This window comes from Prosopis cineraria, unplaced genomic scaffold (genome assembly GCF_029017545.1).
Source record: "Prosopis cineraria cultivar Desert tree isolate PC_DT_omini unplaced genomic scaffold, ASM2901754v1 PC13, whole genome shotgun sequence".
Classification (NCBI taxonomy): domain Eukaryota; kingdom Viridiplantae; phylum Streptophyta; class Magnoliopsida; order Fabales; family Fabaceae; genus Prosopis; species Prosopis cineraria.
The window spans coordinates 19,784,895-19,928,648 of NW_026555344.1; the positions used below are offsets into that span (position 1 = coordinate 19,784,895).

General features: G+C 32.7%; 4 protein-coding genes and 1 long non-coding RNA gene across 10 annotated transcripts; 3 read left to right on the plus strand and 2 right to left on the minus strand.

Annotated features, from left to right (window-relative positions):
• The first annotated feature begins 20,547 nt into the window (after positions 1-20,547).
• On the plus strand, positions 20,548-20,847 carry LOC129289943 (transmembrane ascorbate ferrireductase 1-like). Its single transcript, XM_054926681.1, has one exon. The coding sequence runs from the start codon at positions 20,548-20,550 to the stop codon at positions 20,845-20,847; it is 300 nt and encodes a 99-aa protein (XP_054782656.1).
• A 39,423-nt stretch (positions 20,848-60,270) lies between these two features.
• On the plus strand, positions 60,271-72,643 carry LOC129290613 (pentatricopeptide repeat-containing protein At1g52640, mitochondrial). 6 transcript variants are annotated; one of them, XM_054927436.1, is made up of 7 exons: positions 60,271-60,675; positions 62,455-62,645; positions 67,323-67,415; positions 68,146-68,190; positions 69,467-71,203; positions 71,322-71,380; positions 72,103-72,643. In XM_054927436.1, the coding sequence occupies exon 5, from the start codon at positions 69,626-69,628 to the stop codon at positions 71,159-71,161; it is 1,536 nt and encodes a 511-aa protein (XP_054783411.1). In that variant the 5' UTR covers positions 60,271-60,675; positions 62,455-62,645; positions 67,323-67,415; positions 68,146-68,190; positions 69,467-69,625; the 3' UTR covers positions 71,162-71,203; positions 71,322-71,380; positions 72,103-72,643. The 6 variants fall into 6 exon arrangements, with proteins under 6 accessions (XP_054783411.1, XP_054783410.1, XP_054783412.1 ...); XM_054927435.1 differs by lacking the exon at positions 67,323-67,415 and having other exon boundaries at positions 60,271-60,678; XM_054927437.1 differs by lacking the exon at positions 67,323-67,415 and having other exon boundaries at positions 72,040-72,643.
• Positions 72,644-73,007: 364 nt separating this feature from the next.
• On the minus strand, positions 73,008-75,037 carry LOC129290614 (uncharacterized). The gene is made up of 2 exons (XM_054927440.1): positions 74,308-75,037; positions 73,008-73,825 (listed from the first exon to the last, which is right to left on the minus strand). The coding sequence occupies exons 1-2, from the start codon at positions 75,001-75,003 to the stop codon at positions 73,034-73,036; spliced, it is 1,488 nt and encodes a 495-aa protein (XP_054783415.1). The 5' UTR covers positions 75,004-75,037; the 3' UTR covers positions 73,008-73,033.
• Positions 75,038-90,296: 15,259 nt separating this feature from the next.
• LOC129290378 (trihelix transcription factor ASIL2-like) lies at positions 90,297-92,154 on the minus strand. The gene has a single exon (XM_054927132.1). It carries the CDS (start codon positions 91,735-91,737, stop codon positions 90,691-90,693), a length of 1,047 nt encoding a protein of 348 aa, XP_054783107.1. The 5' UTR covers positions 91,738-92,154; the 3' UTR covers positions 90,297-90,690.
• Positions 92,155-93,688: 1,534 nt separating this feature from the next.
• LOC129290674 (uncharacterized) lies at positions 93,689-100,506 on the plus strand. Its single transcript, XR_008588494.1, has 3 exons — positions 93,689-93,799; positions 93,942-94,017; positions 100,440-100,506. It is a non-coding gene; the product is annotated as an uncharacterized LOC129290674 (long non-coding RNA).
• The last annotated feature ends 43,248 nt before the right edge of the window (positions 100,507-143,754 follow it).

Here is a 143,754-nt window from a genome sequence, read left to right on the forward strand (position 1 = left end):
CTGTCACATAGTAGTTTCTAGTGTAAACTTTGGATGTGCACCATTTTTGTATCCAATGTCCGATTGGGGTGGTTCAAGTGTCCACATAAAGGTTATTTCAAAATCTAACTAATAACACTAGTTTCATTTCAATCTGATATCCTATTTAAAAGTTGGATACCTAAGTGACCATTTTATGTTAAAATTTGCCACTCAAGTATCATCAATTGAAACTATGTCATTAGCCCCTTTTAAGGCCCTTACCACGTCCAAATGGACAATATACATCTGATTGACCAATTATACATATAATATAACGTATAGGCACAATTGGCCTATAAATTGCCCATAACAGACAACTTGGGCAATATCTCATTTCTCAATGTCATTCATACATGAGGCCAATTGCTCCACATATACATCAAGTGTACCTCATATCCACAAATATTCACATTCATCCACTAACCTACACTATTACTTCATCATTCACACGTATACACAAGGCTAGAGACCTAAAACTACTAACACAATATTCATAACATTATGCACATGTACTCGATTTCTATGACAACTTATATACAAGCTCATAACTAATAATATGCAAATCATTACACAAATCCTTATAAGGCTTTTTAAGAGATATCAACTTAGCTTGTGTCTTTCCCCTTCACATCACTACGACTACTCTGACGGACTTGAAAATATAAATAACCAGGGGTGAGATCAAAATCTCAGCAACCAATATAACTCGTTGAATGTCTATTGACACAAATAACCATACCAAAGTAGTAAAACTAAGTATAGCATACATATTAAGCATAACATAGCTTTTCTCTTAAAATTCCTTTTCACATTCAACATACTAACACGATCATCTATCCACCAATCCTCTAAAGCTCTTTGACATGAAACTATAGGCTCTACTGAATCAGCCACTCATTGATCCAAGCACACTTTTGGTGGTAGAAACACCTGACTAAAGGTAATCTGTCCCATCTACAGACTATAGTTTTCTCTTCATTTCACACACTTATGAGAGAGGCATCATTGACTATTAACCACACCCTAACAGGCACTATGGAGTTGTGAGATTGCCTGAATGTTCCACGGGAATAGTCCCAATATATGCTGTGCTAGATTACCTATGGTACCAACCCATAAAATGCTACAGTGGATGTCCTAAGTACGAGCTTGACCATATGAATTTTTCTCTCACATCTTCACACACACACACATCCCTACATATCCTGGGTGAACTCCACCCTTTATGATCATGCTTTTTCATTTCTATTCTAAAACAAATCAGTTACTATTTTTGTAATTTTCACTATATACTTATATATAAAGATGAATATATACATAACAATCAAAACCAACAACCTTTCAAATTTCATTTCACAAATAATTTTCATGCTAAAACTATTATAATACCAAATCATGTATAAAACTCATAAAACAACAAATTCACTATTTCATATGTACTCTACATAGTTATAATAGTTAATAAACATAATAACTAAATATTACCTTAACCTTTATATTCAATCGAAAGGGTTACCTGTGTTCTAAAACCTTATTCAAGTTCCAATCGCTATTCAACTCATTACAAGCAAGAATCTACACCAAATTGGCAAACCAAAGTCAATTTCATCATTGATAAAACTACCATTATCACAATTAAGCACTTAATCACTATCATTTCCTCCATCTGCACTCCCCTGTGTAACTATGATTAGTTACTATTCTATACAAGCTTAAACATCTACCTAGCCGATTTTCTCACTACTTTCTTTCTAAACTAGGTCAAATTGTGTCTGAAACTTCAAAGCTTGATCGTTCCGACTCAAAACAGTCACAAAATACTAGTTTAGTTTCAAAGAACTTTTTATTACTATAGGGTAAGAAATCATCTCCTTAAAACTTTTGAATTCAATTTCTTAATAATTAAAACTAAGAGAAGATAGGGTAGAATCAGAGATTAAGGTAGTATGAGACTTACTTGATAAGTAACATGTAAAAAATGTCATCCTTTCTCCTAAAATTACTTACCCTAGCAGAGGTCCCTTCTCTTCTCCATACTTGACTCCTCTTTTCCTCTTCTTCCTTCTATTCATGAACTGCTCCACGTCCCAATTAATCAAAATTCTGCAACATGTATTACAGCGCACCCATCCTTTATCACGGCATGTGGCACAATGAAGAAAGTCCTTACTATACTACTTACACACTCTACACCAAGACCTCATTCTCCCATTCATATCTATTCAGATAACATCCCAAGAAGTTAACATTCCACTACCTAGAATACTAATGTCACATTAAATTACTAATTCATTCATAATAGTCATTAGAGCAGGATTAAAAAATTGAGATGTTACAATTCTCCTCTTCTTTTTAAAATTTTTGTCCCCAAAATTGAAATAACCATTAATAAATATGTACCTAAGAGAACAATTGAGAATATTACCTCATTTTAGCTTTCTATCTCCTAGGTCACATCACTAAGAGTCATACCCTTCCAAAACACTTTCACCACCAGTTGAATAATCTTGTTTCTTAATTACTTATCCTTGACATCCATTATTCACTCTAATTTTTCTCTATAGGTAATATTCTCTTATAGCTCTACTTTTTTTAGGCTCAATCACATGAGAAGGATTTGGTTACTACTTCTTGAGTTGAGACATGTGAAATATGTTGTGAATCCCAAATAACTATGGAGGTAAAGCTACTTGATGGGCAACTAGCTCGATTCTCTCTAAGACTTTGAATAGACCCATGAATCTAGGTGTTAATTTCTTGGCCCTAATTGATCTCCTAATTCCCATTACTAATGTAACTTTTAGAAATACATGATCACTTGCTAGAAACTCCAATAGTCTCCTTTGTCGATCAACATAACTCTTTTTCCTGCTTTGAGCTGTCAATAGCTTTTACCTTATTAACTCAATCTTCTAAGTGGTCTGGTCCACAATGTCAGGCCTTACTATGCTTCTTTCACTCAGCTCTGTCCAACATAATGGCAATCTACGCTTCCTTCCATATAGAGCTTCGTATGGTGCCATTTGAATGCTAGAATGCTAGCTATTGTTGCACACAAACTCAGCCAGTGGTAAGTAATTATCCCAACTACCCCATAACTTCATACACAAGATCACAAAATATCTTTTAAAGTCTAAATGGTTCACTTTATTTTCCCATCAGTCTGGGGATGATAAGTAGTACTAAACTTCAAAATAGTACCCATAATTCTTTGTAAAGCTCCCCAAAATCTAGATATGAATCTACAATCTCGATCAAAAACTATATCCTTTAGTATTCCATGTAATTGAACAACTTCTTGAATATAGATTTCTACTAACTTTTCCAGAGAATCATTGATCCTTATAGCTAGAAAATGAGCTAACTTCATCAATCAGTCAACAATCACTCAGATAGCATCGTGCCTCGACTGAGTTCTTGGTAATCTAGAGATGAAATCTATGGAAATGCTATCCTATTTATACTTAGGTATTTCTAACAGCTGTAACATTCTAACTGACCTTTAATGCTCAATTTTTACCTTTTTTCAAGTTAAATACTTTGCTACAAACTTCGTTACTTCTCTTTTCATCCTTGGCCACTACTAGTAATGCTTTACGTCCTGATACATTTTCATAGCTCTCAGGTGCATAGTGTATTTTCTGCAGCGTGCTTCATTTAGAATCACTTTTCTCAGGTCAAAATCATTTAGCACATAGATTTTATCTCAGCCATAAATCCATCATCATTAAAACGGAAGTCTTTATACATATTCGACTCAACATCTTCTCGAAGTATCTAAGAAGATACTCATGTTTTTACCTGCGCCATTCTTAACTCTTTCCAAAAATCACTACTCATCATAGTAGTATAGGCACCCACTAAGGCTTTTAATGGTGCATCTGTTAAGAATTGATAAAAGACTCCATTAAATTATGCTCTTGGACCATCAAACTAGCTACATGTAGCGTCTTCCTGCTCAGTGCATCAGCTACCATATCTGCCTTCCCTAGATGGTATTTCAACTCAAAGTTATAACCCTTGAGCAAATCCATCTATCTTCTTTGCCTCATGTTCAACTCTTTCTGATCTATCAGATACTTCAAGCTTTTGTGATCGTTGAACATGCTAAACACTAACCTATATAGGTAATGACACTAAATCTTTAACATAAAGACCACTGTTGCAAGTTCTAAATCATAAGCGGGGTAATTTTCTTTACACAAGTCTCAATTACCTTGATGTATAGGCTACTCATCTGTCATGCATCAACACAGCCCAAACCTCATAGAGAAGTATTTGTATACACCTCATAAGGTAGTCTCAGATTAGAATTATTAGCACAAGTACGATAGTAAACTTTTCTTTCAACTTCTGAAATGTAGTCTCACATTAGTCATCCTAGACAAAAGGTTGATCTTTATAGGTTAACTTCATCAATGGAGAACCAATCTGAGAGAAACTTTAGATAAAACTTTGATAATATCCACTAATACCAGAAAACTTTAAATCTCCATAATTGAGCTGCCTCGCTCCCATTTCAACACAGCATTTACTTTATGGGGATCAATAAAAATCCTATTTGCTAACACCACATAACCCAAAAATCTAACTTTTCTTAGCCAAAACTCACAGTTACTGAGCTGGCATATAACTTGTTTTCTTTTAAAACTTGAAGTACAATGTTTAGATGCTTGGAATGTTGTTCCTTATCTTTCAAATACACCAGAATATCGTTAATGAAAACCATAACAAATTGATCTAAATATGGTATGAAGATATGGTTCATGTAATCCACGAAAACCATAGGTGCATTAGTTAGACCAAATGGCATAACAAGGAACTTATAATGCCCATAATATGTCCTAAAAGCCATCTTGGGTACATCCTTTTTAGACACCTATGGATGATGATACCCTAACCTCAAGTCAATCTTGAAAAAGACTGAGGCTCTAGCCAACTGATCTAATAGATTGTCAATTTTGGGTAAAGGGTACTAATTCTTCACCGTCACCTTGTTCAACTGTCGGTAGTTAATACACAACCTTAAGCTACCATCCTTCTTTATTACAAATAATACTGGTAATCCCTAAGGTGATACACTTAGTATGTTGAATCCCTTATCAAGCAAATCTTTAATCTACTTCTTCAACTCATTCAACTCTGAGAATACCTTAGGAAATTCACTTACCACTCTAATCCTTTAAATACCCTCGTCGTACACACTGGTAGCTGTCAATATTACCATATATGCACATATACCCTTGTTTGATCAACTTCTCACTTACAAAACCGATTGAAATCAAGCCTGCTCAGTAGAACTAGTTCCTATCATTAACATTAGCAAGGACATAAACTTCCTAGCATAGTCTAGAGTAGCATTGTTGGTTGTTAGCCAATCCATGCCAACTATTACATTAATCCCTTTTATGGTAATGCAAATCAGATTGATCACAGATTCTTGATCCTCAAACAAAATTTCAACTCTCTAGCAGGCTCTACTAGTAAAACTCGAGGATCTCGAGGGTATAGTCACTTTAATCAACACAAATAACTCTTATAACTCTAATTTCAATCTATCTACACATTCTTTAGAGATGAAAGAATATGTAGCCTAAAGTCAAACAAGACTTCTATTCTATTGCCATATATAGAGATTATACCTTTAATTAGGTTCAGAGAAGCTCTAGCCTCTTCTTGTGTTATTGCAAGGACTCATCGTGGAATATTCAACCGCTACTCTATTGCCTCTTTTCCACCTTTGGGATAATACTTGGCAATATGGCCGGGCTTCCTATACTTAAAGCAGGACCAACACTTGTTTGCATGAAACCTACCGCAGATATTGCATTGAGGTGACCTTCCAGTGCTAAAAGTAGGAGCTGGTGCATTCTTTACCTCTCCTTACAACTATTCTCAGCTTATGACACATTTCTTCATAAGTAGTCTTATCGAACAGAGCAATCTGCTATCAATATTCTAGATGCATTTTCTCTAACAACCACTCTCCTTCCACTTTATGTCATTATGGTATTACATATATGTGAAATAAGCTGACAGATCATTGAACCTCTTGATAAACTCCTCTTTATTCAAAGCCCCTTGTCTGAACAAGTGTAACTTTTCCTCTTTCCTTATACGAAAGGATGCCAGGAAGTAGTAATCAAAGAACACCCTCTTAAATTCTTCCTCGCAATACTTCACAGTACCAGATAGTCTCACTAAATCCCACCATCTCTTACCTACCCTGACCAACTAAACCATAGCTAAAATCATCTTCTGCTTTGACGTTCAGGTCACTACCTCGAATATAGTCTTAAGGTGCTCAATCCACTGCTTGACTTCTCCCTCTTTCATATTGCCATCAAATGTTAGTAGATTAAACCTCACAAAAGTCTTCCAAACTCAATCAATGGACGAATCAATAACCAGTCTTATAGCCTATCTATCTGAGGCTTGAGATGGCTTAAGTCTACTATGAGCTTTTTTTTTGTATTGATTTTTCCTGACTTTCTCTTTCCTTTGCCTGATCTCTACCCCTCAACAACATGTCATGATCTCATATTGTTTGCCAAATATCAATCATCATGTCTCTCAGTTCTCCTAAATGAACATATCTTCTATTAACTTGAGGCTTATCCGATTGAACCTCTAGTATAGGCTCATCCTCTATCAAATGCCTTAACAGTTAAGTACTACGCGACGCTCGAGTAACTCTTCTTCTCATTTTCTCCCCTCATAAGAATGAAAGTAAAAGAAAACTAAGCATAAAGGAAAGAATGGGTGTAATGAACAATACATAACTTAATATGATCTAGGATGAATGCAATAAAGAATGACAATAACTAGATCTCAAAACTTGAGAAACTGATACCAACTATTTGTAATGCCCTTACTGACATTACCATATGACCTTCTGCTCTACTACCAATCAATTCAAAATTCATTTATTTTGAAATGTTTGGGATCCCAAGTAAAACATTTCTAAAATCATTTCATAAATTACTTAAATTATAAAAACCATACACAGTGGAAGCAAAATTCAAAAGTGCAATAAAGATTAAAAAAACGTGCATTTTAATCAAATTAAATAAAAATAAGATTCATACACCACGGGTCATGCCACATGTACCACAGCATGTGGCACAGAGACCATAGCTACCTACTTTGTGCCATACTTCACGGCATGTGGATACATGCACCACATTGTACACACCTGATTCTGCTTTCACATGACAATTTCTAGTGTGAACTTCAAATGTGCATCATTTTCGCATCCGATGTCCAATTAGGATTGTTCAAGTGCCCCTACGAAGCTTATTTCAAAATCTAACTAATGACACTAGTTTTTTTCAATCCAATATCCCATTAAAAAGTTAGAAACCTAAGTGCATTTTGATCATTTTCTGTTAAAATTTGCCACACAAGCATCACTAATTGAAACCATATACCATTATCCGCTTGTAGGGTCTTGACCACGTATAAATGAATAATATACACCTGATTGACCAACTATACGCACAATATAACACCCATACACATAATTGGCCTATAAACTACCCATAACACACAACTTGGGTAATATCTCATTTCTCAATTCATTCATACATGAGGCCAATTCTTCCATGTACACATCAAGTATACCTCATATCCACACATATTCACATTCACCACTAGCCCATACTATCACTTCACCATTCATATATATATACAAGGCTAGGGACCTAAAACCATTAAACACAATATCCATAACATTATGCACATGTACTCAATTTCTTTGGTAATTAATACAAAAGCTTATAACTAATAATATGCAAATTCATTACACTAATCCTTACAAGGCTTTTATGAAAGATATCAACTCAGCCTATGTCTTTCCCCTTCGCACCACTGCTACTCGAACATGAAAATATAAATAACTATAGGTAAGATCAAAATCTCAGTAACTAATATAACTCATTGAATGTCTATTGACACAAATAACCATGCCAAAGTAGGAAAACTAAAGTGCAGCATATATATTAAGTATAACATAGCTTTTCTCTTAAAATCCCTTTTTTAATTCAACACATTAGCATGATCATTTATCCACCAATCCTCCAAAGCTCCTTGACACAAAACCATAAACTCTACTGAATCAATCACTTATTAATCCGAGCATACTTTTGGTGGTAGAAATACCCAGCCAAGGGTAATTTGTCCCACCTATAGACTATAGTTTCCTTCATTTCATACACTTGTGAGATAGGCATCGTTAACTCTTAACTGCATCCTAATAGGCACTAGGGAGTTGCGAGACTGCCTGAATGTTCAATGATAACAATCCCAATGTATGCTATATCAGATTACTTAGGTACTAGCCCATAAAATGCTATACTGGATATCCTATTGTGCCAGCCCGACTATATGAATTTTTCACTCACATCTCCACACACACATCCCTATATATCCTGGGTGAATTCCCACCCTTTATGATCATGCTTTTTTACCTTTCATAGCGTATCAATTACTATTTTTGTAATTTCCACTATATACTCATATATAAAGATGTACATATGCATAACAATCGAAACCAACAACCTTTCAAATTTCATTTCATAAATCACTTTTCATGCTAAAACTATTATAATACCAAATCATGTATGAAACTCATAAAAAAACAAATTCATCATTTCATATGTACTTCTACACAATTATAATAGCTAATAAATATAATAACTAAATGGTTACCTTAACCCTTTTATTCAATTGAAAGCGTTACCTGTGTTCCACAACCCTATTCAAAACTTCTTCACTCTCAAGATTCATTCTTTACTCATATAAAAATACCCATAAGATTTCTTAGCTTCCTTTAGCCCACATTATCTTCATTTAACTCTTAAATTGTCATTAATGGAGCCACATTGCTCCAACTACCTCATTAATAGTGGATTTTTATCTATTAATATTCTCCAACAACCAAAAAAGCACAGAGCTATAAATGGTTAGCTTACACTACTATAGAATTAGCTAAATATAATGCCTAATACTTATCGTTTATTTAAAAAGTGACAAATAAATACATGTGGAGAATATTTGATAGTTATTTTAAATAAGTGTCTAATATAACAAATGAATACTTGACGGTTATTTAAAATAACAGTCAAATATATATATATATATATATATTATTTTTTATAAAAGAGTTTTATTTGACCCTTATTATTGGATAACCGAAAAATACTTAAAACATTTATTTGACATTTGTTTACAAAAAAGGGTCAAATATATATTACTTTATGATTATTTAAAAATAAACGTGAAATATATGTTTTTAAGTTATATCCTAATCATTCGATAGACTCTTCATTCTTCATTTTTCATTTTCTCTCTGCCTCGCCTTCCAGCTGAAGCCCTAGATCCTCCTAATCATCAATCTTCATTTTTCAATCTTGGATCTCCAGCTTTTCGTTCATCTTTGCCAATGCTCATGCTCATCTTCTGTGTCGTTGATCTTCAGCATCTTCTCCTTCACCTTCCCCATAGTGCTCGTGCTCTCAATTGTCGGCTCGTCACTTATCATCGATTGTGCTTAGGTTAGCAAACACTTATTTTTTGTATAACTACCTTCAAATTAAATCATATAGGTACAAACTAAGCAAATTCAATAAATAATAAATTTTCAAGTCGTTCTCCAACTTGAAGCATTAACGCCCCTGTTCTTGTTGAGTTTTTAAAAGATAGTGATAGATGCTTTCACATTTTCTTTTGGGTTTTTTAGTTAAATATTTTGTGGTTTGATACACTTTATGATTGGGAACTCTAGCCAGGAATCTCCTAAGTTGTGAGCCACGATGAAGTTGATCACAATTTTAAGAAAATAGGTATTGTACTTCTATTTTTGTTAAAAGGAAGATGCTATGATCTAGGGTTAAGGGGTCAATGACTTTGGCCCAAAATAAAAACAGTTGGCCCTCTTTAACAATTATGCAAATTCCACTCAATATTATTATCTATGGTTCAATTTTGAGGGTCGCCTCATCAAACTTTTGCTCTTCACATCTTTGTGACTATTGGTCATTACCATCGTGATGATGTGGGGTAGAGCTCTTCTAATTTTCTAGATTAGCTTTTTACAAACTCTAACCTCAATTGATGTTCCATGTTTTTGCATATGATAAATGTCAAACTTTTTAATTTAGCTCAGTTTTAAGTTGAGTAGAATTAAATTAAATAAAAGTATCTACTCCAAATCTCCAATCCTCCTCTTCATATCTCCATAATATTTAGTCCATACCAATGTGTTTATGGTTTTTACAATACCCACTTTTCATTTTAAAGTAGGAGTGTTTACTAAATAATTTTTTACTAAAAAATATACCAACATGTTTGTAACATGTTAATTACATTATTCATCAATGGTAATTACTTTTCTGATTAGATACTTGCCTAGGCTGCCCTGCATATATTGATTTGTGTTGGAGTAACTAGTAATCACATCAATGGTAATTACTTTTATGATTGGATATTGCACATTTGATTTTTATGTTCATTCATGGCTAGGGCATCAGTATTATAGAATTTACTCTAGATGGCTGCTTGGTAGTTTCCAGTGCGTTTGATAATGTTGTAAATGTATGATATGGTTTGAAACAGTTGCTAACTTTTACAATTATTGAATCAATGATATTGTGATTTACCTGGACAACATGCAGTAGTATGGGATCTGAAAGCTAGAAAGCTCTTGCGTGACTTCAAGTTTCATAGAGCACATATTAGGTCTATTTATTCCACTTGAGTTTCTTATGGCTATAAGTGAGTTGGCTATTAAAGTAATTATGGAACAGTTGGAAATATTGTATTTAATCATGTACAAATGTGCATTATATATATAAATATATATACTTGCTTCCTTTATAGTATAGTTCTTGTAGAGCTAGAATCTTTAAAAGTCATTGTTTATTTGCATTTATGAGTAGCTTCAAGACGCATGGTTTCATTCACAAGTAATTCAATGGGATATCATAATTGGATTCATACCTAAAGTTACTATCTCTTCTCTAGGTTCATTTGTCAATATAATCAGACATATTTTGAAATTTTTATAATGCTCTGCTCTTGTGGACTTGTTTAAATTTGACATGTAATTTATTTCTTCTTTATTTCATCTAACTTATAATATAGAAACTCATAATACCTTTCAATAGAAGCTTCCATGATTAACCCAAATAGGACTTAAAAGTAATGAACACTAAACTTTAATTTATCATTTAGAAACTTAGAAATTTGATAAACCTATGTTTTAAGTAGTCCTTTTCTTTGTTCTGTTCACTTTACTATTTATTGATGATATTTTATCCTCTTTTATAGTTGTATTTTAAAATGAAGGATTATTAGTTGCAGCCACTCTTTATGGCTTGACTAGTTGTCGCACCCGGAAAATGTAACGCGGACAGCGCGAGAGCGGAGGTTCTGGTCTTCGGAAGAAAGATCAAAGAAATGGGAGTCGCCACCAAGATTTTGAGGAAATCTCAGGAAACCGTTTAAAGGTAGATAAGGGTAATCTGCGAAATTAAAGAATAGGTTCGGGAGTCGGTTGAGTGTGAGGAAGGTATTAGGCTCCCCACAACACCCATTTATCAGAATGGTTACCTGAAGTTTGTTGTGCTATATTAATATAGTTTTACAATTATTTTAATTATTCCTTTTATATTCATGTGTTTGATATAAAAATGATAAGAATTAAGCGAGAAATATTTATTTATTTACAAGGAGGACTTGACTCAAAATTTAACTCTAAGGCCTGCATACCTTGTGATAGGGATCAAAGTCTACATAGTTCGGACTTATAAATTTGTTGGTGAAATATTTTTTTGAAGAGAAATTAATTAGAAATAATTCACCATTTTACAAATAAAACAATTTTTTGAAAATTTGATATGTGTGTTTTAAATTGTAAAAAGTGATTTAATTTCAATTATTTCCTCTATTTTTAAATTTTTGGAATAAAGAAAAGAAAAGAGTTTAAGAATTACTTTTTATTTTTATTTTTTTATATTTTATGATTGAGAATTTAACTGCTATTCTTGTAGAGCCTTATTGGCTCATACGGTAATATAATTACTTTTTATATCTGCGGAGAATCCAAACTCTCACACAATAAAAGAGTTTAACAACTTAGTTTATTTACTTAAATTTTAAATATTAATAATATCATTATTTTTTAGTGCATTCATACATATATACTTTTTTTAAAGACTCTTAATCATCATACCTGTAAAGCCTTATTGACTTTTATAATAATAAAATTATCCTAAATATCGGCGGAGATTCAAAATCCTAAGTTTTATTAACAACTTAGTTTATTTACTTAAATTTTAAATATTAATAATATCATTATTTTTTAGTGCATTCATACATATATACTTTTTTTAAAGACTCTTAATCATCATACCTGTAAAGCCTTATTGACTTTTATAATAATAAAATTATCCTAAATATCGGCGGAGATTCAAAATCCTAAGGATTAAATATTATATATTTTAATGCATAATTATACAATTCGCACTTTTAAATATAGAAATCTTAATCACTATACTTGCGAAGTTTTATTGACTTTCGAGGTAAGATAATTATTCTAGAGGTCCATAGACATTCAAAAATCTCATATGACCAAAAGATATAATTGGTAAATATAATTATAATCTAAATTCATTAATTTAATTAATTAAAATTATAAAAACCATATTATATTTTATTTACAAAAATTCATTTATTTATTACAAAAATTGAAAATCACTATATCTACGAGGACTTATTATTCCACACGATGAGGTGATTAATTTAAGTCTCTAGAGATTCTTGAAATCTCTCATTAGACTTAAATATTTTATTATATAAAAAAAGAGTTAATTTTAATGATAGGCTTTTCAAACCCATATTATTATATACAAAATTAATCCTCATACGTGCGAAATCTTATTGATTTTCATGATATAGGATCATTTTAAATGCCTATGGAGATTCTTAAAATCTCACACAACAAATAAACCATAAATATATGTATATCTATCTCTCTCTCTCTCTCTCTCTCTCTCTCTCTCTCTTTATACTTTAGCCTCTTATAAGGAAGTCATGATAACATATGGAAATAGAAAACACCATGAAGTATTACGCATGAATAAATTTTCAAAAATGAACAAAGATTAATATAAGAATCAACCCATGCCATCACACGTTACATTTTCTAAAAAATAGTAATTAAAAAGATTGAAAGGCAATTTGAGAATCAACTATGCAAAACTAAACGTACCTAAATTAGACACGTTGGATATCTTATAATATAAACAATCACAAGTTTGTTTTGCAGACACCAACATCACGAGATGAAGAACTTGTCAAATTTTCAAAATTAGTTGACAAACTTGGTGATTAATTTTCAAGTATCAATAATCTCAAAACTTGAATATGACTATACCCTTGAACCATTAAGAGACGCAAAATTACACATGATATTTTATAAATAACTAGTCAAGTACTCATGCAAATTTATGCCCACCATAAAATCTTGAAAAGAAAAGGAAAAAAAAAGGGATAATATCATTCAAGCCATAACTTTTACTTGCAACCTTTTAGTAGGGATGGTGTTTTCATCAGCTCTTCCTCTATCTTGACTCCTTCCATGTGGCGGTCATGGATTTCTTCCACCTAATGACAAGGAATAGGTGCCCAATCTATTTCCGCCACTTAAGGGGCTCACATGATTTCCCATGCTCTATCATCCTTACTTAGGGTCCTTATTGGTTATCATTAAGCCAGGATGGTTCCAAGGCACGTTGCAATTATCTAGAGTCACCTCAGACATTGTCTTCTTCCCCACGATGCTACCCCATTCCCTACCAACTTGATTGATATGAATATCTCTTCGAGACTAGAAGAGGAATGGCAATAGCGGTTACGAGAGTGAGAATGAGAGAAAAGAGAACGAAATGGGAAGAGGCTTTAGATGGAAGAAGAGGAGCGTGGCTTGGTGCGAGAGGAAGTAAAGTGGCTCTATTTTTGGGTGGAAATAGCAACAGTAGCTCTCCTCTCTTGGTCTCGTGCTCTCTCCTTCTCAATCTCTATTTTTTCTTCCTTCGGTCATGCTACTTCCTTTCTCTTACTTCGTCTCTGTGCTTTTGTTCTCCTCTCTTCCTATGCTCCTTTCCTGTTCAGTTTTTGATCTCTGCCTCTCCTCTTTTTCTGCTCTCATTCTCAATCAATTTTTGGTCTCCTCCTTCATTCGTTTTCATCCTCTATTTTTTTAATTTTCTCATCCAGTTTTGAGTTTGGGTCTCTCCTTCCTCAATCTTCTTCTACCTCTGCTATCTTTTGCTTCTCCTTCGTTGGTCTTTTCTCCCTCTCTTCTTCCTCCATTTTTTCCTCTTCTTCGTTTGGCTTTCTACGTCTTGGGTAACGTCTTGGTGCTCTGTTTTTTTTTTTGCTTTTTTTTGTTCCTCTCGTCTTTAGTTTTCATTTTTTTCCTTTGGTTTTTCTCCCTCGGACACACTTTCTTTGTCAATCTTTCCTCCCTTTTTTTACCTCTTCTGGTCCTCTCTTCGCTGTCCCCCCTTATGCATGCTATGTTTTTGCCTTTTATTATTAAAGCTCGGGATCTTCCTCTTGCTTGAACATCTCGGTTCCCTCTGCTCTCACTAATCTGCTCTTGCGTGTGTTTCCTTTCTCTTGTCCAGTCTTTTCTTCATCTGATGTGTTCAGCTTCTCTTTTACTAGTGTTTTCTCTCTGCCTACCGAAAGTCTGTGTGCGTGCATCATGGTTGTTTGCTGCTCCTTTTGCTATATTTTTCTGCTTACGGGTGGGTGCTGTTTCTGCATTTTGTGTCTCTATTTCTGTTGTTTTCTTCTTTTTCTGCTGCATGGTCGAAAGTGTGTGTGTACGCTATATGTATCTATTTTTTTTAGCCATTCTTTAATGCCTTTTTTATTAATTAGATTGAGGGAGAGAAAGAAAAGTCTAATTTTAAAACACATTTTTAAATGGAAAACAAAAGATTTAAGGAGAGAAATTTAAAAAATAGTTGAGTCTTAAAAAATTGATTCCCAATATCTTTGAATGGTTGGGATAATTTGAGAGAGATTTTTAAAAAATTTAAGCAAGATTTTTTTTGAAAATATAATCCTAAAAAGGATTAAATTTTATTTTTGTATTTTTTTATATTTTTGATTATTTATTATTAAATTAAAATAAAGGCCCGGATAAAATACGGTGTACACACTAGTAATGAGCAACAAACCTTGAAATCATAAACCTTCACATGAAATTTAGATGATTTGATGTATCAACATTTAGCAATATATCTTAGAAAGATTTTCTATGATTCTTTAGTGAGTGTTGCTTCATGTGAATACTTGCAGTACCTCTAAATATATGATTTGAAAATTTGTTAATATGCTTTTTCAGTGTGTGTCCTCTATCTTCTCTAGATTTTTGGTTCATCTTCCAAGTTATTTTGCAGGTTTGTCGGACAGAATAGCAAAATTCTAGGATTTAGAAACATTTGAACTAATTGGATCGGCTAAATGTGAGGTATTTAAACTCTTTGAATATTGTTTCTTTTGTCAAAAAATAATCTCTTTTGTTCATTTATGTCCTAATTTATGCTTGCATACTTTCCTTTTTGCATTTTATTTTTGGCTATAACACCATCAGGCTAGTTTAGAGTTTACACTGTTATTGACTTCTATGGAACCTATTGTCTTTATACTTAAAAACGCAGCTTTATGGGACTAGAAGGTTGTCCAAATGAAATAAACAAGTGTAGTTTAAGACAAATTATATGAAGCATAGGTGTGTGTGTCTATTTGAAGTTCAAGTTTCTTTTAAACTAACATACTGGCATTTGGGTTTTTTTTTTTGGGTAAAGCATTTGATTCTTATTTTGTTTGCATATGGGTTGTTGTCTAGTACAATTTATTGCTTATATATAGAGAGCAACAAGCAAATCCATATTATGAAACTATTTTAAATTTCATTTTGAATTTTGCAGATGGGGGTGCAAATGCAAACTAAGGAGCTTAGGCTATGGTGCTTAACCAAGAACTTGAAATTATCTTATAAATTTTTGTTAATATATTTTTTTATAATTCAAAAATTTCTAGGATAATGTTCTTTTGTATGTATAAGTAGCACTCAAGTGATTAACATCTTGTAAATTGTATGATGCTTATATGTATTGGATTTTGAATTCTATAAATATAATATTTTTATTTTATATTATTTCTTTCTATTATTTAATAATGATTATGGTGTCTATCATAATGAATATTAAAAATAAAAAAATTAATAGATGAAATTAATTAAAAATAATTGCTATATTCAATTAAAAACAATAATAACTTATTTGACCCTTATTTTAAAGAAGCGTCAAATAAAATGATCTTATTTGACCCTTGTTTAACACAAATGTCACATAAAATAGTTTTATTTAATGCTTATTTTAAACAAGGGTCAAATAAAATCTCTTTACTTGATGGTTGTTTGACTTTACTTGATGGTTGTTGGAGACAACCGTCAAGTAAAGAGATTTTATTTGACCGTTTTTAACCGTTAAATAAAGATCAAAACTTTATATGGTGCCTAAACATTTGATGGTTAATAATCATCAAATAAGGTCAAAAATGAGGGTCAAATAAGCCTATTTTTGTAGTAGTGTTAAATAGCTCAAACAATTTTCATTAACTGTATTTAAGTTAATAAGTTTAGACTCATAGCCTCTATGGACCAAAAATCATCATTTTCAACCAAACTCTAGCTTTTGACATCAAGGAAATGGAAGAAGGTAGGAAGATTTAGGCTTGAGAAGCTTATCTTTAATGTTTATGAGCTCTAAAACATCTCAAATCTTCAAGTCTCCCAAGCCCTAACATAGCTCTTCAGTTGCTCCTTCATGTATCTTTATTTTTCTCTTTTTTTCTGCACCATTTTTGTGACCTTATTTTTGCATAAAAGTGGCCATATGCCATGGCAACACGCATGGCACAAAGAGCATCTCCTTAGGCATATCAGCACACATGTGCCACGATAGCTTATGCACAAGTCGTGGTGTGTGGTACATAATCTTACCCTTTTATTTTTCTTCCTCTTTTATGTCTGAGTGACTTGAATTCACTTTGGACCCTATTTAGGGTTGAAATTATAATCAAACACACCCGTTAGATCTCTCTGGCCACACACCTCACTCATGCACTTATTTATTCTTTTTAGGCTTAAATAATTATCTTTAAAATTTAAGTATGTTACACCATCTAGATTTAAAAAGACCTAACCCTTTAGAGGATGTCTCTATCTCGATTGTCTTTGAGGCTTTATTAGCCTCATGAGATTGGTTTTTGCCAACCTTGACTGAATAACCTTCATACTCTATTGCATAGCATGCACCTGAGGAAACAGTGCTTTAGTAAGATATTCTTACCATCAAAAATACATTCATTCCTTCCTTTCCATATGGTCTAAAAGTAAATTGTGAACTTCACTGCCCATCCCCACTCCTTTGTCAAGTTAGTATCCCTAAAGTTCCACTTCAGCCATTGATCCTAGTTTAGCCTAAAGAAATCAGACTGTTTTCTTATATTGACTACTTTGCACCCATAACTAACAACAAGGAGACAGTCATGAAGAACATGAAGCATGCTTCCATTGTTGTCTTTACATAAAGAATATAATCTGTCTCTTTAGATGCCTCTTATTTGTCTCGCCATATTAGTGAATAGTCAATTTTGGAAGACAAGCCACATAAATGATTTGCATCTTTATGAGACTTTCAATTTCCAAAGACTCGCCCATCAGTAATTTTTATTGGAATTACTATCTCGAATCTTATTATAAGCAAACTTTACTGAAAAGGTTCCATCTATTTCCCATTGCAACGTACACTTTGATCACCATTAACTAATTTAGTTCCTTCTTTGAATTTATCCCATACTCATTTAATTCCAGCCCAAGTGTTAAAACCGAGACAGTCCTTCTCGATATGTGGAATTAAGTTATTTCTACATTTATATTTATCTCTAACAACTTTGACCCATAAAGATTCTCTTGTAGTCATAAGTTGCTAGCCAAGTTTCATAAGAAAAAGCTTGATTTTGAATTTTTGATATCTAGCTTGTTGTAACCTTAACCCCCTTGCAGACATCGTGCCAAGAAACTAGGTAGACCTTTTTGTTCTTAACAGTCGTTCTCGAAAGACAATCTCTATTTTTCTTGCCAAGAGTCTTACAAGTATGAATGGGTAATAAGTCAATTTTCATAGTTTAACAAGGAATATAAGAACTCACAGATTGAATCAAAGTTGCCCGCTTAGCTAGCAAAAAGGAGTGAATTTTCCAGTTAGATAATCTTCTTTTAACCTTGTTAACCACATCTACAAAAGTTCCTTTGCCCACTAGTTTGGAATGAAGATGGACCTTAATATATTTTCCTATTTCAGTTGTCCTCATAAAACCCAAAAGAGAACCAATCTCTTCATGTCTAGTAAAAACATTACATGAGAAAAATATGCAAGATTTGGCATTATTAACTTTCATACTTGAGCTGTTGCAAAAATGAATAAGACAATCATTAATGACATCCACCTGGCTTATGGAAGCTTCTATAAAAAGGATGATATCATTATCCACAAAGAATAGATGGGATATTAGAGGACTTGTGTGACCAATTTGAATTGGGAGCCAATATATATTATCAATTTTCTATTGGATGAGGTGGGCAAGTCTCTCAATGCAAATGACAAAAAGATAAGGAGACATCAGGTCACGTTGTCTAATACCTCTTGACAGAGTAAAGGAATCAGACTTCTTCCTATTCTAAAGAAGCTACAAAGACAGAGAATTGACATATTGCATTATGACTTACACCATGTGATTTAGGTAGTTTAGACTTTGTAAGCATTCTTTTAGGAACGACCAATTAATTCGATCATATGCTTTCTCAAGATCAATTTTGATAGCCATAAAACCTTACTTTCCTTTCATAGTATGCATTGAATGAATCATCTCTTGGGCCATAATGTTATTATTAGAGCTATGTCTCTCGGGAACAAGGCTACATTAATTAGGGGAGATAATCCAAGGCATACAAGACTTCATTCTATAAGTAATAACTTTAGTCATAATTTTGAAAATGACATTACAAAGGCTTATCAAACATAGATCATGCACACCTTCAGGGGGATCTTTTTTAGGGATCAACATAAGAAATTGTGAACACCGTATTTTGTTCGGGCATTTTTTTTAAATTTAAAAAAAATAATAATAAATAACCAAAAAATATATAAAAATACAAAAAAAAAATTAATCCTTTTTAGGAGTACATTTTGAAAAAAATAATTAATAGAGTTTAATTTTATTTTATCCTAGATAATCTTTTATTGATTAAGATTTTATTTCTTTTAGTTCGTTAAAATAACTAAAAAAATATAAAAATATAAAAAAAAATTAATCCTTTTTAGGATTATATTTTGAAAAAATATATATTTGTTTAATTCAAAATCAGATTTTTAAGTCCCTTAATCCAATCTTTAAAATTAATAAACATGATTAAAAAGAGATTTATTAAAAATTAAAATATACAAACTAAGTTTAGTCCTTTATTCGTGCGCACGTTACAGCTCAAACAAAAAAAAAACAAAATAGAAACAGCACACATGAAACACAGAAGGAGAGCAGAAAGCAGAGCAGACATACTCACATGAGCAGAAAAGATGGAGAGCAAAAAAACACACATCCAGATGCAACAGCATGTAGACACGAAACACAAGTAGAGAAGACCTTGAAAGCAAGCTACGGCCACGATGCAAGTAGCAGAAAAGAGAAAAAATAAGAGCACAGTGACGTACAAAAAAAGAGAAAAAAACAGAGCACAAAAGTAATGAGAGTGAGATGGAGATAAAAGGAAGAAAAGAGAGACCAAAAGAGGGGGGAAGCATACGTATGCAGGCATGAGGCCTTCCCTCTAAAAATGCATGCACGAAGAACAAAAGGGAGGACTTTCAGCCGTGAGATGCTCTCTCCCATCTATATGCACAAAATATAACAAGAAAGAGAGACGTGCACGACGAGACAGTAGAGAACTGAGAAGGACAAAAAAGACTAGATGAAGATGGTGAAGAAGTAGCAGAAGAGGCTGAGATCAAAAGAGAGACCGAGAATGAGGAAAGAGCACGAGAAGCCTAGACAGAGATAAAGAGCACGAGAAACAGAGCACCAAGAAGAAGAGGAAGGAGAAAAAAAGAGAGAGACCAAGAGGGAGAAACAGGGAGGAGAAAATGCAGCAGAAAATAGAGCACAGAAGGAAAGAGCGTGAAAAAAACGGACGAGAGAGAAGCTATGAGAGGGAGAGTTAAAAAGAGAAACAAAAAAAAAAAGAAAGACAGAGAGTAAGAGAGTGACAGAGATGGAGAGAGGATGGAAAAAAAACAGAGGAGAGAGTTTAAAGAATGGGATAGGAACCGAATCTGTTCTCTTTCAGAGACTACAGAATAGATAAACAAATTAAGAAAGAGGGCACTAAATATGGCATTGGTTGTGCCTGCCCTTCCTTTCACGTTCGTCGTTCATTTTCTTACCATTATAAGTTACAAATCTCTTGCATTGAAGAAAGAGTTGAAGAAGCTGATACATCTTGTTTTGCACGCTATCACAATAGCACTTGGAATCATTGGAATCTATTGCACCTTCAAGTACGATAATGAAAGTAGGATTGCCAGTCTGTACAGCTTGCATTCCTGGCTTGGAATTGTTGTCATTTCCCTTTACTACATTCAACTTGAGATAATGAACAAGGAGCAAGGACAGAGGATGCTAAATGATTGAAGATTCAGAGGGAGAAGCAACAACTGATTTAGCACTCGAAGAAGCTAGGTTACACATACAACAGGGTGAAGATGAAAGGTGATGAAGCGGAGAGTAATGGCTCAGTTTCAAATGGGTAATGATTTCTTTTTGTTCATTTTTCAAAGCTTAATCTACACAATGAATAGAGTAACTAGGCAATTTTAAAATTTGTATAGATTATATGATTAATTTGTGTGGCATTGTACTAAGTTGTGTTTTTTTTTTTTTGAATTCTTTTCCTTTTGCACATTTTAGACTATCATTGAAATTATTCCGACTGTGAACTTCACAACTATTTGTTGGTTGTAAAATTCTTAATAATGTATAATATTTAAATCTATTTGCAATGTGAGATTTCAAGAATCCTTATAAACATTTAAATTTAAAATGATTCTATATCATGAAAATCAGTAAAATTTTGCAGGTATGAGGGTCAATCTTGTAAGTCTCACATGAGATTTTAAGAATCTTTGTAGAGAATTAAATTAATTGTCTTACCATGTAGAATAATAAATCCTCACAGATATCACAATTCTCAATTTATATGAATTTTGTAAAAAATAATAAACATTTTTTATACTATTAATTAATTAAATTAATAAATATAAATTATAATCATGTTGTCTAATTAGATCTTTTGGTCATATGAGATTTTTGAATGTCTATAGACCTTTAGAATAATCATCTTATCGTGAAAGTCAATAAGACTTCACAAGTATAGTGATTAAGATTTTTATGTTTAAAATTGTAAATTGTATAATTACGCATTAAAATATATAATATTTGATCCTTTATGGTGTGAGGATTTTGAATCTCTGTAGATATTTAGGATAATCTTATTACCGTAAAAGTCAATAAGGCTTCGTAGGTATGATGATTAAGAGTCTTTAAAAAAAAGTATATATGTATGAATGCACTAAAAAATAATGATATTATTAATATTTAAAAATTTAAGTAAATAAACTAAGTTGTTAAACTCTTTTATCGTATGAGAGTTTGGATTCTCCATAGATATAAAGAATAATTGTGTTACTGTATGAGCCAATAAGGCTCTGCAGGTATAGCAGTTAGATTCTCGATCATAAAATATAAAAAATAAAAATAAAAAGTAATTCTTAAACTCTTTTCTTTTCTTTATTCCAAAAATTTAAAAATATAGAAAATAATTAAAATTAAATTTGCAATTTAAAACACACGTATCAAAATTTTAGAAAATTTTTTATTTGCAAAATTGTGAATTATTTTTGATTAATTTCTCTTCAAAAAAAATATTTTCACCAACAAACTTATAAGCCAGAACTACATGGACTTTGATCCTCATCACAGGGTACGTAGGCCTCAAAGTCAAATTCTGGTCAAGTTCTCCCTCATAAATAAATAAAAAATTTTCATCTAATTCTTACCATTTTTATATTAAACACATGAATATAAAAGGAATAATTAAAATAATTTTAAAACTATATTAATATAGTACAATAAACTTTAGGTAACCGTTCTGACGAACAGGTGTTGTGAGGTGCCTAACACCTTCCCCATACTCAATTAACTCTCGAACCTATTCTCTAATTTCGCAAACGACCCTTACCTTCCATTAATCGGTTTCTAAGATTTCCATCAAAATCTTAATGGTAAATCCCCATTCCATACAGTTCCCACCGTAAAGGCCAGGACATCCGCTCTCGTGCCATCCGCGTTGCATTTTTTGAGTGTGACAGAAACGCATCATTAAGGTCCTTAATACAGCTTGAGTTCTCAAACATGCATTTAATACAAGAGGTAACAAAAGGTCCAATTGCCTACCATTAACTTTAATAAAAGATGGCTCAAAACCCATTAGGTCCAAGGGACTTCATTGCTCCTATAGATTTGAGAGCCTAATGAATTTCTATGTCCTCCACTGTCCATCCAAATGTGTGCAAATCATCTTCTTCCAAAAGAGGAAAATTAATTCTGGAGTCAAGTTTCAAACACGAGAAAGATTCCTCCTTGAACAGGATGGCAAAGTATCTAGTTACCATGTTTTTAGCTCCTTTTCCTTGTAGCACCACTCACCATCATTTCATTTTAAGGATCCTACTTGGTTAATCTTCCTGCGCCTATTAGCCACATTATGAAAATATCGAGTATTTTTATCACCTAAGAGAGCCCAATTTCACTTAGCTTTTTGAATCCATATAATGTTCTCTTAAATAAGGACTAACTCAAGCTCTTTCCAAAAGGCTACTTAAAGCTTTTCAAGACACCTCCTTGGACAGCAAGCAACATTTTTATGTTTTAGTATGATTGAAGATCTCCTTGTTCCAAGCCCTACAGTCCTTCGCAAAGCTACTAATCTGCTTAGCCTAAGATCTTTTAAGTTTCCATTTACTATTAATGAGGTTTTTAAATTGACCATGTAAGACCTAAGCTACAATAAACTAAAAGGGTCTCTTGGCATGAGGAACACTTGTTGACTCATGCAAATGGAGAAGGAGAGGACAATGGTCAAAAGAGAAAAAAGGAAGGTAAGTCACAGAAGCTAACCTGAACGAATCCAACTACTTCATATTAGCTAGAACTTAATCTAATTTTCTCTTTGCATTATGCTAAGTGAATTTGGTCTAATGAATCCAAGATCATTTAAGTTACATTCATCAAACCATCTGGTTAAATCACGGTCAATTCCTATACCATCAGAAGCTTTCGTTCATCATTTACATTATGAAAGGGTAGCATTGAAATGGCAGGTTATGATCTAAGGTCCCTAAATAAAGGTTTTGAGTCATATGAGATTGGCCTAAAGAAGGCAACATAAATTCATATTTGGATTCACATAAACAATTGTCATCCACCAGGCTTCACACTTAATATTTTCAATTCAAAGATGAATGAATTGAAAGGACTTCTCGATGATAGTGATGCAAAGGTTTGAACTATTCCACAAGCACTAGATATGTCCACAATATCATAACCATCAAAACCATTTCTAGAAACAATTCTTCAAGCCTTTTCCCCACTACATCGTGTTTCTAGAATAGCCATAAAGTCAAGTACATGCATCTTTTTAATTGATTGATGAGGTTCGAGAATGACTTTGCACCCATCCTCTTAAATTCTAGAAAATGAAATCAATTAATCAACCATTAAGGTGTCACTGGGGTTTAAGGCCCCTAATATCTTCTTGTTCTGCAAATCTATGGGTTACCCAGCCTCTTGTTCTTGACTAAGCTAACTCCATTTATCTTGGACATTTTTACCTAAAATATCCATATCCTCCAAGCCTAACCCATCTTGACCTTCACTCCTATTTTAATTAAATTTGTGTTATTATTTTCCATAGAAGGCCCAACTTGTTCCTTCTTTAAAGCTAAAAATGGGTTGAATGTAACATCCTGAATTTCAATCCAGGAAGACAAGTTACTAATCAAGGATAAATTGGTGATTAGTGGATTGATAAAGGTTTAGATGTCAAGTTGATTTTTTATGTTGTTTGGATGTTATATTGATAGAATTAAATGGTGAAATAGCAATTCAAAGCATAATGCATGAGCACAAGATTGATCTCATTGTGTTGCATGCTGCAATGTGTTATGCAGGAATTGCTTAAAGCTGATGTGATTAGCTCGTGAAAACAAAAGTGAGAAGTGTGGAAAACATGTTTGGAGAGGAGGAAGTGTTTTTCTCTACTAGGGCAAGCAATATCTAAAGGTTAGAAGTTTGATTCAATTAGTGATTTGTTAGGTAAGTAACACGCAACCCTACACTTCATTTCTATCCCATTTTCATTAAATTTTATCAGTTAAAAATCAAATCATGAAATTTTGAGGTATTATAATCTAAAAGAAGTGTCTAAAATGGGCTATCAAATACAAAACTATGATTTTGTAATTAGTATGAAGTTGAATAGTTAAGCTTTGAGGATTTAGACTTAAAATGGCCAAAAAGTTAGGTTAATGACAAAATTATAGTTAAATAATGAGTTAGGAGGTTATTATGGTTGTTTGAGTAGCTTATCGGGCTAATAACTATAAATAATGGATAAATGGATTCAAAGGGGTTCTAATTGAATCATTTTGTGTGTTAAGGGATTTGACTTAGCTGAATTAATACCTATGCTAAGTGTTGAGAATTGACTGAGAGGCACTTTGTTGTATAGATTGAGCACTTTGATATTGCTTGTGGGAATCTATACCTCTTGGAGCTTAGTGTGATTGGTAACCCTTAGTAACAAGGGTTAAAGGTAATTAAAATAACCCTTTTACTTGTTTGTTTGTGAAATTATTTACAAGTATTTTTGTATAACTATATGTATTGTGTTGTGAATTGATAGAGTGGCAACATTATAAAAGAGTATACATGCGGGTATAAATATTGATTGAAATGAATTTGAGGTGATAGAACACATTTGTTACCCACTTTTATTTGTCAATTAAGACCATTTTATTAATGATTTATCACCTTCAAGTGCACACATTGCATTAGATTTGGAACTTTGCCTAAGTTTCTAGGTTCAGTGCACAGGGGCATTTTGGTCCAAAAAATGAACATTTGAGAAAATGTACAAGAAAAATTAAAAAAGTGCATTTTATGTCCAGTTGATGAATAGTGAAATTATATTTTTAAAATTTATTTTAGTTTGGGAGTAATTAAATAAAAAAGTCAACACTTTCTTAAGTGTCTTAGTTTGTCCTAGTTTTTAGTTTGCCTTTGTGTGGAAATTTTTATATAATTTTGTGCAGCCTGAAACTTGGTTAATTTAATAAATTCTCCCTTCTAATTATGAATTTAATTCTGGACATGAATTAGATTTTATTATATCATATGCTATTTAATTGAATTATGTGATTTATGTGACATAGGTGGCATGTGACTTGTGCATCAATTGGGCAATTGAGGTCAACACTCCTTGAGGTCAATGGCTGATGGTTTGCACGTGAATTATGATTATTTTGAGGGATTAGATCAGCTAAAATGATGTGGATGACACATGGGAAATTAGGCACACATTGGAATCATCTACAAACCAATAGGAAGTTGCCACCTTACAAGTGTGACAAGGCTCCCATTTACATTTTAATTTCTTTTTCCTTATTTTAATTAAGCTTCAACTGATGGGAGACACCAAGGAGCACGCCATTTTAAGTCCCAAATGGGATCCAACACATATCTCATTCATCTTCCACATTCTCTCTCTCTTGTTTATAGTGTTCTTCATTTTCTCTCTTTTGTTCTTCATTTTTCAGCACCCTAACCTCCATTTTTAGCCACCAAACCTCCATAAAACTCATACCATTCTTCTCCTCTCTTCATTTTCGTTCCATCCCTTCCATTTTCACAAGGATTGAAGCTCATTTCCATCATTCAAGAGCTATGGAGTTTGGCCTTCACAAGCAATCACTAGGGTTCTTGAAGATAAAGATTGGTTAAGTTTCTTTGTGGAATCCTAGAGAGATGAAGATGGAGGATGAGTCTTGAGCTTCAAATTGGCTAAGTTCTTTTGTTTCCTATCCTCTTCTCTTTTTACTAGATGGTTAGATTCCTTAATCTAGGGTTTAATCATCTTAGGTTATGAATTCTAATTTGAATTTGATGCTAATGTAAAGAGAGAGGATTGTTTCATTTAATTTCTTCCTTGGATAGCCATGACTGAATTTTGCCACTCTTTGTTTGGCACATAATCTTGTGTTTTTCAATTAGTGAATTTCTTGTGTTAATATTGCATAATCTTGTGGTGTTAATGCTTATGTTGTTGAGTAGTTTGACATAATCTTGTGGTTGCTCAATTTATGTGTTTGACCATGGCTGTTGAGAGAGGATTTTGAGTGAATCACTTGGCTAATGTCTTCACCAATTGGTTAATTGAACTAGGGACTTTAATCTAAGACCTAGGGAGGTTAGCTAATTAGGTTAATTGGCTTAGGATAATTTTCTTAAGTCATAATAGCTTTAGTCAAGAGGAAAGGGAAGCTAAACTTAGCCTAATCATGAGAAGATAATGAGTCCAAAATCAACTAATCTCTAGGGTTCCATTATTGTGAAAAGGGAAGTTCATTTCACTCACTTTCACTAGCATTTTAATTACTTGCACATTAGGTAATTAACTAGGTAACTAAATTCCTACAAACTTTGGTTGATTTATTTCACTAGATAACTTTCAATTAGACTTAAAACCATTCCTTGGGAGATGACCTAGGGTTGGCCCTATATTGCATTAGGGTTAGCTTTAGTATAATTTTGAGGATAAGCGACTAATTTCCTATCACGGGGTTAGGAGACTATCCATACACAAAGAGGATTGATTACATAGTCTAAGCAGTGGTATGTTGGCCTTGTTTTATGTGACTGAAAGTCTTGGTCTAAGCGTAAAGATTACTCCACTAGGTAAAACCAAGAATGCATTAACATGAGTATAAACAAGATTGATACGAATGAATTCCTGTATATGCATATGATATTTGATTAAAACACATTCTACTTGATTGCTTCTTTATGATTTTGCTTACTAACAGATAATTGGGTTACCTTTGAATTACTGGGACGTATGTCTTACTCTGTTACTTTTGAACATAGGTAAAGAGAGCATGAGAAGGTCAGGAAAGGAAGCAAGGAAAGAGTAGCCTTATTCAGTAGTGGTATGATTATCATATGTATAAATGAATGTATAAACTTATGTATAGAGTTTGAGTTACCAGCTAGGATGCATGATTAAGTATGTATATGAATTGTGTTATGAAAACCTTGTATATGTAGTATTGCATCTTACTGAGATTGCCCTAGTGATGGGTATGTGGGTAGGCCTAAAAGGTAATCAAGCAAGCTTATAATGTTTTGTAACTTATTCCACTTATGTATATGTGAAAATTAATTTGATGATTATGACTTGTATATGTGTATGAGAACTTGACACAGATGGTGAGGCGGAGGCCCAGTTGGAAGAGTCGAGTATATTGTGGTTCCTGATCACATAGTAAGGTGGAGCTCCATATGTAAGAGTCAGAGGGTTGAAAGTGAAATAAGTCTAATTGTATATATGTGAATATGAGTTGTATTGTTGTGCCTCATATAAGTCGACAAGTATATAATGTGGCATTGAGAGGTCAATTTGACTAAATGACATGATATGTGTGATTAATAGTGTCAATTAGGTATATGTGATCTTTTTGGACTTGGTTCAAGGCCTAAAGTTATCAAATGGGATAAAGAATGAGAATTGAGCACTTAGAATGTAAGTTTTCGAAAGAAAAGTGACATTTTGTACCTGGTTGTCCAATTTTAGATCGAATCATCAATAAGATCTAAACCTATTCTATTAACTAGTATATGTTGTAACCTTTGTGTAGGCGCTTGGTTTACTCCAATCAGACGTCGGATGTGAAAATGACGTGTGGAGAAAGTTCATCTTCGAGCTGTTATATGACCGTAGAAATTGCTATCATATGCACCATGGTGCATGATATACCCCACTGCGGTGTATGGCATAAATAAAAATAGAGTAAGTTGCTTTGTATCACATGCTACAGTGCATGTGGTATAAGCCACGATGCATGGTCCTTTTCAAGTTAGAAATCTTATGCCTTTTTAAGTCTTAAATTATGTATTGTGCTTTCGTTAGCTCTCTTATTAGAATATATGTTTTAAAAAGTCAGAATCCTATGATTTGAAAACAAATAAAGGGCTATTACTCTGATATTAATTTGTGATTGTATTATTGATTATATGATTAGGGATGGTAAAAGTCTAAAACGATTAGGGACTTTACATTAAAAGTGGTTAATTGGGTCCCACTACTAGTTAATACATTTTGTCCTTTCTCCTTGTAACTACTTAGCATTGGTAGGGTGTTTTCCTACCCACAAGATTTAAATCTAGTAGTAGCTTTTCTCTTGGCCCCCACAGGGACCCACTCTGACTTAGAGACTTGCATATTTTCTTTTCCAAAATATTCCACCTCATTCTTTTGATTCTTAGCCATATTCTGTCGATATCCCTTTTAATTCTCCTCACCCAGAATCTAGGTAGATCCCTTGGCAGTATCCTTTATTTCATCTCCCTCCTTGATTTTTGCACCATTAAATGTCATCCCTTTTGAACCCATATCTAAACCTTTATTTTGAAATCTTTTCCTTATCTACACCTAAGCTAGAGCTTATAAAATGTTAAAAAAGATGGGTGAGTACAACTATTCAGTAACGAAGTTATGCCTATTCTATGTAGTTGCATATCAATTGAAAAAAAAAACATAAATAGGAATTGAATACTCAATTTCACACAATCATATATATGCATGTTAAGAATATTCCATAATCATATTTTCAATTTGTTTTTTCACAATTCATATCACAAGACACATTACCACAATACAGACAACTATATGACAATAGTCAAATCAATTGCCATAACTTGCCATAACCTTAACAACTACGTGATATATTGGATAGAATATGCATGATCAATCCCTTCTTATAACCTCCTTATTTCCTCTGACTAAAATCATGGGATATAATTTCAATCAAGACTTCATTTTTATGCTTGGACTACCCAAGCTCACTAATTGTGAGGAGTAACCTTGCTAAAGATCACTCACTACACTCACTCTTTTATCATGGCTTCCCCCATCCTTGAATCCCTGGGGTATCGTAAACCCTATGCTAGTCTCTTTGAAAAACAAGTGGAGATAACTAAGTTCAAGTTCCTTGACAAATTATAGGATAGTCCTTCAACAAACAGTAGGACAAGGCTATCCTTCAATCACTAAAAGGCAGCCACAAAATACCATATGAATTTTTCTACTCCTCTCCCTAGGTGAACTCCTGCCAAATGATTATATACAACATCTCATAACTCACATAAACATTTGCATATGCTCGTAATTCATGATAACAAGCTTATTAATTTCAAATCATTTGATCAATGAATACATATAAGTATCAACAATGATTATCAAGCTCCAATCTTGTCAAAATTGAGGCCCTAGTAAAGGAAAGGAGAGATCCTTCATTTTTCTCAAGCTCCCTGTCTTAATTTTTCTAACTGAAACTATCCTTTTTTTTTTGTAGAATTTTGGCTATTGATCGGGATAGTCACTTACCTCTCAAAATAATAACTAGAATTAACCCTAATGTAGCAAAGGTTAATGTAGGTCATCCCATAAAGAGTGGTTTAAGTCTAACTAAGAGGTCAACTGGTGGAATAAGTTACCTAAGAGTTGAAGTTGAATTACCTAATTGTCTACTAAACAAAGAACTAACCTAGAGCCTAAAATGAGTGAATTAAATTTCTCTTTTTAAGAGGTTAGAACCCAAGAGATTAGTTGATATTGGAATAATCATCTTCTTGCTGATTAAGCTAAGTTATGCTTCCCAAACTCCCTTGACTGAAATTGCATTAACCCAAGAAAACTATAACCAATTAACCTAATTAGCTTAAATCCTTAAGTCTTAAACTAAAGCTCTTAGTCTATTTCACTAATTGGTGTAAGAATTAGCCAAGTGTGACTCTAAATTCTCCTTTGAATTCCATGGCCTAACAAGATTAAGCAACCACAAAACTACGTCAAACTATTCAATGTCACAAGCATCAATATTACAAGACTATGCAACATCAACCCAAGCAATTCACTAAATGAAAAATACAAGACTGTGTAATTTTTTACCAGGTGGCTGAATTCATCCTAGAAAATAAGGAAAGAAATAATGTCATAATCCTCTTCTCTATATAGAAAGATTAAATTCGTAATGGAATCTAATCATCAAGTCAAAGAGAATAGAATAGAAAACAAAAGAAGCTTAGCCATATGAAACTCTTGATTCATCCTCCATTTTCATCTCCTTAGGTTTCTACCAAAGAGCCTGCCACTCATCTCCATCTCCATGAAATCTTGGAAGAACTTCAAATAGCCAACTCCATTCTTGCTCTTAGATGAAGATTTGAGGCTTGGATCCTTAGGAGAAGGTTAGAGAAGGGATGAGCTATATAAGAGATGGAGAATGGTGTGTGTCTTGTGGTGATTTGAGTAAGAAAATTGTGAATAATAGTGAAGAAATGGTTGGACAAAAATGGAGAAAAATGGAGAACTAGTAAGAGAATATGAGAGAGTGTGTGTAGATGATGTAAAAGATGAAGCGAATGGGTGTTTTAATCAAAAAATTGGTGAAAGAGGATGTGCAAAATGGAATTCATTAGCTCTAAATGATTAAAATAAAAATAAATGCAAGTAGATCCAAGTCACATGGAAGAGGCTTATAAGGTAGCATTCTCATATTAGTTTGTAGATGATTACAAAGTGTGTCAAATTAATCTCATGCTCCATCCACATTTTAATTCAATTTACTTCACCCAATTAAAAGAATTGGTGACACATAAGTTCCATTTCCCTCCTTAAAGCTTTGCCCAATTGATACACATGTGCACATGTCACCTATATATGTCACAAAATACACATAATTTAATTTAATAAAATGTGATATTATAAAATCTAATTAAAGTACAGCATTATATTCATATTTAGAAGGGAGAATTTATTAAAAATGTCTAAGTAACGGGTGCACAAAATTATACAAAATTCTCTCACAAATACAAACCCAAAACTAGGTTAAATGAGCACACTTGAAAAAGTCAATGAAGAGTATTGAATTTTATGTAATTACTCCCAAATCAAAATAAATTTTTAAAATCTAATTTGGCCACTCTTCTTCTATACTTAAAATACATTTTATCAATTTTTCTCATACATTTTCTCAAAAAAAAATTTGACAAAAATACTCCTAATAAACAAAATCGAGACACTTAAGCAAATTTCCAATTCCAATGCAGTATTTGTGCATTTTGAGCTAATAACACATGATTAATGGTCCTAACTAACAAAGAAAAATGTTTAATAAATGGGTTCTATCATGTGCCATAGCATGTGGCACAGAGGGCCTTACCTATGCTATTTTGTAACCATACATTGCGGCGGATGGTATAGAGAGGTTCTTCCTTTTTTCTTCAACTTATTACGCCATGGCAAATAGTGAACAAGTTTTGGCACATGGTACAAAACCATACTTCTCCATTTTTCTCCCTCCTTTAGGCTACCTACATGGGTCATAATCAATCTTAGATCCCTATCTTAAGGCTAACCCCAAGCCTAGATGGTATCTTAATCCTCTTTCTTAGATATAATGACTTATGACATTATGTTTAGGTTAAGTTTTGATAATGAAAAATATAAAAAATTAATTATATATTTATGTCTAATTGTTTTCATATATATATATAGAGAGAGAGTGAGAGTAGTTAACTATGACTATAAAACAAGTGTTTTAAAGTATTTTTACTTGTGTTATTCCATATTACATGATATTTGAAAAAATGATTTGTGTGTATCAAAGTTATTTTATATTATCATATTTTTTTTCTTATCTTGATTCTATATCCAAGAATATTCATAGTATCATCTTTTATAGCTTGGATATATGCATATTGATACTTGAACTAATTATTTTTTTCATAATATATCATTTATAGTTGTCCAAAGTAAAGAAGAAAGTAAGAATCAAGAGGAAGAAAGTTGAAATCATCATTTGCATGCTATACTCATGATTGAAGAACATAAAGATAAAGAGAATGATGATCCAAGAAGAGCTAAAAAAGAATGATGACATTCATACAAACTTGGATGCATCTTGGAAGCCTTGGATTTGATAAGCAAAATATCATTAGGCTAAAAATCTTTATGTTAAAGTGATTGATTTAGATATGCAATATTGGTTTAAGATATTTTAAATCAAAAACATGCATTTTAACTCTTAAGAGAAAGAGTGAGATATATTTTTTTATAATCATATTTTTTTCATCTTTAATCATATATATCTCACAAGATTTTCAATGTTTTGATTAATAACTCCATAAAGTTTTCAAATTTCTTTTTATTTACTCAAAAAGGAGTTAAATTGAAAGAGTTATGAACACTTTTGAAATGAGAATTGTGCAGAAAATCAAATTTGACCTTTAGTCTTTTTAATCATATCTCTCACTACATAGATCATTTTAATGTGAAATATATCTCTTTTAAAAACAAGCTCCAAGATATGATAGTTTATTCATTTAAAATGGAGTTTTATTGAGAAAGATATAAATTTTAGAAGTTGAGTGTTGAGACATTAATTATGTGCAGTATTTAGAGCTGACCTTCGATTAGTATTTTGATGATATCTAAAAAGTTACATTGAATACAAGTATAAAACTTATTTTACTAAAAACTAGACCGCAAGAGCTTTTCAAAGATATATAATTTATTAGAGTTGAAGTTGTATTGAGTGAGTTATAACCTTATGAATTTTTGTGCAGTGAAGTCCTCCATTACACGCATGAATGAAAATGGTACACATGTGTAAATCATCCTCAAAATACTTCAGTGTGCAATTCAAACATGAATGACTTCCTATCCATATGTGAAACATCATCCAGAGTGTTATTTTTCATTGAATAGCTACATGATCCAATTTAAGCTTGTAAGCACAATGTTTATGCGTGAATTGTCATGTATATAAAGCTTAGAGCTTCTACCTACCATTTCACACTTGAAAGACGAGCATTCAAGATTAATTTGTCATCCAGAATGGATTGGAGTTTTTGCCATCCATTTTAAACTTGAGAGTAAAGAGCATTCAAGCATGATTTGTCACTTGGACATACTACATGATGTTTCAAGCTTGAATCAAAACTGATCCATGCTTGATTTATCACTTAGGCATATTGCATGATGTTTTAAACTTGAATTGAAAATGATTTATGCTTCATTTGTCACCTATGCATGTGAAATGTCCATTTCAAGCTTGAAACATAACTAATGGCTATAATTACTGTGCAACGGCTATAAATGATCACATTATGTCTCTAGCACCTATTTCACTCCATAAGCTATAAATACAATGCTCCAAACTTATCTTAATAAGGGATTAAGCTCATAAATCATCAAGCTATAAAATTCATGTTTATATCACTCTTATTTTATGAAAATTATTATTCTTGAGCCAATATCATTTATATCTTTATCATTTGAGTATTAGAGCTTCATTATACTTATCATTACTCTTAGAAAGAGTTTCAACTAAGTGATTTACACATTCAAAATCATTGTAAAAGTGAGAGAGATGTTTTCTATATAATCAAGAGATGATGATCTCTTGAGAAAAGAAGCTCCTTAGTGAAGTAAGTTGCTGTAAAGGCTTACAAGTGCTCATACTAAATTGGTGATTGTGTTGTGGCAAGTACCCACTTGAGCTTGTGTTGTAGTGAAGAATGTTGAATCATATATTTGTGATGATTACAAAACAAGAGAAGAGGTGTATGTTATAACACTTACCCCGAGTGTTATCCAAAAATCACACAATTTAAATAAACTAAGTATGATTAAGAATTTGATCCTAAAACCAACTTAAGAAACAAATCATTTCAATCACTAAACAAATGTACCATCACAAAATAAAAATTGAAAATCTTTAAAAAAAACTTATAGGTTTTACTTATAGCGCACAAAAGCAAACTAGGCGAAAGCGGGCTAAAAAGCTACTATCATAAAAGCATTAACAGCCCTCCCAAGCTAACTTTCAGGAGACGCCACTCCATTGTCAAACCTCTAATCAAAGTGATGTTAAAGCTCACACATTAATTCTAATGATTACTAGTAATGCACCAAATTTTAAAAAGTTCTAATAGTTGGATTAAAATTTGAACACGTTACAAGTTTGGCATTTTAGCTATTATGACAACACATTCGAACCAACTTTCAGAGTGTACCATTTCATCATCCAACCTTTGATCGGAGCAATTCTAGAGTCTAAATGTCACATTCAAAGATTACTATAATTTTACTAAATTTCATAAAGATCCAACGGTTAGATCAAAATTTGTGTGCATCCCAACCTCAGCAATTATTATTGTCATAATAGCATGACAACATCTTCGGACCAATTTTTAGAGCACTTCGTTTCTCTGTTCGATGCCCGATTGTAAAGACCACACAAAGATTATAAAAAAATTTACATCTGATCAAAATTTCAAGAAAATCTAATGGTTGGATTGAAATTCGGACACTCGTATGCAAAAGTGCAGCTTTTTGATAAAAATCATTTTTAAAATTGTCCAAATCTCATCTTAATGGTCACAAATCTATGGAAACACTTTGAACACGTCAAATAGGACTAGGAGTACCTGATAGAACATTTAAATGAGGGAAGAATCCCTTATATCAAAATTTGATCACCTAGGTGCCATTTTTCAAAATGGATCCTAAACCCCTAAAATTTTCAAATTATACAAGAGTGGCCAAAAACCATTCCAAACACCATATACACATATGAATGCATGTGTTAAATATTTTTACTTGGCTCAGAGATCCTCGTAGGGCCCACGCACCTACTCTTTCTATCCAAGATGTATGTTTGCCCATAGCACACCATTTACAATACAATCACTTTGCATTTGCTTGTAGAATCATATATATGCCAAAATAAACATTTTCTTGTAGTAAAAACTTGGTCTGCCAAATAAATCCATCAAAATCACATACCATAACCAAGTTTCCTAGTCACAAGTCTACAAGCAGACAAAAATTCATACAAAGCCATACAATCCACACATTTTCACACATATATACACAATCACATTCTACTGGCACCCTAATCCTAAATACATTACAATAAATTTGCTCAAAAGAAAAGGGTTGCAGTTCTTTATAATTCACAAACAACCTCTAGCTCTGCTCCTTTCCCCGTCCACTACTGAATCCTTTGCCTAGGCCTGAAAATATTGAAAAGAAAGGGGGTGAGGCAACTACAATCTCAATAACAGATATATCTACATTTATTATTACAAAATAAGCAATAGTCGAATAAATGAATAATAGATTAAACATAACATATAATTTAATCATTTAAAATACATGAATGCAATGCATAGACCGGTATGACCTTTCTTAATTGATAGAATGTCCCTTGACACTCTTTAGCTTGCAAGTAAATCTTATACCCGCTTATACCTGTACAGGCATAAAACATAATATAAGGCATGATTGAATCCACTGAACCACCTGTGCTCCTTTGATGTGAATCCTGAATGGTCAAAGCTAACTCCTTCCTAAAGCTAGCCTGACTTACTCTCCATATGAGGGATACCTTATCCTAGGCACTCAATCTCACACTTTATATGTCAAATTCCCTCCCCCATTGGTAGGTGTTGAACACTCAATCCACTAATCACTTTAGTGCATTGAGCCCACAATATGAAAAGCAACACTAAGTACTAGTAATGTGCCATAGAATATCACAAGTCCACATCTCTCCATTGGTGAACTCACACCGACATCATGCCATTCACTCTTGTCTACGTTTCTTGAGTATTAACCATTTCAACACTCTAAGATAATATAACAAATATCACTCCTCTCTTAAGCAATTCCTTAGCCTATCTAAGTAACCTAACCATGTTATTTTTCCTTAAGTGCAATTTTTATTTTCTATAATTACAATGCATGCAAACAACCTCGTTTTCATAAAAACATTATTGTTAAACAAATAGAAAAAACATATGCACTATTATTCAAGTAGTACCCCATAAGTCTTTATAAGATACAATTAATTGTATTTAATCATTTAAAAGATGTAATGTATGATATCTAGTAATATTTATTCAAAAATAGCTAAATAAAGCAATAAGAAATATAAATTCTCCTGTTACTTTAACCCTTTCATACCAAAAGAATTTCCCTTGGACAAAATGAAACTTGGCTTGTCCCTTAATTTTTGAATAAATTCCACCAACAATCCCTACAACATATAAGTGATCCACATCACTTATTATGAAAAATAGCATAAAAAAAGACTATAACTCATCCCACACAATTTAGGTCAATGAGTTATAATCCATCCAATGGTTCATATATTAAACCAATCATTTATATAGTATCACTTAACCATCAAAACCATGTATTAACATCATTAGGCTAATTTTCAAACTATACAATTTTTAATCAACTAAAAACCTTCACTTGGCATTACCAACTTTCATAATTGGCCATTATAATGAAAATCAAAGTTAATTTAAATCTTATTGAATTTAAATAGCATAATTATAATTAAATAAATAGGCTCAAACCATTGAATAGTGAAATCCAATCTCTTAGGGTTTGATTTTTGCCTTAAAACTCCCTTTTTCATCTAATTGCCTACTCAAAACATTTGAGTACTATATAAAAACTCAAACCAACATCCCAAAGACCCAAAGAAATCAAAGATTATAAGAACAAAGCTTTTGAGATTAAAATCCAAAATTTACCCCTTCCAAAAGCTCAAGAAAACCAAGAGGAAAAGAAGAGGATTAAAGTAGGGAACTTCCCTACCACATAACCGAGCTCGCAATGGCCGTAAAACCTCTTGGATCTGAGCCCTAGCTCCCTTTCTTCATTTTCTCTCTTGTTCTTGTGCATTTTCTTGCTTCTTTGTTCTATGTTTCTGCATTCTATTCCCCTTTAATCATTTAAAATGATTTGGAAAAAATTATAAGAAAGGGCCCAATATTTTTTATTATAGCTCAAAAGCCCTTAGCAACTTGAATAATTTTTGCCATAATTAAAAATAAAAAAAATAAACTTTTTTTTAGTAAAATTCAAACTCTAAACCTCTATCAAATTATTTTTAATTTTAATTTAATTATAGATATTTTATTTTAAAATAAATTCAAGTCTTAAATTTTCCATGATGTTACATGTGCAATGTGTGTAGATACATACAGAAGCATAGATGAAGACAAAACCTTAAAAGCATGAAGAATCAAGAGAAGAAAAAGATTTATAGGATAAGTTATTGATATTCACTTAGATTCAATGTAAAAACTTTGAGAGCTTAATCACATGTGATGCTTATAAATACATAATGAATTTCACAAGTGTAAGGTTCATAAAATAGTAAGTGATAAATCAAGTTGATCCCACAAAGAATCAAGTTAATTGATAATTAGGCAATAAATTCTCCATTTTCATTTAAATCAAATAAAATAAAATTTGGATTTGATATTGCAAAATAAGAAATTGAAATTACATGAATGCACTAAAATTAAAATTCTAACAACCATAGACAATCAAGGCAACTTAGGGTAGTTAATTCCTTCGTCAAATCATACATATAATTACCCAAATAAATTCCCTTAAAATTAGTTTGTTAATCTAGAGTATTAATAGGAATAATTATCTTTCGATTAATTACACCCCTTTTTTGAATTAATGTGCTATTCCTAACACAATTACCCAAGGGGCAAAAAGATACAAACTCACTCTAATGTAATTATATGGGTCCAATAGGTATATTCCTATCTATTAGAAAATTAAAATAAATTCTAATCCTGCGTTACTCAATCTAATGGTCTAATTTAAATTTTCCTCTTCCAAGGCAAAACCTAAACCCCCAAATTCACACTCAACGATGGCTAAGCATTAAGTAGACAAATAAGCATAATATTAAGTAAATAAAACTAATATTAAGCTTAAATAAATGGTTTAAACATGCTCTAATCCAAGAATCAGTTCATAGTTACTTTAGATTAAGAGAAAATCAGCCACATGTGGCTCTAATGACTATAAAAATCAACAATTTATATATAACAAAATAAAGAGAAGAAGGAGAAGAAAAGCTTAATCAGAGCAACCTTAAGTGAAATCCTTGATTTTCTACTAAACCCAAGCTTATCCAGCCCTCCTTTAGCTCCTTTTGCTCTCTCTGGATGTTCTCCAACTACTGGAAGTGAAGAATAGTCGAAAGTGAGGTGTCCAAACCCTAAAAGTTTGCTGAAGATCAAAATTATGTATTTTACTGAAATCACACTTCGCTGCAATGAAACACGTTTTCACTACAGTGAATATGATCTACGTAGATTTTCTTTTCAGATTTAATTCCTTTGACTTGGACTTTGAAATTTTCATCTTTGGACCTATAAATTGTGCCTTCCTATATGTATAAAACCTAAAATTAAAGATAGAATTAGTCCACTAACTTTTAATCACATTGACATGCTAATTGTCACACACAATCATCAACTTAATGATATTTTTGCTAAAAAAATCCAAATAAATGACTTCTAATTGCATTAAAAACACCAATAAATTCAATATACTTTAGCTAAAATCTTGAAAAGGAGTTTTTCAAGTGATTGAATCAAGACTAGTCAAGTTTTGTGAGTTGTACTAAGGTTGCAAGTGCCCATTTAAGCTTGTGAGTTTAAAAATCTCAAGTGTAATCTTAAGGAATGGATATAGGCTAAGATTTGGGATGATAAATCTCTTGTGTCAATTCTCTTAACTTCTTGCATCTATCTTCTTCTCTTAATTCTCTATAAAAATTACATGTCACCCAATTCACCTTTTTTAGGTGCCAGCTTATTCAAGAAAGAAATCTAAAGTAGTTGCTTGGTTACAGAATGTAGGCTCAAGTGGTAGAGCTGAACCAGGATAAATCATAGTTTGTACTATCTCTTTCCTTAACTCTTTATATTTCTGGCAACCTTAGCTTATGTTATATTTTAGTATACAAAATTAAATTTGATATGTCTTCATGCTCTTACTTAAACTTCCACTTGAAAATTGATTTTACACATGCTAAGCTTATGAAAATTACTTTAGCATTATTGCAATAAGATTTTAATACTTGAATTTGCTTAAACTTCCCTTACACATAGTTTTGCTAAAAAAGTTTTAAGTGAACCAAAAACTCTACAAACACCCAATTCATACCCTTTCTTGAGTATGCTGCCATATCTAACATTTAGTATCAGAGTAGGGCACTTGGATAAAGGATGTAATAGTCTTAAGATTTACAAATGGCAACTTTTTAAAGTTTTTTAGCTTTTAAGGGAATTGATATTAAAAAATCTCTAACTCTTGAAAATACAGATTTTTAGTTTTAGTAAGTAAGAATGCAATTTTACATTCACTCGATTAATTTAGATATGTAGGGTGCACTGAAAAAGAAAAGCAATTGTTTTCTTTGAACATAGAGCTATGAAGATTTTATATAGTGCTTTAACTGAAACTAATTTTATAAAAATTAAATATTGCTTTAATGCTAAGATTATTTGGGATACTTTTGAATCCATTTATAGTACTAATGATCTTATTGAGATTGAAAGTGTTGACAGTTCTCCAAACCATGAGCGACAAGAAGACTAATGTATGCTAACTCTTAGAGAACAGATGGAAGATGAGATTGAAAAGGGATAAATCATTGTATACTTCCATAGTTCAGCCAATACACTTGAACAAGAGGAAGATGATCCCCAAGAAGAGTTTCACATGACAGATTCGATTATATCATAATTTGAACTCTGAGGTATACAGTTCCATTTTCTCATGTGCACACAAGTCAACTAATTTTGAAAATTTTCATAGAGCAATTTTCAAACCTATAATTGATTATATTTTGAGAAGTATAAGAAATTTAAATTCTAATATTGCTAGAAATGCTGGAAATATTTTTGAAAAGAGAGTATTTAGAAAAAGAGATTCTAATAGAAATTTTTCAAGTAACAGAAACACAAATTTCAAAAGATTTCAAAATGCATACCATCCTATTATTTGCAATTATTGTGGTAAATTTGGACATGTTCTCACACTTTCTACATTAAGAGAAATTCTAATGTGAAAAACAAGTTTGTTTAGGGACCTAAAAGACAAGAAAAATTTAATACTAACATTCAAGGACCAAAGCAAAATGGATACTAAAATATCCTAGTATTTTATTTATGTAGAAAAATGTAATCTCCTCACCATATAATAACTATTAACATCAACTTCAAGGTAATTGAGGGATTAAACTCATAAAGGATTATCAAGTTTTTACAATTCTCAAATGAGAGAAAACAATTGAGAGAAACAATTTTTAAAACAATTGCTAAGGGATCCCCAAAACTTTTAACACTTAAATCTCTCCAATGCACTCTCATTATGCTCAAATTAAATTTTCAATGGCAACTGAATAGGGCTTAAAACATTAGATTTAAGATTTAAAACTATGAAAATTAAGTAAGAAATGACTCAATATGCATTGTATGAAATTTGACAGCAAATTGCTGCTGTCAAATGATAGCACTGGGAGCAAACTTCCAATGCATCTTGAATCTTTGTCTGATGTTCTATTGAGGTGGTTTTAGTGTCTACATAGAGTTTTTCTCTAACTTTAGCTAATGGCACAAGTTCACGTTCAAATTCACTTTCTGTAAAGAGTTAGACACCTAAACCCATATTCACTCCTTTTTCATAGAAACTCACAACATTAGTGTCCAAACTCAGACACAAGTGCCAAAAGCCTATACCAACAATCTGACTGTACTCAATCGATTCTATTGGACTCGTGCAATACACCATACTCAACTAAACACATATATAACAAAATCATCACAACCTCAAATTTCATAAAAACATAAGGGGGAGAAAAACTTGTATGAAATCTCCATTTTCATTCCAAATCATCTCAAAATACACCTAACACTACTTACACAAGTATTTTGAACCTATATAAGGTTTATAACTAAAACTCACTAACTCAGGGAATAAAATACACAAGTTGTACATCATAATAATGCAAGTAGCTCTAAAATGATCATATGAATCCTAGTTGACAAATTAACAAGTTTAATACACATAAAACAAAGTGAAGAGGCATGCAAATAGGATTTACATCAAATCCTAAGCCTCAGTACACTTTCCCTACTCTTGGTCTAATGAGCTAAACCCTAAAGATATTGAGAATTGAGGGGTGAGTACAATCACTCAGTAATCAAGTTTCACCTAATTAATACAGTTGCATATCAGCTAAAAATAGATGCAATTGGCAATAAGTGCACAAGTATAGCACATATGATAATTGTAGCCATAATTCATTACAATAGCAACCATATAACCAGGCTTAAAGCACATATATCTATATTAAAATGGCAATACACATCATAGGGTCGTAATGCCAACCATGTGCCCCTAACACATGTTGGACTACAATAATAATAACCATATGGTCAGATCTAAATGCATGATCAAATGCCACCCGTATACCCTCCTATTACCTCCGACATGAAACTAGTGGCTGTTACATGGCTACATCCTTTATGGACTAACCCAACCTTCTACTTATGAGGAGCTATCGAACAAAGGTCAACTCACTCACTTGTGTAACATAATTTTCCCAAATACTAACAACCATAGGGTGTCGTATCGCTAATCTAGCCTCCTCATGAATCGGTGAAGACTAGTTAGGTTCGAGTCCCTTATAGAACAAGTGGGGCAGTCCTGAATCAACCATGAAACAAGGGCTACTTCATGATTCCAATGGTTGGTGCCAAGGTAAGCTCCCAATTCCAACAATCGCTGCCAATACCATGTGGATTTATTAATCTACTCCTCTCCCTAGGCGAATTCCTGCTAATGATCACGCCATGCATATAACACACATGCTATGCACTTGTGACAACTAATGTCATTTGACACATTCATCTCATCATGTCATGTCTATAGAACTTCCTTTCTCCACTATACTCCACATATCAATTAATACATGCTCACAAATTTTCAATAATCATCATTATTCACATGTATATGAACATACATAACATTTTCAACAATGCCACATTATCAAACATGCTAATTTGCATCAAGAGTTTAAAATATAAATCATGTTTCAAATCAACAATTTCAATAAACAAACAATTAATATTCAACTATATAAACTAGGTTTTCCCCGATTACCTCAAACCTTTAAGAGGTCAAAGGTTTACCCCTCATAACAACCACTTCCAAAACTTCTTTCAAGCTTGAATGATGTCAAATTAAATCACTCTACAATTATATTACAATGATATCATAATTATCCTATTTTAGGCAATTACCAATACCATGACTCCATATTTTCTATTTTATCAATCCCATAAATTCACTACCCATTCACACCCAATGAGTTTACTAAGTTCTTTTGACCCATTCATTAATGAGCATCAAACACTCCCAACCACCTCATAAATGTTAAATTTTGCATATTAATGGCTCCCAACCACTAACCACTCATAATGTTGGGTTTAAATACCCTAAACAATTTCCATTATATCTATTTTAACTAATGAGTTTAGACCCATAACTCCTATAGACTAAAAATCACCATGAATACTCAAACCCTAACTTAACTCTTCTAAAAAATAGAAGTAGAAGTAAGAAAGGAAGCTCATTATACTTACCTTAGGTGTTAGGAAGCTTCTAACTATCCTCAAGGATTCTAGTATACATGCTATAGCAGAACCAAGTCATGCCACATATTTTCTTCCTCTTTTCTCTTCTGAATTTTTGAGCAGACACGAACTGATTTAACCAAATTTTTGGCCATGCGTCACGATAAATTTAGCCTCCCACTATAGTACATGGCACATAGAGGCCTAATTCATGCCTAATTGCCTTTGTGCACTATAGTAGATCATCCACACGCCACGTGTAACACTTGCCCCGAGTGCTATCCAAAAATCACATAATTCAAAAACACTAAGTGTGATTAAGGAGTTGATCCTCTAACCAACTTAAGAAATAAATCATTTAAAACCTTAAAAAAATTATAGGTTTTACCTATAGCGCATGGAAGCAAGCTAGATGAAAGTGGAATAAAAAGATGCTGTCATGACAGAATTAAATTTCTGTCATGACAGCCCTCCCGGGCCAACTTCTGGGAGGCACCATTCAGCTATTCGACCTCCGATTGAAGTGATTTTAAAGCTCACACGTCACATTCAAAGGGTACTATAAGTGTACCAAATTTCAAAAAGATCCAACGGTTGGATTAAAAATTAGACATGTTAAAAGTTGGTCATTTTTGCTGTAAGCTGTTATGACAGCACCTTCGGACTAACTTCTAGGGTGCACCATTTCATCATCTGACTTCTAATCAAAGTGATTCTAAAGCCCACATGTCAATTTTAAATAGTACTATTAGCATACCAAATTTTGGAAAGATCTAACAAACGACTTAAATTTCATGTATGTTGCAACATCAATAAATATGGACCAAATTCCGGAGTCATGACAATCTTTTGCTGTCATAACAACTCCTCTGGACCAAATTCTGGAGTACACTGTTTCTCCATCCGGTATCCGATCGACGTGATTCTCAAGCACACACGAAGCTTATAAAAGGTTTTACTTGTGACCCAAATTTTATAGAAATCCAATGGTCGGATTAAGATTTGGACACCCGGATGTAAAAGTACAATTTTTTGGTAAAAACCATTTTCAAAATTGTCCAAATCTCATCCTAATGGTCATAAACTTGTGGGAACACTTTCGACACATCTAATAGGACTAAAAACACCTAATAGAACATTTAAATTATAAAAAAACCCTTTATACCAAAATTTGACCACCCGGGTGCCATTTTCCAAAATGGATCCTAAACCCCCAAAATGCACAAATCACACAAGAGTGGCCAAAAACTATTCCAAATATCATATACACATATGAATACATACGCTAAACATTTTCACTTGGCTTAGAGATCTCTGTGAGGCCCATGCATCCACTCTCTCTATCCAAAATGTATGTTTGCCCATAGCACACCATTTGCAATGCAACCACTTTGCATTTGCTTGTAGAATCACATATATACCAAAATAAATATTTTCTTGTAGTGGAAACTTGGTCTACTAAATAAATCCATTAAAACCACACACTATAGCCAAGTTTCCTAGCCACAAGTTTACAAGCAAACAAAAATTCATACACAAGCCATACAACCCATACATACTCACATACATATACATAATCACATCCTACTAGTACCCTAATCCTAAATACATTATAATAGATTTGCTCGAAAGAAAGAGGTTGCAATTCTTTACAATTCATAAACAACCCCTAGCTCTGCTCCTTTCCCCATCCTCCACTGGTTCCTTCACCTGGACCTAGAAATATTGAAAAGAAAGGGGTGAGACAACCACAGTCTCAGTAACAGAGAAATCTACATTGATTATTACAAAGTAAGCCATAATCGAATAAATGAATAATAAATTCAACATAGTATATAATTTAGTCATTTAAAATGCATGAATGCATGACGTAGGCTGGTATGGCCTTTCATGACCAACAGAATGCCCCCTGGCACTCTTTAACTCGCAGGTAAACCTTATACCCACTTGTACTTCCACAGGCACAAAACATAATCTAAGACATGATCTAATCCACCGGATCGCCTATGCCCCTTCCACATGAATCCTAAGCAGTTAAAACTAACTCCCTCCTAAAGTCAGCCCGACTTACTCTCCATGTGAGGGCTACCTTGGCCTAGGCACTCAACCTCACACTTCATATGTCAGATTCCCTCCCCTACTGAAAGGTGTCGAACACTCAATACACTAATCACTTTAGTGCATTGAGCCCACAATACGTAAGGCAACACTGAGTACTAGCAGTGTACCATAGAATAACAAAAGTCTACACCTTCTTATTGGTGAACTCCTACTAAGATCATGCCTTTTATTCATGTCTACCATTCCCGAGTATTGACCATTTCAACACTCTAAGGTAGTATAACATTTATAAGTCTCCCTTAAATGATTCCTTAGCCTATCTAAGGTACCTTACTTAGTTACACTTCCTTAAGTGCAACTTCTATTCCTTATGATTACAATAAATGTAAACAAATCTCGTTTCCATAAAAAAATTATTGTTAAACAATTAAAAAAACATATTTGCACTATAATCAAAGTGGTACCCCATAACCCCTTATAAAGCACATTTAATCTTTTAAAACATGTAATGCATGATAACTAGTAATATTTATTCAAAATAGCTAAAACAAAGTAATAAAAAATATAAATTCCCCTGTTACCTCAACCCTTTGGTACCAAAAGGGTTCCTCTTGTACAAAATAAGACTCAGCTTGTTCCTTAACTTCCGAACAAATTTCACCAACAATCCCTACAATATATAAGCGATCCACATCACTTATCATGACAAATAGCATTAATGAAGACTATAACTCATACTACACAACTTGAGTCAATGAGTCATAATCCATCCTAATGATCCATATATTAAACCAACCATTCACATAATACTACTTAACTACCAAAACCATTCATTAGCCATCACTAGGCTAATTTTCAATTTATATAATTTTTAATCAATTAAAAACCTTCACTTAGTGTCACAAACTTTCACCATTAGCCCTTATAATGAAAACCAAACCTTAATTTAAATCTTATTGGGCTCAAATAGCAAAATTATAACTAAATCAATAGGCTTAAAACATTAAAGAGCAAAACCCAATTTCTTAGGGTTTAATTTGTGCCCAAAACATCTCTTTTCATCCAATTATCCAGTCAAAACATTAGATCACAATATAGAAACTCAAAACATCCTCCCTAGGACCCAAAGAAACAAAAGTTTACAAGGATAAAGCCTTTGAGATCAAAATCTAGAAATTTTCACTTCTAAAAATTGAAGAAAATCAAGAGGAAGGGAAGAGGATTGAAGTAGGAAGTTTACCTATCGTGTAGCCGAGCTTGTAACGGTCGCAAAGCCTCCTAGATCCAAGCCTAACTCCCTCTCTTTCTCTTCTCTTCTTCCTTGCTCCCTCTTGTGCATTTCCTTTCTTTCCTGGGTTCTTTGTTCTGCATTTTTGCATGCTTTTTCCCTCTTAAATTACTGATATTAGACTTTAGGGAAAATTACAATAAAGGGCTCAACATTTTTTTATTATAACACAAAAGCCCGATTCAACTTTGGTAATTTTTCCATAGTTAAAAATCAAATAAAACCAAACTTTTGCTGAGAAAAATTCAAACTCTATACCTCTATTAAATTATTTTAAATTTTAATTTAATTATAGATATTTCATTTTATTTTTTAAAATAAATTTGAGTCTTAAAATTTTTGGGATGTTACACCACGACATTTAGCACAGAGGGCTTTTCTTCACTTTTCTTCCTCTCTCTTTGTCCTAATGGCCCAACTTCAATTCAGACCCATATCTTGGGCTGAAATCAAAGAAAAATACACTAACTAGACCCCTTTGGCCATACACCTTATCAATTCACTAATTCACTAATTACCCTTATTAAGCTTAATTAACTACGCTTAAATTTCTAGGATGTTACAAATAACATAAGCAAAAATGGACAGCATTGCCCAAGGAAGAAAGCAATGTCTAAAAGGAAATTCTTATACTCTATACTAGTAAGGAGAACTCTCAAGACACTTATTGTTGAAAATGCAAAATCCTATCAAAATATGAAGCAATGAAGAAGAGCACCTTACACCTCAAGGATGAACCACCATAGAGTACCATTCAACTAGCTTAAGAAAAACAAGAAAATGAGGATATCTCAAGTACTAAGTAGAAGACTTGTGAAGTCTACAATGTATGCAAAAGGATCAAATGCACCCAAGGAAACATATATAAAATCTCAACATCCTATGTATTGGGTGAGCAAATGCAAACCTCCAAGTGCATAAGTCAAGACATAACATTAGTAAAACCTCCTATACTCTCACTCTTGATAATTATTGAGTTTTATATCTTGTAACCTTAGGAATGAACATTGCACACTGTTTTAAAATACATTGTTCATAATCATATCTTTTGAAAATCATTATTCATAAATCTCTTACAAAGGATTTGTAATGTTCAATAGATTATCTCTTTATGCATACATGTAATGCCCTTTATCGACATTACCATACATTCCACTACAATTAATCTAATCACTTTGAAATTATTTAGTTTAAAAACATTGAAAGCGTTGGGATCCCAAGAAAAGATTTCATATTATTTTACAAATCTCTTAGGTTATAAAACCCAACACACAAAACACATACACAGCAAAAACAACAAGTATTTGGGTATTGAATGTCAAAAGAAACATGTGCATACAAGAAAATAAAGTGAAATTTTACATCATGCATATGGCACAAAGGCCACAGTCACTCACTCTATACTATGCATTGTGGCATATGGGTACATGCATCGCGGCGCACACACCTAAATTTGCTGTCAAATGGTAGTTTCTGATACAAAATTCAGATGCATGCCATTTTCACATACGATGTCCAATTGGGATGGTTCAAGCGCCTACATGAGGCTTGTTTAGAAATATAACTAATGACACTAGTTTCAACTCAATCTAATATTTCTATCAAAAATAGGATAGCAAAGTGCATTTTGATCATTTTTACCAAAATCTTGCCATTCAAGTGTCTCAATTCGAAACCGAATGTCATTTACCACTTGTTGGGCCTTGACTACATCCAAATGGATAATACACACCTGACTAACCATACATATACACAATATATTACATAGACATACAATTGGCTTGTAAACTGCCTATTTCATGCTTTAAGCCAAAAATTACATTTTTACTTCTTTCTCTTATACATAGCCAAATCATTTCAAACATTCTTCACACATCTCAAATTCACGCACATATACATTCCTCTATTAGTCCATTCAGTCATTTCATCATTCAACATATATAAAGGCTAGGGAGCTCAAAATCACCAAACACAACATAGTTGACACATTATGCACATGATTTGATTCCTAGGGCAACTTATACATATTTATGACTTATGCATATTTATGACTAATAACAACTAAATTTGTAATGCCCTAACTGACATTACCATACGCTCTACTACAAAATCACTAATTATTTTGAAAACATTTAAATTGAAAATATTGAAAATATTGGGATCCTAATAAAAGATTTTCAAAAATCATTTTATAATCACTTGGGTTATACAACCCTGTACATAAATACATACACCGCGGAATTTTTTAGACTTGGTGCATTAAAGATTAAGATTAAGAAAACATGTGCATACAAGAAAGAAAATAAAGTGTAATTTTGCACCGTGTGCCATGGCATGTGGCACAAAGGCTACAATCACTCGCTCTATGCCATGCGCTGCAGCATGCGAGTACAAGAACTGTAGTGCACACACTTGAATTTGCTATCAAATGACAATTTCTAATACAAATTCAAGTGCACGCCATTTCCACATATGATGTCCAATTGAGATGGTTCAAGTGCCCACACGAAGCTTGTTTCAAAATCTAACTAATGGCACCGTTTCATCTCAATCCAATATTTCTATCAATAATTGAACACTAAAGTGCAGTTTGACTATTTTCTGGCAAAATTTTGTCACTTAAGTGCCTCAATTTGTAACCAATTATCATTAGCCACTTTTTAGGCCTTGACCATGTCCAAATGGACATTACACGCCTAATTGGCCATATACATGAATAATATAACACACATACACAAATTTGGCCTGCAAATTGCCCATTTCTCTCTTTGGGCCAAATTCACATTTCCTTTCTTTAATCTCATATATGACCAAATCACTACATATAGTCTCTACCCATTTTGTAATCACATATAGTTACATCCATCTACTAGACCATCCAGTCATTTCATCTTTCACACATGTACTAGAGTTAGTGAGCTCAAAATCACAAAACACAACATTTACCATAATATGCATATGCTCAAATCCTAAGGCAATTTATACATACTTTTGGCTAATAATTTACAAATCATTACATCATATCTTATAAAGATTTAGGCAAGAGATGTCAACTCAGCTTATATCCTTTCCCTTTGACCTACTAGTACCAGAACTTGAAAAATGTAAATAACCACAGGTGAGATAAAAATCTCAGTAACCAAAAATAGTTTATCAAATATCTATTATCACAAATAGCCATGCTAAAGTGACTAAAATCATCTTATAGCACATGTATATAGTATAACATAACTAAATCATCACTTTCATATATAAATCATGTTTCAAATGCTTTTACACCTTAGCATGATCAACTATCTATTGATCCTCCAAAGCTCCCTGACATAAAATTATAGGCTCTTTTGTATCAACCACTATTGACCTTGACCCAAGCTCACTTTTGGTGGTAGAAATACTCGGCTAAAGGTAATCTAACCCACCTATGAACTATAGTTTTCCTCTTCACATACTTGTGATAGAGGTGTCGTTGACTCTTAACCACACCTTAACGGGCATTAGAGAGTTGCCAAACTGCCTGGATATCCCATGGTAACAGTCCCATCATATGCTGTACCAGATTACCCATGACAACAGCTTATATAATGTTGCACCGGAGGTCCCATGGTGTCAGCCCAACCATATGAATTTTTCACTCACTTATCTCCACATACACACATCCCCACATATCTTGGGTGAATTCCCACCCCTTACGATCATGCTCTTTCATAATTTCCACTACTTATACACCTTTCCACAAAATGTACTTCCATATCATATATGTATATATCAATTAAAATCAATAAATTTTCAAATTCATTTCACAATGTAAATTTCATGTTAAAAACCATTTCAATAACAATCATGCATAAAACATATAAATTCACAATTTATCATTAGATATTCACCTCTACACAGTTATAATAGTTAATAAACATAATAAACTATATGGCTACCTCAACCTTTCTATTCGATAGAAAGGGTTGCCAATGTAACTTCAACCCTATTCAACTCCTCTTTCATAATTCATGCATCACACACTAGAATCCATACAAAATCAGCAACCCAAAGTCAATGTCTTTATTGATAAAAGTGCTAATTATCACATTTAACACTTAATTGTTATTAAATCCACGCTTCACACTTGATTATGCATGTTACCACTGATCACCCCTCATTTCAAACTTTAACATTTTCTAACAAATTTTCTCTCACTACTCTCTCTAGATTAGGGAAATTCTTGCTTACAGCTTCAAAACTTTATCGTTTTGACTTAAACTAGTCATAAAGCACTAGTTTAATTCCAAAGAACCTTTTCATTACTATTGAGTAAGAATTCAACTCCTTAAAACTTCTGAATTCAATTTCTCACTAGTTCAAACTAAGAGAAAATAAGGTAAATTCAGAGGTTAAGGCAATACATGACTTACCTGATAAGTAACAGGTCAGAAACATCATCCTTGCTCCTAATTTAGCTTGCCCTAACACAACCTTTCCTCTTCTCCACACCAGACCTCTTCTCTCACATTTCTCCTTTTATTTTTTGAGTTGGACACGTCCCTATTAATCTAATTTTTGCTCTATACGCCGCGGTGCGTGCCACAGTGAGAGAAATCCTCACTATGCTCACATGCTTTGCTTCGGGAGTCGGCTCTTCTACTCATATCTATTCATATAACATTCCAATGAGTCAATATAACACTTCACCTCTCAGAACCCTAATCCTATATTAACTCACTAATTCATTCCTAGTCAGTCATTAACGCAGGATTAGAAATTTAGGATGTTACAAAATTCATTACACCAAAACCTTAAAAAGGCTTAATGAGAGTTTTCTGCTCAGCTAATGTCTTATTTACTTTGTCACTCACTAGAATCTATACAAAATTGGCATTTAGAGTCAATTTTTCTATTGACAAAAGTGCCAATTATCACATTTAAGCACTTAATCACTATCAAATCCATATTTCACACTCAATTATGCATATTACCCCTGATTACTCCTTATTTCAAGCTTTAACATTTTCTAGCAATTTTCTCTCACTACTCTCTCTCTAGATTGGGGCAAATCTTGCCTATAGCTTCAAAGCTTTATCATTTCAACTCAAACCAATCATAAAGTACTAGTTTTGTTTAAAAGAACCTTTCTATTACCATAGAGTAAGAAACAAACTCCTTAAAACTCTCGAATTCAATTTTGTACTAGTTAAAACTATGAGAAAATAGGGTAAAATTGGAGGTTAAGGCAGTACATGACTTACTCGATATGTAACAGGTCATAAACACCGTCCTTGCTTCATATTATACTTGCCCTAGTACATCCCTTGCTCTTCTCCACGCCAGACCTCTCCTCTCATACTCTCCCTTTCTATTTTCATGAGCTAGTACATCCTTATTAATCTAATTTCTACACCATATACCATGGCACATCTATCCCCCGCCACGGTATGTGGCACAATAAGGGAAATCCTTGCTATGCTCACACGTCTACTTTGAGACTCCGCTCTTCTACTCATATCTGTTCATATAACATCCCAATAAGTCAATATAACACTTCACCACTCAAAACCCTAATCCCACATTAAATTACTAATTCATTCTTAATCAATCATTAATATAAGATTAGAAATTCAAGATGTTACAATACACATTAATTTCAAATGAAAATATCCTTTATGCTGAAGACATGTTTAACCCATTATGCTCAATTATTCTGATTTGATAAAATTCTTTAGAGCATATGATTAATAAGTCCTACAAACTAATCATAAATTAATCCAAGTCAAATTGGATACTAAGGATGAGAAAAGATTACACAGTTTTGTAGGAAGATGAAGAGAAAAGCTTCATATCAAGAATGTAATATATGAAGAATGTAACGAGAGAATCTTCAGCAAGCCAAACTGTTTGAGCTTGAATTTTGGTGTCACACAAGTATGATAAAAAGGTTAACATCCATACACTAAATTAAACAATCTTATAAGACATGTGTAAAATTAGTGATATCATTCTTGGAGATTTGTTTTGAAGTGACAAACCTCAAATAGGCATGGAAGGAAAGTGCATTCAAATGTGATTGAAGTCACAAAAAGCAACCTAAAAAAGAATGTATGAAATAGGCTTAGATGAAAAATTAAACCAAGCTTGAATAGGTAAAGTAACATTGAATGCAAAACTCTAAGACCATTTCAAGTGTGAGTTATGGATAGATTAAAGCCACAACAAGCTCATACATTCAAAGAAAAGAGATTTCTTTAGTAATATGATAGACTACAAGGAAGAAGTAAAGCTTAAGAATACATAAAACAACTTCCAGTATCAATTTACTACTCTTATGAACTACTAAAGAAGCAACATCAAAAATTTGGAGTAGATGATCCCCAGATTAGATTTCAAGAATTTCTTAAGCACCCAAACAACTCACCTAAAATCTAATGATCCGCCTACTAAATTCCAACTTGAGGTTGTGAAAAATAATGAAGAGCAAGGGGGAGAACAAGTAATATTTGGACTTGGAAGGATTTAGTACTATAAAATTATCTAATCAATGTCAAGACTTCAAAGTTAGAAAATACATGGATAGCAAGACTAAGTCAGATCCAATGTTGGTATCCATGTAATCAACATGTGCCAACTTGAGAAAGATGGATCATCTCAGTGATAAAAATAAGCAAAGCGATGAATTCAAGTGATTTGAAGCTAGAAATGATCAAAATGCATACAACAAGCTTCATCAAAATTGTTGGATAATAGCATCAATCTTGAAGAAATTTAACAATGGTATCTATGAGCTTCCAACTAGCTAAAAGATCAAGAAGGAAGAGAAGAAGAGGAATCAAAAAGAAAAGGAAGGAAGAGCTCAAGAAGAAAAAACAATGGCAAAAATCTTCACAAGATCAACACCAATTGCCAAATATAAATGAGCATTTTTAAACCCTAACATTTCTAAATTTAAATTATATGCATTCATTAAGGGAGAGCATTGCATGATTGACAAGTTTTGATGATGAAAACTATCTTTAACACCTTCATGCCTTACTATAAGCTCTATATGATTTTGGAAAATATCTTTTGAGCATCATATTTCTAAAACATAACATTTGGTTTCATGTAACCCTTCCTTACATCTGCCAGATATAGGAAAGAATTAACTTAATCACCACTCACATGAAATCAAAACATAATCAATCAATGTATGAAAAGTTTGGGCCCAAGACTTATTTTGCAAAATCATCAAAATCATAACACATTAGAGCAATACGTAGCGAAAAACAAATCATATGCATTTCATATAAAACATTGCATACCTTTAAAATGAAGAAAACAAGTTAGATTATGGGCTATGCATCATGGTAGGCAACACATGTGCCATGGCATGTGCACAGAGCCACACGCCTTGATCTTCTCTATACCATACGCTGTAGCACGCATTACAGAAAATGTTGCTGTTAAAAACCAGTTTATAGGGTAAACTTCCAACATACATCATTTTCACATATGATGTTCGATCGGAGTGATTTAAGAGCCCACACAAAACTTAGCTTGTAATCTCACTAATGAGATAAGGAGCACAATCTAATAGTTCAATCAACATTTGGATATTCGGGTGTAAAGAGTCACTTTTTCAAAGAAATTAATATACTTAAGGGCTCAAATTGATCTCTTAATCTCATTAGACCATTATAAGCCTTGAATCAAGTCCAAAAAGACCTATTACACCTAATTGACCATAATATATCACATATATACACGCGTATCAAAATTTGGCCACTCAACGGCCTATCTCCACTTTTAAGCTCTATTCACAATTTAACATAAACTAACTCGTTTAGCCATTATCACCATGAATTCACAACAAAATCACTCCTTTACATATTCACAATAAGTTTACTATTAAATGTTAGCCTATACCATTATTTCACCACATATTTCCACACATGAGCTAAAATTCACTAAAATTTACAACATTCAAGGCTTTAAGCATTCAAAGCATGTATGCAACCCTATAGCAACTTATATACACAATATTCATAAGGTTTAGGTTCATTACACAAACTCTAAAAATCACATGGCTTTAACAACTTTAAGTCAATCCTGACTATTTTTCCTTTCCCGACTCACTATTGGGACCTATAAAAATGTAACCACGGGGGTAAGATAATAACCTCAGTAACAGAATAACTATCACATGCAACTATATAAAAGTATAATATAATATACCATTAAATATAGCATATAACATATGTTTCACTTCAAATCACATCAAAAAATATTTCACCACTTTTATAAGTATGTTTACCACTATTCACCTCTTTTCACCGCTTTTCTAGCATATAGCATGATCACTACCACTGAACCTCTAAATCACCCCAATTTGAAACCATAAGCTTGCCTTAGACTAATATCCACTCTTGTTGACCTTGAGTTCACCTTTAGTGGTAGAACCATTTAGCCAAATGTGTTCTATTTTACTTTTGGACTATGGTTTCCCCTAATACACATAATAGGGTGTCGTTGACTCTAACACTATATCTTATCGATACTAAAGAGTTCAAATCTCCAACACTGCACCTCAATAGGCACTAGGGAGATAATCTCTAACACCGTACCTCGAAAGGTACCAAGGAGATATAATTCTCCAACATCACACTCCATCGAGCACTAAGGAGAATGATGCCATATAGTCTTTCTCTACATTTCTACACAGGTAAACTCTTACCCCTATGATCATACTTTCTGAACCAATCATAAGTTCCCAATCACTACTATAAACATATATACATATATACATAATTGCACAATAACATGTGTTTGTTCAATCAAAGTTTATTTTCGTTCAATAACTATGCAATGCTGCAAAACATGCTCAGTTTAAAATAATTTCATGCACTAGATAGCATATTTACATACAATTACAATAAATAGTCAAACAGAGGAAGTTATTCGATTACCTTAACCCTTCTATTACTAGAAATTTTACTCTTGGATTTCAACAACTACTACCTCATCATTACAAGCCTCTTTCCACACTCTACACGCATATTATGCCAATCTACATATAATTGGCACAATTAGCTAATTAACTTAATTGACCAAAAACACTTATTTACTACTCTAACCTACAATTAGCTATCAATTCCTTATCACTTAGCCAATCTAAGTTCATTACCATTCTTTTACCACTTTTCAACACTTCCAACAATCCAATTTCACTTAAACACAATTTCCTCTCTAATTTCCATTAAATTAGGGCTAAATTTGAGCTTACGAGTTCAAAGCTCTATTATTTTAACTTCGAACCAATTACAAAGCTCTAATTTAACTCATGAAACTTTTTTATTACTATAAGGTAAAAAATAAACCCTTAAAATTTCACTGATTTGATTTTTCTATAACTCATACTAAGAGAAATTGTAGTAGAATTAGAGGTAAGAGTCGTTCAAAACTTACCCGATAAGTTACTAATTAGAGATGTCTTCCAATGTTTGAAAATGCTTGCCCTAGTAGCTAAGGCCTTCCTCTCCTCTCTCTTTCATGTTTCACTTCCCTTTCCTTTTGAACTCTCATGAAATTTCACAACTTATTAAGTCACTTTTTGGTCCATGCGCCACGGTGCAAGTGTCATTAGCCACAGCGCGTGGCACAACAAGCAAAATTCTCACTGCACGTACATGCTTCACTTCAGGACACGATTCTTCCACCCGTATCTATTCATTTAACATCCTAAAGACTCAAATTATCAACTAATCATTCATATCTTTAATCCTTTACTAATTACTAATCAATCCTTAATTAATAGCTAATCATAGGATTATAAAATTAGGATATTACATTTTACATTCAATATTGCATATTTTAAGACAAATGGAAAATTTGATTAAGTCAAATTATTCTCACATTCGATGTTATTTTAACTTTGATTTTCAATATTTTGGCATAAATCTCTTCAAAATATGCATCGAGATGTTTTTACTCATAACAATCTCATGCTATTCACATTTATTATCTACGCGTCATAAGCATATCTTGATATACTTTTATCATGACACCATATTTGCTAATTGATTTCTTCTTGTTACTTGTTAGTGTTCAATTCATATACAATGAAGAATCGACACTCAACAACAAGAAATTCCTTCAACTCTCTATGCAAAAGAAGAATTAATCCTTTGAGGACAATTCATCAAACTAGTGTATCAATAACTTCATCAGCTTATCACAATATGATTTCACTAAGGGGAAGAAGTCATCTTTAGGGAAGAGCTGTCAAATCAAAAACATCAAGAAACCTCATGCTCATATTTTCTCCAAAAGGGGATAAAATCTTAAAATAAGACACCTTGATATAGTCATATAAGAGGAGAAGTTACATTTAGATTTCAAAGTTCTCCACCTAATAAATAAGAGAAGTCATATTCAGGGGGAACTCTAAACCTTATACTAGTCTCTTGTTCCCTTGCATATACTTAAAAGCCTTTTTTATTAATGACAAATTAGGAGAGAAGTTATCATGAAAAATATGATTTGCTAAAGACTTATTTTCTAAGAAATAAGCATATTTTTCATAAGTGATTTGTTATCATAAAAAAAGGGGAGATTATTGGACATAATACTTATGATATTATGTTTACATTAAGTTTTGATGATGACAAATATAAAAAAGTAACTATATACTTATGCCTAATTGTTTTATAGAGAGAGAGTAGTTAACTGTGACTATAAAACAAGTTTTTTAAAGTGTTTTTACTTATGTTGTTCTATATTACATAAGATTTAAGAAAAATAATTTGTGTACATTAAAATTATTTTTATACTGTCATATTTTTTCCTTATCTTAAATTGACTCTATATCTAAAAGCATTCATGGTATCATCTTTCATAACTTAGATATATGTATATTAATACTTGAACTAACCATTTTATTCATAATATATCATTTAAGGTTGTTTAAAGTGAAGATGAAAGTAAGCATGAAGAGAAAGAAAGTTGAAGTCATCATTTGCATGCTACATTCATGATTGAAGAACATAAAGATAAAGAGAAGGATTCAAGAAGAGCTTAAGAAGAATGATGACATTTATACAAATTTGAATGCATCTTGGAAGCCTTTAATTTGATAGGTGTAATATCATTAGGCAAAAAGTCTTCATATTAAACTCATTGATTTAGATATATAATATTGGCCCAAGATATTTTAAATAGAAAATATGCATTTTAGCTCTTAAGATAAAGAGTGAAATATATTTTTCTACAATTATATTTTTTTTATCCTTGATCATATATATCTCACAAGATTTTCAATGTTTTGATTACTAACTCCATAAAGTTTTTAGAGTTGATCTATTTACTCAAAAAGAATTGAAGTTGAAAAAGGTATGAACACTTGAAGTCTAAACTTTGAAATGATAATTGTGCAGAAAATCAGATTTGACCTTTAGTCATGTTTTTAGTCATATTTCTTATTACACGAATCATTTTAATGTGAAGTATATCTCATTTGAAAACAAACTCCAGCATATTTTTAATGATAGTTTATTTATTCAAAATGGAGTTTTATTAAGAAAGATATAAATTTTAGATTTTACTATTGAGATATTGATTACCATAGTATTTAGAGTTGACCTTTGACCAATATTTTGATTATAGCTCAAAAGTTATATTGAATATAAGTATAAAATTTATTTGATTGAAAACTAGACTTCAAGGCTTTCAAAAGATATATAACTTGTTGGATTTGGAGTTGTACTTATAACCTTATGAAGTTTTATACAATGAAGCATTCCAACATACGCATGAATGAAAATGGTACACGCACGTGAATCATTCTTAAAATACTTCAGTGTGCAATTCAAATGTGAATGACTTCCTATCTACAAGTGAAACATCATCCAAAGCCTTATTTTTCATTGAATAGCTATATGATCTAATTTAAGCTTGAAAGCACATAGCATCCATGTGTCAATTGTCACATATATGAAGCTTGGAGCTTTTATGTGCCATTTCACACTTGAAAAACAAGAGCATTCAAGTTTGATTCATCCTGAATGGGTTGGAGTTTCTGCCAGCCATTTCAAGCATAAGCGTAAAGAGTGTTTAAGCTTAATTGTCACTTGGGCATACTACATGATGTTTCAAGCTTAAGTCAAAAATGATCCATGCTTGATTTGTCACCTGGGAATACTACATGACGTTTCAAGCTTGAGTTAAAAATGATCCACGCTTGATTTGTCACTTGGGTGTACTACATGATGTTTCAAGCTTGAGTCAGAAATGATCCACACTTGATTTGTCACCTATGAACGTGAAATGTCCATTTCAAGCTTAAAACGTCATTAATGGCTATAATCACTATACAATGGCTATAATCACTATACAACGGCTATAAATGGTCATATTATATCTCTAACACCTATTTCACTCTATGGACTATAAATATAACACTCCAAACTTATCTTAATAAGGGATTAAGTTCAGAAATTATCAAGCTATGAGATTCATATTCATATTACTCTTATTTTACAAAAATTATTGTTCTTGAACTAATATCATTTATATCTTTATCATTTGAGTATTAAAGCTTTATTGTACTTATTATTGCTCTTAGAAAGAGTTTCGATTGATTGATTTACATATTTGACATCATTGTAAAGGTGGGAAAGAGATTTCCCTTATAATCAAGAGAGGTTGCTCTCTTGAGAAAAGAAGATCACTAGTAGAATGAGTTATTGTAGAGATTCAAAAGTGCTCAAACTAAACTTGTGGTTGTATTGTGATGGCTAGCTAGTTATTTTTACTCGCTATATATTCTATATTGTTTACAAGATTAAGTTATGGATGTATAGGAAAATAAAAAAATATTTTTTAAAAAATAAACTTACAACAACAATTATTAAGAAAACTAATATTGAAAATCTTTTAACAGTAGTTTTATGTAGAAAATAGTCATGAAAGGTCAATTTTTCACTTCAATTCTTTTTATTTTCTCCTAATAACTGACATAAAAAGTCTAAAATATTTTACGTAAATAATGACAGAAACCTCTCCTTAAGTTTAACTAACTAGTACACCGACACAAAAGAACAATTCTATTATACAACCTATCAAAAAAAAAAAAAAAAAAACTAGATAGGCACATAAATTCTAGAGTAACCTCTAGACTTAACCTATTCCTTTTTTCTTCTGTGTAAGTGCTTTTGCCACTTGGGTCCTATAGAACTATGGTAATAATGGATTAAATGTGAATTCTATAAATAAAAAATTTCATCTCTTTATGAAGGATTAGCTCCTTATGATAAGTGCAACCCTCATAACTTGTTGCTATTGTTGTTATATAAAAATATTAAAAAAAAACCAAGAACATGTTTTATCCTCTTTTTCAGGAAAAAAAAACGTTTGAAAATATGTGTTCTATTATCTATTTTGATAAACATAAATGATGAAAGTTATTTTTGATAAACTAAAAATAAAAAATACATCTTTTAAATGTTTAGTTATTTCTTACCTTGCAAAACTAGGAAAAAGACATAAAATCTCATGCTTTTATTAATGATAATTATGTTAATAAAATAAATTATTCTTTCATTATTTATGTTACCAATTTATGTATGTTTTGTAAATAATGATTCAAATAGATTTTTTTAATTTTTCTAAAAAACTAAACTGGCTTAAAAAACTATTTTACATAATCAGTTTAGAAATATAGAATCTGAAAACAGAATCAAGCAAACCCCAAAACTATCCCTTCTGGCTTCCAGACTTGTCATTCCCAGTGCTTAGTTTTTAGTTTCTATGGCAAAAAATCTATTTAAGAGATTCAACCATTCATTAAATTAAATTTGACAAAATTACGTCACGTGTGGTGCGGTTATGGACTCAGGCTACCAAACAGCCGAACAGGCCTTCAGTCTCTTATCCACCGTCCTCGACATTGTCGTCACTTCCGTCATTCCGTGCCGCGTCTGAGTCTGACTCTGAGCAGCGATCGCCTCGGATTCTCGGTGACTACGTCTTCGTCATCTCCTCGAGCTTGAACGGTGGTGGACGATTGTGTGTGTGCTGTGCCTGACGGAGTGCCCCTGCGTCGTTCTCTTCTCCTTCCAGATTCGTCACTCCTTCCTCAAGCATCTGATCTCTCTCAATCTCGCATCTTCTTACCCCGTTTACTTTAGTTGCAGTCACTCTGAGTCTCGGTTTCCCGAAGAGAGGCCCTTGGTCTCCGGAAGAAGATGCTAATCTCAGGACTTACGTTGAAGCTCATGGCATTGGTGGTAATCGGATCGAAAAGCTAGTCTTTTTCCCTTCTCTTCATGTTTCATTGCTGTTTGAATTTTCTTGAGTTTCTTGTTTGATGATAAATATGAGTCTGTCAGGTTAAGAATTCCATTTAAAGAGCAGGGTTTTTTGTATCAAGCACAGTGCAACAAGAATATCTTGGGAGATTTTATGTTAAATGTTCCAGGATGGATTTGTTAAGAATTTTTAAGGGGAGGTGTGTGATCTGTTAAAATAATTCTGGGTAAGGAAAGATTGAATGAGATAGGAGAGAACAGAGAGAGAAGAACAGGAAGGTTGGGGAAACAGTCAGGGAAGTTGAAGACGAGACAGAGAAGAATTAGGAATATTAGAGAGAAGGAGAGGTTGAGAGAAATTAAGGAACACTAGGATTTTGCATAATGCTCTTGCGATCATTCCGATAGCCTTGCAATTTGAATGTCCCAATATTTATAGGATTCACGCTCACATAGGATTCACGTTCACACTCCCCCAACGGCTAAATGTCAACAACTGTCATTCCTAAACTAACTAATATTTTTACAAACCTATAATAATACCCCACTCAAAATGATCCTTGCCCTCAAGGATCATTGATAACAAATTGAGGAAACTTTTGCTGTAACTGATGTAGAGCCATCCAAGATGCTTCTTCATTAGGTAATTGCTTCCATTTAATCAAAACTTCAGTAATAATTCGTCCCCTCTTTCTACCAACTTGCTTTTGTAGAATACTTTCGGGTTCTAAAGCTGGTGGCAACTTAAGGAAAACCCATTGGCCAATAGCAAACTCTCGATCTGTTCTATGAGAATCAGCTTTTTGTTTCATCAAACTGGCTGCTCGATGAAGATGGTGCTTCAAAACAACCATCATAGCTTCTCTCATGGTTCTTGGTTTAACCAACTTGACAGGTCCTGCAATTTCTTCCAATAATCCATTGAGATAAAAATCCACTAAATATTCCTCAAATAAACTTAGTTTACAAGAAGTAGTGTCAAATTCATCATTATAGTTAGCCAAAGTCCCTTGATGCTTAAGGCACACCAGATCGTTCATGGGTGTCTCATGTGCAGGGCCAAATCGATCCTTCAGCTTGTCGATATATTCTTCCCAAGTGGGTCGCAAGCCTACCCATGCTTTTTCATTCGTGACGTGCCACTAGAATGCTTTTGGGTCAAATACATACTTGCAATCTTGACTTTTGATTCTTCAGGGGTTTCATTGAGCTCAAAACAACGCTCACATTTTAGTATCCAGCCTTTGACATCCTCTCTAGTAAATTTAGGAAAATCCATTTTGGCAAATTGTGTTGGTCGACAATACCCATTTTGTTGGTGACCCTCGCGACGATTCTAGTCCTCTAGATCTTGGTCGTGGTTTCGACGATGACCATTATGTCCGTCCCCGTCATTCCACAAGCCACGCTCACGATCACACATGAGCTGTTGGATGTGGGCCTTTATCTTATTGGGCTGAGACCCACAAAACACAAAACATAGGGTTTTTTCCTTTTTAAGATAATAACTTTATTTTTTCTTTGATATTCTGTAATTAGTTTTAGCTTTATTAGGTTAGATATTAAAGCAATGATTTGAGGGATTTGAATCAAATTATCCTCTCCTTCCCTCATCTATATATGTACCTCAGTTCTATTTAGTAATACACAAGGAATTATTCAGTAAATATTTACATGGTATCAGAGCAAACCGTTTGTCTCTCTCAGCTTCTTCTTCTTCTTGTTCTATAACCCTTGGTTTGATTTTGTTCATAGGTGCCTTGACCAACCAGACACCACGAGCGCTCCAGACTGGCGATGCAAGCAAGAATTTGACCGGTGATCGCGATGAGATTGGGAGTACTGGGCTTAATGGTGTGATTGATGACAGAGAACCAAGGGGCACGTTTGATAACACAGGGTCGAAGACTTCAACTTTCTTCCCTGGAACAACATTAGCATCTAAGGTATTTTCTCAAATTGCAATTAATCACCGATTAAATGGAAATAACTACCTACAGTGGTCCGGAAATGTCCTTATGGTACTATGAGGGAGATATAAAGAGAAATTTTTATCAGGCATACCTCCTCCACCACCTTCTGATTATACCTAGTATGAAGTTTGGGTTGCTGAAAATAATATGGTAATGGCGTGGCTTGTGAACTCCATGACAGTGGAGATCAGTGAGAATTACTTGCTCACAGCCACCGCCAAAGAAATATGGGAGTCAGCAAAAAATACTTACTTAGTCAGAGAAAACATTGCTGCCATATTTCGGGTAAAACATTCCCTTAGAAGTCTCATTCAAAGTGACAAATCAGTAACTCAATATTATACTACTCTAACGAAATTCTAGCAGCAAATTGATCTCTATGGGATCCATGAGTGGTCTTGTCACAAGGATGGGATTTATTACATAAAACTGATTGATTGAGACAGGTATTATGATTCCTTGTTGGGCCTTAATGACACCTTTGAGGGTATCCTAGGTCAAATAATGAGTATGAAGCCTGCTCCTATGTTGGAAGAGACCTTCAATGTGGTCCAATGTGAGGACAGCAGAAAAGTATTCACTCAAAGCTCCATGACAGCCACTCATCTTCCAAATAATGCTTCCGCACTTGCTGTCCGAGGAACTCAAGGAGACATGAAGGGCAAAAGACCTGGAATATGGTGTGATCACTACAATAAGGGTGGACACACCAAAGATATTTGCTGGAAATTACATGGCAAACCTCTACATTTAAAAGAAAAACCTAAAAATGAAGGTAAAGGACTTATGGTTGGTACTGCAACATCTGAAAATGGGTCTTTAAGTACTAAAGAATTGTCAATCCTTTGAAAAATCCTGGAGAAGCACACTCCCTCAACTGCAACTAACATAAGTGAGGCAACACAGCCTTTTGTAACCTTCGCCCAATCAAGTACTGTTCTAACTAATGCTCTTAGAGGGATGACTAACCCAAAGAATCTTTGGATGGTGGATTCATGTGCTACTGATCATATAACAGGTTTCAAAGAACTTTTTTCTGAATTTGATGAACATTTTAAGCATGAATATGTTGAAGTAGCTAATGGTGAATTTGCAAAAATCATGGGTACTGGAACTATAATTATCTCTGAACATATTATCTTAAAGGATGTTTTATATGTTCCAACTATTAAATGTAATTTGCTATTTGTAAGTCACATTGTCACCCAAGCAAATTGCTTAGTGGTTTTTGACAAAAAGGGTTATGATTTTCAAGATTGGCCTTGGGCAAGTTGATTGGCAATGCTAAGGAATGGAATGGGCTCTACTACATTTATGGATCTCCACCTAAGAATAATTGTGTTGTTTGCTCTGTCATGACCTGTGCAGACTTTACTTTATGGCACTCTAGGTTAGGCCACCCCAGCCTTCAATATATGAAATTTCTGTTTCCTAGCATTAGTAATAAAATAATTTTTGAATTTCATTGTAATACTTGCAATTTCGCTAAGCAAGTCCGAAACTCCTCCCCCACGAATTCTTATACCCCAACTCACCCTTTCTACCTAATCCATAATGATGTATGGGGTCTATCAAAATTTGAAACTAACTCAAAATCTAAATGGTTTGTCACATTCATAGATGATCATACTTGATTAACATGGGTTTTTCTAATGAAAGAAAAATCTAAAGTATTCTCCATTTTCAAAAATTTTCATGCCTTTATTAAAAATCAATTTCAAACAACAATTAAAATTCTTCGAAGTGGCAATGGTAGAGAATATTTGAACTCAAATTTCAAAACTTATTCAGAACAAGAAGGAATACACCACTAGACTTCTTGTGTTTATTCTCCACAACAAAATGGTGTATCTGAAAGAAAAAATAGACACTTACTTGAGGTTGCTTGAGCTCTTATGTTCGAAAGTAATGTTCTAAATAAATTTTGGGGGATGCTATTCTTACTTCTGCCTATTTAATAAATCGTTTGCTGTCTAAAACTTTAAATTTTCAAACATTGTTACAAAAATTTCTTGAAACCTATCCCAACTCCCACCTCACTACCTCTATTCCCAAATGAGTTTTCGGATGCACAGCTTTTGTGTATAATGAAGAGGGTGGGAAGCTTGACTCGTGCACTTAAATGTGTTTTCTTAAGTTATTCTTTTACTCAAAAAGTGTATAAGTGTTATTCTCCTGTTACTAGCCAAGTATATATCACTATGAATGTCCAATTTGTTGAAAAACAGCCCTTTTATAACAAATTTGACATTTAGGGGGAAAAAGAGACAAGTGAATGGTCAATTTGTTTAACTGATTCAAATTATCATAACTCATCTCTTGGACCTCAAATATCACTAGATAACCCTCTTGACCCTCTTGAAATGCTTGTTCAAGAGATCTCTCTTCCTCCGATTTAAACTCAAATAATTCTTCCCTTGAATCTCAAAAATATCCTGAAAAAGACGAAACAGGTACACCAAACTCTGAAAATTCTTCTAATAGATCCAGATTTTAGGATACAAACTCTTTTGAACTCCTCAATATGCTCTCTAACTTTGAGACTCAACTTGATCAGCCAAAAAGTGCTGCTGAACAGCACCAAAATGGAGAAGATCCCATTATCATGCCAACGTAGAACCATGATTTTGCACTTGAGGAGAGTCTTGAGGATTTACATTGGCCAATTACTTTAAGAAAAGAAAAGAGAAGTTGCACTAGACATCCTATCACCAGGTATGTTTCATATAATAAACTATCTTCTCATATGAAAGCCTTTGTGGCTAATGTTGAAAAAGAAGAAATCCCCAAGAATTTTGAAGCAGCCATCTCTGACCCTAAATGGAAAAAGGCTATAGAAGAAGAGTTGAGGGCCCTACCTAAAAACAAAACGCAGGAAATTACTGAGTTACCTGAAGGGAAATCAATTGTGAGTGGCAAATGGGTCTTTACAGTAAAATACAATCCTAGTTGTAGTATAAACAAGTATAAAGCCTGATTGGCAGCTAGGGGATTTACCCAAACTTCTAGTATTGATTACCAGGAAACTTTTGCCCCTGTTGCCAAACTAAACTCTATAAAAGTTGTATTGTCTCTTGTTGCTAATTTAGGTTGGCCTCTTTATCAACAAAATGTTAAGAATGTCTTCTTTAATGGTGATCTTGAAGAAGAAGTCTATATGGAAAATTCCTTTGGGATTATGAGATTCTAACAATTCTCACAAGGTTTGCAGGTTAATTAAGTCTCTATACGGGCTCAAGCAATCACTAAGAGCATGGTTTGAGAAATTTACCCAAGTGGTCAAAGTGTCGGGATACAAACAATGTTCGACAGATGATACTCTATTAGTCAATCATTATAACAATAAATAACAACTCTTATTGTGTATGTTGATGATATAGTGTTGACAGGAAATGATGAGGAAGAAATTACTAAATTAAAGACCAACTTAGCAATAGAATTTGAAATTAAAGACCTTGGATCTTTGAGGTATCTTTTGGGCATGGAAGTGGCACAAACTCATAAAGGAATTAGTGTGTCACAACATAAATAACTCTGGATTTACTGAAGGAAACAAACATGTTGGGGGTAAAACCTGCAAACACTCCAATGGATCTGAATCAAAAATTAACTATTAGATCTAATGGTACAGCAGTAAATAAAGAAAAATATCAGAAGCTGGTGGGAAAGCCAATTTACTTATCTCACATGCGACTTGATATATGTTTTCTTGTGAGCGTGGTAAGTCAATTCTCTAGCTGTCCTCGAAAAGAACATATGGATGTTGCCTACCGGAGACTCAAATACCTAAAGAAGACCCCAGGCTTGGGCTTATTCTTCGCAAAAGGTGATATTAAGGGCATAGAATTATTCATAGATGCTGATTGGGCTGGTTCAAAAATAGACAAACGATCTACTATAGGGTACTGCTTGTACGTTTGGGATAACTTGGTAACCTGGAGGAGTAAAAAACAACCAGCGGTTTTGAGAAGCTCTGCTGAGTCCGAATATAGGGCGCTTGCCCTGGGAACTTGTGAAGGAATGTGGATTATTAGACTTCTAAAAGAACTTAAAATTGACACAATATGTCTGCAATCGAGATCAAACAATCCTGTATATCATGATCGCACAAAGCATGTGGAAATCAATTGACACTTCATCAAAGAAAAACTGGACACAAAGGTGATTGATTTGTCATACATCCCTTCAGGACAATAAATTGCAGACATGATGACTAATGCACTAACTTTAGAGAAATTTGAAGCATTCAGGAGCAAGTTGGGAATGATCAACATCTACTTATTGGCTTGAGGGGGTGTTGGATGTGGGCCGTTAGTGTTATCGGGCTTAGACCCACAAAACAAAAAACCTAGGGTTTTTTTCTTTTTAAGATCATAACGTTATTTTTCCTTTTATATTCTGTAATTAGTTTTATCTTTATTAGATTAGATATCATAGCAATGATTTGAGGGATCTGAATCAGATTATCCTCTCCTTCCCTCATCTATATATGTATCTCAGTTCTATTCAGTAATACACAAGGAATTATTCAGTAAACTAACTAATATTTTTACAAAACTATAACAATGTGCATATCCTTTACTAGACCTATTAATATTCATTGCTTCCTAGCGAAATTTAATATTTTTCTCATTCTTCTCTTTGTTGAAGGTGGTAGCTAATAACTAGGGACAATGGGTATCTTTGTGAAGATCAAAGAAATTGAGGCCAAGATGGCTCGAACCCCAAAAAATTGAGCCACGGGTACTAAGTGGGCATTTCTTGCATGTGCACCTTCCTTTTTTATTACTTTGATATTTGATTGGTATAATCATAACCATGGTATTGAAAACCGGACCGGACCGGCCGGGTCAACCCGAAAACCGGTGACCCGGTCCCTTGTCCGGTCTGGGTTTACCCTTAACCCGGTGAGGGAGTGAATCGGTGTAACCCGGTCAACCCGGTATAACCCGGTCAACCAACCCACCGGGTTGACCGGGTTATTATTTTTTCAAACTTTTACCCCCAAAATGACGTCGTTTTTTTTCATTTTTAATTTTTCAGAGCTCTGAGTTCAGAAATAAGATAACAAAAAAAAGTGAAATTGAAGTCAAAAAATAAAAAATTAGAAGTAGAGCATGCTAAGTCCAAAAATATAGTATTTTATTATTGTTAGACTTTTGAGTGGTTGGATTTGGTTGAATTATTTATAATTAATGTCTTTTTATTTAAATTGTATTATTTTAATCATGACTGGTTTGCCACCGATTCAACCCCCGGTTCAACCCCGATTCAACCACTAACCCGTGACCCAGTGCCATAACCGGTTTAATGACCGGTCCGGTTTTACGTACCTTGATCATAACATTATATAATTTTTTATGTTTAGCCGTATTAATTATATGGCAAGAGCCATCTAGGAATATAACTTTATCACCTATTTCTTTGTTGTTCTTTCAGTACATAAATGAATTTACATTTGTTTATCATGCAGAATATCATCCTCAAGGCAAAGATAGCCATGTTGGAGCCGCCAAAGGTATGCAAGTCTGCTTTCTTTCCGTTCATGGTTTTGTGTATGGATTGTTTTATGTTCTCTTTCGTTTAAAAGTTGTCCTTGACATTTCTGATACATATTAGTAATCGATTTAGATTCATGTATTTGTTCTGTGCTAAATGCAAAAAAAAAAAAAAAAAAAGGTGGGAGGTAAATAATAGGCTTCTTAGTTGCCTTGGAATGGCTACAGAATTTTGTGTTCTCGGTGAGTTATCTGTCGGCCCTACCCCTGTTTATTTTTCTAATCTTGACAAACCGGTATTTTGCTTTTATATTTGTTTTGTGCTATTGTTTTTTTAACTAAAATATTCATGCTCCAGTCATTGTGCATCTTTAGTTTTCACTTATTGCACAGCATGATGACAAATGTTCTCACTTGAAATGTGACAAATTTTTATTAATTTTTTTAATTATTCATTTATAAGTGTTGGAAGAATTTTGTGGACAATGTCACCTGTTGTAGCTTGCCTAAGTTTGCGTCCCTCAGTTACTTGTTGCATTGGTGTTAAGGTTCATGCGTGTATATGTTTGTCTTTTAAGTTATTGACTATTGAGCAAGTTACATGGGCCTAAATGTACCTAGGTCACTATCAATTCCTAAACTTTGGTTCTCTTGTATTCAAGCATTGTAAACCAAAAAGATAGATGGAAAGATGAATTACCAATGTTGCTAAGTTGGATTGTTGTTGAGCTTTTGAGAATTGAAGGGGCTTACACCAGTCAATTGTATTAGAGAATTATGATGTGAAACCATTTGAAAGTCAATAACAGTTATTTGTTCTTGTCATGTACTAAACATTGTACATTCATAAAAGCAATGTGTGTTTATGAATTACCAAAAAGAGAGATGATGTCTCTCCAATGCTTTTCATGCTGTCAAGGATTGCCGTGCTTGTCCACAATATTATAAACTACTGACAAAATTGGAATACAAGAGATGGCATGGCATGCAATTCTAACAATCGGAATTAGAATTGATTAGAGCTTCAAACCAGCTGCTGCTTCCTTATAAAAATGTGCTACTGTATCTTCTACTCTACAAGGGCCTCCAAATGATTGCAACTCGCTATTATTGCTAAATTTAGTGCTAATTCATACTGTACATAGATAGTAGCCAATTTTCAGCTCATTTAATTGGGGGAAAATGGACGTAAAGTTAACAAACAATGTTGTACACTTGTACATTCATTCGAAGTATCATTCCATGCAATCGTACTATTGTTGGTTTAGGTGACAAATTTTTTTATTTCATATGCAGGAGTGTATGTTGTTGTTGTACATGAGTGATGGGCATTTGTTTGAATGAGAAGTTGTCCAAATCCAATAATATTTTCTGACGGTGCTTTTGCTAGAATAAGCGGGACAATTATGTTGAGTGCTGGAATAAGCTCTAGAAGAAACATGTTCTAATTCCAAAATGGCCATGCGCTCATTCTCCTCTAAGCATAGAATCTTGTGGTCTTTCTTTCAACATAAACCCTATTGTTATCACTTTTCCTCTTTCACCTCATCATCAGATCTTGTGAGTGAGATTTCTCGTGTGCTTAGTGACCATCGAGATCCCCACCATGATTTGGAGCACTCTCTGTACCCGTTTTCAACTCAAATATCCACAAATTTAGTTGAGCAAGTCCTGAAACGGTGCAAGAATCTTTGCTTCTCATCTCATAGATTCTTTATTTGGGCTAAGTCGATTCCAGATTTTCAACCCAGTGTTGAGAGCTACCACATTTTGGTGGAAATCTTAGGAGCAGGAAAGCAGTTTGCCATGCTATGGGACTTCCTCACCGAAATCAGAGAGACCTGTTGCTGTGAAATTAGGAGTGAACTTTTCTGGCTCGTTTTTGGAGCATACAGCCGTGCTAATTTGCCAGGTGGTGCAATACGGGCTTTCATTAGAATGGAAGAATTTGGAGTTAAGCCAAACATTCATGATCTTGATAAGCTTTTATTTATTTTATGTAAGAAGAAACAGGTCAAACATGCTCAAAAGTTTTTTGATGAAGCTAAGGATAGGTTCAAGTTAAATGCTAAATCTTACAGCATTTTAATAAAGGGATGGGGTGAAATTGGTGATGCCAAGAAGGCACTCGAATTGTTTGATGAAATGGTTGGGGAAGGTTGTCCTGTGGATTTGCTTGCTTATAATAATTTGTTAGAGGCACTTTGCAAAGGAGGTAAAGTTGATGATGCTTCCAATTTGTTTCAAGTTATGGTATCAAAAAGAGTTGAGCCAGATGCCTATACTTATTCAATATTCATTCGTACGTATTGTGATATGAGTGATTTGCATTCAGTTTTCAGGGTTCTTGACAGAGTGAAAAGAGCTAACCTCTTGCTAAATGTGTATGCATACAATCATATTATAAAGAGACTTTGTAAAATTGAGAAAGTGGAAGAAGCTTATCAATTGTTGGATGAAATGATTGCAAGCAGTGTAAATCCAGATATCTGGAGTTATAATGCAATATTAGCTTATCATTGTGATCATTGCGAGGTCAACAGGGCTCTTAGGTTGCTGTCCAGAATGGAAAAAGACAACTGTCTTCCTGACCGTCATACCTATAATATGGTGCTGAAATTGTTGATCAGGACAGGAAGGTTTGATAGAGCAAATGAAGTGTGGGAAAAGATGGTGGATAGGGATTTTTATCCTTCCGTTTCAACATATGCTGTCATGATTCATGGATTTTTAAAGAAGAAGGGTATGCTTGAGGAGGCCTGTAAGTATTTTGAGATGATGATTGATGAAGGAATTCCACCTTATGTTAATACCGTTGAGTTGCTGAGGAATAGGCTCTTGGGTTTAGGGTTTTTGGATCACATTGAAATACTCACTGATAAAATGAGGCAGAGCACTTCATGCTCAATCCAAGAATTAGCAAATGTTATGGTTCGCACTAGAGCTCTTCGAAATTCAAGATGTGATGAGACCCACATAGAAAGTGACTGAAGAATGAAGTGGCAAGTTGGCAGACAAGGGAAACTATTATGGGTAAAGTGTGCTGGACTGTATGAACTTAGTCATCCATTATATAAAAGTTGAGTGCATTTAGAAGATTCTGAGTTTTTGGGCAACAATTAACTGATGCATTTTAACGTGCTGGATGCAGCTATGATGCTTTTCATACTCTGGAGACGCTAATAGAAGGTTCAAAGATCAGCAGAGCAGGTAATAGATGAAGCAAAATGTCAGCGGCCTTCATTTTTTGATCATATCTTCTCATAACTGCTGCATTACTTTCCACTCATTGTCTCATTAAATATCCGTTTATTGCCATTATTTTCCTGATTGCTAAATCTGATTTATGCGCCCAGGGTTTAAGTCTTCATATTAAAATACAACTACGCTTTCACAGATTATTAATCATTTCGCTTTGTAGCTGAAATTCTTGATATAATAATTTTAAAATACTTCTAGACGAAGATGATACTTAGTTGTCTTAAAGAAGACATTTAAGTTATTTTGCATTTGTTAATTTATAGCCTGAGTTTGCTTTTGTTATTGCTGTTTTTTGTCAATTCACATTAGATCTAAGAGCTACCTAGGAATAACCTCAATCTTACGTTATGTCATATATTATCCAAGGGACATAATACTATATAAACTACAGAAAATGAATAAAGATTCGGTCAATGGATATGCTTGTCCAGAAGTTTCATTGAATTGCTTCCAAGACTCAAAAGGCCCTGCACTTCACTGCTGAGACTGTTTGCAAATGGTCCAAAGTTAAAAAGGGTGTGTTTATATATTTCCCCGATAATCGCACGACTTAGTTCTGAGCTATTGTTTTTTTTTTTTTTTTTTGGTTTTTAATAACCTTCACACAGCTTGCTTATGGATTTAATTGCTGCTATATGCTTAACTTGGTCCTCCTTTCGTACTAATTCAAGGAACATTCAAGGAACATGGATCTCCATTGAGCAATGATCCAAGAGACTTCTGTCCTTCCATAAGAAGAGGATCCATTGCATGGGTTGATTCTGGGCCAGAATTCTTTTTCAGCCGAAGGAATATACTGTGATTGGTTATGTTCTATCTCTGGATATGGAAATTTTGGAGAAAATATCTTAACTTTCTACTTAGCGAGGTTTGAGTAACCTGTGTCTTGGAGGTGAAATTGTTGCTCTCTAGTTAGTCATGTATCATCGCTGACGTAACTGAGTACAAGACGTGGTCTGTTTACTCTGACTCAATAACTCAGTTATCCCAGTATCTATGGATGAGTTGACTCTGGTCAATCTGTTTCTATGGCCATTTTTGCTCTTGGATGATGATGTTTGTGTAGACAAGACAACTGATCCGAGGCAAAGTTGGACGCCTAGATTCCCACTCGTGCGCTACTGGGGCTAGAATCATGTCAATTTTATTGAGCAACTTCACTGAGCATGCTTTAAAGGATGATTTGAATGTGGATGTACATCACCTTAACTATCTTCTGTATACCCTCTACTTGATTATTTATTGTTTCAGTTTCATCTTTAAAAAAAAAATCCAGCTACCTTATTTATAATAAATATGCATATAAAATCAAAATCTTCTTTCATTGTGCATTTAGTGTGCATGAAAGGTGCAATTTTTCCCCGGGGGGGGGGGGTGATCCATGTTCTTTTGCCTTATTTCTAATTGTAATTATAATGCTGAAAACCTTAAAAGGTATGTGCTGAAACCTAAATCAGGCATGTTATGTCAGCATTATGAAAAATTAGTTTGTTCAAGATCTGTAATTACCAATCTCACTCTTCACAATGGAATCAGGATCTTTGTGAAATGATGATTCAAAAGGAAGCCACTCTGCTCCTCTTTCTTTCTCAGTATTCTCATCTAATTACTTGGTAGTTGATATTGACAAAGATTGTTCCTATTGTTTCTGTCTGATATGCAATGAAAAAGCCTTTCATAAGCAGCCACCATCTTTGTGGCAGTGAAGAACTTCAAACCTCTTTGCAGAGCAACCTTACCTTTCTTTTCTAAAACTTCCCTGCCGCCATCACAAATCTCATAGATGGCCTTCTTTAATGAATTCACTGTTGGTGAAAATGTGTAACCCATTTCCTTGCTGACAATTACAGACCCTACAATGCTTGCAAGTCTTGTAGCCATTACTGGTTTCCCAGAAAGCATAGCTTCTAACAATGTGTGATCTAACCCTTGTGCTCTTAAAGTAGGGTTCAAGAAAATGTCAATAGCATTATAGAAACAAGTTAGTTCAGCTTGTTCAAGTGGCCCCAAAACCATTATATTTGGCCCTAAATCTCTGTATCGCGCAGCCCAAGGTCCATCTCCAGCAACCAGAACCATGATATTTTCTTGGAATGTGCTGTTTTCTGATGTAATATGCTTTAAGGCTTCAAACATTAGTGGGTGTCCTTTGTCTTTGACTAGCCTACTTGCTAGTCCTATGATCAGTGACTTGGAATCAGGAATGTTGTGCTTCTGCTTGAACTGTTTTGCCTTGGAGATGTCTGGCTTGAAAACTTCTTGGTCCACTCCATTGAGAATAATATGAACTCTTTCTTCTGGAATCATATAGACTCTTTTCAGGATGTCTCCAGCATGATCACTAGTGGCAACATGATGTGCATAATTTGGGAAGAACTTTACCTCTTCAACAACCTGCTGACAATATTCAAGGTAATGAGTAATTGTGCATATTTGAACATAATTATGATTCGGGGATAATCATGATAGAGTTTAATGGATTAGGGCAAAGAAACAACCTACGTGGCCTCTTTAGGCTACAATATTAGGAGAGAGAACTCATGCAAGAGAAAAGTCAAGAAATTACTAGAGAATGACCAGTTAAAGACGTTAGTTTTTAGGAGTTGTGAAACCACTTTTTAATAAATTCCACTGAATATAAATAAATAATTGATTAAAATAACGACTTTCTTTTCCTGCAAAATCATGAGCGGCAAAAAGTTGTAGGTGGGTGCATGCAATCCAACTTGTCAAAATAGTCACATTCAAATAGGGCTCTGTCTGTTGTGGGCTTAGTATTTAAAACAAAAGTAATTACAAAATTAAGTCTATAATTGCTCCAATAATTAATACTAATGCACAACAAAAATATATCAAAAATCAAATTCCAACACAACCTTCATTGCTCTTTCAGTCAAGGCTTTTGCCTGTGGTTCTTCGGGACTTCTCAGAAGTTCCTGAATGATATCAGAATGAATGGTTTCATATGCAATCCCATGCCAAGAGACAGCCAAATTTCTGACACAACGAGATCTAGTGTACCTAAGGCCAACGCTTTCAGTATGAACCACATCAAATGGTCTTCCTGTTGAGTTCTGTGCTTGAAATTGCTCCCAAACTGAAGCCTGTTCAAGGTAACCACCAGGTGTTGGTTTTGAGAGGTGAAAATACAAGTTGGTAAGTTCATACTTAGTAAGAGAAGAATCCTCTGACGACGACGATGTGGTGAAGACATGTAGTTCATGGCCTCTTTTGGCAAGGCCGAGGTGGAGCGTGAGGGCATGGCGTTCTAGCCCACCGGCATGAGATCTCTGAGGCCATTTCTTGACAAAAAGTGCAATCTTTAAGATCCTTGGAGGTGGTAATTCTGAGAAGGCAAGGCGGTTCCAAGCAAGAGGATATGAAAGGAGGTTGATTATTGGCTGATTATTATTGTTAGGCTTTTGCTGTGCTAATAACAATTGGTGTGGATAATAGCATTGGCCATAAAAGTGACACCAAGTGAAGAATAGAATGAAGGAGAAGATGGAAAAGATGAAGATTATGTAGCGGAGACTTCGGAAACTGAACATACCACTGCGATCTCTCGCCATGAAAATCAGGTTTCGGGAAGAAAAGCAGAGTAGGAGATCGAGGTCAAAGTTCATTCATTCATTCATTCATATTATTATTGTTATTATAAAAACAAAACCAGTGGTTGGTGGGATAGTAAAGAACGTACAAAATGAAGAAACCTGAAATTGTGGCACCTGCACATGGCTTAGAAATTGATTGTCAAATTATATTAAGAGTTTGCTTAAACGGCAGTATTGTTCCACATGAGTTTGTCACACAAACTCAGTTTCGAATGGAGCAGAAAATTTTATCAGATTCGAGGCAGAAAATTATGTTTTTTTATTTTAAATTATTGAAATAATGAAACGTTTAATCTTTCAAGTTTGTTTTAGTCATTAATTTTGTCCATCAAGTTTGATTTTTTTTTTATCAATTTAAACCCATAAATTTATTTTAAAAAAAAATTATCATGTTAATTTAAGGAGTGTAGTTTATGTCACCCCCTTAATGAGATCCGGGACCTTGTCTACCAAGATTGGAGTATTTCCGTTAACCACTCGTACAGGGAGACAATTAGATGTGCAGATAGTATTGCAAGACAAGCCATTTATTGGGCAGGGAGTTCCGGTTGTTACGTTCGTGTCTCGAGTTTTTTGTGGATACTGTCTCCTCTGATATGCTTGGCGTTAGCTAAGCTTTTATTCTGTCCAAGCTTTGGCTTGCCTCTTTGTAATTTGAAAAAAACAAAAATTAAATTTCAAATTAATTTAATGCATAAAGTACATTGATGACTGGGTATATATATATAACTAAATAAATTAGTTATCAGAGTAGTTTAATTTTTTTTATCAACTTAGTCCCTCCTAACTAGAGTTTTGTTCTTTTGTTTTTAAAATTTGTTGAGTTTATTTTTTTTTACTTGAATAACTATATTTCTTTTCAATAATTTATATGATTATCATCAATATTCAGTTACCTATGTCAGTAGATTTTAACATTATTATCTCTACTTTAAATAATAAAAACTAAATTAATAATTAAAATAAACATAAGAGACTAAATTAATAAAAATTAAATTTGAGGAATCAAATCAATAAATAAAACAAATTTAATGGATAAAGTATCATCATCCCTAAATTATTCAAGTAGTGATGGAATTCAGTGTTTGGCGTAGCTTTGAGAGCTCACACAAATTTCAATGTATTTCTTCCAACTTCCTATATTGTTGATACAGCGTCTTAGGATTTTCTATATTGTATGCAAGTTTCTTAATGTAAAATATATTTTTTAGGTATTTATCAAATTTGTTTTCTTGTACTTATGTTTTTCATTGTCTTTTCCGTCTATTTCCGTGAATTTATTTGATAAAATGAAATGCTTTGTCAAAGTAATTTTATAAATAAAAATGAATATCTTTTGAGTAGAAACAGAATTGCTAGATGATCAAGCAATCGTTCCATGGGGTTTCATTTTAAAAGAAGTTAATCGGCCTAAATGTGATCATCCTATTTTCATCCAATAAGCCTTTGGAATGTTATTTATAAATTGTCTGAAACTGAAAGGTAGTATTGTGCAATAGACTAAAATTTCTGAAATATATCTTAGATGAGTTCATTACCCCCTTATAAAAATGCTTTCTTAAGGGGTCGGTTAATCACAAATAATATCACTTTTGCTTTTGAATGCATGTCTAAAATTCATAGTACTCGTAAATCTAAGATAGGTTCGTGTGTTTATAAGTTAAACATTGCAAAGGCTTATAGTAATTTTTTTTTTTTTGGGAATTTCTTCAGAAAGTGATGCAAAACATGAATTTCCCAAGCCATTGGATTCAAATCATTTTGCAATGTATTATCATTGTCTCTTATTAGATTATTACATTTGGAGGCAGTCGAAAAGTTTTTAAATAAGATTATTTAACAGTTATTTATAAATAATTGCTAAAGAGTCTTAGATTATATAAAGTTTAATTTGCAATACCCATTTTATAGTTATTTGATTTAAAAAATAAAAAATAATTAAACTATTTAATGGCTACTTAAAGTAACTGGTAAATAGTCTCTTGAAAAAAAAATTAAAAAGATAAAAATTATATAGTGAGTTTTCATTTTAACTGCTCCATAAACGCAGAGACTATATAGTAGTTATCATATATAACTGTTATATAGCATTTGAAATTAAATCCCACCTCCTCTATATAATTATTTAAATAACCCTCATATAAAGGGTATATATATATATATATATATATATATATTTCGTGGTGATTGTGAATGGTTCTCTTTCTGAGGTGATAATGCCTGGCCGAAGTGTCAGGCAGCTGGATCCCTATCCCCCTTATTTCTTCATTTTAAGTGCTAAGATTTTATCTTTGATGATTAATCAGGTAGAACGTTTTGTTTGGTGGCAAGGTGTACAGATTTCTCGACATAATATTCTAATTGCGCATTTTATGTATTCTGATGATACTTTTATTTTGTAGAGCTATGGAACGAGACTGTCAAATCATCAGAGCTTTGCTGAATCGGTTTTCCTAATCTCTAGGCAACGCATTAATTTTAACAAATCCAACATTGTTTTTAGCCCATTTGTGCCCCATGCTTTATAAAGATCTTCATCCACTTTTTCGCATGTTGAATTTAAATTTCATTTGGGCACTTATATTGGTGGCCATGGCAATTCTCAGCTTTCTTATCACCAAGTTTTTTGAGAAAATTGATGCTCGTTTATGTTACTTGGAAATCCAAATTGCTGTCTCTTAAACACGCTGATTGATTTTAGAGAGAATTTCAACTAAAGGTTAAAGATGTGATTTAATTATTTCTAGACCTCAAAAAAATCTGAAACTTCAATTCGAGAATTAAAGTGAAAATAATTTAAATGATGAAAATATCAAAATACCATTCAATTGTTAATTTGAGATGTAAAATTATTAGTTGTTAATTTTCTTGCTTCACTTATTAATTTACCAATATAAGTTGTAAATTATATGAATTCACTTGTTAATAATTATACAAGATTTGACATCGGTTGTTCATTTACAAATAGTAACATCAGTTGTTCGATTATTAAATTTACTAATATTAGTTGTAAATTATTTATAAGTCTTATAATTTACAAATGATATTAGTAAATTAACAAGTAAAGTTATCAATTTAACAACTGATGTTATTATTTATCTAATAAACTGACGCAATTTACAACTCGAATTAGTAAATTAATAAGTGAAATAAGAAAATTAATGACTAATAATTCTACACTTGGGACAAAATTGACAAGTGAAAAATATTTTAATCTTTTTATCATTATAATTATTTTCACTTCAGTTTTTCAAGACTAAATTAAATTTCAATTTTTTTGAGACTAAAAATTAAGTCACATTCTTACTCTTTAATTGAAATTCTCCCTTGATGTTAACTCAACGTACTTTGTTGTTTACGGTTTACCCTCTTTCTTTGAGGATGTTTTCTAATTATGGTTGTCATAAAATTAACATGAAATTTTCTGTTTCTTTTGTTTTTGTTTTTTTGGGAAGTACTGATCAGCAAAATAATATTCACCTGATTAATTGGCTAAATATTTGTCAACCACGTCATGCTGGTGGTTTGAATGTTAAAAATATCGAGGCTTGTAATCGGGCTTTGTTGGCAAAACATGTGTGAAGGCTCTACAATGATAACAACTCTTTTTTAGTTTGAAATGTCTCTCTGATCAAGCTAATTTCAACTAGCCCAAAAATCTCTTGTCTCACGTATTTGGAGGGGTATTTTAAAATCAGGCAGCATTGTTATGTGTGAGGTTTCTCTTTTCTTTAATGCTAACATAAAATCTCTATCCCATATTTTTATTGCCTATCCCTTTGCTAGAGCTTCTTGACTTAGCAGTATGCTGAATCAGAACAGATTTTTACTCTGACTGGGATCTAAACCATTGGTCGCTTTATTTCGTGGCTGGAATGTTAATTCTAATACATCAACTAACCTTAGGGTAGAGAATTACTTAGGTAAATCAGATGCACCATATCATTTGTAATTTATCTAATTAAAATACTCCATTTAAATAATATTAAATATAAATTAATGCTGATATTAATAATAATAGAAAGAATAAATGCAAAAAATCAAATGTATATTTTGTTATAACAGGCCACAGTCAGATGCATTTTGTTATAACAATAAAATCAATTTAAAAAATATCATATAAGATTTTATTTAGATTACTTGAAACATTTTAATTGAACAAACTATAAATAATATAGTACACCTGATCTACCTTAAGTATTTCTCCTTTAGCGTATCAGATGTTTTACCTTTTTATATGCTGGTACACCTTCTGTTTTGCAAGCAAATATTTTGCTCCACTGGATGCCATATCTCATGCCACGACTAAAGCCAATAGATTTTTATTAGTGATTCTATATTGATTTCAAATCGCAACGTATTGGCACTCTAGTCGGATGCATTCATATCACAGTCGATGTTGGTTTCAAGGTTCATCAATTTTCGGACGTTAAGACAGATTCTTAACAGTTCAGATTTATTGTTTTATTTTTTTTAATTTTTACTAAAGAAAAAATAAAAAATAAATTTTAATAAATCTGGTCACCAATCTGATCGATCCAGATTTAATACGAATTATTTAAAGTTAATATTAAATTTTTATGTGTCTACCTGGACATATATATTATGGACAACGCAAATTTAATAATAATTGATCTAAATTTAATATTAAAATTTTTTATAAATTAATTATTTAAATATACTTTGGATGGTACAGAAATTTTCTAACAAGCACTTCTAAATTTTTTTGAAAAAGGAAATTATAAGTTAAATATTTTACATCTAAATCGTACATATAAATAATTAATTTATAAATTTTATAAAAAATTAATATTAAATTTAGACAATTAATACTAAGGGCTCATTTATTTTAGCTTATTTCATGAAAAATCATTTATTTTTTCAAAAAAATATATTTTATAACTTTTTAATTACTTTATTTAAACTTTTAAAAATAATTAAAATCTGAAAGAAAAATATATTTCTGATTATTTTAAGAAGCTATTAATGTAATAGATGAGGATTGTGTTTTAAAGAGGCGAAATAAATGAAGATATTATAAAAATTTTAAATAATATAATAATAAATTATTTTTATAAAATAAAAATCACAGAAGATATCATGAAATGTAAAAATAATTAACTAATAATAATTTTTTTATTATTATAACCAAAGATAAAATAATGTGTGGGTTTTATAAAATCTCTAAGAATAAATATCTTTTTATAAAATCTCTAAACTAAAAAAAATTAGTTATTTTTTAATTTAAAACAAACGGGTCTTAAATCTAGACTATTCAAATTAATAATAAAATTTATTAAATTTTTTTGTAATTTTAATTATTTTTATTTTAATAAATATAACACTAAATAAGATAGAGTTGGCTGAGAAAGCTCAAAGAGCTTAGCTTCCCTCATGAAGGATAAAAAAAATTAATTTAAATTGCTTAAACTAAATTTGGATGGTTTAGACAATTAAAATTAAATGTGAACTGTCCAAATTAATAATCAAATTTATTAAAAAATTTTATAATTTTAGTGATATTTATTTTAATAAAAATAACACTACATAAGCTGGAGCTCGCGGAGAAAGTTCGAAGAGCTTAGCTTCCCTTATAAAAAAATTAAAAAAAAAATTGAATCACCTAAATTAAATTTAAACAGTTTAGATGTGCAAAGGTGGGTATGAGGAGAGGCACCCTAGCGAAGGAAAGCCAAGTCGGTTAGAAGACAAAGTAATTCTAGATTAGTTCAGATTTGCATAAGCTGGAACACAAACATGGTTGGGAAATTACAGTTGCAGCTACAAAGTTCTTCAGCAAGCTTTCATGTTCATTGATTCCCAAAAATGTGTATTTGTTTTTTTTTTTAAATGCCTTTTCTTTTCCGTTAGGACTGCACCTACTTCAGTCTTCCTACAAACGCTTCATTCAGGGCTATCTTTTGAGACCATGGCAGTTGCAGAATCTGCTGCGCGACATTGGTGTCTTTGCTTCTCCCTTTTGCATTGTAATTTTTGTTAATGATAGTTGTTTTTCAACGAAAAGCGAGACAAAGTTGCTTTTTGTTTTCCTTTTTTTTCCTTCTTTTTTTACATAGAAAGTAGAAAATTATGATTATAATTATTCTTTCAAAATAGAAGTTGGAAACGTTTGCTTGAAAACAATTGCATTCCGCTCAAAATCATTCATTATTGTAATTATTTCTTATGTTTAATAATACATTTAAGTTTACCAAACAAAATAATACTTCCTCCGTTTCAAATTATAAAATATTTTTAAACATAATCTCATATATCAATAAATTTCATTAAATATATTTAACAAAATTATTTTTTCAAAACAAAAATATAAACTTTTAAAAATAGTCTTCATTTAATAACCTTAAATCCACAGTTAATTAGTATTAAATGTATACTCATTGATGAAGGATTAATATAACCTCCTTATATCTACTCAATGTAAGAGAAGATTACGGTATTACTACTATCTCACATAAATCATAATATTCAAATTTCATTTCAAAAGCTTCGGCTGAAGACTTATTTTGTAAAATCAATTAATTCACAATACAATCAGAGAAATGTACAGTGGAAGTAGATCATACGCTTCTCTAATATGTAATGGACATAATCCCACCAACATTCCAATCCCAATGGCATGCATTTCATCACAAAATAAAATTAAAAAATGGTCCGTGCATTACGGCGTGCAGTTTGTACGCTATGGCATGTGTCACTGTGTACCGCAGCGCACCTATCCAAATTTTTGCTGTCATTTTTTATAGCAAAAATGATGAATTTTCATCGTGCGCCATTTTCACATACGATATCTAATTGAAGTGATTCAAGCACCCACACGAAGCTTAACTCATATACTAACTAATGAGATAGGTTTGAACACAATCTAATGGTCCAATCAAAATTTGGACACTTAAGTGCAAAAAGTCTCCTTTTTAAAAAATTTTGCCCACCCAAGCGCTTAAATCGATCTCGTTCTCTCATTAGACCATACTAGGCCTTGAATCAAGTCTAAAAGGATCTAATATATCTAATTAATCACAATTAATCACAATCATACTCATATATTAGAATTTGACTCTTCTATGGCTAAATTTCACAATTCACTAACTTTATATACTTTGTCATTTTTTGGCATAACTTAGCCTACTTGGCTATTTTTCAACACATTCAAACATATTCTCATTCACAATATAATCTTAGCCCTCAAATTACTCATTTCATCATAATTTATCCTTTGGCTTAAGATTCACAACACAAACAACCATTTCAACACAAACAGACTCAATCATAGCCCCTTATTTCAATCAATACATATATACACACAATCGGGCTAGATTTTACAAAATCTCAATTCAATACATGCATGTAACCCTATGAAAACTTATATATACTTATATATACAATCTCAGTTCAGTTCATTATACAAACTCAGAGTATACAGCTTCACAACTCAAGCCAATCCAAACTCTCTTTCCTTGCCCTGATCACTTCCTGATCCTATAAACATGTAACCATAGGGGTGAAATAAAAATCTCAATAACAGAATAACTCATTCCTATTGATTACCACATGTAACAATATGGAAGTAAACATAGTATATCATTAAAATCTTATAAAATAGCATTTATATCTCATATCTCATTTCCTTTCTTAACTTTTCCTCAATCACAAAGAATTCCATGTTATCTCAACATATTTCATCATATCACATAACATGCTAGTATGATCTCTACCAATCGAACCTCCAAATCACCCCAACATAAAACCATAAGCTCTTCTTAGACCAATGTACACTCTCATTAGTCTTGAGCTTACTTGCAGTAGTAGAATCACTCGACCAAAGATGTTCTAATGCACAATACGGACTATGGTTTCCCCCAATATACACAATGGGACATCATTGACTCCAACACCGTATCACAAGGACACTAAGGAGCCTCTCATCTCCAACACCGTACCTTAATAGGCAATAAGAAGATCTTCTCTAACACTGCACCTTTCAAGGCACTAAGGAAAATTGTTTCCAATATCGCACCCTAATGGGTACTAAGAAAACCTTACCATATAGTCTATATCATCTCCTATACTTGGGTGAACTCTCATCCCTATGATCATGCTTTCTCGAACCATTTAAGGTTTCCATTTATCATTTCATACTTTCTTACACATAATATATACAATTAATACTTTACATTACAAAAAATGCATTTCCATGCTTATTTCAATTAAAAGCCATTTCACACAATAATCACTCAATGCTATAACTCATGCTCAATTTAAAATCGTTTCATGCACTACATAGCGTACTAACATATAGTTGTAATAAACAGTCAAACAAAGAAAGTTATTCAGTTACCTCAACCCTTCTGTTACTAGAAAGGTTACTCGTGGATTTCAACTATCACACAAGCTTATGTCAAGCTTCTTTTATCTACTCACACATCCAATATGTTAATCTGAACACATTTCGCATATTTTAGTCATTTGGTCCATTTTGACTAAAAACTCATTTTTACTACTTAAGGCTATATTCACCCGTAAACTCTTTTTCATTTATCCATTCTAATCTATAACTACCCAATTACTACTTTACATAACTTCAACTGGTTTTATTTCACTCAAATCAGATTTTTGCCCTTGCTTTCTCTCTCTGAGGGCTAAAATTGAGCCTATGGGTTCAAAGCTTTATCGTTCAGCTCTAAACCAACCACAAAGCTCTAATTTAACTTTTGAGAACTTTTTATTACTATTGGGCAAGAACCAAACCCCTCAAATTCCACCAATTCAATTTCCCTATAACTCATTTTTAGATAAATTTGTGTAGAATGGAAGGTAAGAGTTATACGTAGCTTACCTAAAAAAATACCAATCCGAATCACCTTCCACCACTCCTAAATAACTTGACTTAGCTTCTCAGCCCTTCACCTCTCCCTCCCTCCCTCTCTCTCTCTCTCTCTCTCGCGTGTGTTTCTCAGATTTTTACTTTTGAAAATCACCCAATTTCATGATCTAAGAAGTGATTTTTTAGTCTATGCGCCGCAGTGCATGTAGCACAAGTCGCGGCGTGTGGCATAGTGAGATTTATTCTCACCATGCACACTTGTTTCGACCAAAATGCACTCGTCTTGCCCGTATCTGCTCACACAACATACAAACAAGTCAAATTACCAATTAGTCATTCAAATCTCTAATCTACACTAACTTTCACTTCACCCTCAATTAACTTCTAAATTTAGGATTAAAAAATTCAGGATGTTACAACTAACACATACAATTAGACATATCTTATGCATTTTCCAACTTGTTAAAACTCAAATGGATTGTTATTAATTTAGAATCAATTATTATTAAAACTTGAATAAATACTTATAGTTAATGATTAAAAGCATAGGCCTAATGGACTATTGCTTTTCTAACTTGCTAAATCCCAAATAAATTGTTATTAATTTAGAATGATTTATTGTTAAAATCTAAATAGATACTTATTGATGAAAGACTAACAAATACAATTATGCTCATTTTATATTCTTTTATACCTTATTAAAACCTCAATGAACTGTTGTTAATTTAGAAAGAGTTGTTGTCAAGACCTAAATGAACATTTGATGTTGATGATTAAAAATACAAGGCTAATTGAACGAGTATATAAAAACAAATTATTTTAAATTAACAATAGTCCATTTTGACTTTAACAAGCTAGAAAAGCATATAGGATGAACATAATTGTACATTTTAATCCTTCAATAACAAGTGCACATTTAGATTTCCATAACAATTCATTCAAAATTAATAACAATCTATTCTGATTTTAATAAGTTAGAAAAACTGATAGAATGGATTTAATTGCATGTGTTAATCATTCATTAACAAGAATTCGTTTAGGTTTTGACAATAATCTATTTGTGATTAATAATACATTTTGACTTTCAATAAGTAAAATGCATGAAATTTTAAAGCTTACAATTTACAATTGTCCATGTCAAATTAACAAGTAATATTTGTAAAATAATAAGTTTCATTCAGAAATTGACACACTATTATATTATGACATAGAAATGGTTAGAAGTTTGATTTACTACTTATATATATATATATATATATATTGTTATATAAAATTAAAGGGCTTAGTGGCCACTAGGCTACCAAGCTTTTTAGATGGCTCATAGTCATGGATCAAACCTTCCTTTGGCCACCTAAATCAATTATTTTTTAAATAAAAATGTCACCAGCGAGAGCTTTGGCAACCTAACTACTAGCAGTGGTTCAACAGCCAACACTGACAACAATAAAGGGTTTCTTTCTTTGTTTTTTTTTAAACTTCAGGGGAAATTTGGGCTTTTGACTTTAAAAATTAATATTAGCCAATGATCAAGGGACTACAATGCAATTTTGAAGCCAATTGACCTTAGCTAGTATTAATATTCCTTAGCGGTCCATGAATAACTCAGGTAGAAGAAAACCTTTGAACGAGCAAAAGCATATTCCCATATAATTATTATTCTTGTATATATACTGGTGTAATATGGGATAAAATATAATTAAGTTTAATTTAGGATACTAAGATTATCCAGTAGGGATATTTAAATAAGGATATTGATTCATTATATTAACTTTGATTATTTATTTTATTGTTATCTTAGATGTCAATATTTTTAATGTTTGATTTAGATTTAGGATTTGGAATTTGAATTAAATTATTAATATTTTATTATTTTTAGATCTCTATAAATAAAGTTAGGTTTTTCATTTATATTCAACTTTGAGTATTATTGAATAAGAGTTTTTGAGAGTTTCTGCCTTATCTCTGCTTCTTTCTCTTCCTCATCCTTTCTCTTTATCTCTTCCCCATTTTCTTCTCGTTTTACATTAATTTGATATCAAGCTAGGTTCCATCACACTCTTGTTGCCAATCTCACTTAGAAAGTACAACTTTTGGAGGTCTAAATAAGATATAACAAACTCACTATTCAATGTCACTTGACTGGAGTGCCTTTCATCACCTTTCACAAGTTTGCTCACATCAGATCTTTGAGGTTTGCAATTTCTTTATACGTTTGTGGCATTTTAAGTAGTTTTTCATTTTTATTGATCGAAATTTTCATATTAAAAAACAAAGGAAAAAAAGAGAATAAAGAAAGGAAAAAAATTGTTATAATGCTTAGTTGGCAATATGAGCCACAACATATACATACATTTAGATTATCGGTATGAATATGTCGATCTACCACAATATGCTCAACAATACACATATAATGAATATCAGCAATGACATGCCCATCTGTCACAAGAAACTTATTAGCAAGAGAGCCATTGATATGGTTATGAAGAGCAACAATATGAGTACACAAGCCATCAAGAGTATGAGCATACTTATTGTGACAATTATGAGCGTCGCTCTCTCCAGTTGGAGTATGCTAATCATGAGCGATATAAGTATGAAGATCAATACTGACATAAGTATATTGAGCAACAAAAATATAAGCATCTTAATAGCCATCAACATGATTATGTTTATCAATATGATTATGTTTATCAATATGAGGATGGTACATGTTGCCATTATGAATATGCTAACTTTCAGGAGAACATAGACCAAATTATAGTTAAACTGAATCGCTTTTAGCAAGAACAGAATTGTTATTTTGACAAGCTTAAGAGGGATTGTGGTGAAGTTAAGAAAGCAACATATGAGATTAAGAGGATGTCAATCAATTGAGGAAACAAATGGAAGAACAAGCATCAAGCGAGCCAATAATGATAGAAGCTCCTTCCTTGCCAAAAAAAGATTCTCTAAATAATGGTCAAGATGTCCACTATACACCAATACAAGTGGCTCATTCTCAAATTGTTTCTAGCAAGGATCAATCTCATCATGCTATAACTATTTCTTGTCTACAAGCTGCATCTCCTAAGGTCACTCTATTGCTTAATGATCAAATCCAGTAATACTCTGTCTTTTGGAAAGGTTTTCCTAAGATTTTGCATGATTAAACTATTCACTCTTGTCAGAGTTGGTTCTTTTGCTACCTAACTTATTGGAAGGAATTTTTAGATACTCGCCTATATCAAGTTGCTTTTGTTAGGAGAGGCTGGCACCTAAGAGGAGATAAATTGGGTGACACTTAAAACTTTTGGAAACTTGAAAAGAGTGAAGAGCTAAAGAGTAAAAAGGAAGAAGATGAAATAGTCAAGATTTATACTGGTTTAGTCACAAACTTAGTTTACGTCCAGTCCTTAAGATCATATTTGAGATTTTCAACTAAAATCATAAGTTTCAATAGGTGCTTACCATCACAGTATAACTCTCAAGACTAACTTTGTCTTGATTCACTTAACACATCTTGCTACAATCCAATAAGTTGTTACAACACTTGAAAAATTTCTTTTTAAAATTTCTGAAAAGATAATAAAAACCTTTTACAGAAAACTCTCTTAAAGAGTATATGAAAATATAAATGAAAGCTTATAAACCTTTGAGAGCTTTTCACAATTCTTTTAAAAAATAATGGATGAATGTAATTTATAAAATCACAATTTGAAAGTATTTTAAATGCACAAATAACATTTTGTCTGCTCAAAGAACATTGGTTCTTATTCTGATTTAAAATGAATCACTTATATAGTTTTTGGAAGTTGACAAACCGTTGGAACAGTGATTCTATCTGTTAGTGCATTTTCTTGTGAGTAACTGGTATAATCACATGATTATGCATTAAAGAAGTTTCACAAAGCTAAATGTGACAGATCAGAACACCTCGTCCTTTCACGCGTAGTTTTACACTTTTGAAAGATCATTCAGTTCTGTGTGATTAATCAGGTATGGTACCTCATTGCTCTCTCGCATGGTTTAGCACTCATGAATAATCATTCAATTCTGTGTGCTTAATCATGCGTGATACCTCATTGCTCTTTCATATGGTTTAGCACTTATAAATATACTAATATAACAAAGTACTAAAACTTACTAATGCACCACTAGCTCTCACGCGTGGTTTTGCATGTCAAGAACTATCATCAGTTTAGTGTGACAAATCATGCGTGGAACCCTTACTCTCTCACACGTGAAAGGGCTTAGAATGCCAAAGCCATTCAATGTGATCAAAACTTGTGCAGAACCAGAAACATATCATGCGTGAAATTGCAAGCACTAATGTAAAAACTTGTCTAATGCATATTCGCAAGATTTTGCATGATCAAGAGATATAAATTTATGAATTAATGATCATACATATGAACAATTTTAGCTTAACTTGAGAGGTTTTAAGACTCAACAAAATAAAGTGTAATTGTTCAACAAGTGACAAATCACACATGGCTACCATCAGTTTCACGCATAGTTTTGCACTTAGTCACAGTATAATAAACCATAGGTGCTAAAACTTGCATGAACATAATGTCTTTCACCGTGGTTTTGCATATAGAGACATAACATAAGGTAACATATAACACAAGTGCTTAATCACGCGTAAAGCACTTCTTCACACTCACATGATCTAGCAATCAGTGTGCCTAACATGCAAAAACTCGTGAGTGACTTGCAGAATCACGCATGATTCTGCTTCTTCACCATGCAAACTTTTTCTATGAAAAACCACATGCAAGAGAGCCAAAGTTTGCAGTTTTAGCATATTAGATGAGTCTTAATGCATATAAAAGAGACATATGATGCATCCATTTAGTGATTAAGAAATGTGCTTAAGCTCTTTAAGTTTTCACATTGAATCTAAGAGAATTTAAATTATTTATCCTAAACTTTCTTCATCTTCTCTTAATTCTTCATACTTTAAGGTTTTGTTTTCATCCATAATTCTTTATATCTGTACACATAACAAATATCTTTTTTCTTGATTTTGTAATCATCAAAACACATTATCCAATAGCTTACTCTTGCCAGAGCTTGCTTTTTCAACATCTCACCTGTTGGAAAGGATTTTCATATTAGAGTACTTTGCTAAAATTTATCCCACCCTTCCCTCCCTGAATTTATGGCTTAATTTTAACTTGTCAGAAGTCAAGTTCTTCAAGTGGGGGGAGAGATGGTGTAATATGGAATAAAATATAATTAGGTTTAGTTTAAAATGTTATAATTATTCAATAAGAATATTTAAATGAGGATATTAATCCATTATATTAGCTTTAATTATTTATTTTGTTATTATTTTAAATATCAATATTATTAATATTTGATGTAGATTTAGAATTTAGAATTTAAATTTAAATTATTAATATTTTATTATTTTAATATCTCTATTAATAGAGTTAAGTTTTTTATTCGTCTTCAGATTTAAATATTATCAAATAAAAATTTTTAAGAATTTCAACCTTTCTCCCCCTTCTTTCTCTTCCTCTTCCTTTTTTTTATACCTTGTTGTCCCATAGGAGATTTTGCCCTACAATACTTAAAAATATCAAATATCGAATGTTTGAATAATACAATATATGTTGAAAGTGCATTCATCTTGAAGATTGTTTTAAATTTTTAAAGAAATTGTTTTGTAAAAATTTTCAAATATTGATAAAATTTAATAGTTATAATTATAATTTTTTTTTCCTTGGGCAAGATAACCAAGATATTCATCGAAATCTATATGATATCTCCTCAATTGAATAAAAGAAGGTGAACAAAAATAACTACTTGAAAAAGCTGGAAAAATAAAAACTATTTGAAAATAAGGTAAAATAAATATCTCAATTGAATAAAGGTAAATACAAATAACTATCTTGAAAATAAGATAAAAGAAATACCATGACCAACTCTTCTTTCGATTTCTTTCACTACTTGAAAGAGATCACAGAAGTATGCATATGCTATACTTAGAACCAAACCCTAGACATATTGATCATCTTCCAACTTAGTTTAGAGGGCTTAGAAGGTAGGGTGCATTTGGATTTTAATTAAAAAAAAATTAATTACTAAAATATGATGATGTTTGAATAAATTTTTAAAAATTAATTATGATAAAGTTGATAACATTTGAATAATTTTTTCAAGATCAATTTTGACTGGATAATATTATTATTCAAAGTGACAAACTAATAATATTCAAAATTAATTTTTCAAAATGAAACAAATTTTAGCTCGTGCCAAATGTAATTTTAGAAACCAAATGAAGTTTTGAAAAATTGAGGTGATGGGATAAAAAATTTTAAAACCATGATTGATTCTAAAAAGATATCCAAACATGTCCATATTTCACTCTACAGATTCATAAGAGTAACAATATCAATTACAATTAAAATTAGAGAGGACAAAACAGTGAACCGTTGATCTACGCACATGTTAACTAATAAACGATCTCTGCAACATTTATAGCTGCTTACAGGAATATGGCTCACATTATCATGCCAAATTCATACAGTTCTCATGATATATGTTTATTTATAAATCATTGGATTAGGTACTAAAACATAATTTATCCACCATCAAGCTTAAACTGATCAAGTTTTCCCCGCAAAAAAAATTGCAAGGAAGAACAAAACCAATAAAGACAGAGAGACAGAAAGGCAAAGGCCTAATTCTAATAAATATGAGATGAAACACAGAACTAAACTGAACTCACAAACGGATGATAAAGTGAACTCATTGGCTGCTTTAGGAATGCTCCATCACTTTACAACGTCAAAAAACTATACCAATCAATTGATCTATGATTCTGAAGGCGATGAAGGCATTCTCTTTGTCTTCTTCTCTGAAACTGCTTTTGCAAAAGCCTCCACGATCCGCTGCTGTGACTCCAGAATCATCTCAGTACGCTTCATCTCCATCTCCATACGCATACTCTCAATCTCCCCCGCCATCTCCATTTTCATCTGCTCCATCTTCACAAACCCATCTCCCAAAACCTTAATTGCACATACCATCTCACTGAGAGGATCTCGCTCCTTCTCTCTTTCTCTTTTTCCCAACCCACTTCTCTCTTTCAAAACTCTAGTTTCATAATTGGGACTACAATTAAAGCCATGCCCAGATTTTGAACTGGGGTTGTTATTGTTATAGTTGTATTTCTGATCAGCAATTTTCCCATACAACTTGGAATTCCCAGGTTGTGCAATGCTTACCCCATTGGGAATTCGAATCCGAAATCCACCGCTGCCGTTGCTGCCACCCATCCCATTCCGACACAACTTATTCAAGCTCCTTGTGTTGGATCCACTAACGCTTCTGAATTCCTCGTACAAGTCATTATCCTCATCGCCGTCAAACTCATCGGGGCTATCATCGGAAACGTTCTCGGGCTTGACAGGGGAAGGGCCTTTTTCCATGGAATCCATCCGCTTAAAGTGGACCCAAGAGGAATTGAACCTAGCGACAGGAAGGTTGCGCGCGCGTTGGACCTCGGTGCGGTACCGCTTCCGGAGCTTCTCCATCTTGTGGCGGCACTGGACGGCAGTTTTGGGCGGTGACGCGCCCGGGCAGCGAGAAGCAACCGCATCGGCGACATCTTGCCAATGCGTGGCCTTAAGATTACCCCGGCCAAGAGAATACCACTTGTCACGGTACGCGTCGATGAGAGCAACAGTTTCCTCAGCAGACCAGCACGGCGGAGGAAGGCGACGAGAGGAGGAGGACGAGGGCTGCGAAGAGGGCAGAACCGGAGGAACAGGAACGGCGAGAGGGACGGCGGTGGGAGGATCGGCAGGCGCGGTGGTGGCGGAGGAGTCAACAGGAGAACAAGAAGAAGGGGAAGCCATGAAAGACGGGAAACTCAAAACGGAAATTCTCAGATTTCAGATCTTAAGGCGGCGGCGGCGGCGGAATAAAGTGAAGGTGAAAGATTAAGGGTAACGGATAAGAACGGCGGCGCAGGATAGAGCTACGAAAGAGAGGTTTTGGGGAAGATGGGGTGGTAATGGTGGCGGCGGCGGAGAAAGAAGAAAAGTAGTAAATGGTGACATGTTGGGTTTGGTTGGGTAGGGTTAAAGGGGTGGTGGTGGGAGTGGTGTGCGGCTGATTATGAGATCTTGAGAGATGGGGAGGCCACCACCGCTTAGGTGGGGAGAGGGGCTAACGTGCGCCGGGGATAAGGTGGCGCACGATTGCCAGGCCCGTAAACACGGCAAGGAGAGGCATATTAGGTCGTTATATCGTTTAGGAGACGCAGTGGGAGAGGGGTATTAATAAGTCACACATATTACATAACACGGCTTTGTTTTGTCAATCAAGTCAGTGGCGAGAGATACATTGGGCCTTGCGTCTTCGGAATCAGCGTGTGTGGGGGCGTAGTTTTCCTTTCCTTCTCCTTTCCTCAATGTACTTTTTTATTTTTAAAAAAAGTGACGTCGGGTCGTGGCTTTTTTTGTTTTTTGTTTTTTTTTGAGATAATATCAATTTAAGATTGTTGAAATAAATTTATACAAGTTAAAGAAACCTTATTATTAAAATTTATATAAATTCTTATTAATTTTATTTAATTTTTTAATAACAACTCATTCTAAATTAATAAAAATTAATTTGAGGTTATTTTTTATTTGAGTTTTAATAATAATTAATTATTAATTAATATAAATTTTTTTAAATAGATATTAATTGCTATTTTCTCCCTTTTTTTTTCTTGCAAAGGTGATAATTAATTATAATTATAAAGGCTAAGGTGATTTTTCTCCCAAGCCATCTTCCGAGTAATATTTAATACCTAAACTATTTATTATAATAATTTTATTTTTAAAATAATAAAATGTAATATATTTTTTATTAAGGTTAAATACTTCAACATTAATTGTTAAAAAATTGATTAGAATTTAAACATGATGGAAAATATCATTTGTCATGCTATGCGGATAGAAGTTAAGATATATTTTTAACTTTTGAATTATTATCTGAGAACCACCCCCAATGTTCTAAAACTATTTGCATAATTACAATTTTATTTTAAAGTAATTTAAATGTAATATATTTTTGAACACTCGTAAATAATTCAATCAAATTCATTTTTTCCTTTTTCTTTAATTTTATTAAAATACTATGTTTAATTACGGATGTTTAAAAAGAAGAAGGCATGTAGGCTTTAATGATAAGTTGCAAAGAGATGGAGATGTGGGAGTGCATCATTGGGTGGGACTTGTAAGATCACCTTTACTACCCTCACATGTGGTTAAAATCATCACAATAGTCGTGAGACCAATCCAAATAGAACACCAAATTTTGTTTGAACAAAAATGAGATAAAGATGAGATCTCAAGTGTAAAGACTAAAATTTTAAGTAAAAAATTTAAAATTTAGGATTAGAAATTTTAAATGTATTTTATTAAGAGTTAGATGTTAAAAAAAAAACAATGATGGCTAAGTGAAAATTTTATTGGTGTTTAATTTTGGAGTGCCAGTTTGAATGCTCAAAGTGAAAAGTGGAAGATTTATTTTTGCTTCAGCCCATAGTCAAATCCTTATTTCACCCTTAATAATAATAATAATGAATCAAAACCCAGCCCAAAAACACGCATGCGTCATCAGATTTTATTCTTCTTCGCTCCCTCTGCATTTTTGAATCTTCCGGAGCTTGCGAAACCGCCTTCCTCTTCATCCTTCCGGTCTCTGGCCATTGAAGATGCACCTGAACCTTGCTTCTTCTTCCCCAACTTGTGCGTTGTCATGGGAGGACTGTCGTGAATTTCCTTTCCTTTGTGCTGTTGATTTTCCTCTCCTCCTTCCTTCGTTCACTATCGTCTTCTCCTTTCCTTCTTCGTTCCTGGTTGGCTGCTAGCGTGGGGTTCACGTTGCTGTGAGTTTGATGTCACAAGGAGTTCGATCAATGTACTGGTTAGTATGGCTTGCTCTTCCTTCCTCTCCCCTGTTTTTTGCTGCCAACTTCTCACCAATGCTAGCTGTGATTCAGTCAGTTCACCCTCTGTTCTTCTATGTCGCTGGTCATTTTTATTTCTTTTTGCTTTGGTTGCAACAGGCCCTCCCTCTTTCAGCTCACACGACCAGCCTCTGCTCCTTCTTGCTCTTCCTTTGCTCTATCATCCTGGGGTGAGGTGAGAGTTTCGTACCTTTCTCTTTCTAGCTCTGTGTGTGTGTGTCTATGTAGTTGAAAAAAAATAAAAATAAATCTTATTTAGTCTGCAAGGCTAGTACTGCATGTGTTGTGGAAAAGGGGTTGTTGAACCAAGTTGAATTTTAATCCCATGAGCTGTATTAGAATTTATTTTGATTTTGTTAAAGAAATGAAACTTGGGAAGATAATTTATTCATATCTCTATGTTAGAGAATGTTTGGGAAGTAGAACTGAATAGAATAAGCTTGGTAATAATTTGAGGTTTATTATTCATAAAGTGTTTGACAAATGATCAAGAGGGATTCTTGTTATATTATGGCATAATATATATATATATATATATATATGATGAATACAATGTTGATTAAATAAACTATTATTAGAAAAAAAAATTACTCTCTTCGATGAAAGTTGAGAGATGAATAGTTCAATTAAGAATATAAGAAAACTTTTGGAAAAGGATTTGATGAGAAAAAGAACTTGATCTTATGGTCTAAACATTGAGCATAAAAAGGAACATTTTGATCTAAAGTGGCAATATATATATATATATATATATGACAAGTATCACATCATGGATTAAACAATAATGATAGGTGTTTTGTTTCTTTGCAATGAAAGTAAAAGTAGGAATTAGAAGTTTTTGGGAGAGATATTTAAGTAGTTATTTAAGAACCAATTTAATATTGGGATATCATTAAGATATTTTATGCAATGTTGAAAAAGATAAAAGTGAATATTTTCTTTCTTTTATTCTTCTAAGTTATTTTGGATTTAAAGATTTTGCATGGTAAAGTATAAGTAGGGAAGTGATAATGATGTTATTTAAATATTAAAAATTTTAAGATAGAGCATTAGGACTAGTTTGGAAGTAAATTATATACTTGAAAACTTTGTAGATAAATAAGATAGCATTCCAACTAATTTATAAACAAAATTCTTTTTTTCAAATTTTTTTTACTTAGATCATTTAATAACAATTATATTACATATTTAATACTTTGTTAATTAAATTATTTTTTATCTTAGGAAATTATAAAAAGATATAAAAGGATATTTGAATTATGAAGTGTATGTGTTTTTCCTTACAAGGATACTTTCAAGATTGATGAAATTATTTTTATTAGCTTTGGTAATTTTGGTTTTTTAATAAATGCAAGTATGGATATCAATTATGAAATTTTTTTTGGCAAGATTTTAATGTTTAAAATTCGTCATGCAAGTTTAATTTTGAGAAGGGAAGCTATATTTTAACAATGATGACTTTCTCGCATGTTTGAAAATGAATTTGGAGGAGATTTTATACAGAACACTAATAGCTAATGGTAGCTCTGCTAGCCCTTGGTGCACCTTGGTCAATGACTTGCTATTTTAATTTTTGTGAGCTCTATTCTCACGTTTGATATTCATAGGGCTCGTATATGCATTTGTTTTTGTGGCTTTAAGCTGCGTTTGGTTAGTATTATCCTTGTGAACTGTGTGGCCACATTTGTTTTACAGCCCAAGTTGTCTTTGACTACTTACTCTCATGGATTATATGTCCATGTTTGTCTTTGTGGCATAAGTTACGTTTGGTTATTTACCTTTGTGGATTATGTGTTCACATTTGTAAATTGTTTTGATAAATCCTCATAAATTTGAATTTTAATTAATTGATAATTTCACACTCTAATGGTTTTTAGTTATAAAATTTTATTATTTTCATTTATGCATTTATTTAATTATTTTAATTGTCAAAATCAAATATTAAATCTGTTTTATCGTTATAGATTTTTAGTTTCTTAATATTGAAGTTATATAGAAATTTTACTTTGAGTTTACAAATTTATTTACATTGAATTGTTTTCTCTTTAATTTATGTATACATTGTAGTTTATTTATTTTGAATCTACAAAATGTTATGGTTGGAACATTATTCACTAAAAAATATTTTTGGTTTCAAATAGCATAGCTGACCCTGTACCTCTATTAGATCCTTGAAGGCATTTTGCTTCTAAATTGAAGTTGAGATGCCATTTTGGTTAATTTCTATTTTGATGTAAATTCATAATTTATATATTGTATTCTTATAAATAATATTTTAGGTGCTCCAAATAAACTATAGTTAGAGTCATGATCTTATATTATTTTGCTAAAAAAAAAAAGAGAGTCATGATCCTATATTGTGCTGTTTGATTATTGTTGAGGAGCGGGGCTCCCTTTTGTTGAGTTGATATTGTAAATTGTGATGAATTTTTTCAAGAGGTTCTATTTTTTTTTTCAGGGAGCATTTGTCAAAATTTTTACAAAAATTTTAAAAATATTTTATTTAAAAAAATGTCACAATGATTTTCCATCCTATTTCAAATAAAGAAAAATATTAGATTAAAGTTTCCTTAATAAAGGCTTAAAGGATGAATGTTTATGCTTATATCCCATACCGGTCACGTCTAATTTTTAGAGCGTGACATCAAGTTTTATTGGCTTAAACACATAAAAAAAAAGTAAAACATGTATAAATCAAAGCAAAGACGTATACAGAAGCAAAGGATACATAATGTACTCAAAACATTTGAAAATAGGTTGAAAAATTGAAAACCCACAAGCTAAGGCATTTGCCATTGTGAACCCCTTTTGTACCATATGCCACAGTTCATTGCACAGTTTTGATAGCATATGGAACAAACTTCTAGTATGCTTCATTTCTTCTTTGATGTTCAATCAAGGCAATCAAGCTGTACATAGAAAAGCCTTTTCTATAAACTAGCTAATAACATAAGGTTAACTCTCAAACTATATCACACAAGAAAATTGTATACCTAAATGTGTTTCATTCACCTTTTCATCCTTAACCACAACAAGAGTGCCCAAAATCAAACCAATGTGCCAAAAGCCTAAATTGACACCTAGACTACACTTAATGAACTCAAGACAACCTGCGTAATATATTGGATAAGGTTGGCGTCCAAGAAAGGGGAGAATTAGGTGTTCAAAATTTTTTAACTAGATTTTTCCAACCCAAAAGATGATGAATACAAAATGCAAGTATAAAGCTAAAAATTGCTTGAAATTAGAAAAGAGAAGCAAGACACAAGGTAATCAAAAGCTTAATCCTTATTAGACATAAAAATGGTTCAAGTGAATCTTAACTAATCATTAACAATGACAAAAGTATAGAGATTACTACCAAGACATTTTACCCTTGCTAGACTAACCAAGTCCATGTACAGCAATTCAAGTGGTTTAGAAGTAATTACCACATTTTTGCTTTGAAAGGTGGTTTGGACTTGCTTCCTTTCATACAAATATCACATAACTTATCTGCCTTAAATTTGATCTTTGGTAGGTCAATGACAAGATCATTTTTCACCAGCTTGTCAAGTTGCTTCATCTTTACATGTGCTAATCTTCTATGCCACAGCTAGCTTTCATCACTTATAATGATCAAGCGCTTAATGTAGCATCATCATCAAGATTGATGGAATATACATTTTGAACTCTTCTTCCCACAAGGATGATTTTTCCTATGTTTTCATCCTTCACATTGCAACCAATAGCATTAAATACAACTTAATAACCTTTTATCATATAATTGACTTATGCTAAAGTTTGAGTAGCAGAACCCATATGAAAAACTAGGGACTTTGTGGCCTTTGGCTTCTTGAGAAACAAGGGAGACTGTGAATCATCAATAAGTAATATTGAGAAGTCCTTGGTCTTCTTGATTTTCACCAAAACTAAATTTAGAGCCATCACGTTTCTTTGGATTTCAAGTTGGAAGAAGAAATCAAAGTAGGTGGCTGGATCCTAGGCAAAAATTTTAGGAACAAAAGCAAAGTTCACCAATTAGAATGGGCAGACTTTTCTAGTAAACCATTTTGGGAAGACGAAGACAAAGATTTTGGGAATAGAAGAAATGTTCACTATAGTGCAATAAAGTCTATGGGTATGAATTGGCATGCTTGAAGAAGAAGATGAACATTTAGCATATGACACATATCAATCTTTTGGTCAAATGAAAATTTTAATTATCAAAGTTCTTCAAAGTTAACAATAGGGGCATAATTGCACTCTTTTTAAAATTCTCAAGTGATATTGCTTTAAAAAGCTTAAGATACCAAACACCTCTCGAGAAAAGGTTTTAGGGCATTTTTGCCATTTAACCCAAACTTATTTTTAAATAAATACCATGGAAGTGCAATGTAATATCAGAATCTTGAGGTTCTTAGCTAATATAAAAATTTTCCAACAATCTTCTATTGATATTTTCCTAAGGAAAATTGAGCACAAGGACAATAAGATCTAAATAATTGGGCATGAATCCCAAATATGTTAAAATAAAGCTTGCAAGGACTAGTCTTAAAGGGAAAATGCCTCAAAGAGAATACCATAATACCATTTCATTTTTTAGCACTATTTTTTAGAGGTCATCCACAAATCTTCAATAATATTTAGTTTTTTTTTTCTTGCTTTCAATTAAGGTTGTGCAAAAAGCCTGCTAGTCTAGATAACTCTAATTTGGTATGAGCAAATTTGGTCCAAGTAAAAAGCAACCTGATGCAAAAATCATATTGAATTGGATAGAGATGATAATTCAAATAGGATGGGCTCAATTTTGGCTAGGCCAAAATAAGCCTCAACTTAGATAAAATTTCAAATAGCCAAACTTGACCCTAACTTCTTCAAATTTCAAGCCTATTTAGGCTTTTTAAAATTTTTTTTTCTTAAAATTCCACTTTCTACTTTAAAATTAATTTTTTAAATAATAAAATATAATATATACTTTTAGGATACTTAAAAATGTAGAAGACTCAATTTTATTCAAAATTTTTTTGGGTCTTAAGGTTTTAAATAAAAATTAAAATAAATTTTAAATATTTTTTAGGATATATAATAGATTAAAAATAATAAAAATATAACAATGTGGGTATTTTTAATTTTTTTTTGAAAAATATCTATAATAATGTACTCAAATATATGACCCCTTAGTTTAAAATGAACTAAAGTTAAAAGGATTAATTAATATTTAATATATTAATATATATTTAAAATTTTTTCTTTGCATATTCAGACCTAGTTCAAACCCGATCGAGTTTCGTTATAATTTTTTGAATTTATTTAAGTCAATTCGAATGATTCAACCATTAAAATATTGTTACTTTATTAAGCTCATGCCTAAATTTTTTTGAACATATTCGTGCCAACCTGAATTACCATTTAGACTCTTAGACTAAGCAATTAGACTTCTTGGTCTTGTCCATCTAGGTGTTATATAATATATACACATATATTAAAATATTATATATTTATTAATATATATCATAGTATCTTAATTCTTCATAATAAGTTTCCCTAATTTTTTCTCTTTCTTCTTTTAGAACGTATTTAAAAAACTAATTTTTTTTATCTCTATTTTTAGGTAACATAAATTATTCTCTTAATATATTTTTATTTAGTTCAAAATTTTATCTTTGTATAACCATTAATGAATTTTTTATAGGTTGATAATCTATAGATGGTTGAAATTCTCTATTGATTTTTAATTGTGTTTCTAACCGTATATTTTCTTCAAAATTTTTGTCTTTAGTTCTGGATGTTTATGCTCGATATATTGGTTGTGGAATTTTAGGATTGTAATCTACTCCCATAATCTACTCTCATTAATTTATATCTTATACTGGAATTATTTATATATTGTCTTGAAATTACTATAGGTATTTGGCCTCTTATTCAAAAGGAGGTGGATCTACTTAATATCTTATAGGCTATATCTCTTTTAGAAGTTCTTATTATTTCTTTTAATTTTTATTTTTTTTAACAGAGTTGGTTTTGCTAGTTTTGAAAAAGTTCAATGAGCGGGTAACTGCATGTCACTATATTTTATTCTTTTAGGTATTATGACTGAGGTTTTTGAGAGATCTCCTATTTATATTAACATCAATTATCCTTTAGGAGTTTCTTTTATAGCTTTGAAGTTTTGATTTATTTTTTATATTTTAAACATAATTCTATATTGGACTACCATATATTGACTCCTTTTTTTTCAAGAGCCTTAGCTGCCTATTTTCATAACTAAGCCATCTTTACAATATTTGTCTTTTAATTCTATAACATAATTTGAGAAACAACAAAAATAAATTGGTCCTTCAAATAATTTTAATTGTATTATTCCTACTAAAAATTATATAGTGATTTGAAGTTTTTAGTTAGGCTTTGGACGAACCCAAAGTATAAATTAGGAGATTAAGATCAATATGGGTAATGAAATTGTGTTTTTCAAGTGTTTGGTTAAATAGAATTAATGGAGTATGTTAGGAAAATTGATGGGGTTAAATTAAAGTTTTGGGATAATGAGTACTTGAAATTGTGTTAAAAATGGGGTAATTAGTGTGTGGATTGATGATTAAAAGTTTAATCTTGTAGATTAATTGTTGATCAAGCATTGTGGTACTAATAGACATCTGTGGAGCTATTGTTTGACCACGATAACTTCTTTAGTGATAAAAGGGTTAAGGTAATCAAATTGTCTAAACTCTCTTCTTTCGTATTTACATGGTTGTGTAGTATTTATTGAGGTTAATACCTTAGTTTTGTATTAATATAGTATCAATGTGAATTGATTATGATTTTGAAACTATGTGGAGTGGAATGAAAAATTATGTTTTTAATGTTGTGATTTTTGAAGGCTAACTGCTATTTTTCAGTATAATTACTTATCAAATTATATGGTTTAAGTAGAAATGAACATTTTAGTGAAAATTATATGTTATGATTATGTGTGGAATCATTGAGCATATATTTGGCATGATCATTGTAAGAGAGTGGGAGTTCATCTTAATGTGTTGTTAGGTATATTATTTAGAAATCTATATGGTACACTGGCACCATAGAGGCCTCGGTACATAGTTTATATTATTTAGAAGTCTTAGTACTATATGAGATAAATTGGGTATCAACACCCGTATCATTTAAGAGTAAGGGGAATTTGTGATCAATAATGGGTGAAGGCACTCTTGGCCAAGGCTATCTCCTACTAATGGTGAGCTTGTGTCAGTCTAGTCACATGAATTTAGTTTTATTTAGTTGTCGGCCCACAAATTTAATCAGAAGATATAAGGAGGGTATAAGGTAGTATGTTGATTATGCATATCATTTCATGACTACATATGTATGGAAATATAACTTGTTATGTGTTTTGAATGCCATTTCACATACACACTATTTGTTCTCACACATAAGTAGTTTCATTAGATTATTTGATTACTAAGTCTTCGAATTACCCTATAGTTACATATTTCAGGTCAAGGTTCCGAAAAGGACAAAGGGAAGAAGGTTGATAAGGAATTAGTCACTTACCCTCAAAATTAAACTAAAGCTAATCTTAATAAAATATAAGGCTAACCCTTGGTCATCTCCCAAGGAATGGTTTAAAGTTTAACAAAAGGTTACCTAATGCAATAAGTCAGCCAAAGAGTTGCAATTTAGTTACCTAATTATCTAAACTAATTACCTAATGTGTAAGTAATTAAAATGCTAATTAAAGTGAGTGAAATGAACTTTTCTTTTTATAAGAATGGAACCCTAGAGATTAGTTGATTTTAAAATTATGTTCATGTGATTAAGCTAAATTAAGCTTCCTTTTTCTCTTGACCAAAGTTGTCTTGACTCAAGTTCCTAGTTCAATTAACCAATTAGTACAAAAATTAGCCAAGTGAATCACCCAAATTCTCCTCTTAGATGCCATGGCTAAAGAAATAAAGTGAGAAACCACAAGATTTCAAATTCTCCTCTTAGATGCCATGGCCAAAGCAATAAAGTGAGAAACCACAAGATTATGTTAAGCTACTCAACAATATAAGTATTAACATTACAAGATTATGCAACATTAACACATGTAATTCACTAATATTCTATTTAGTTGGAGAGAAAACATGGGAGGAAAGAAAACATGAAATAAAAATAGTAGATAAAATGCATTTTTTCCTACTTAGATAAAGAAGAAAAAGTGAGAGGAAAGAAAAGTTGAAAATAAAATGAGGTGTGAGACCCACCACATTTTCCTCTCAACTTTTCTCCCCAAAGGTAGAGAGATTTTGAGAGTAAACTCTTACTTTCACTACCTACCCTCCCCTCTCTCCCCCTTTTTCCCCACTTTAACCACATTAATTCCTTACAAACAATCAACTTTTGATCTTCATGAAAATTGGTGTCTTTAGCTTTCAAGAACTAATTTAATTTTAACAACTAATTTTAATATAATTTAATTTGATGATATTGATTTTAATATAATTAATTTGATTTTAAGAAATAGAAATAGAATTTGCATCTTTAGCTTTCTACATTTTTTTAACAACTAATTTGATTTTAAATTAATTTGATAATGCTAATTTTAATATAATTTATTCTTTCAATTTATTTTTACAAAAATAATTACATTAGATACGATATATACTAATATAACGATATTATATCATTATGATATTTATTCATTTTCTTTCCTTCCTATTTTCTCTTGTCCATCCAAACATAATGAGTGATAACATTTTTTTCCAGTTTTCTCTCCTCTCGATTTTCTTTTCTCTCAACTTTTCTTCCTATACAAACAGAGGATAAATGAAAACCATAGGACTATATGCTAAACATGAAGTGGCCAAAATCACCAAGGCAGCAAAAGGAAGAAATTAACTAACATGATTAACCCTCTTCTCTTTACATTAAGATCAAATTCAAATTAGAATTTACAAGCCAAGATGATCAAACTCTAGACTATGACATCTAATCATCTAGTAAAAAGAGAAGAGAATAAGAAACAAAAGAAACTTAGCTAATTGAAGCTCTAGATTCATCCTCCATCTTCATCTCTCTAGGAATCCACTAAGAAACTTAGCCCACCATCTTCATCTTTAAGAACCCTAGGAGAAGCATCTCTTAGCCAAAACCCATAGAAGCTTGGATAAAGAAATTGAGATCAAATCCTTGTGAGAATGGAAGGGATGGGATGAGCAAGGAGAGATATGAAGAATGGTATATGTTTTGTAGAGTTTTAATGGCTAAAAGTGGAGGTAAGGGTGCTGGGAAAATGAAAAAAGTAAAGAGAAGGTGGAGAAAATGAAGAACAAGATAAACTAGAGGGAGAATGGAAGAGATGGTGAAATGAGGTGGTGTGAATCTGAATATGGGCAAGAATGGATGTGCTCCTTATATTTCCCTTCAGCTAATCACAATTAAAAAATAAGAAAATAAAATAAAAAGGAAAATGGAAGCCTTGTCACATTTACAAGGTGGCATCCTCTTATTAGCTTGTAGAGGATTCTAATATGTGTCTAATTTCTTATGTGTCATTTACATTTTCAAGCTGATTTAATCCCCTAATTAATGCATAAAAATGTCTCAAATGCTTAGCTTTGACCTTAAGGAGTGTTGACTTCAATTGCCTATTTGAGAGGTCGAGATACTAATGCAAGTGTTATTTTATATTGAATCATATAGTTGTTTAGCCATTTGGTTAATTATTGTATAGTTGTTATCCCTTGGGGAATTTATGCTAAATTAAGGGTTTTTGTGGACAAATCTTGTTGAAATGTTGTTGTTGTGGTTTGAGTGTATGAACAGGTTGTTTATGGCACAGAGAGAGGCTCAAAACATGTCTGGGCATCTTTGTGCCATGCGTCATGCTGAATACACCAATGTGTCATGGTGCATGTGTAAAATATACACTCACTAGACTCACAAATTAGATTAAAAATTAGAAGTGGGATAAGAGTAAACATGAAGAGGTGATGGAGAACAATTGGTGACCACTAGGCTTGACCTTAGGATCACTTTGGAAGCATTTGGAGAAATATTTATCTTTGGGCTTACACCTCTTCCTCTCCCTTTATACAAATTTTTATAGGTATATGGGACTTGATTTTGGTTTTTCTTAGGACATAACTGAACCTATTACCTTAGTTAAGGTCTTAGGGAGTTAGATCAAGCCTTTAAACTTAGGTTTATGGATAATATAGTGATTTGAAGTTTTTAGGTAGGGTTTGGATGAAACCTAAGCATAAATTGAGAGACTAAGAGCAATATGGGCAATGAAGTGGTATTATTTAAGTGTTCGGCTGTTTGATAGAATTAATGAAGTATGTTAGGAGAATTGATGGGGTTAAATTAAGATTATAATGGGTACCCAAAATTATGTTGAAAATGGGGTTATTAGTGTGTGGATTGATGATTAAAAGTTTAATCTTATAGATTAATTGTTGATTAAGCATTGTGGTGTTAGTGGATACATGTGGAGCCATTGTATGACCATGGTAACCTTTTGAGTGCAAAAAGGTTGAGTTAACTAGATTATATAAACTCTCTTCTTCTGTGTTTGGATAGTTGTGTGGTATTTATTGAGGTTAATACCTTAATTTTGTATTAACATAATATTAATATGAATTGATTATGATTTTAAGACAATGTGGAGTGGAATGAAAAGTTATGTTTTTAATGTTGTGTTTTTTAAGGCTAAAAGCTATTTTTGAGTATAACTACTTGTGAAATTATATGGTTAAGCAGAAATGAAAATTTTAGTGAAAATTATATGTTATGATTATGTATGGAATCATTGAGCATATGTTTAGGCATGATCATTGTGAGAGGGTAGGAGTTCACCTAATATGTTATTATGGATATTGTTTGGAAATCTATAAGGTACACTAGCACCGTAGAGGCCTTGATACATAGTTTATATTGTTTGAAAATCTCAGTACTATATAAGATAGATTGGGCATCAACACCCTTAACATTTGAGAGCAAGGGGAATCTATAATCCATAGTGGGCAAAGGCGCTCTTGGCTGAGGTTTCCTCTTACTAATGGTGAGTCTGGGCTAGTCCAGTCATGTGAATTTAGTCCTATTGAGTTGTCAACCCATAGATTTAGTTGGAAGATGAAAAGGTGGTGTATTAATCATGCATATCATTTTATGACTATATATGTATGCAAATATGACTTTTCATGTGTTTTGAATGCCACTTCACATATGTACTATCTGTTCTCACACATAAGTAGTTTGATTAGATTACTTGGTCACTGAGTCTTTGACTTACCCTGTGATTACATATTTCAGGTGAAGGCTCTGAGAGGGGCAAAGGGAAAGAAGGTGCGACCAAGCATCAAGGGGACTAGCTAGTGTTTGTATATTCCTTTCTATTTCTTTTAGTTTTGTAACGAATGATATATGCATATGCTAACTTAGGATCATTAAGTTTTTTATTGTCACTTGCATGAATTCTGGTGTAATTTATGGGTATCTCATCTTAGAATATTGTAAATTGTGATGTAATCGTTGTGAAAGGTCGAGATACTAGTGCAAGTGTTATTTTGTGTTGAATTATGTGGTTGTTTAGCCATTTGGTTAATCATTGTTTAGTTATTACCCCTTATGAGATTTATACTAAATTAAGGATTTTGGTGGCCAAATTTTGTCTGAAATGTTGTTGTTGTTGTGGTTTGGATGCATGAATAAGTTGTTTGTCATCTATTTGAGTTGTTTCAAGTGATTTCACAGTTAACGGCACTTGGTATGTGAGCTTAGACACCCTGGTTGTTGTTTTGGAAGGAAAAGGTACTATTTTGGGTTTGGGTGTCTAACTCTCAATTGGCTTAGAATTTAGGTGTGAGATCAGTGCCAATAGCTTTTTGGCTCAAAGAACTATATGTGGACACTTGAATCGCTCAAATTGGATGTTAGATGGTGAAATGGTGAGCTCCAAAAATTGGCCTAAAGTACTATCATTACGAGGCATTGACTTGCGTGTCACAACGCAAGGCACAAAGAGGGATGTTAACCCTTTATGTAGTCTGCTAAGGTAGGATAATACCTGCGCCGTAGCACACTATGCTAGTTTCTAAAAAATTTTCCAAATTGTCTTCATGTTGTTTTTTAGTGTTATTTTTTATTCTCATGCTTCCCTTATCCTATTTAAATTGTTTAAATTATAATTTAAGCTCAAACAACTTTTTATAACGGGTTTTTCTTAAGATCCTAATTTCTTAAACCTCTTTCAAACCCTTGTTATGATAACCATACTTGTTAGGTTTTAGTTAACCTTGGTTATCATAATTGTTGGTTTTCATGTGTTATGTGTGGTTGGTAATGTCTAGGATGACATTATAGTTTTAATTGATCATGTTGAAAAAGTTGTGATAAGCATGCATATTTTTGATGAAATGTTTGATGATTATGTTTATATAAACGTTATGTAGCATTTGAAATATGAATTATGAGCTTGGATTGGCTATGAGTTGATTATATGATGATCTATTGTAAATTATGATGCGGTGTGGACTGTGATAAGCATGCAAGTTCTAGAAATTATGATGATGATGAATTACTATAATATGCATGAGTTTAGGTTCGCATATGTTGATTGACTTTGCATGATAATAATGGGTGGAAGTTCACCCTAGTATAGTTGAGGGATTATGAAAGAAAATCCACATGGTGTAGGCTCCATTGAGTTTGCACATAATGGTTGGCATACTTTATCACTATATGCATTTAGTATTGCCAACAACCTAAGGGTGTGGCCTAGGTTAGGCATGAGGCTCAGTGTCATCGATCCTGGATTAAACAGTATGAGTCGAGCACTTATGATATCCTAAAATTTGAGTAGGAAAAATCCATGATTTGATAGTAAATATGGGAGCCTTTAGTAGGGTGACCCTTCATAATTAAAGAGTAGGGCTAGTCCAGTCATGCGATATAAGGAATGGTATAAGGTGGTTGTATTTAATCATGCAAAATACACTATAAAGATGCATTATAAATAATGTTAGTTTGCCTTATGTGATATTAAATGTTTAATCGTTGTGGTGATTGTCACACTTTAATATGCTTCATTAAATTACTTGTTACTAAGATGTTTATCTCACCACTATAGTTTAATGTTTACATGCAAGGATCAAGCTAAGGGCAAAGGAAGGCCTTTGAAGCTAAAGAATGAGTAATTAATTGTAATATCTCTAGTTTTATCTTTTATGTGTAATTTAAATACAATATTTTCCAATTAAGGTTTTTCATATTGACTTATGTTTATTTGAAGTCTACTTGTATTTGTAACCTTAAACATTGAATTTATTCATTTTTGGATTGTCTTGATCATAGTAGGGTCCAAACTCCTGATCTGACTATGGTAGTGTGCCAAGATAGTTTGAACAAGGCTTTCTTGACATGTTATATGAGTTTAACATGTTTTGGGTGATTATTTAGTTTGAATACAAATAATTGAATTTTCACCCCTTTATTATGTGCCTTGGGGTGGTTGGGTTGTCAATTCTTGTATTAAGAGTTGTTTGATACTTGCGATTGTTTTAGATAAGTGCATTAGGACTTATTGAGTGTTCAAGCCCTTATATGGGCTAATGGCTTATGGTGTGAGATTTGGACACTTGGTTGATGGTTTTAGAAGCAAAATGTGAAATTGTGTCTCGAGTGTTTGAATTCTTCTTTGATGTTGGATTGACATAAGACCAAAATCATTAGCTAGATTATAAAATTATTGATGTGTAAGCACTTAAATCACCTCAATTAGAGATTCGAGTTAAAAGTTATGCATGTTGGAAGTTCGTGGTTGGTAGCTAGCTGTGGCTTATAGATTTTTTAGCTATAGTCAAAGTAGTTCCCGAGACCATTTGGCTATATCCAAATCTTCTCTAGAAGTGTCAACTGCGGCTTAATGTGCTCTGGCTAGGCTAAGTTCCTCTGTTAAATAAAAATAACCCTTTTGACCTGGTTTTGATTTGTTTTCAACTCGAAATGTTTTCCATGCTTCCCAAATATCTTTACCTTGATTTATAATGGTTAAATGACCTTCTAAACTTGGTTTTGAGATTAAATGATTTATGGGATTTCATCTTTATAGAGTTTTCTTTTTTAGCCTTTTTGAGTTTTTATACAATTAAGGTTGATCCTTTTCTTTTTATCATGTCTTTTATTATTAAATTAGTTGTAAATATCATAATAGCTCTATCTTAAGATTAAGTATGAGCTAATTATGTGTTTAAAAATTGAAAGTTTTACATTACTCATGGTACTTTCATATGATAAAATAAATAAAATAATGTTTCATTTTCTTTAAAATCAGTTTTTTATTTAAGACATTATTGTATATATAATATTATATAATATATGTATATTATATTATATTACTCCTTTACTTTTATTATCTTGCATCATTTTCATTCAACCCTCAATGGTTTTTGGTTAAAAAAATAACAAAGAAGGAAAAATTCAACCTTAAACAGCAAGGGTTGCACAAGCTAACTTAAGACCCAATTGGGTCGCACCAAATCTCAAACTAACTTTCACCTTTTTTTTTATTATAAAAGGCTAGCTAACAATTAGAAAGGGAGATTACAAGTAGCTTAACAAAATTAACATCTGTAGGCAAACTCCCACTTTTGTCAAAAGAAACAAAAGGAACACATCCATCAAGAGCTTTAAAAATTTGAGTTCGGTCATAAGAATGTTCGTGTGAGAAATTTGCCATATAGTCGACACATGATAGAGCCTCACATGGTGCAAAAGAATCTGATAGCCTTTCTATGCAAAAACCATCTCTTATATGAAGGAAAAATCCTCAAAGAAAGGGTGAGATTGACGCACTCCTATATAAATGAGGTTTATAGCCCTTATAGAATCAGAATAAATCAAAACCTTTTTTAAGCTTAAGCTCTTGTAGAATTTTACCCTATTTTGAATAGCTTTCAATTCAACAATACTAACAGAATGTGGCCAAGATTTCTAACAAAGCCACCCAGCCATTCTCCCTCAACATTTTTTATCAAGCCTCTGCATACTGAAATATTTGATGCTTTTAGAGATACATCCACATCCATGTGTACTAATCCCTGATTAGGAGCCACCCATTTATAACTATGAGGGGTTACCTTTTCAAGATACTGGAATGTAACTTTTTCTAAATCTTTATCCTCCATCAATTTCTTATGACATATATTGATGATATCATTTATAGAGTGTCAGGTGCCATTAAAGATGTCCTTACATCTGTATACCCACAGAGTCTAAAAAATCACGCCAAAAACTTTAATCCAAGCCCAGTTTTTGAATCTTCCACCACAAAGTTATTGGGTGCTATTCTACTTGATCCATTCTTACAGTTGCATGAGAAGAAATAGTTATGATAAATAGGATTTAAAATAGCCTTCCATAAATGTTATGCTCTCAAGCAGTCTCTCAAAATATGAATAATACTTTCTTTACATCCACACTCAGATGGGCAGCAATCATTATCTATAAGCTCTCTTTTGGCTCTCAATTGGTTACTAGGAATTCTCTCATGAAGGACTGGCCAGGAGAAGAACTTAAACTTTTCTAGTAAAGGCCACTTCCATAAGCATCTCCATATTTGGTCACGAGGAATAGCTAAACTTCCTTACAGGAACTTATAAGCAGCACTAATTGAGAATATCCCATTAGAACCTACTCTTTACCAAAAAGTGTCTTCACCTTGACTAGGGTAATCGGGAATTGAGGTGATTCTATTGACAACATCCACGGAAAAGAATTTAAAAAGTAGAGCTCTATTCCAATTTTTAAAGGAAAAAAAAGAGCTGCAAACCTTAGCTTGAGGATCAATTGTGTAGTCAAAGTTGGATATATACTCAATCAACGGTTATTTAAGTGGGGCCCACTGGTCCCACCAAAAGCTAGTAGAAACCCCATTATTTATCTTCTTACTAACTCCCTGGAGAAACAAATCCCAGGTCGAAGAAATTCTATGTCAAGTACGAGAAGTCAATTTTTTCTAAGTCATTAAAGCAATGACACTTGAACCACACTTATATTTAGCTCTTAGACACTGAGCCCAAAGGTTGTTAGGCTTAATTAAAAGACCCTAATATATTTTCATGATAAAGGCTTTATTTTGGAGGAGTAAGTCCTTGATTCCAAGACCTCCCAAACTTTTTTGCTTCTTAATCTTATCCCATGATAATAAATAAAGCTTGTTTTGATCCTCTCAATTAGTCTATAGAAACTTTTGGCTATATTTCTTGATCTCCTTCAAAGTAGTCTTAGGAAGTAACATTGTTTTCATGAGGTAAGAAGGGAGAGAGGAGATTATTGATTTGACGAGGACCATTCTTCTGCCATGTTCAAGAAACCACTTTTTTAAGAAGAGAGCCTTTGTTGCACCTATTGTATGAGTGGTGAAAATAACCTTTTTCCAATTTTAGTATAAAGAAAGGGAATACCAAGGTATTTATCTAAGTCAGCCGTGAGGCCAACTTCAAGAAATTTACTTTACTCCTCCCTGTGTTGGTAACATACTCCCTTAGAGCAGAACATCTTTGTCTTACCAAGGTTCATGTGATAACTAAAGGCACTATAAAATAAATCTGTCACCTGTTTGATAATAGAGGAGTGTTCAAATGACGCTTCAACGAAAAGGATGATTTCATCTGTAAAGAAGATATGAGAAATGTAGGGACCCCTTGTTGCAATCTTAGGGTTTCCAAAGCTTAGCTTCATAGAGATGATGTATCATCATGCCCAATCTTTTCATGCACAAAACAAAAGGGTATGGGCTTAAAGTCTAGCTAATGCCTCTTGATGGTTTAAACTCATTTGAGGATTCACTATTCTAATTAATTCTCATTGAGGCTGTGGAGATACATGCCATGATGAGGTTTATAATAGAATCGCCAAGTCTAATGCTTCTAAGTGTATGCTCAATGAAAGCCCAGTCAAGTGTATCATATGTCTTTTCCAAATCAACTTTGATAGCCATTACACCCTTCTTTCTACACCTAGCTCGTATAGTGTAGATAGCCTCTTGAGCAATAATGATATTGTCATAGCCTAGCGTCTTGCAATGAAGCTGCATTGGTTGGGTTTGATGAGATAATCTAAAAAAATTCTTAAGTTGCTTCATGAGAATTTTTGTAACAATGTTCAGAACATTACAGAGAGAGATAGGTTGAAACTCCTTCAAGCAAGATGGCTGATTCACCTTAAGAATAAGGCATATATTTATCAGATTCACCTGTTTGATCATGGCTAGATTTCCAAAAACCTCTTTAACAAATGAGCACACTTTATTTCCAATAACAACCCATTGTGATTGGTTAAAGTAAATTATAACCTTTCTTAATATTCACTTAACATTAGGAAGGATTAACTTAATCACCATACTAAAAACATCAAATAGTAATCAAATACTTTGTTTAAAAAGTTTGGGCCCAAGATTTGTTTTGCAAAATCATTAAAGTCATAACATATTAGAGCAATAAATAGCGAAAATAACTCATACGCATTCAAATCAATCATTACATGCATTTAAAACAAAGAAATAAGGTCAGATTAGGAGCCATGTACTGTGACAGGCAACACTTGCACTGCTGTGCCACATGCCAAAATCTTCTCTATGACATGTGCTACAGTATGTTACACTATTCATTGCAGTGCATATGGAATTTTCTAATTTCATTATTCTTTTAAGACAAGTTAAGCTATATAAAACACTCTTTATGACTATCAATCAAGCTAAACAAGCAATCAAGTCAATTATATATAGCCAATGTTGCAACTGCTTGTCAAAATTTTAGGTGGGGTAACTATTTAATTTTTAAGAAAGTTATTGTACTAGGAAAAAGCTCTAGTAGTTTGCAACTGAGACACTAAATTTTGTAACTTCCTTAGGAATAATTTGTAACTTGTACTTGAAATTTTGGATCGAAAACTATTAAATTCTTATAAGAGTTATTCTTTTAGGACAACATTCCAGTAATTTGTAATTGAGACACCAAATTTTACAACTTTCATAGAAAAAATTTGTACCTCATACTCGAAAGTTTAGATTGAAGAACTATTAAATTCTTACTAGAGTTATTCTTTTAGGATAATGTTCAGTAATTTACAGCCGAGACACCAAAGTTTGCAACTTCTTTAGGAAAAATTTGCAATTCATACTCGAATGTTTGGATCGAAGAACTATTAAATTCTTAATAGAGTTATTCTTTTAAGATAATGTTCCGTAATTTGCAACCGAGACACCAAAGTTTGCAACTTCCTTAGAAAAAATTTGGAACTCACTCTCGAAAGTTTAGATCAAAGAATTATTTAATTCTTACAAGAGTTATTCTTTTAGGACAATGGTCCAGTAATTTGCAATCAAGACACTAAAGTTTGCAACTTCTTTAAGAGTAATTTGCAACTCATACTTAAAATTTTAGATCGAAGAACTATTTAATTCTTGAACTTGTAAAGTTACCAAATTAATTTTGGATATGACTCCTGTAATTTACAATTGACATACCAAATTTTGCAACTTCCTTATGAATAATTTCCTACCTTTGTTTAAAATTTTAAGACGACACACTTTTAGTGATCACAGAAGATATAAATTGTACATGCAAGAAATATGTACTAATTCATCTAATGCATATGCACATATCAGCTGTCCACATACATAAAAACATAAACTTGGATTTACAAATGAGGGGTTGCTTTATATCAAAAAAATCCCGTAATACTACTAATATATATCCACATAAACCTATATATGTCAACAAAATCCAAGTTGATTTAATCTCATGTTATAGAAACATCATCTTGGATTTATAAAAGAGGGACTATTATATACCAAAAAAAACCCTAAAACTACCCATATATGTATGTCACCTAAATCCAAGTTCATGTGGTAACCCATTTAAGTAACATCAACTTGGATTTGGATTTCTATACCTTTTTTGCATATGACCTGCTTTATGGCAGTGAGAATAATGATAAACCTTCTTTTATTGATGTTGAGATTCGATCTTCACACGATAAGGTCTGCCAGCTAGTCGAGATGTTCTAGGAGGTAATAAAAAGGTTTGGTTCATGAGCTCAGACATTGTTAACGCATTTGGCTTTAGCATGTCATGGGTTTCAACAGGATGTATAGTGCCACTGTATATTTTCTCTTGTGAGCTATAAAGATAACATTCCTCGACATAGTTATACACATTACCATGTACTTCTTTAATGGTTACACAAACATGTGGGCAAGGAATGCTAGACATTTACCAAACTTTACATGTACATTCCCTTAGTATCAGATTCACACATACATCTCCACATGGTGTCTGAACCAATGCAATATGTGAGCCATATAGCTAAACTATCATAACTTTTGCCCTTAAAATATTTTCCTTCAACTTTGCTTCAACATTTAGACCAACTATGCTTTTTCACTTACTTATGGCTGCTTTACTTGTAAAAAATTTCTCGCTCAACTTGTCTTTATGCTCATTTATAAGAATACATATATTATGCCTCCTCTCCTCAAGAATCCATGCATTGAGTGATTTGCCAAGTTGGTTGTTATCTTATCCCATCTTTGAAATGGGAACAACAATAGTGCCCACTAATAAACATCACCTTGATTTTCAACCTATCTTGCTAATTGTGAAGAGAACATCCTCAAATTTCCTATGGCTATACAAAAGTTATGCTCATACCTTGCATGGGCAATGTGATCAAGTAACTTTAGTGTCTCTTCCTTGCTATTCCTTCCCATTCCCCTACAAACTTTGTCAAACTCAGAGCTAAAATTCTCCTTGACATGTGGATAGCAAAATGCATGTTTATTACACCAAATATGGCTCTAAAAACACTAATAATAGCATTATTTCTATAAAAAATAATAGTTAGCCATAGTGAACCAATGATATCTTTAATATTTTGTAGAAACTAGGTCCAATCATCATGAGTTTCACTACCAACTATTGTAAAAGCTAATGTAAATAACTCATTATCAACATTATATGTTGAAGTTGCCAGTAAGGTGCCCTAACAAGGACTATTGAGGAAACATCCATCCATATATAAAATAGGCCTAGCCCTAAGCAAGAATCCTTTGATAGAACAATCATATGTAATGAATAATCATTCAAATCTATTGTTTTTAGAAGCCACCCGCTTTGCTACAGTGTCAGTATCAGTTTTCATTAGTCTATTACACAACCAAGGAACAAGCATATATAATTAGTCAGGAAGCCCATTTATTTCCACTAATGCCCTCTCTTTTGCTCTTAAGGCTTGATGATAAGTTAGACTTATACCATAGTCTCTATATATGTAAGCTTTGATTTCATTGGGTCATTTTTTCACATTAGACCTTACTATGTCATCAATTATAGACAAAGTCAGTGTGCACATTATACTATAAGAAACTTCAAGGTCTTCTTAGGTAGAATGTAAATGCTCATTCTTGAAAGTTGTTACACAAAGCAAGGGCATTGACTTCCTTAATGAATATGTTGTTATCTTCCATTGACATCCTTTTGCCTTGGAAACTGTAATTATTTTATTTGTATTGTTCTTCACAAGTTTATAGTCTATGTGTAATACTATACTTGTAGATTGCTTGCCTACAATCATCAGGATCACAAAAATCTACCCAAGTCCTACTAGCAAATCCTTCCATTTTATTGCATTTAGCTCAGGCATTGGTGTTGGGATACTTTGTATTGCATATGGTAGAACTTCAAGATCTTGTGTAGCATGTGAATTCCTAGTTGAACATCCTGCTCTGTATTTCCATTCAAATCATGTTTAGTACTACCATTTATATTCATATTAGCATAATATTAATCATGCGACTATTAAAAAAATTACCCATTAATTGAATCTCTTATCACCTCTGTACTTTGTTGGATCTTCTCAATGATTTACACATGAGCAAAATTATCATTCAACTTCATTAATTGATTTATCCCTTCATCATCTTTAAGGTCTAAAAAGCATTACAATCAAACTTTATTGTGTACTTCAACTCTATTCCATTTAAATCACAATTTAAGCATAATGAAATCAATCTAACAAATCCTTTAAGAGACATTCCTTCTCTAATCATTCTTTCATTACAACTCCCCCCATTATAATGCATTGTCTCATGCATATCTTTTATAATATCTCTACCAAAATGAAAATAATAAAAAATTTCCTTTAAATAACTGCTTTTCATCGTATCCAATAATATCAACATATAATAAACAAAATAAAATGTAATAATACATTACTCAAAAACAAGTTACTTTTAACATCAGTGATTTTTGCATCAGTGAGACAATGAAAACGTTCCATTTTAAAATATGAATACTCGATGATAAATTTTTACACTTTCAATTGAAAAATGTCGAATCTTCACGTTAAATCTTTAGAAACGTGAAATAAAAAAAATCTTTCATGTTCAGTTGCAAAAAAGCATTCTATCTTTTTCCTCATGAGAGTCATTTTGCAAGAAATTAGACCTTAATAAAGTCAACCTTTTTGTTCAAATGCATGGATTTTGAAAAAAAAAACACCTGTCTAAATGCACCAGCCAAGCAAACTCATGTAGGCAAAGAATAAAAGCTTCCTTGAGTCAATAATTAAGCCAACTCCACTTCTTCCAAGCGCAACTCTATTTAAGAATGGGTATATTTCAACATGTAGCTCCACCACTTACATATAGCTCTCATTAATGGTGGGAAAGAGCCACATTGAGAGGGAAATGTTGGAGTTAATGAGTGTATATGTTATATTTAATCATAGGGGCATTTTAGTCACTTGTATCATAACTCTAATTTGTGAAAAGAAGCATGGGACTTCATTGGCCTTTTATAATTACTTGGGACCTAACTGGATTTAATTACTCCTTTTGGGACTTAATTGTCATTTTCCCTAACAATTTCAATGAATATTATTGGCCTTATCTAATAGCTTAATTGCTCTTTCATTGAAGAATTTGCTTTTTGGTAGATTGTCAAAAATGCTAGAATAAACTGCATCTACAATTGCTTGCACAGGATCTTTGTAATCTAATATCAATAGACTTTGAGGCATGTCAAACTCATTTATACCATCATGTAGCAACCCTACATTTCCATCACCAACTTCTAGTAACCATTTAGAAAATTTCTCTAATTGATGAAATAAAACTGGCCTTCAATAGGTCTCTAATCTGCCTGTATTCATCCAACAGGTTTTACTTAAAACAGTCCCTTGAATCTTGTTGCCCTAAAAACATAACAATAATTACATCAATAAGTAAACCATGGTAAATTAAGACGCATACGAATTTGAAATTGTAGATGCATATTTGGTAATTAAATAGACCTCTTCATCCACCAGAATCATCGACATGCAAAATACCTCTCGAGGATTGCTCTTGTGAAAAACATTATACCAGCACACCAACCTTACAATTACTGCCCATCGATCAATTTAATTATCGAGATCTCTAATGAACGATCTTTTGAGTGGAGGTATCTTGTAGAAAGTTGAAGAGAAGAAGATAAAGGGCAAGTTAAGTTGAATGCAAGGGAATAGAAGTGGATGTGCATGACTGGATAACATGAAGTTCTTAAATAGAGTAGTGTCGATGAATTATTTTGGTGGGAGGATGTTGAAGGTGAGAAGGTTTCAAAATACAATTGAATAGGCTGTTGTAGATTTGAAGGTGAGAAAGATGTTGGATTCACTATAATATTTATATGCACACCATGTTAACATCTTTGGTTATTAAAAAGAAGATGATCAAAAGATATAGATAAGCACATTCATAAAAGAGAAGAGTAATTTAGTTCATAGGGTTTGGTATTATAATTCATGAGATTTTTAGAGGGAGTAATTATTCTCACATTTATTTATAGTATATATTAATGAGTTTTGTCACTCTTACCATAGGGGGAAGGGCAATCTAATTTATTTTTATCTTTATTTTTTTGATCCATTTTATTCCATTCATTTTTAGTAATCAAATGATATCTAAAGGTATACATGCATGTCATTCACATGAATGCACACTTAACAGTCCAATTCATACTTGAATGGAGAGAAGTTTAAACGTTCATTTAACGAGGCATGTACAACAACCAAATTAAGAATTTATTCTTTGCAATATCATATATATGGTTTATTCCTCAGCCATTGATTGATATACGCTCATTACGTGGAGCAAAACATGCATGTATAAAGTAAACACCTCTTTGATGCCCTCACCGTTAAAACATGCATGTAATAGAGTATAAGTTATTTAAGCTAGGTGAAGACAAAATACGGTTAGTTAGGATTGAAAAAAACGGAAGACAATTAGAGGAAATCTTCTCCGAAATATATATAACACGTATGAGAGTAAGAAAATATAATACTGATAATGATGAAATAGTACAATTACCATACATAAAATGCCGGATACCATTAGGATAATGTGAATAGATTCAAAGTTACATGAGCCATTGAACATGTTTAATTTAATGAGCTTAACGTTGAGCTAATTGACTTATAACCTTTTATTTAATTATTTTAAAGTTTAGAATTCATAATTGATATCTGAAAGAGGTATTATTTGTAGGGAAAATGACAATAAAATCCCTCTGAAATATATAAATGACAATTTGGTCATTCGAAATGTCATATTTCTCCTGAAGTCTCTAGAGATTTTTTTGTTATTAATGAATTATATAAATTATCATATTACCCTTGTTGAAAATAAATGATTCACATATTATTGTTTAAATATTCACAACTTTTCTCTTTACATTCGTAACAATGCAACAACAAATAAGAAATTTAACATATAAAGTTAGGATTTGCTATTACATTGTTGTAAATATAAGAAAGAAAGTTGTGAATATTTGAATAAAACTTGTGAACCATTTATTTTCAATAAGGACAATTTAATAATTTATATAAATTTATTAATGATAGAAAAGTCCTTAGAGACTTTAGTAGAATTATAACATTTTAGTATATCAAATTATTATTCATATATTTTAGAAGAGTTTTATTATCATTTTTTTTATTTATATTGGAAATATCACCGTGGTAGTATTTTTTCTTCAATCATTCTCGGGTTTGTGAACGACTTACGTGAAATTGTTAACCCTTATAATAAAAGCTGCAATATGCATTGAACATAAGCCCATAATCCGTCCTTTTGTATTTTTATAAGGAAACTCAAAAGGGGAAGATTTGAAAGGAGAAAACTTCTGGCCAAAAAAATAATAATAATAAAAGAAAGAAGAGGAAACTTTGGTCACGTTTGATTAGTGAAAAATAAGGTAATGGAAATGAATGGAATGATAGAAAATAGAAAGAAATGGAGAACTTATAATTATGAATTTGTTTGGTAACATACTTAAGTAGGTAGGAATGAAGTTGATTTATATTATTTGTTTAAATATAAATTAAAACAAAAAGATTATAATACTCTTATTATAATAAGGCAACAACAACCACCTTTTTTTCTTACAATAATGCATTTGCCTTCTTTCCTTTTTTGTTCAAAAATTTTCCAAAGGGTTTTGCTTAAATTCATACCCACACACATAATGATCTTTAAAAAAAAATCAATTATTTTGAACTTTAAATTTTACATTCTAAGAGAAGCGTCAAGAAAGATATATAAAATACCACACAAAAGGAATCAAATTTAAAATTTAACTAAATTCAAAAACTTCTTTTAAAAAATATTTTTTATAAGATTAAAAATATTCTAAAGAGAAAATAATAAATAAATTTAAAACTAAAAAGTTAATAAATTCAATTTTTAAAGAAAAATCAACTTAAAAAAATAGAAAATTGACTATTTTATACAATAAAATAACTATTTTATACAAAACCAATTGCAAGAAAGTAATAAATAAACTCTCATCTTCAAAAAAAAAAAGCAATAATATCAACCTTTGTAACATTATTAGACCAATATAATTGTAACACCAACAACTATTGTCATTTAAGTAACTACATATATCATGTTTTCAAAGAAGCAAGGCAACAAAATATCAAGGTTTTGGAGGAACCAATATCTCTACTCCTAATGCAAACTTCATGCAACAATTAAAAACAGTATTAGTAATTGAAGCTGCTTGTCTCTATAACAAAACAATAAGAAAGTTGTAATGTGCAACCAAGAAGCCAATGAATCTTTGATCTAATTAATCAAGCTCCTTACCCAAGAAGCCTTCCTTTTCTTTTGGTATGAGAGGGAAGCCAATAAGTAACATCTCAGATTCTGCAATTTCAATATGACCCCTATTTATCTCATGTCAGACAATCCAACAACATTGTCTAATTGCTCTGCTTGAGCAATCATCCTTGATTGATGATTCATTTCAACAACCCGATTACAAATATTGTTAGATACTTGGATCATAGCATGATCAAAATCTTGTGACACTGCCTTTATGGCAGCAACAATCATTTCAGCAGCATCATGGCCATTCCCACACCTTTTTTTAGGTGTTGGTTGGCCTTCAATAGGTGCTGCAATTGAAGGGTCAGTTTTAGCAATTTCTTCAAGCACATTGTTAGATTCAATTTCAACATTAATCTCATCAACAACATCTATAGTTGATTGTGAAGTTTTTCCAGTTGCACGATCTTTTCCCCAAACAAATGTGAGCTGCTCAAAGTGGGGTAAAAACTTGTCACAGAACTTTGCTGCATTTTTTTCAACTACAACACACCAGAATATTATTAATAATAGGCAATAATATTAAAAAAGAAATTTCAATAGCTAAATATTAATCATATTTTTATGTATTCATTCCAAACTGTAGGCTCAATAGTTACACACTTTTTCTCTTGGTCCCACCCAAATCCAAAAGTGTTGGCCCCATAAATCATGTCATGAACAACACCAAGAAATTTTTATTGTCTTCAACCTTGACATTATGTGAGGGTTAGCCTTCAAGCCACAATTGAGAGACTTTTCCTCCATCATTTCTTGCAACTTTATCAAATATTTACTTGTAAAGCCATTATCACCACATATTTACCGTCAATTTTTAGCGAAACCAGACACTCTACAAGCAAGCTAGCTTCATGTGTCGTCTACACATGCTTGATGCTCTTAGAACCATTTACTTGTTATTCCATTCTATAAACCATTTCTAACATTAAATCACAATATAAAGTATAAAATGTAAAGAAGAAAATAGTTAACTCAATTGTCCAACAAGTTAACAAAAATTGAATTATACAAATCATCACAAGTCTCCAAGATCAAGTCATAAACAAACACAATCAAAATACTAGTAAACTTAAGTCATAATAAGCTCATCTATTCAGCCTATGAGCCCTAAATGCATTATAAATTTCAGTGGCCATATTGTCTCTAAAAATACTTCATGCATATGAAGTCTCCATAGAGGTGACAGGATTGAATTCCATAGGGGGGATCAGTTGCTCATCAATTTCATCAAACTCAGCCTTTAAAAGGTTATCCATGTTGTAGTGCCTAATCAGGTTGTGCAATAAAGAAGATGCAATGATATATTGATTTGTAATCTTCACGAGGTAATAGGATGGACTTATTAGAATTGCCCATCTCATCTTCACCTTTCCAAAAGTCCTTTCAATGATATTTAGTGCTATTGAATGTTAGATATTAAAACACTTTTGTGGATTTTGAGGATGTTGTGCTTCTCGCCACTTATTCAAATGATATCATTGGCCTCTATATGGGGCTAGGAAGCCTCACAATTAGTGTATCCTGCATCAACCAAGTAGTAATTCCCTATATAAAGGAGATTGCTTAGGGTATATTATATACTTATGGAAATAAAGTAATAATACAAAAGCTTAACATTCATACCATGAGACACTTTGAGACTATTGTCTCTAGTGATTGCATCTCTTAAAACCCATCCATCAGTAGCAGATCCTTTCTATCCGAGCAAAACATGTATAAATTCATCTTCGGGAGAGCAAACCCCAAGTACATTAGTAGTTACATCACCATTTCTATTTTGGCATCGAGCCTTGATTTGGGTAGCTACTTGGACCTTTATATGTGTCCCATCTAGAGCACTTAAACAACCTTGAATTGGAAGGAAAAAAAAATTCGTTGATAGCAACTAAACAAAACATCAAATTATAAAAGTTGTAAATTTACCTTGAACGGCTTCCATCGAGGGTCATTTGACTGTTTAAAGATTGGTTCAAGTTTTTTGAATAGCTCTCCATGTAAACGCGTAATTGCTTTAAGCACTCTATTGAAATAACAGCTAATGGTTTCCCTAGATCTCCCAAACTCAAATTGGATAACTCTATTTTTAATGTGATGGGCAAGTATTTGAAGAAAGATTGCTACTTGCTTATCAACTAACATGTGTTTGGTTGGTTTAAGGCCATCTATTCCACCTAACATGTCATAAAGATGATCAAATGTTGATCTATACATCCTAATTTGATTGAAACAAGTTGTGTCACTATTATAGATTAACTCACATAAGTATCTTCTTTTGACATAGAAATCAAGAGTATATGACCTATCATTTAAACACCTAGTACTAATCATAACCACCCCTAATAAGATATTCAAAAAAATTTTCCTAATTACATAAACAATCATTAACCACCCAATCAAGAGATAATCCATGAATTGTGTTCTTTGTTCATCCATAACTGTAGTGATGAAATATAAACAAGTGAAACATTAGCTCAAAATGAGATGGCACTATATATATAGCTCTTTGCTCAAACATACCCCTATAATTTTTAATTAAAATATATATTTATGATATACAAATACCAAAATACCCTCTAACAAAAAAATCTCTTCCACCTTAGAAGCATTCCCGGCCATCAGGAACTACTTTTGGAGGAAAAAAAATCATCATGCAAGAACCCAGGAAACCATCATTTTACAAACAGACAACAAATCATACATACCAACCAAATCGAGAGAATAATCTATTATCTCTTCACTTCCATGAAAAGCCCTTAAATCAAAAATAAAATTCATTACCTCCACATCTACCATTATCTCTTCCATGAACTAGCAAGCATGATAGTGACAATCAATTGATAATTAAAGCCTTTAATTGTAAATAATGATCAAGACTCAATTAATTAAGAGGGGAATCGAAGATAAAAATCCATGAATCTTTGAATTAGGGAACTAAAAAACTAGACCGATAGGAGATAATGGAAATTGTTTTTAAGAAAATTAATAACTACATAAAAAAATTGATGTTGAGAATGTTATGGAGGCAATTTTGGTGACTGGGCTGTTGAAAGATGAAAATCTTGAATTCTTGCCATGGATTTTTGAAGATAGTAAAGTGAAGGCCAAGTTAAACTACTTTCATGATAAATGAACAATTCATCCATCAAAACTAATTAATAAAAAAAATATAAAAACCAAACAACATCCAACTGAGGTTAAGTTATATCACTTTTCTTTTTTAGCCAACTACGATATCACAATATGCTTTGTAGTTGCTATTACTCTATCCAAATCCAAGAGGCTCATTCCATATATAGCTCATGAAAATTCTAATAAACAAGTTAGAAGTGAGTGCCAATGGACTCTCATAATGACTAAGTCTAAGGAACTGTTGTAAAAGATTAGTTCCCAAGGGTTTCTTTTACTTTTTTTGTGGTTATTAGTATATCAGTGATAGTCATATGCTAGACAAGGTAGGATCTGCTAGGTTTTTTCAAAGTTTTATGGTATCTAAATGAGGATCCATGAATAAAAATTATGATGTGTCACGCTCTGGTGCAAGGGTTGAGCTAATCATGTCGATCTAACCACCCACATGTCCTCAACATTCAATTTTACTCTAGGTTGAGATTGCGAGAGGAAAGAAAATAACACAGACAAAACCAAATCATGATTAGGCTTGGCTATTATAGCTCAAAACACAGTAACATGGTGCATTATAGCATAAATAGGAGATGATGAAGCAAACAAAGGCAATTTTTAAAACACACACAACAGCTTTTAAAATAATAAAGCTTTGAACAAAAAAATGAATTCAAACAAGAAAAAGAGAAATCGAACAAAGACATTAGGAAGTGGAGAAATTGAATAGAGACAAGTGAAAAAATTAAGTAAAGCAAACAAGAGGAGAAATCACATAAATAGGGCTTATATGAAGAGAAGAGAGGTTTTTGAAAAGAAATCTAAAGCAATCAATTCACACAACGACAATCATATGAAGGAGGAGGGAAAAATGCATGTTCTCACCAGTAATTGTGGTAAATCATTCGATGACAAACAGAGCGGTAGCTTTGAGTGAGTTTAGTACTTTAGAAGTGAACTGAACAATACACGAAAGAAATGAAAAACTAATCGAGGGAAATATCATATGAAAAGTTAATAGGGACATTATGGTTAAAATATATTAAATTTAAGTTGGTTGACATAATTCCTTTCATTTTTCAGAGGCTTGCTCATTCATAAAGATGTGGTAATCTATATTCTTAAGAAAGACCATTCTATATCTCTTATAAGCAACCAAACATGGGAAAGGTTGGAATGGAGATATGATTACCATTCTATAGCCAAAATTCTTGCAACCAAACATGACTTAAATCAATTAAGAATTCAACTTCCCTTTCTGGAGGCAATCCAGACATCTTTTCTAAGCATATCTCGAGAAATTCACTTACCACTCTAATCTTCTCAATACTCCTGTCATATATACTGCTAGCTGTATAAATCACCATATACGTATAATACCCTTGTTTGATCAATTTCTTAGCTTACACAACTAATAGGAATCTGGCTTGCTCAATAGAACTAGTCCTTGTCTATAACACCAGTAAAGATACTAGCTTCTTGGCACAATCCAGCATTGCATTATTAACTGCTAGCTAATCCATGCCAACTATTACATTAGTCCCTTTCATGGGAATGCAAATCAAATTGATCATAGTTACCCGATCCCTAACCATAACTTCTACTTTTTGACATGCTCTACTAGTAATACTGTAGGGTCTTGAGGGTGTAGTCACTCTTATCAATAGAGGTAACTCTTTCAGCTTCAATTTTAGTCTATCTATTCTATTATTCTGAGATAAAAGAATGTGTAGCTCTAGAGTTAAACAATGCTTCTATTCTATTATCATAGACAAAAATGATACCTTTGATCAGGTTCGGAGACGCTCTGGCCTCTTCTTATGTCATTACAAATACTCATCCTAAAACCCTTGATCACTGCTCTATTGCCTCAATTCTTCCCTCTGGATAACACCTAGCGATATGGCTTAGCTTCCCATAGTTAAAACAAGACCAACAATTGCTCGCATGAAATCTACTGTAGATACTACATTAAGGTGATCTTCTAGTGCTAAAAGTAGGAGCTGATATGCTTGAACCATTCCTTGAAGGTTGCAAAGGCCCAATTTTAACCCCAGTACTCCTCTACACTAACCCTCTTTGAACAGTCTGGGTTTGAGAGCCTTTAGTAAAGCTCTTTTTCCTATAACCTCTAGAACTATTTAAGCTATAAATGGGCTTCTTTAATACATTACACGATGGACCTAAAGATGAGGCAAACCTCCCTATACTCTCTCTCTTCTTTTTAGCCTCTGCTTCTCTACCTCTCCTTACAACTGTTCTTAGCTCATGACATATGTCTTCATAAGTAGTAATGTCAAATAATATAGTTTATTGCTGGAACTCTGGATATATTTTCTCCAACAACTATTTTGCCTTTTACTTTGTGTTATTGTGGTGCTGTAAATATGTGGAATAGGCTTTTAGATCATTGAACCTTTTGATAAACTCTTTTTCATCCAAATCCCTTTGCCTGATGAATGAAACTCCTCCTCCTTCTCAGTATGAAAGGATGTTAGGAAGTAGTAATCAAAGAACACCCTTTTGAATTCTTTGCAGTAATACTTCACACCACTAGATGGCCTAACTAAATCCCATTATCTCTTAGTTGCTCAGACTAAATGAACCGTAACTAAAATCATGTTTTGTTTTAACATACAGGTCATTACCTAAAATATAGTCTTGAGTTGCTCAATCCACCATTCGACTTCTTCCTCTTTCATGTTGTCATCAAATGTAGGTAGATTAAACCTCACAAAAGTATTCTAAGCTTTGTCAATGGATGGATCAATAGTAACTCCCATAGTTTACCTACTACTTGAAACTTGAGGCGGCTCAGGTTTGTTGTGAGCCTCCTCTTGCACTAGTCTCTATTGACCTTCTCTTTCATCTACTTGATCTTTGCTCCTCAATAACACATCATGATCTCTTACTGTTTGCTAAATATTAAACATCATGTCTCTTAGTTCCTGCAAAAGAACATCCCTTCTCTCTACTTTTTGCTCATCTAGTTAAACCTATGGCACAAATTCATCCTCTATCAGATGCCTTGACACTCTTAAACTAGGCAAAACTCAAGTATCACTTATTCTCATTTTCTCCCCTCCTAAGGATAAAAGTAAAAGAAAGGTAAGCAAAAAGGAAAGAATGGTGTAATGATAAGATGTATGCAACAAACAATCACAGTAACCATATCTCAAAACTCAAAAAACTGAAACCAACTATTTGTAATGCCCTCATTGACATTACAATACAATCCTCCGCGTACTTTACTAACACTTTATCTACTAATTTATACAAAAACCAATTATTTAGAAAGTTTGGGATCTAAGATAAAAAAATTTTCAAAATAATTTCAAAAATTACTTGAATTATAAAAACCCTACACAGAAGAAGTAGTATGCAAAAGTAGATCGAGGATCAAGAACACATGTGCAATTTAATCAAATTAAGCCAATATGGGGATTGTACGCTATGGCTCATGCCACATGCACCATGACATGTGGCATAGAGACCAAAATTGCTTGCTCTATACCATGAACTGTGGCATATGGATACATGCGCGGTAGCGCACACACCTGATTCTACCATCATATAATAGTTTCTAGTGTGAACTTCAGATGTGCATCGTTTTCGTATCCGGTGTCCAATTGTGGTGGTTCAAGTACCCATACAAAGCTTGTTTCATAATGTAACTAATAACACTAGTTTCGTTTCAATCCGATATCTCATTTATAAATTGGACACCCAAGTTTATTTTTACCATTTTATGTCAAAGTTTGCCACTTGGCATTACTAATTGAAATTGTATTTCATTAGTAGCTTTTAAGGCCTTGAATATGTCCAAATAGACTATATACACTTAATTGACCAATCACATAGATAATATAACACACATACACATAATTGGCCTGTAAACTGCCCATATTACACATTTAAGCAAAAATTCACATTTTCATTTAACTCACATCCGAGGCTAAATTTTCACATACACATTGTGTATACCTCATATTCACACATATTCACATTCATCCACTAGCCCACTTTATCATTTTATCATTCACACATGCACACAGGGCTAGGGAACTAAAACCTCTAAGACCCAATATTCATAACCTTATGCACATGTTCTCAATTTCTATGGTAACTTATACACAAGTTCATAAATAATAATAAATAAATTCATTACACCAATTCTTACAAAAGGCTTTAGTGAGAGATATCAATTCAGCTTTTGTCTTTCTCCCTTTACACCACCACTATCAAAACCTGAAAATATAAATAATCATGGGTGAGATAAAAATCTTAGTAATCAATATAGTTCATTAAATGTCTATTACCACATATAACCATATCAAAATAATGAAACTAAAGTAATAGTAATTATATATCAATATGTAGGAATATCCTCCTTTCAAAGTATTTCCACATAAATACACACTAGCATGATTATCTAGCCATAAAACATCCAATGCTCCTTGACATATAACTATAGGCTTTATTGGATCAATCGCTTATTATTCTGAATACACTTTTGGTGGTAGAAACACCTGACCAAAGGTAAAATATCTCAACTACAGACTAAGGTTTCTCTAATTTCACATACTTGTGATAGAGATATCATTGACTCCTGACCATACCCTAATAAGTACTAGGGAGTTGCCAAACTGCTTGGATGTCCTATGGTAACAGTCCCATAATATGCTATACTGAATTACCTATGGTATTAGCCCATAATATGCTGCACTAGATGTTCCATAATGCTAGCCTAACTATATAGATTTTTAACCCATATCTTCATACACATATTTCCACATATCCTCTAGATTAAGGAAAATTATGCCTATAGCTTCAAAACTTTATTATTCTGACTCAAACCAATCAAAAAGTACAAGTTTAGTTTCAGAGAACCTTTCTATTACTATAAAGTAAGAAATCATCTCCTTAAAATTTCAAATTCAATTTCTCACTAGTTGAAACTAAGAGAAAATAGGGTAAAATTGGAGGTTAAAGTTGTAACATCTTGATTTTTAATTCCTAATTTTACTAAGATGAATAAGGATAATTAAGTAAGCTGATGTGGTGTGTGGTTAGAGGCGAATAATAAGTGTTTTTAGTTATAATTTTAGGTATAATTTAGGTCCACAGTGAAATTGGGTTACTTGGGAACCAAAACGTGGAGAAAAACAAGTTAAATAGCCTCTATGCCACATGTCGTGGTACATACATGGTGCACGGTGGTGCACGGGGCCATCAAGCAAGAACTTCCTTCTCTGTACTACATGCCACGGCACGTGGTGACAAGCATCACAGTGCACGGTGTGAAATCTACAGAATTAATATGTGAATTGATGTGAAAAATAGGGAGAAAGAAAAGAGAAAACGGAAGATATGTATCAAGCTTTTCTAGGGTTTGCTTATGGATAACATTGGGAGTATTTTGAAGGCTTCAAAGACCCAAGGTAATATCACACTCATTAATCTTCCTATTTCTTCAACATTTATGAGTTTATAGTTAGGGTTTGATAGTGGAAGTAGATTTTCAGTCCATATGAGTTATAAGTTTGAATTTATTGACTAAAATGGAGTTAATAGGAGTATATTAGAGTATCTAAACCTAGTATAATAAATTTTTGGTGTCTTAAATTATTGGGCACAATTAATACCCAAAAATCTCATTTATTGTGAGTGGTTGGAAGATTATGATGCCATTAATAGGAATTTAATCATTCATTAATGTTATTAGGGACTAAAGGTAATTAATAAACCTAAAGGATATGTTTAAATTCTTGTGGAGTGAATGTTGGGCAATTTAGAAGTGGAGATTGAGGGTTTAATACTTGAGATGGTAATGTTAATGAAATTCAACTTGGTTGATTGTTGCATTTGGTTCTTGGTCACCTATTAGATTGGAAAATTCAAGCTGGAAGCTAATAGATTGAAGGGTAAATTTTTGACCTCTCAAAGGTTTAAGGTAACCAGGGAAATCCTACTTTAGGTAGTTATATATTAATTGATTGATAATTGATTGTTAACTGTGAGTTGTGAATGTTACATGCATGGGATTGATTTTCAATGTGAAATCATGTATTAATTTCAATGCGTGTATGAAAATTTGAATGTGCATAATCCTATTTTTGGGTTGAAAAGAAAAATGTGATGTCAATAGGGTTTTTGAACCATGAATATGTTGATGCTTTTGGAAAACAAATGTGATGTTAATGAGAAGTGAATTTTGAGATAAGTGAGAATAATGTTGAGAAAATGATGAGAATACCTACTTGGGTAGTACAAGGTCGTGAGCTTAATGTGATTGTTATGATAATGAGTAAATGAAAATGAAAATGTGAAAATGAGTGACTATTGATTGTCATATGGTTAGTAGTGGGAGTTCACCTAGGAATTGAGAGTAGAGAAAATTCATATGATATTTAGGCTACCCTCTAGTGCACAGAGGTATAGCATTATCCCATAGTTTGTTGAGGGACTGTCTCATAGTTTGTTGAGGGACTAGAACCTAGTTATCTCTACTAGTTCAATGAGGAGAATAGCCTAGGGTGTGAGACACCCTAGAGATTCAAGGATGGGAGAAGTCGTAGTCCGAAAGTGAGTCATGTGATCTTTGGTCGCGTCATACCTCACGATTAGTGAGCTTGGGTAGTCCAGTCATACAAACGGAACCTTATCCAATGTTATATCCCATGGTTTCAGTGTAAGGAAATAAGGAGGATATAAGGTTGGTTGATAATTGCCTGAGTAAATATATGGCGTGTCACACGTGTTAAGTCATGGCAATTCACGTGAATAATGGGTTATGGTCACATATTTGAGAATATAGTGACAATGCACCTAGTATATATAAGATAAAGAAGTTATTAGATGATAAATGACAAGTTATGATATGTGTGAGAATGTTTTACATACTTGGTTCTTTATGCATGTACTTGATTTTTAATTGATATATAACTACATAGAGTAGGTTTTACCTTTATTACTGAGGGCTAGACTCACCCCTTTCATTTAACACTTTTTAGGCTCTAGCTCTGGTGCTGAGAAGGAGAAGATTCAGGAGGCTAGGAATTAGCATATTCCTACTATATGCCTCTAGCTTAGTTAATTTTGTGTAATAGTATATGTTTGCCAATTTTAGGATGCATGCTATCACACTTGCATTATTTTGTTATTGCAAATGTTAGATTTGTATTTTGGGCCCTGAGTATTTGTGTATGTTAAGATATATATATATATATATATATTTATTGGGCCAAAATACTAGTATGAGTATAGAAATGATAATTTGAACATGTTTAGATTGAATTGGATGTAAAGTAATGACAATTTACCTCCCTCTCTATTTTTGATAAAATGAGGTTGAGGAGTAAATTTTTTTATACTATTATTTTAGTGCTTGTGACTTATTGTACTGGTTGTCCTAGGTCCAATGGACATGGTTCGGGTGTTAGGAGTGGCTTTTGGCACATGTTGAGGGTTTTGGATACCTATTTTGTGTGAAAGGTGTGAAAAGTGGTTAGAATGTGTTTAAGTATCCAACTTTCTAGTGTGACTTATTTTGGAAGTAAAACCCATGCCATTAGCTAGTTCATTAAAAGGCATTCCATAGACACCTAGATCACATCATTCGAACATTAGATAGAGAATCAGAGTGCATTAGAAGTTCCTCAATTTTTCTATTAAATGATAGCAAAATCAATTGAATTTTCTTGCAACACGCCACGGCACATGGCACTTGAGCCACAGGGCATGGCACAAAGAGTAATATGCCATGGCATAACGTGCATGAGCCGCAGCATATTGCCTTGTATCATAGCATATGTTTTGTATTTTTAGCCATCTTTGAATTCTTTCACTCCTTTGAGATATCTCATGCTTCTAAAAATTGTTTTTACTCTGATATAAAGGATTTGATTATTTTAAACTCATTGGTATCTATAAAACTTATGATCCCTTGAATTTAGACAAAAGCTTGGTAATCATTTTATGTATTAATTTTGATTACCATGAGTTCTGATGTTAAATGTGTTTAAAAGAGTGAAATTTTGCAAAAGTAGTATGAGAGTTACCCGATAAGTAACAAGTCAAAAATGTCATCCTTTTTCCTGGAATTGCTTGCCTAGTAGAGCTTGGCTTTCCTTTCCACGTCTGACCTCTCTTCACTTAATCTTCTGTTTGTTTTCACGCTCAGGACATATTAAATAAGCTTCTGCACCATGTACTATGCACACCCATCCTCCTTCATGGCACATGGCACAATGAAGAAAGTCCTCACTATGCTCACATACTCTGCACCAAGGCATCATTCTCTTGCTCATACCTATTCATATAACATCCCAAGGAATCAATATAACACTCCGCTATCCAAAGTACTAATCTCACACTAAATCACTAATTTATTTTGTAACTAGTAATTAATGCAAGATTTAGAAATTTGGGATATTACACACCTCCTTTTTAAGGAAGAGAGTTTAGTCTTGCAGGTAATGCACTTTTTGCTAGGAATATCCTCAAAGTTAGACTTCAACCAGTAGGATAAGGTGGATAGGAGGCATAAGAAAGGGTCTGGCATGACATCACTTATTTGTATGATTTCTTTCTTATGTGCTTTTGATTTGTGAAAGCAGTATTCCCTAGTTTGTTAATTTAGTTGTGAACTAGTGTTGTAAATGATATTATATATGTAGATAAATATTATGAAATGATATTTTGAACTACTTTGCTAGTATATTTAGAATTCCCACATGTTATTGAGAGGTCTCACATGTTACCTCTTACATTTTTACTTTAAGGTGAGGGTACTAGTAGGGCATAAGAGAAGGTGCCGACAAACTGAGCATACAGGCTCCATTTAATGGCTTGGCACTTGTTATTTGTTTTTTATTATTTTGCCATGATTTAGGAGGAATTTAATACTTAATTATATTTGAATAACTTTTAAGAAATTTGAATTATGCTTTGAAAAAAGATATATTTAATTTGATTCCATCTTGAGGATTTAAATTAAATAGTAGTTGAAGTGTGGTTTGAGTCTTTATAAAATAATATTAAAATATTTGTCAAATAGTTTGCTATGTTGTTTATTATATGAAGATAGTTTGGGTTTTAAATGTATTAACCTCATTTGTTTGTATCTTTTAGATTTCAATGTTTAATCTTGAAAGGTTTGTATGTAATTATGTAAGATTTTTTTTTTTTTAAATGAGGCTCTTACACATAAAAACCACACCCATACTGAAGAAAACAAATAACTAATTTTCTCCAAAAATGTACCATGCATCGTAGCATGTACCATATGTGCTGTACAGCATGTGATATAGAACTATGAGTTCTTTCTTTCTATCATATGTTTAGCTTGCCACTATGCACCGCAGTGCATATGTATCAGATTTTGCTGTTATGATAGCAATCTGACACAAATTTTCACACACTATTTTCATAACTGATGTCTGTTTGGGTTTGATTTAAGCACTTACACAAAACTTGTTATATAGCCTATTTAATAGGATAAGTTTGGACATGATTCAATGGTTTGAATTTAATTTGGATACCTGAGTACAAAAGGTCACTTTTTTTTTAATAAAAAAGAAGTACCCTAAGTGCTCAAATTCTATAGTTTTCCTTATTAGATTGCTGTGGGCCTTGAACCAAGTTTAAAAGGACTATATTCACCTAGTTGACACATTATACCTTATATAAACATCACATGCATATTTTGACTTCCCAATGCTACTTTTAACACTTGTGAGCTTACAGGAGGCACCGCATATATCACCATATATGCATAATTACACTTGTTCAACTTTTTCTTGTTTGACTTCCACATTTAAGGCTAAGCCACACCATATAGTCAGGGTATACACATATACACTTGACTTACATAAATGGGGCTAGGCCTCACCATTTAGTCAAGTTTCACACCCATATGCATCATCACAATAATCACATATAATATAAATAGAACAAGTTACACATCATATCATATACTTTCTTGAATAGCATCTAAGCTTACTTACATATTCACCACGATAATACACCCAATGAGATGCAATACAAAATATATAAGCAAGTCACCCAGAATACAACAAAACACATGTATGCATCCTAGTTGGCAATTTAAACACTTGTATACAATATATATTTAAACTCTAGAGTAGCATTACAGTAAATAAAGATAGCTACTCTCTTTACGTCTCTTTTCGTTACCTCCTGGAACTCTCTTTACCTGTAACAAGAAGTAACAGAGTGAGACATACATCTTAGTAACTTAGATCAACCTTAAATATCAATTAGCAAGTAAAACTAAATATAAGAGATAGAGTAACACCATTTTTAATAAAATCACGTATATGCATGGTGTGATGAACAATCAATCATCATGAGTATATACTCATGGATCCTACTAGTAGAAAATACTCAACACTCGGACAAGGACTTCCCAACCTTACAAGCAGTTAGGCTTACTACTACTGCCTCAAACTAGTGTATCACATATATAGGTGATTATGCTCTTTCTGAGTCCACACTAGTGGATCAACATCAATGCTCTAGACCTTTAAGACTTCCTAGCCTTACACAAAACAGGGCTATGACCCTCTACCTCAATCTATGTATACTTGTGGATATCCCTTGAGCCCTCACTAGCGAATTGATATCAATGCTTTAAACTTTCAGGACTTCCTAACTTTACACAAGGTAGGGTTATGACCCCCAATCTTAGTCTAGGGTACACTCATTGATACAAATGTGCATGTGCCATAACACGCAACTGATATCTTTCCATTCACACACCCATGCATTATTTTTCATAAAAATGTTACTATATCATTTTATAAAACATAGCACATATATTTTATATAAAAGACTTGTAAATAATTGTATAAGTTAATAAATAAAAAGGGTTACTCTAGTCACCTAACACCCTTATTACTAAGGTTACTGTTCGCTCTAATTTTACTCTGGAGGTATAGATCCTATAAGCAATCTCGTAAATGCTTAATCTACATAATGAAGTGTCCTTATTCATTTTTCAAGTTGAAGGCAAAACACAACTTGACTAAGTCACACCAGTTAGCATTTATAACAATCTTAACAACACTTCTTAGGTTTACTCAACCTACTATTAGGCCATCAAAGTGACTAAAATACTGATTTCATCTACTCAACTAACATTTTTTTAATTACAAGGGAAACTTAACTCACATTTTCACCCTTTTTAATTTAATTACTTAGATCAATTTGAGCTCGTATCTCTAAGGCTCAACCATTAAACCCCAAACTAATTGTAAAACTTTAGTTTCACACTCAAGAGCCCTTTTCAAACCTTTTACCCAACATTTGATCCTTTAAAACTCCCTTATTTAATTTCTCTAGCACTCAAACATTGATAAATTAGGGTAGAAATGTAGTACAGTGTAGTATAAAACTTACTTGGCAAGTCATTAGTCAGAGTTAACTCTCGATCTTCTGAAAACTAATGCCCTAATAGAGCAAAATCTTCACCCTCTCTCTTATGCGTTTCCCCTCCTTTCTTTCTGAGCCATGAGCTGATTCACACTTTGTATCTAAAAATATCAATTAGCAATTAGTTTCTTAGATTAAAAATTCAAGATATTATAGTTCTCCCCTCCTTTTAAGGAATTTTCCCCCTAAAATTCAAACTTAAACATAGAAATCACCTCAACAAGTGGGGATACTGTTTCCTCATACTCTGCTTTGTCTCTTGTGTTGTGTTACCAAGAGTTATTCCCTTCTAAAACACTTTCACTAATTACATAGTCTTGTTATGCAATTATTTCTCCTTTATATCTACTATTTGATCTAGCTCAATCTGGTATATGAGATTCTCTTGAAGTTTGACTTCCTTTAGCTCAATCACATGCCACGGATCCCATTAGCACTTTTACAATTGTGAGACATAGAATACGTCATGCAGTCAAGATAACTGCAATGGTAAAGTGACTTGATGCATTACAAGGCCTACTTTACTCAAGATCTAGTAAAGTCCTATAAATCAAGGTGACAACTTCTTAGTTCAAATTGACTTACCAATACCAGTCAGTGAAGAAACCCTGAGAAACACATGGTCTTCGACCTCAAACTATAACAGTTGGCGTTGCCTATGAGTATAACTCTTCTAGTGGCTATGGGTAGTAAGAAGCTTCTATTGAATAACTTAGGTCTTCTCTATGATCTGATTCGTAATATTTAAACCAATTACACTTCTCTCACCTAATTCAACCCAGCATAGAGGAGATCTATACTTTTGCCCATATAGTGCTTCATATGGTGCCATTCGAATAATCGAATAGGAGCTATTATTATAGGTAAACTCTACTAATGGTAAACGGCTATCCCAATTGCCTTTCCATTTAAAGGAACACACTCAAAGCATATATTCTAAAGTTTGAATTATGTGCTCAATTTATCCATCTGTCTGTGGGTGATCAGAAGTACTGAATCTTAACTTAGTACTTAAAGCACTTTGCAATATTCCTTAGAACTTTAAAGTAAACTGGGTGTCCTAGTTTGAGATGATGTCCTTAGCCATACCATGCAGTCTCACAATTTCTTTCACGTATACTCTATATACTTTTCCACATTTATGTGATTTTCACAAGCAAAAAGTGTGCTGACTTCACTAGTCGATCCACAATAACCTATATTGAATCCTTAGTAGACCAGACACAAAGTTTGTTGATATACTATCCTATTACCACCAAGGAATCTCTAAAGATTGAAGCATTATAGCCAGCTTTTAATGCTCAATCTTTACTTTCTAACACGTAAGATACTAGCTTACAAACTCAGTAACATCTCATTTCATACCTTGCCACTGCTAATGCTTCTTCAATCATGATACATCTTGGTAACATCAAGATGCATTGCATATTTGCTTAGTGAGACTATTCTAAGAGCCTTCTCCTAATTCCCTCATTAGCAAGCACATATATTTTGTCTCAACATAAAATGAACCCATCCTCATTTAACTAGAAAAGAGTAATATGACTTCTTTAATATCCTCTCGAATACTGAATAAGAACTTGTTCTCAATTATGCTTCTCTTTTTTCTTGCCAAAACTCATCAAAAATTACAGTCGAATGAACAACATTTAGAGAGTAATTCGATGCTTCTAATTGCACCTCCAGAAAAAACAACATCAATTGATGTTCCTTACCATCAAACTGGCTACAAATAAACTCAACTCTTTCGCTACCACATCAGCTTTTCCTGGATGGTGCTTAAACTCAAAATTATATTCCTTTAAGAACTCCATCCATCTCCTTTGACATATATTAAGCTCTTTTTGGTCCACAAGTTATCTCAAACTCTTATGGTTACTGTGAACATTAAACTCTACACTACAAATAATGGTGCCATATTTTAAGAGCAAGTACTACTACTGTTAGCTCTAGTTCATTTGTTGAATAACCTTCTTTATGAAGTCATAACTGTCTTATCGTATAAACTACCACTCAATCTCCTTACATCAAAAAAGACCTTAAACCTTTTAGAAAAGCATTTGTATAAACCTCATAAGGCAACTGTGGACCAAGAATAATCAACATCAGTGCCGAGGTTAACTTCTTTTTAAGCTTCACGAAAGCTACTTCACACTTCTCATCCCAAAGGAAATGCAATTCTTTCACATCAAATGAGTTAAAAGAATAGCAATTTATGAAAATTCTTGGATAAATCTTCTATAATAGGTAGCCAAGCCTAGAAAACTCCTCACCTCTATTGCACCTCTTGCACCAAAACTCACACTTGCTCAGCTTCACATACAAGTGGTTATCTCTCAAAATTCTTAACACAGTCCTCAAGTGGCTTATGTGCTCTTCCTCATCCTTAGAATATATCAGTATGTCATCTAAGAATATGACAACAACATGATCTAGAAAAGGATGGATTATATGGTTCATATAATGCATGAAAACCATAAGTGCATTCGTTAACCCGAACGACATTACCAAGAATGCCCATATCAAGTATGAAATGTTGTCTTAGAGATATCTTTAGCATTCATCCTTAGTTGATGATATTTAGAACATAAATCAATCTTAGAAAATACAAATCTCCAACCAATTGATCTAGTGGATCATTAATCCTTGGAAGGTGGCTATTTATTCTTCACAGTCACCTTATTCAACTATTTATAGTAAATATGCAACTAAAGGCTGCCATCCTTCTTCTACATAAATAGGACTGGTAAACCCTAAGATGACATACTAAGGTGTATAAAGCCCTACTCTAGCAACTCCTCAAGTTTCTTCTTGAGTTCTATTACTTTAAAAGGAGCTATTCAATAAGGAGCTTTCAAAATAGGCTTGGTACCAAGTACTAAGTTAATGTAAAACTCTACTTCCTACTCCTGTAGTAAGCATAATACCTCACCTGTGAATACTTTAGGAAATTAATTCACAACTAGGATGTCCTCAACACTTCTGGTACCACTACCTTACATTGAATAGAAAACCACATAAGCTTGATAACTGTTAGAAATCAACTTTTTCATTTGCACCACTAATAGAAACCTTGACTGACTAGAAGCCATAGAGAAAGTCACTATGTAACATCTTAAAATTTACCCCTTACTAATAAACCTAATTAAGGGATAATTAAGTAAGATTTACATGGTTTGTGGTCATAGGGATTAATGAGTGTTTCTAGTTGGGATTTCAAGTATAAATTAGGTTTAAAGTGAAATTAGGACATTTGGGGATTAAAAAGTAGATAAAAACAAGTAGAAAAGCCATGGTGCACAGAGCTAGAACATGGAAATGATCTTCTCTATAACATATGCCACTGCACAAGGTACAAATTTTGTAGAATTTAATCACAAATCAGTGTCAAAAAATAGAGGAGTGGGAGAGGAAAACAAAGAGAACAAAGAGGGCTCTTCTCGGGTATGACTTTGGGGCAAAATTAAGAGGGTTTGAAGCTTTAAATCACCTAAGGTAAGATTCCTAAACACTTTCCTCCCTTTCTCTTTCATTTTCTCAATGATTTGAGTTAGCGTTTGAATAGGGATGATGATTTTTGGTCCATATAGGTTATGGGTTCAAAACTATTGACTCAAATGAAGTTAGTGAGAGTTTTTTAGAGTATTTAAATGTAAAGTCCCTCATATAATTGGGACTTTACCAATCCTAACACACATTAACATATAATAACAATACAATATCAGAGTTATAACCCTTAACTATTTTCAAAATGCAGGATCCCAACTTTATAAAATGTATGTTCAAATAAAAGAGGCTAATGAAAGCATAAACATAATCTTATGACTCAAGAAACACAACCAATTTCTTTAAAAAAGCACCATGCGCCATAGCTCATGCCACATATACCACGGTATGTGGCACAAAGCAATGAGCTCTGGTTTTATGTCATATGTTGCGGCTCATAGACCATGTACTATGGTACATGTATCAGATTTTATTGTCATAGTAACTTTCTAATATGAACTTCTACCACATGCCATTTTCAAACCCAACGTCTAATTAGACTGATTCAAGTACCCACACATAGCTCATAACATATTCTATCTAATGAGATAAGTTTGGAAGTATAACATCTAGGAAATTTAATCATGGTTAATTAACTTAATCAGTGTGATTAGTGAATTGATAAGGTGTATAGCTAGAGAAGTCTAATTTATGAACTTGACTTTGATTTCAACCTAAAATATGGGTCTAAATTGAAGTCGAGCTATCTGGACAAGAAAAAGGAAGGAAAAGTGAAGAAAATCCCTTTGTACCACATGTCACGGTGTGTGGGCAATCCACCATGGTGCATCAAGGCAATCAGGTGTGTCTTGGGCTTCCCTGTGCCATGCACCATGGTGAGAGGCTATATGTGCCACGGCGCATGGCTAAAATTTAAACTTTATCAATTTGACTTCTGTGTGCAAAATTAAAAGGGAGGAAGTTGAAAAATGAAGAAAAAGACTTGGCTTTGCTAGGGTATATACATTAGGACCCTTAAAGACATTTAGAGGCTTCCTAACAATGAGATAAGTGCAATAAACTTCCTTTCTTCCCTTCTCTCCCATATTTACGAAGATTTGAATTAAGGTTTGAGTTGATAGATTAATTTTCGGTCTATAAGTGCTATGGGTCTGAACTCATTAACCAAAATGGATATAATGAGGTTGGTTTATAGTATTTAAACTTTACATTAATGATTTTGTCAAGAGTTAGTTGGGAGGAGTTATTTTCATGTGAATTTTGCAATTAATAAGGTTGTTAGGAGAGTTTGAGGCTCATTAATGGTGATTTAATGACTCATTAATGGTAATGTGAGTCAATAAAACCTAGTGAATCCATTAGCTATGAATGGGTAGTAAATTTATGGCATTGATAGAATAGAGAATGCGGAGTTTGGTAATGGTAGATTTTCAAGATTGGGATAATGATAATATCCTTGTATTATGTTTGTAGAGTAACTCTTTGGCACTACTCGAGCTTGTGAGACGCTTTAAAAGTTGGTATTGTGAGAAGTAAACCTTTAACCTCTTAAAGGTTTGAGATAACCAGGGAAAACTTAATTTATATAGTTGAATATTAATTGATTTTTTTATGTAAAGCATGGTTGATATTTTTAAGTACTAATGCAATCTTTGGCAAAATGATGAACTTGTGAATTTATGGTATGTTTTTGAAAATAGAAACCTTTAGCAAGCCATTACTTTGTAATTAAAGATTTGATTAATGGCTAACCACTATGAAATTAATAAAATATGGTATTTAGCATGTGGGGTGAGTTGAGTATGTGATTATATGTGAATCTATGTTATAGGATTGATGATTGAATTACATGAATATGTAGCCTAAATGTATCGCATGATCACTGGTTGGAGTTTGTCTAGGGAGAGGAGTAGATGGTTAAATCCATGTAGTATTGCTAGTGACTATTAGAATTAGGAACTCATTAGAATCGAGAGGTGGCCCATGCCTTATGGTTGATTTAAGACTGTCTTACTTGTTCTATGAGAAATTCAAACCTAACTAGTCTCCATCGGTTCATGAGGAGGCTAAATTAGGGGTATGACACCTTATGATTGTTAGTATTGAGAGAAACTAAATTACACAAGTGAGTGAGTTGACCCTAGCCTGGTAGCTCCTCATAAGTGGAAGGCTAAGTTAGTCTTTAAAAGGCGTAGTCATGTGATAATCACCAGTTTCATGTTAGAGGTGACAGGAGGGTATAAGGTTAAAATTTAATCATACATTTAAATTCGACTACATGGTTATTAATATCATGGTCTGGTATGTGTTAAGGGCACATGGTTAGTATTATTGCAACCCTAATATGTGCATTATCATTTAATGTGATTATATATGCTTAAGGCTCAGCCACATGGTTATTGCAACCCTAATATGTGCTATATTTGTGTGTAATTTTCTATTTGTATCTGTTTTCAATTAATATACAATTGTATAGGTTAGGTAAAACTTGGTTACTAAGTGGTTGTATTTACCCATCAAATTCTCAATATTTTTAGGGCTTAGTTCATCGAATCTGGTTTGAGCAAAGCATACTGAGGCATAGGATTGTGGTGAAAATCCTACTTTCATGCCTCTCTACTCTATTTATGTGTATTAATGTTATAAAATTGCCAACTAGATCACATGTTATTATTTTGTACTTCTTGCATTAATATTATGTCACACTTATGTATTTTATTCCTTGAGTTAGTAAGTTTTGATTGTAAACTTTGGATAGGGCCAAAATACTTGTGCAAGTAGGAATATGTGTATTTTGATTGATTTAAAATAAAAATGATTGTTTTGTGTGAGAAATCCCTCCCCCTTATGTTTTGTGAAATTTGGGAATAAGTGATAAAATTGAGGTTTTTGTGTTTTTGAATGAGTATGGTGTGTTGTATAAGTCCACTAGTGTCCTTTGAGTATGGACAGATGATCGGTGTAGGCTTTTAGCACTCGTGGTTAAGTTGGGACACCATTGTTGTGAGTTTTATGTGAAAAAGTGGTCTTTGCAGAAAATGAATTTGAGTGTGAAACTTGTGCCATTAGCTAAAGTTAGGAGAAAGATCTATATAGACACTAAAACCACTCAATTCTTCGGATGGAGATTTAAGACACATTCAAAGTTCGCTCCCTATGTTATCAAATTGACAGTTGATTACTTTCATATTTGTGCAATGCACTATGGCCCATGGCACAGAGGCAAGAGAGCCGTGGTGCATTGACACTTAGCCGTAGCACATGACATATTTTTTGTACAATTATACTATTTTAAGTTTTGAAACTCAATGGCTTAGGTCTTATATGATTTCCAAGCTTCCACATTTCTTTAAAACTCTTATTTGAACAATGTGTGAGTTTATGGGAGAAATGTAAACGTTGAAAATTGGGGATCCCATTTCAAATGTTTTGAGAATTGTTCTCCCATTTATGTAATTTTACAAACTTAGTAATTTACTTAGGTTAGTCTTATAATTACCTCAATTATAAAGTTGATTATGGCTTAATAAGGGAAACCTTACAGGATGCAATCAAACGGTCTAATCTAAAATTAGACACCCATATGTAAAAAGTTACTTTTTCTTTTAAAAATGGCACCCTAAATGATCAATTCCTATTCCTTGTCGATATTAGACTACTTCCTTAAATCAAGTCCAATAAGACTAAATATACTTGATTAACACAATATATCATATATATAACAACAAACTTTCACTTTGACCTCTCAATGTTATATTACACAATTGTGAACTTATATAAGGTACAAATATATAACCACATACACACATACACTTGTTTCACTTTCAATCATCCGCCTCGTACATATAAAGTTAAGCCGCACCATATGGTTGAAAATCACAAATACACTTGACTCATACAAATGGAGCCAAGCCTCACTATTTGGTCAAGTTTTTTCATAAATACACAATTTCACACAACAATTAGATACAACACAAGTAGAACAAATTATACAACATACTATAAACTTGCTTAGATAACATATAAGCGTACCTATGTATTCACCACTGTGATACACTCGATGAGATACAATACCATCTTAACAACAAAATCATATATTCACATTCATATATATATATATATATATATATTTATCAATCCTAGTTGACAACTCAAATATTCACAATTTTACTATACTTTCATTATACTAAGAGTAGTCATACCACTATTAATAGAGGCTACTTTTTTCTCGTTTTCTTTCTCAGCCTTCTTGCATTCTCTTCACCTATATATAGAAGTAACGGAGTAAGACATACATCCCAATAACTTAGATAAAACCTAAGTACCAGTTAGTAAATAAAATCATAAATAAGAGATAAAGTAGCATGCTTTTAAATAAAATAGTATAGATATGCATATACACAAAATCATACTCATCCATCCATATTGCTCATGCACTCCCGGTTCCCCTTAGCAAAGCAAGCTTTGCGCTTGAAGTAAGACTTCTAGCCTTACATAAAACAAGGCCTACCAAATGACTGTCTCAGTTTGGGAATCGTAAGTATTGGCAATCTCCTGAGTTCCCACTAGTTAAGCATTCTCAATGCTTGGACTATCAAGACTTCCTAGGCTTACATAGAGTAGGACCACAACCCCTACTCTAGTCTAGGGTACACTTATGGATCATTCTCTTAAGTCCTTCCTGGCGGAGCAAGCTCTACACTCAAGACCTTAGGACTTCTTAACATTATACAGAGTAAGGCCATGACCCCCTACTTTAGTCTCAGGTACACTTGTGGATGTAAAGGCACATGTTTATGCATATGTCTCTTCTCATACATTTCAAGCATTACTTACACGCTTGTATGCATAACTTTTTCATAATATTGCTACTCTATCAATTCATAAAACACAATGCATATAATTATATAAAATACTTGTAAATAATTTCAAAAATGAACAAGTAAAAGGATAACTCTAGTACTTTTACCCTTATTACTAAGGGTTACTGTTCACACTAAACCTCTTAAGTTAGTCCAACTTCTTCAAGAAACCCTCAGATGCTCAATCTATACAATGAACATCCTACAATCAGTTTTTTTACATTTAGAATAGGCACCAATTTGGCTAAATCAAATCCTTTAGCACATAAGATAGGTCATTTAGCAACTTTTAGGCTTACATAACCTATGCTCCTATAGCCATTGACCCCTAAGCTTTTTCAATCAATCAAAGTACCTCAAATTATAACTTGTTAATCAATTTTCTCCATTTTTAACCTAACAAAATAGATTAATTTTGCCCATAATCTTAAGGTTCAACCATTAAACTTTAGACTAATCACAAAACTTTAATTTTATACCTGAAAGCCCTTTTTTAAAACCTTTTCCTTAGATTTTAATTCCTTCAAACATCTTAATTCAATTGCTCTATCGATCAAACTTAAGAAATTTAGGTAGAAATGTAGCACAGGGTGGTATGAGACTTACCTAATATGTCACTAGCTGAAGCAACTGCCAAACTCCTAATATTGGATGCCTTAATACAAACGAGCTCCCTCTTCCTCTCACACATGACTTTTCCCTCTGTGTTTCTTCTGTTTTCATGAGCTAAAGATGTCAGCTTTATGTGAACTTTATGCCATGTGCCACAGTAAAATGCAACACTCCAATCAATCAGCACCACACATTAATCCATCATCTAAAACCATAATAATAATCCATAAATACTAATCTATCCCTAATTAACAACTAGTTTATTGGATTAAAATTCATGATGTTACAATTGTTACCTCCTTTAAAGGAATTTTGTTCCCAATATTCAAACACAACCATAACTCACCTCATAGGAACAAATGAGGGTACTATTTTTTCATACTTTCTCCCGTCTCCCACATCATATCACCAGGAGCCTTCCCTTGCCAAAACACTTTAACCAATCGGATAGTCTTATTATGCAAGAACTTTTCCTTAACATCTACCATGTTTTTGGTTCAACCCGATAAGCACGATTCTCTTGAAGTTTTACTTCTTCAAGCTCATCATATATGATAGATCTAGTTGATACTTTTTTTAACTTTGACACATGAAGCACATCATGTATCCCTAATAAAGGTAGAGGTAAAGCAATCCAATATGCTACAAGATCCATTATACTCAAAATCTGGTATAGTCTCATATAATGAGGCAATAACTTCATAGCCTCTATAGACCTACAATATCAGTTAGTAGAGAAACTCGGAGAAACACGTGATCTATAACATCAAACTCTAAAGGCCGATGCCATCTATCAGCATAACTCTTTGACATCTCTAGGTAGTAAGAAGCTTCTATCAAATAACCTAATCTCTTTTGTGATTTGTTCCACAATATCTGGACCAATCACACGCCTCTCACGCAAGGCAACCCAGCATAGAGAAGATCTACACTTTCACCTATACAGTGCCTCATATAGCACCACCTAAATACTCAAATGGAAGGGTTGCTATTGTGGGTGAATTCTGTAACCTCCCTATATCTACTTAATAGAGGAGAAGATTAACAAATCACCACTTAAACACTCCAATCCTCAAATCAAAGAAATTATTTGAAAAGCTTTGAGCAAATACTTAATTCATAAAAATCATCTAAAAATAAAATAAAGAGAATACAAAGTGAAAGCAAATCACATATTTGT

Bases quoted from the DNA above. Each gene is read 5' to 3' on its own strand.
- LOC129289943 (XM_054926681.1), top strand. From the start codon at position 20,548: ATGGCATTGGTTGTGCCTGCCCTTCCTTTCACGTTCGTCGTTCATTTT.
- LOC129290613 (XM_054927435.1), top strand. From the start codon at position 69,626: ATGGCCATGCGCTCATTCTCCTCTAAGCATAGAATCTTGTGGTCTTTC.
- LOC129290614 (XM_054927440.1), bottom strand. From the start codon at position 75,003: ATGGCGAGAGATCGCAGTGGTATGTTCAGTTTCCGAAGTCTCCGCTAC. The intron at 73,826-74,307 runs GTTGTGTTGGAA...TATTGTCAGCAG, and splicing joins TGACTGAAAGAGCAATGAAG to GTTGTTGAAGAGGTAAAGTT.
- LOC129290378 (XM_054927132.1), bottom strand. From the start codon at position 91,737: ATGGCTTCCCCTTCTTCTTGTTCTCCTGTTGACTCCTCCGCCACCACC.